The sequence below is a fragment of the Notolepis coatsorum genome (genome assembly GCF_963971535.1).
Source record: "Notolepis coatsorum genome assembly, chromosome: 8".
NCBI lineage: Eukaryota > Metazoa > Chordata > Actinopteri > Aulopiformes > Paralepididae > Notolepis > Notolepis coatsorum.
The window spans coordinates 86,171,424-86,315,602 of NC_140172.1; the positions used below are offsets into that span (position 1 = coordinate 86,171,424).

Below are 144,179 nucleotides of genomic sequence, written 5' to 3' on the forward strand. Positions count from 1 at the left end.
ATGTGTTCTGGCTCTGCTAGTTTATTTTCGATCTTTTGGCTCTTTTTTGGTGGATAAACCACCGCACATGTGCACCGTGACTCGTGACTGGAGTCTAGTTCTGCTAGCACACATAGCCTACTGTGTACAGACGGTTTCAAACTGTATTTTAAATTAGAAAGCAAACAAAATAAATAAAGAGAAAAATAAATCTCAATTTGGTCAGTATTGTCATTTGGACAAGCAAAGCCATTACTTTAAGTTGCAGGCAAGAAAGACAAGTCTGTCCACTGTGTCTGGTTTTAAAACTGCCCTGTTGCAGGTCACAAAAAAATAAAAAAAATAACGATTTTTCGATTTTCTTTTAATTTCGATATTCGATATCGATTATTAAAATATATCGCGATATTTATCGTTATCGTTATATCGCCCAGCCCTACTTTGACAGTGAATAACACCATGCTAAAAATGACAAGGCATGAAAAACTGAGCTCGTTCAGCACCTTCTTGAGATCACATGTACAAAAAATCGCAAATGAATAAAGGGAAGATTATTAAACAGAAGGTTAGTAGATACAGTACTGAATTCTGCAATCCGGACACATGCAATTTGAAATATTATTATAGAATATCGAATAGCAGGCCTATAAATTACCTTATTATAGCCACAACTATGGATAGTCGCACATCTATGGATTGGGCCAAATATCTTTCCAATGGCAGAGTTCAAACTGGATTTAGTATCACCAGGCGTGCAGCAAAGACCATGAATGAAAGCTACTGTAAGTACAGTTACTTTTTTATTATGTAGATTTCTCCGACATTTTTCATCAGATTGCACCGCAGTTTTTTGCTAGACGTTCACAGAAAGGTAGAGAAACAAACTGCGTTCTAATTTATGCCAATAACGTTCAGGTTTGTGGTAGATAATCCCAAAAAAAAACAGATAAATAAAAAAGTTAATCCACAAGTCATTTGATTGACAGGAGCTGGCTTGAGCTGGGTAGTGTTGTTTTTCGAAATTCCAACGCCCATTGAAAGTCCTGGGTCTCCTCTCCTCATATGACTACAAACAAAATGGCGGTGCGCATTTCCAAGCGTCTATATTCGCTGGTTTCCGAATACATTTCCAAAACTCATATTTCACTAATAACACTTTAACCTATTGGTAAACATTCATACAGTCTGTAGAGATGGATTCATGGTGTGATGTCATTTTGGGTCTGGTACCGGACACATCAGGCTCAAGACGTTAACTTAGTCTTCATATTTCCCGGTTTGTCTCGACACATCACACATTGTCATTTTCTGTTTCTTGTGGTTATGTAGTTTAGTAACTTGTACATATACTGTCTGTTCTTGTGATTATGAAGTTTAGTAATTTGTAAATGTGCTGTTGTCTGTTCTTGTGGTTGAGAAGTTTAGTAATGTGCTGTTGTCTGTTCTTGTGATTATGAAGTTTAGTAATTTGTAAATGTACTGTTGTCTGTTCTTGTGGTTGTGAAGTTTAGTCATTTGTAAATGTGCTGTTGTCTGTTCTTGTGATTATGAAGTTTAGTAATTTGTAAATGTACTGTCTGTTCTTGTGATAATGAAGTTCATGTATATTTGTCATATATCTGCTCTGTTAACATCTCTGCAAAGGGTCTACAGATGGAAATTAGCCTCTAGCTATAATCTGGAATATTTACATGAAAATGTTCATTAATATGCAATAATATTACATTAGCCAAAAGGTTTCGCCTCTCCCTACGACAGGAAGGTGCAGATGGTTCCCTTAACACATTCAGTGCCAGACCCAAGATAAATCGGGTTAACTCATGATCGCTTGAGCGCCAAACCAGAGAAAAGTCGGGTTTTAATAGTTATTTCTTTTATTTGCTATATCCATTCATAATTCATCCATCCAGCCTGATGCTATCATTGGGAATGGCTCTGAGATCACAAACGGCCAATACCGCCGCCTAACGCATTGCGGCCGCTATTGCACTCCATTTGAAACGATGTGGTTTGTTTTCTGGGCCGAGCTGGTGCGGGCGGGCAGGGTCTAAATACTCCGGCAAGACAAGCGCTTATAGGGATGGCATCGACGAGGGTCCTCGCCCCCCCCCCCCCCCCCCGTTCATGTGCAATGCTGGATAACGTTGGACACACGATCGCGATCAGTATTTGGAATGCCGATCAGATAATTGGATTATTCTTTTTGCAGTACATCATAGACAAGGTAAGGACTATATGTTATCAATCTTGCGTTGATCCGATAATCTTTTCCCCGCGATCGCAGCGTGTGTCTGTAATGTACTGTGTAATGTATGCCGTTGGTGGCGATCGAAGCATAGAAAAACGACCCCCCTCCCCACCCTTTCGTGCATGCATGATGAAACATAATACCGATAATCTAGCGTTGATTTCAGATTGATTATTGATCCAGGCGAGAAATGGCACGATTTATAATGAAATGCAGTAAAACGCTGTTTCGCGCCGTTTCCCGGGATTACACATACCGTAATCACTCTAAAACTATACTCATATTCACCACGGTATAAAACGGAAATGTATGGATGAAAAGATTATCTGTTTTTTGCATGTTGACCGGAAGAAACTCACTGACAATCGACAATGTTATTAGATCCATAGCTATAATATTTAATATAGTTTTAGCACTGCAAACACCGGAATATATCCCCATTGAACAGAGCACTGGCACACAACGGCCATACGCCCATAGAGACCCCTGGCGCTGAAAGTGTTAACAAGGCCTCGACAATCTCCCTACAACAGGAAGGTGCAGATGGTTCCCTTAGCGAGGCCTCGACAATCTCCCTACGACAGAAAGGTGCGGACGGTTCCCTTAACGAGGCCTCGACAGATGGGACACTTGCGCAGCGATGGGGCACATTCTTTACACACCACCAGGTGACCACAGGGGATGAAGACGATGTTCACCTCTTTATCCATGCAGACCTTACAAGTTCTCTCCTCCTGGAGACGCCTAAGCTGCTCCTCCATAGGCAGATCTGGAGAGGAGAGAGAGGGAGTAGAGACAGAGGGAGTAGAGAGACAGAGGGAGTAGAGACAGAGGGAGTAGAGACAGAGAGGGTAGAGAGATAGAGACAGAGAGATAGAGGAAGAGAGATAGAGGAAGCGAGACAAATAAAGAGATGGAGGAAGAGAAACAAAGAGAGAGATAGAGGAAGAGACAAAGAAAGAGACATAGAGGAAGATATATAGAAGAGAGATAGAGGAAGAGAGAAAGATAGGAAGAGAGACAGAGAAAGATAGAGGAAGAGAGAGAAATCCAAGTTATATTTTGAGGGGTTTTCAACAATTTAAAAGTTGTGTGTGTATATGATATAATACTACTAATGCTGTTGCTCGTACTACTACTACTGATTTTACGACTACTACTACTGATACTGTGTGTGTGTGTGTGTGCGTGTGTGAAAATAGTACTTTATACCTGAAAGATCTTGACTGGGTGAGGCGGCTTCATTAGCCTGAGCTGTAGGAGTAAATGAAGTGCATATTATAATTATACACAAATACTACTACACAAAATACTGTGACACAAAACACACACGGATGGATGATGTGCACACTAGAGGACCTTTTTATTATAATTTTTTAAAGTTGCGTTACTGTGAACTTTGTGTTATTTGATAATTGTGTACAGTGTGATTTATTATGTAGCATCTTAAGTTTGAGTTCTTAATCTCATTGTACACAGTATAATTACTATAAATATTATTCTATCGTATTCTATTCTACTAATACTGCTACTTCTCCTACCACTACTAGTATTACTGACTACTTATGCAGCAGCTGCTACTACGAGTGCCACTAACAGTAAAGGTACTGTACCCAGGAGGTCTACAGCAGTAAAGGTACTGTACCCAGGAGGTCTACAGCAGTAAAGGTACTGTACCCAGGAGGTATACAGCAGTAAAGGTACTGTACCCAGGAGGTCTACAGCAGTAAAGGTACTGTACCGAGGAGGTCTACAGCAGTAAAGGTACTGTACCCAGGAGGTCTCTAAAGGTACTGTACCCAGGAGGTCTACAGCAGTAAAGGCACTGTACCCAGGAGGTCTCTAAAGGTACTGTACCCAGGAGGTCTACAGCAGTAAAGGTACTGTACCCAGGAGGTCTCTAAAGGTACTGTACCCAGGAGGTCTCTAAAGGTACTGTACCCAGGAAGTCTACAGCAGTAAAGGTACTGTACCCAGGAGGTCTACAGCAGTAAAGGTACTGTACCCAGGAGGTCTCTAAAGGTACTGTACCCAGGAGGTCTACAGCAGTAAAGGTACTGTACCCAGGAGGTCTACAGCAGTAAAGGTACTGTACCCAGGAGGTCTCTGAGCAGCAAGACGTCATTCTTCTGGATCCAGTTCCTGAACAGTTCAGCGGCTGCGTTGCCCTTGGTGATGATGAGCTCCACTAGCCGAGCCGTCTGCTGATTGGCTGAGGGCTGCGACTGCACGCCTGCGTACTCTTCCCCCGCTGAAAGAAGTAAATATGTATTTACTATCCTATTACATATACCATCATATGGTAAAAAATGCAATATATATATTTAAGTATAGTTTGTATGTTAAATTGAAACCACTTAAGTTGGACTTGGTGTGTTAAATGTTAAAATTACTAAAGATGTGCTTAACCTGTTAACACATTGCCCGCCGGGGGTTATGCCCATCTCATACCCCTCTCTGCCAGCGCTGTAAGCCTATGGAGATGTTTACCTTCTTTGCAGGGCTATAACTTTAAAAACTGTATTGCTATATTGACATTACTATGGCCCATTCAACATCGATTATCTATCGTTCAGGATGTGGGAACGTTATACTTTTTCATTCATACATTGTTGTGTTAATACCTTCTAGAATATAAGTATGTTTTTAATCTTTTCTGCTGTAATTCCAAAAACGCTAGTTATAGGCCCAAACGCATATATAGATTATCGATTGCCGTTTCCCCCCCATACACGCTACACCAAAAAACTCAAATGTATATGATCGGTATACATTATGCCTCATCATGCGTGGAGAAAAGGGGGGGGGGGGGTCGTTTATAATTCCCCGATCATCAGTAACTGCTTTATGTAGGTTGGGTGGATATATTGATCAAATGGTTTGCAAACAAGGAAATGCACAATCGGGTTGAAAATAACGTTATATTCTTCTTACCGTGGGCCAATGAGACTGGCGGTGAAAGATCCCAATTATACGAAGCCGATCGCCTAGGTCCATTTCCGGTTTGTATGGCGCAATAAACGCCGAAATCATATCGATTATTAAGTTTAGAAAGCGATCCATTATGTACATAGTGTCTGTCGGGAGTCCCGTAACGAGATGCGACTGCCGGATGATTTTCATCGATGCACTGATGGCACATCCTGTTTGCGAGTGTAAATCGCCCGACCATCCACCAGGCGGCGGTATTGAGCCATCGTTGCAGTCACATCTAAGGTCCAGCTGCAGGACCGGGGGTGGGTATATGAATTATGAATGCCATGGCGAAAAAATTAAATATTGATCTCAAAAACGCTGTACAGCGATCCTGGCAGACAACGCATTGGCGGCCAATAACGCTGGACAGCGTTTTTGGCGCTGGAAGTGTTAACACTTTGAGTGCCGACGACATGTTATGTCGGTATTTCATGCCCCCCGTTGAGTGCCGACGACGCGAAGTCGTTTTATTTTTTTATTAGCGATCTGAATTCATATTTCATCAACGAGTCTCCCATTGGTACAGCAGCCCCTGTAGGAGCTCCGATGGGAAAATACCGCCCCCTATCGTCTATCCCTGTGTAACTGCAGGCCATTCGATTATACTGGTGGATGTGTGGTGGATGTGTGTGGGGGGAGCCTACTGGTTCCACTATGGTGGCGAGCCGTCTGATCAAGAGGGAAGTGATCGCGAGATGGAAATATATATGGAATATATATTTACAGCAGCCAATAATCAATCAATAAACGTGATCGATATTTGGAATGGCGATCAGGAATTGGAATAATCTTTTTGGAGAACATCTGATCTAAGGTAAGGAATCTATGTTACCAGTCTTGGGGTAATCGGAGCTGTTTTGACCTATATCTCAGCGTGTCCCGTATGTGTGTGTGTGTGTGATGTTGAGGAAATGAGGTAATCGATTTCTCAGCTCGCTTCTATAGCATGCATAAGTACACATATACTATCGATAATCTAGCATTTATTTGAAAACTATTCATAAATAGGCAGACAAATGACAACGTGTCTAGTGTATTCGAGAATATTCCAATAAATGCCGTTTGAGATTTTCCGGACATTTTTGAGAAAACGATAGCTTTTCGAAATGCTATAAAAAGGATATGAACCGATTAAAAAACAATCCGTTTCGATAATGTTGACTGCACACAAGTAATTGGTGAGCGACGGGCAGATTAGACACATAGCCATAATTTAAAACATAGATTATGCGTTTTTAACGCTAACATTGAAGTGGGTGGCGGCATTCAAGGGGGTAAAAAGGAAAACACGGCCGGCATTGAAAGTGTTAAGCCCTAGCCATATTTTCAGAATATTCGCCTAAAAGTACATACCGTACGTAAGTAAATGGAAGATTACTCCACTTCTACAAGGTCCATGTGCATGTTCTTGGTATCTAGGGACATCTATGGACCTCAGGGAATGTATTCCCAGTGATATTGATCAGAAATATTGTGTCTGTTACTATGCTTGAGTAAATTGTAATGAACCAAAGGAGAATATCAATTATTATTTTTCTTTTCCATCTTTGGCAGTGAATAACAACATGCTAACAATGACCAGATGTAAATAATTGCCACTGAGCTCATTCAGCACCTCCTTGAGATCAAGTGTACAAAAACTATAAGCAAATGAATAAAGGGCGGATGATTTACAGGGGGTTTTGTAGATACAGTACTGAATTTGACCATCCGGACATATGCAATTTTAAATATGAATATAGAATATCAGGCATATAAATGCCCTTATTATGGCCAAGTCATACATCTAGGGATTGGGCCAAATCTCCTCTTTCCAATGGCAGAGTTCAATCTGGATTTAGTACCACCAGGTGCCCGTAACAGGGCAGTAAAGACTGTGAATGAAATCTACAGTAAGTACAGTTACTTTTTTATAATGTAAATAGCTCCGCCATTTTATCAGATTGAGACAAGATTTATTTCCTAGACGTTCAAAGAAAGGTAAAGAAACAAACTATGTTCCATTTTATGGCAATAAATAATGTCAGAATTTTTCGCTAATAATATTTTCAACAGCTTTAACAGAGGCTGGTGTGAGCTGGGTAGTATCATTTTATGAAATGTCTATGTCCATCGAAAGCCCTGGGTCTCCTCTCTCTTAGGACTACAACGTTGTCATGACACGCTATTTTCTCACGGCTAATTCATCCAGTGTGCGCCGGGATGCACAGAGATATTTATGAACTCATATTTCGCTATTAACACTTAAAATCATTGGTAAACAAACGTAATGCTGAAAATATACACTTTTAATTAATTAATACGGACTGTATTGATCTATTTATGGCATGAAATTATTGTCGGTCCGGTACCGGACCACTCTGGCTTAAATACGGTTTATACTTAAATAAGATTTATACTTTTACAATTGCTTAACCTCTTAAGCCAGAGCGGTCCGGTACAAGTGCGAGAATGACATCACACCATAAATCCATCTCTACAGAATGTATGAATTAATGTTGCATTTTCTCCCCTTCAAATGTAGCCAAGAGTAAAGACCCTAGGGGCTTGTGTCCATAGCCGACGTTTTATGAGTTGTCAGCTCCTTTCTGTCATTCATTTCTATGCTGGAGAAGCGTCAGGCGCGCTCCTCTTCCCAGAGCCGCACCTCACGTTTTATGAGCTCTCGACGGCAACGTTTTTGGCGGAGCGCTCCCAGCTCATAAAGTTGAAACTAGTTAAACTTTTTTGGAAAGGAGCGCGCTCATCAATGTAACTCATCGAGGAAGGGGCGGAGCCGCGGCTGGCGCGAGCTCTGGGGAGACCCAGAAAGACGCTTGAAGCTTTTTTTTCTTCTTTTTTCAAAGCGGTCCGCCTTGAAAAAAAGGCTTTGAGTGGACACATAGCCTAAGCCTGTCAAAACAGCAGTCAAAGTGTATATTTTCAGCACTACGTTTGTTTACCAATGGTTTTAACTGTTATTAGTGAAATATGAGTTCATAAAAATCTCAGGGCATCGAGTCGGAAAAAGGCGAGGATTGACAAGGATTTGGCGCAACCTAACTTGAGTGTAGTCTTTTGAGAGAAGAGACCCAGGGCTTTCGATGGGCTTTCGAATGAAAAAAATAACTACACTTCCCAGCTCACGCCAGCCCCTGTCAATCATCAGACTTCTTTTTCAGTTATTTTTTTCCTCTTTATGTTCAGGATCATATCTCATGGGTGGAACAAACCTGAACGTTATTGCCATAAATTAGAACGCAGTTATCAACGTCTAGCAAAAAATGGCGTTGCAATCTGATGAAAAATGGTGGACACCTTTCATCATAAAAAAGTAACTGTAGTTAGAGTAGATTTCATTCACGGTTTTTGCTGCACGCCTGGTGAGGTGATACTAATTGAACTCTGCCATTGGAAAGGGGGGATTTGGCCCGATCCATAGATGTGCGACTTGGCCATAATAAGGTAATTTATAGGCCTGATATTCTATATTCTATAATCATATTTCAAATTGCATGTGTCCGGATGGCAAAATTCCGTACTGTATCTACAAAACTTTGTTTAATCATCTGCCCTTTATTCATTTGTTTAGATCTTTTGTACCACGTGATCCCAAGATGGTGCTGAATGAGCAAAATGTTTCATGTCTGGTACATTTTTGCATGGTGTTATTCACCATCAAAGATGAAAAAAGAAAGTACACTGGGAATACATTCCCTGAGATCCATAGATGTCCCGATACCAAGAACATGCAAATGGGCCTTGTAGAAGTGGAGCAATCTTCCATTTACTTAGGTATGTATTTTTAGGCACATTTTCAGAAATTAGGGCTAGGGTTTAAGAGGTTAAATAAGGTTTATACTTTTAACTCATTGATCGCCATGCTGTTTTCCCATCTTTACTCAATGGCGCCAGCGTTATTGACCATTTTCGCGATGTTTACAGACCCATCGTGTGTTCTGTATTATAGCTACGGAGTAGGGCTGTCCCCGACTAAGGATTTGGATAGTCGACTATGATTGGCCGACATTTTCCGATAGTAGACTATTAGTCGATTATGGAAAAAAATAATTGGGGAAAAAAAAGTATATTTTTTTATTTTTATTTTTTATCATTCCATTTGGGATGTGGGGGGTGCTTAATGTCTGAAGGAGTCAACGGAAGGCTTCTTGTCCTCTGCAAAAGCATGCAATTGGTCCACTGATGGATAAATCTTGATCTTTGTCTAGTCTAGTGTGTTCATTAGATGGGTGAAATCCTCTTTCAGTGCCTCTGTGCCTGTTTTCTTAGACAGTTAGCCTCTGGTATGCGTGCCATTAGCGTTAGCCATGCTTCTAGGCCTCTTTTCTTTTGGAAAGAATGATACATTTTTTTTTATTACAAAAAAAGATTTTTTTTTTTTTTTACTAAGATGTTGGCAATCGACTACGGCTCCTTTCGATCGATTAGTCGACTATTCAACTAATAGGGGTCAGCCCCACTATGGAGACAATAGTATGGCTCATTTGACAGGCACTGTTTATAGTCCAACATTGACAAACCAGTTAGTTTCTACTAGGGGTGCACCGATATATCGGTCGGGTATCGGTATCGGCCGATAAGTGCCTTGTTGACTGCTATCGGCCTATCGGCCGATAAGCTCAAATGTGCCGATAGCAGTCGCCGATAAATAACCATCAATTTGTGTAGCGGCAAAAGGCAAAAAAAAAAAAGTTCACTCGCGACCTACCTGCACAACGCCCGCCGTCCCCCACACACACACACAAGCTACTGCATCAAAGTTACTACTTATGATTAACAAGGCATTCGTTTTGTGGCATTAACGTTATATAGTTAATGTTACACGGACAATAACATCAGCATATTATTATTAACATTAGTTAACGCTAGCTTTCGGTTAGCTGTTCAATGCTAATAACACAACCAAGCGAACCCATCAGAGCTCCCCATCAACACCGCTCTGTCGGGAGGATGGCATTTAAGAAAGTATCTGCTGTTAAAATGACACAAACATTCGTTTTGTGGCATTAACGTTATATAGTTAGTTACACGTTCAATTACATCAGCATAGTATTTACCCGAAGATAGCAAGCAAGCCGTTCATAGCTCGGTTCCATTCCGTTGCTCATTCCGTACCCAACTACACATTCTGCAATCTGTTAATAAAGTTTTCAACCAGACAAATGTATAGAAAGGCTTTGTTTTATTATAACATTTGTAAAATCATTCTCCTACACATCCCTTGTGGACTATATTGTATTATATATGTAACTGTTTTTATATGTGTAAATAAACAAACAAACAAACAAACAGCAGGAGGTGGGTGCTAGCGGTGTGGCGTAATTGGCCGAATCGACTGTCAATCAAAATGGTTCCATTGCATTGGTTGAAAGCTCTGGTTGAGAGAATAGTATCCCGCTGCAGGCCGCCAGAATGGTTCCATTGCATTGGTTGAAAGCTCTGGTTGAGAAAATAGTATCCCGCTGCAGGCCGCCAGACGATACTGGGAGAGGGATAGTGATACCATAAACATATTTCTTGATGTTTCCTTTTTTTAAGTAAGTAAAGAGGCCTACAAATACAAACATACACATACAAATATACAGTAGTTTCATTAAAAAAATTAAAAAAAAAATATTAAAAAGAATATTAAAAAAAATTACAAATACTTATTTTTTGCCACAAGTATCAGTATCGGTATCGGCCGATTGTGTTAGTTGAACAATCGGTATCGGTGGCCAATTTTCATATCGGTGCATCCCTAGTTTCTACATACTTTCGTTTGTGCGCTATTCCATGCTAAACATCGCCCTGTTTAGAAATAATCCAGTCTCGTTTCTAGATAGTGAGATATGGCGTGATATATGGATATGCGCTAATCATTCGGGTTGCTCGGCTGAAACCTATATTATTTATTTCCAAATCAAAAGGTATATACCATATATAGATGTTTCTTCACAAAATCATCAAGGGGGGGTCGTTTCACGAAGCTGCGATCGTTACTGTAAAAGCCATACAAGTGTTTTTAGTTATGTATTATTATTATTATTATTATTATTATTATTATTATTATTATTATTATTATTATTATTATTATTATTATTATTATTATTATTATTATTATTATATAATAATAAGAAGGATATGTGAATGTTATGATTTATCTGTGTAGTCAAAAAGGGAATGCTTGCCCAGTGTTGGCCTATTCTGGGGAAAATGGATTTGCCTCAGTTGTATTGTGGGCTGTGGTTCACCTGACTTGCCTGAACGGCACTGTCTAGGCCAGACCTGGGCATTGTACGGCCCGCGGGCCGGATACGCCCCGCGGGATGATTCTGACCGGCCCGCGAAAGATTACATGATAATAATTTTTTTTTTTTTTTTTTTTTTTTTTTTTTTTTTCATGTCAACGTTCACACGCACAATATACGCTTACCTAGGATTTGACTTGATTCAACAACAAAGCAGTCGGGGCAAGCCGAAAAATGGTCGAAAGTGTGGTTATTTGAAGTTTGGATTTCTTTTTTCACAACTGAGGTAGGTAGATAAAATTTTTAGAGACTAAAGTACAGAAAAAAGGTACCGTTGGGTACCGGTATCGATTCACAGGTACCGGTACCGTATCGGTTCAAATGTGAACGGTACCCATCCCTACTGAACACACAACTGCAGGGCAAGGGCATTTTTGCTCATGAAATGCATAGCCATGTGAAAGCCTTCATGACAAAGTTGCAATTAATTTCAAGGCAACTAGGCAGCAACAATCTCAAACACATGAAAACCCTGAAAGAAGTCAAACCATCAGCTGATCACCGGCACAGGTACTCATCCATGTTGGGAGCACTGCATGATGAATTGTCAAGGCGTTTTCAAGATTTCAAAAAGGTTGAGGATGAAATGCAGCTGGTTTCCTCTCCCTTTACCTGCAGTGTTGATAGTGCACCCACTGATGTTCAGCTTGAACTCATTGACCTGCAGTCTGATTCACTACTGAAAGAGCACTTTAAGTCAGCATCACTGCTAGAGTTCTACTCTGCTCTCAAGGAGGAGAACTTTCCAAACATGAGGAGACATGCTCAGAAGATGTTGGTTCTCTTTGGATCCACCTATATGTGAACAGACATTCTCAGTCATGACGTTTACCAAGTCCAGGTACAGATCCTCTCTCACTGATGAACATCTGGCAGCTGTGCTTCGCATCTCCACCTCAGACATGCAACCTGACTTTGATGGACTTGTTAAAGCTCAACAGAGACTGAATTTATCACACTGAATGAAAAAAAAAATAGCTGAAGAACACTAAAATGTGGAAATATAACAAGTGAAATGGGACACTTGATATTTTCTTTTCTTTTTTTTGCACAGTTCTGAAAACATTAAATGTTTAATATAGGCATGTAGAGTAAAAAAGGCTACCGACACTTTTCATGTCTTGTTTATTTTGGCTATAAGATGATGTGATGTCTTTAGAAAGCTAAGAAAATCATTGTTTCAATAGTATATGAAACTCAAAATAATAACTTTATTTGTATAGCACTTTTTCATACATGCCCTTTGTTATTAATGTTTCACATTTTGTTTATCATTTTGGAAATAAATTCTATTTGAATAAATGATATTTTTGAAAGCTAACCTCACCTTTTAATTGCCAAATAATAACATACACTCTTACCAGGGGTCAAAACAATGCCATTTACTGCTTTTTATATAGAAATAAAATGTATATTATGCATAATTGAGTTTGGAATTTTGGCCCGGCCCTCCAACATATTTTCAGTTGCTCATTCGGCCCCCCGGGAAAAATAATTGCCCACCCCTGGTCTAGGCCTACCAGTCACTGCGCAGCTGAGGGCATAAATTAGTGATGGTAATCACCTGGGTGGGTGTAGAACGGGAAAGGCACACAGTTTTCTGACCGCTTTGGTCCCAGCTTCGATGTAAATAGATTTTCTAAATAAATCGGATATCCATTGATATCTGACAACGGAACTCAAAGTGTGGAGACTATTATTGGATAGAAAGCACGTATGGAAGACTGAAATATGGACTTTTGAATGAACATTATCATATGTACACTATATGTATGTAATGGACACTCACCTGACTATATATATATTTTTTTATCCACTTTTTCTCCTCTTTTTAATTAAAAAAAAAATTCTCCCATCGCAATTCCACTGTGCCAATTCTTCCCCCCCCTTTCTTGAACGTTGCTCGCATATGCCCCCCATTGGCCAGTTGTAGGGAGGATAGAAGACTTGGATCACGTGTCCCCTCCGGTACACGAGGAGGCAGCCTGTCACATCTTTTCACCTGCCAGCGCGGACTCTCATTGGCGAGGTGTAACGTGTGGGAGGCTCACACTACCCCCGCCCTTTTCCTGTCTCTGCTGTGCAGGCGTCCCCAACCGACCTGTAGGAGTCACTGTCCACAATGTCCAGATTACCACCACAGTTTTCTGACCGCTTTGGTCCCAGCTTCGATGTAAATAGATTTTCTAAATAAATCGGATATCCATTGATATCTGACAGCGGAGCTCAAAGTGTGGAGACTATTATTGGATAGAAAGCGCGTACGGAATACCTCCCGACTGCCTCGAGAAGCGGACCCAGGCAAAGGCCACTGCAGTTACCAAAAGCATGTTTTAGGTTTGCTAAAATACGACGCTGTGATCAATACAAAAGCATGTTTTAGGTTCGGTAAAATATACCTAAAATAGACCTTAGTCAGAAGGTACTCCAAAATGAATAATCTGTGTAGTTCCATCGCGATTGCCATTACTCGTGTGCATTGGGTCTGGCTATAATACGGGAAACAATAGGTTTCAGGCGAATCTTCGACACATGCCTGTGTGCTGATTCACTTTGAGGGGGAAGGGATTCCTGCAGCCGGAGGTACCTCAGTACTGAAAGACACCTTAGAGACCCAGTTCAAAAGGTAGGCGATACTGCCACCTGTCGGGATTCGATCGTCATTGCAATTATATCGTAGGCAGCGGTGCCAGCGAGACACAGGCAGGTCCGTGCAAGTGGGTGGGTTTAGAATGGGAAAAAAATATATAAAAAAAAAAGGGATCTAAACCCGAGAAATCTCGGGGTTGGCGCTCAACAGTTGGATTTGAAACCTGAGAAATCTCAGGTATGGCGCAGAAAGAGTTAAGACTAATTAAAAGTATACAAAATTAAGCAAATTCTTATAATTGACATGATACAAATATCCATAGGAAGAAAGATATATTAATACATCTGGTTTGCGATGCATTATATGTGGTTTGAGATTAGATTCATGGATTTGGTAGCAGTAGAAGAAAGCAGAAAGGACTCCAGACAGACTTACTGATAACGTTTTGTTCCTTCAGATGATCCATCAATGACTCCACGTTCTTCAGACGTTGAATCAACGTTGTCTGGTGGCGCTTAATAAACGTGAAACCATCTGGGGGGGCGGGCAGAGAAGAGAGAGAGAGAGACGGATATAGAAAAGATGAAAGACAGAGTCACAGATGGACAGATATACATATAGACAGATGGACAGAGAGATAGATTGAAAGATAAGATATAGAGAAAGAGACAGTATTAAATATTATAAGGTATTTACTACAAATACTACCCTCAATGTCAAGTTAAGCCCGACGGGTCCGGTACCGGCCCAAAATGACATCACGCCATAAATCCATCTCTACAGACTGTATGAATTAATGTTGCGTTGTTTTTTTTTGTAGCCAAGAGTAAATACCCTAACACTGTCAAAACAGCAGTCATAGTGTATTTGCATCAATACATTTGTTTACCAATAGGTTAAAGTGTTATTAGTGAAATATGAGTTTTGGAAATGTATACGGAAACCGGCGAATATTAGACGCTTGGAAATGTGCGCCACCATTTAGTTTGTAGTCATATGAGGAGATGACCCAGGGGACTGAATTACTTGTGGATTCACTTTTTTATTTATCTTATTTTTCATTCACGGATTTTGCTGCACACCTGGTGATACTAAATCCAGATTGAACTCTGCCATTGGAAAGGAGAGATTTGGCCCGATCCATAGATGTGCGACTTGGCCATAATAAGGTAATTTATAGGCCTGATATTCTATATTCTATAATAATATATCAAATTGTATGTGTCCGGATGGCAGAATTCAGTACTGTATCTACAAAACCTCCTGTTAATCATCTGCCCTTTATTTGAGGCCTATAAATGACCTTATTATGGCCAAGTCACACATCTATGGATCGAGCCAAATCTCCTGTTTCCAATGGCAGAGTTCAATCTGGATTTAGTACCACCAGGCGCCCTAGACAATGCAGCAAAAACTGTGAATGAAGTAAGTACAGTTACTTTTTTATAATGTAAATTTCTCCGCCATTTTTTATCAGATTGCAATGTCGTTTTTGCTAGACATTCACAGAAAGGTAGAGAGAGAAACTAAGTGCATTCTATTTTATGGCAAAAACGTTCAGATTTGTTCCACCCGTGAGATATGATCCCAAAAACGAGAAAGAAAGAATCTTCACGCTCAGGGGAGGAAACTAACTTTTTGGCTTACCAGCCAACTGGCGAGTATCTGATTTTTTTTACCAGCCAAACAGATTTTTTACCAGACAAAAAAAATCGCCAATTGTGATAATTACTTCTTTGTATGTCTTCGTCTAAATAGATTTTCAATCATAGTAAAATAATCACACCGTGTCTCTACTCTTTAAAATATTTATTAGCATAAAACATTAATCTCTACTCTTCACAATATTAGCATAAAACATATTAACATGAAAGAGGTATCTATTCTGGACTGGGTTGGGCTGAACTGGGCAGTGAAAGATGCTGGGTTGGGCAGTGAAAGAAAAAAACCGAAGTATGTTGTGAAGTGTATAGATAGATGTGAAATGTATAGATGTAGCAGTAGTCTATCTGTATGTCATATGTTATGATGAATTGAAAATGGGGGACCCTGATGTAAACAAGACGAAAGTCTTTCTCTGGTCTGCCTCCCCTTAACAATTGTGTGTATTGAGCCATACTGTATTGTACCCATTCTGCAATCTGTTAATAAAATGTTCAATCAATCAATCAAGTTAACTTTGAACCTCGGTTGTCAAGCCTCGTCAATGTTGTGTATGCATCTGGGTAGGCACACTGTGCCTTTAAGACAGCACGGTGGTCTTACGACAGTGCTGTGAAGTACCGTGGTAACGTCAGTTGGGTTGGTGTGCTGTTGTACACAGTGCACTGGTTGAGCTTAGCTAGCCCCTTTCGTGACTGCGATGTGCAAGCCAGGGGCTTTTGAGCATGAAATAAAATGTCTAACCTTACGTCGTAGTCCGGTGCTTTTTTGGAAACATTATAGTCATAACAGATACACCTAGCTGGCTGCTTTGAGCACACGGGGCTAACGTTAGCTAGCAAGCAGCTATCGCTAAAACGCTAACTAGGACTCGAGCCACCCGAACAACTGCCTCTTTGAACTGCTGCCGTCAGGCAAGCGATACCGGAGTCTTATGGCGAGCACAGAAAGACTCAGAAGGAGCTTCTATCCCCAGGCCATCAGGCTGCTAAACGAACAATAATCGCTAAACGAACAATAATCACTATGCAACAACCATCAAATGCACACAGCACACACACCCACACGCACACACTCACTCAAACAAACAACACACTGCAGCACCCACTCTCCACACTTTAGATCACACAAACACACTTACACTTTATATTTATTGATAAAGGATTTGCACTACAACTCGTACACCTACTGTGAATTGTACCTAAACTGCACCTCGTCCATTTATGCCTTGCACTATATAGTATTGTATATTAGTACACTGCACAGTATTGTATATTGTATGGTAACTACGTCTACGAACATTGTACATATGTCTAAACTGAACACTGTGACCTCTTTTTTTACTTCTAATTTTTACTATGTTTTTATTTCATACTTATCTTGTCATGCACAGTCTCTGGAGCGCAACAGTAAGAAGCATTTTGTACAAAAGTATTCTGTACTTCTGTATGACAACTATTAAAGAAACTAGAAACTAGAAGCTAAGACTAACATTACACCTCTGTGATTTAAATGTGTCCTTAGTAACTTATACTCGAGGGTTGTGCTAGGGTTGGATGCAGTTCCCCGTTGGTCAGTCTGTCTGTTTTCCATCTTCTGCTGTGTTTAACGTTATCCGTTTGAGAGTGCTCCTGATGGCTAGCCTAGTAACGCAGGACTTTTATCATTATATGTCCGTGGGTTGGCCAGTACTGCGCGAACTTTTATTAAACATTATATGTCCGCGGGTGGTCTTGTGCAGTGCTCTCGTGGCACTGTCAACTAAGCACTCAGAAGACGCGCACCGTTTGCCAGTGCAGTGATTGCAGAATGTTTTTTTTTTTGTATACTCGCCAGACTGGCGAGTGGTCTTCATGAATCACTCGCCAAACGTAAAAAATACTCGCATTTGGCGAGTAAAGTGGCCTAATTTCCTCCCCTGTTCACGCTACAAGTCAGATGATTGACAGGGGCTGGCTTGAGCTGGGAAGTGTAGTTTTTCTAAATTTGAAAGCCCATCGAAAGCCCTGGGTCTCTTCTCTCAAAAGACTACACTCAAGTTAGGTTGCACCAAATCCTCGCGCCAATAAGCGTATTTTTCGACGCACTGAGATTTCTATGAACTCATATTTCAGTTTCACTAATAACAATTAAAATCATTGGTAAACAAACATAGTGCTGAAAATATACACATTGACTGCTGTTTTGACAGGGTTAGGGTCTTTACTCTTGGCTACATTTGAAAAAAATACATGAATTCCTACATTCTGTAGAGATGGATTTATGGCGTGATGTCAATCTCGTACCGGACCACTCAGACTTAACCCATTGAAACCGGGAAATACATTTGTGTGTATATGCAGGCTATATAATGCATTATTAGCAGGCGTTTTAGGTCTAAAGGTTAAACCCTGGTGAGTTCCTGAAAAAGTCCCTAGTTCCAGGGGAAAGTTCTACAACCTACCCGACGCCATGGCCTCAGCCAGCATCTCTCTCTCGTCCTCCCTCTTCTGGTCCTCTGCGCTCAGCAGGTCTGAGACCAGCTCTTGGACGGTCTTGTAGTTCTCACCACTCGCTAGTATTTGGCTCGTCACTGTCTGCTTTACAAGGCCACGCTCAAAGCCCATCTCCAATGCAGAGCGGACGACTGGAGTACTCATCATTACTGCATCCTCTGAGCGCTCCTCACCAGGACCCAGATGTACAACTAGGAGAACAGAAAGAGTATTAGAATCAATTTGGCATCCAATGTAATAAAAAAGTCAACCAACAAACTCGATTCTTGTACCGGATCTCCCCACTGGTAAACAAGAATACCCTGAAGACTCTGGCAGGAGCACTCATTCAAGGGTACTACGACTATGCTTGCACCTCATGGTACCAAAGCACCTCAAAGGCGCTAAAAACAAAATTACAAACATCTCAAAACAAACTGGTCAGACAACTGCTTGACCTTATTCCTAGAACCCACCTCACCCCTGCCCACTTTGACAACCTAGGATGGCTTAGAGTAGACGACAGAGTACAGCAACTTGCAATGGGCCTGGTCTACAAGATACACTACACGACCAAGGTACCCATGTACATGTCAAAATACTTCCCAAAGGTCAGTGAATACCACGATCACAACACCAGAGGGAGCTCCACAAATCATGTTAAACCCAGATTCGGCTCAAACAAGGGACTATACACGTTTTGCAATTATGCCACATCAATGTGGAACGCCCTACCCAAAGCTGTAAAGGAATGTGAATCACTACCCACTTTCAAAAACACTCTCAAAAAACACCTACGGGAGACTGCAATTCGAAACTGGCCCCTGTAAATGTCATAACACAACCCCCTCCAATGTACAGTAAATTACCAAGTATGGTCTTGTCAATATTCCAATGTACAGTTTTGTTTGTACAGTTGTACAGTGTCCCCCACCCACCCCTCCTACCCAACCTCCCCCCCCCCCTCCCACTCCTACCCAACCCCCCCCCCCCCCCCCCCCCACCCACCCACCTCCAATGTACAGTACCCCCCCCCCCCCCCCCCCCCCCCCCACCTACCCAATCCAATGTACAGTTTCTACATCAAATGTATATACTCTTTTTTCTGGACTCTTTTTGTATCACAAACAGTACTGTATTTGCAAATCTGGTATGTCATAAATGTATAGATGTAGCAGTACTGTCTATCTGTATGTCATGTATGTCATATATGTTACGATGAATTGAAAATGGGGGACCCTGATGTAAACAAGACGAAAGTCTTTCTCTGGTCTGCATCCCCTTAACTATGTATTGAGCTGTACTGTACTGTACCCATTCTGCAATCTGTTAATAAAGTTTTCAATCAATCAATCAAGAAGTAGGGTTGGGCACCGAAAACCGGTTCTAATAGGAACCGGTTCCTAACTTCCGGTTCTTTTTTTTACTTTGTTAATTAATACCCTAGTTACAGTACAGCAACCAAATTAAACTGTATCAAGTCAACTGAAAATGTGAATAGTATGAACATTTTTTAATTCTCCTGCGAAATAAGCTGTGACCTGTTTTGACCACCTCAAAGAATCGGAATCGAGAATCGTTTAGAACAGGAATCGATATGGAGAATCGGAACCGGAATCGTTCAAATCCAAACGATGCCCAACCCTAATTAGAAGTACATTTACATTTAGCTGACGCCTTTATCCAAAGTGACTTACAAGTTCTGTACGACAAGTCATCAGGAAGGGTACAGCTCTATCAGCTGAGTAACAATGTTCATCAAAGTGTTGCGTGCTACAGTGTAGGTTAGTTTATTAGGACAAGTGCATGACAGTAAGGTTAGTTTATTTATTTATATTTTTGGAAAAAGTAGTAGTAGTTGAAAGCGATCCCAGACTAGCGCTGATTGCAACGAGAAGGGGGCAGAAGAAGACCCAAGTTCAAAACAAGTTATTTGTTTTGACTTGTGCGTCTGAATGAATGGAAGCGGACGGCCATTTTGTATAATCAGACTGAATTATTGCGGTACACACATTACAAAAACCTTTGTAAAACACTCATTTTCCGTGGGATTTTTTATAAACGTTGGACTTGTATAACTATAAGACTTCAGGCTATGGAACAGTTATGTTTTCCAGCTCCTACCTCTCAGCTGGAACCCAAAAACAGGCATCTGGCAACAAGTCGACACAAGTAAGGATCAAATATTTTATTTCAGTGTGTTCAAACCTCTGTTTCTCTATTACATGACACATCAACATTATCTGGCCATCGTCAGTAAATACTATCAAACTCCTCTGGTCTTTCCAAAGAGAAAACACACACACATACGCACGCACGCAGGTTTTTAGGTTTGCCTGGTTTAATTGTGTATTAATGCATGTAAAACCTCAATACTGTATTGTAAAATGATATGAAAAGTGATATACCGGTACATCTTTCTTTTCAGGACAACCTGGGCTATCAGAATGCTTCAGTTTTGTCAGATCAAAGTATACATGAGTTATACCATTATATATAAATATCAAATATATATAAATATATATCAAATAATTGAAAAAAATACAGAGAATAATAATGAACTAGACACATGTCTCCACAACTGTATTCTAAAAAAAACTAAAAAGTAAAGTCCTAACTTATACGCATAAAGAACTATTGACATTGTTGCCATAGAGTCATTTTATTTTTCAATCTGTTAGTTGGCCTGGCCCTAAATAAATAATCACAAGATACATTCAGTGCTGGATCTAACTAATTGGATTTATGGAGGCACATTTATGGACCACAAAGCTTCTGGAAGGGTTAGAATGACAAGCGGAGGCTCGTCCGAATCGTACAGCGATAGTCTATCGGCAGCAAAAATAAAGTTGGTCGATCAGCCTCTGCGTTATGATAATATGATATGAAATGTAACTAGTGCTGTCGGACCCAGATATTGGTCTATGAGAGGGTATGATTTTAGAATATTTCAGCTAATGAAGCGCCTTGGGTACGTGAAAGGCGATATATAAATTCAAGCCATTATTATTATTATTATTAATAAATGTTTATTATCACCAACTATCTAGTTTTTATAGTGTAACGTTTGGCTACTTGAAATAATTGAACGTATAGAGAGAGAGACGGGCTTGTATGTTAGTATGCTTTTATGTATGTTTTATTTTGATTATTAATTTGAATATAGAATATTCGTTGACAGCCCTACTTAACAGTAACTGCATCACTCCCGAGTGGAACATGAAGAGCCACGTTCTGCAAACTTCCCCCCACTGTACCAAAATCATAATGAACCGCGACTTCAAAACCAGGTACGTACCAAACCGTGGTTTTTGTGTACCATTACACCACTAGTTTCTCAAGTTTCTTTAATAGTTGTCATACAGAAGTACAGAATACTTTTATACAAAATGCTTCTTACTGTTACGCTCCAGAGACTGTGCTAGACAAGATAAGTATGAAATAAAATAGTATAGCATGTAAAATAGAAGTAAAAATAGAGGTCACAGTGTTCAGTATAGACATATGTACAATGTTCGATGCAGAATAGAAGTAACTGAGTTACCATACAATATACAATATACTATGCAATGTACTAATATACAATTCTATATAGTGCAAAGCAGAAATGGGATGAGGTACAATTTAGGTACAATTTACAGTAAGGTGTACGAGTTGTAGTGCAAATCCTTTACCAATCAATATAAAGTGTGTTTAGGTGAACTAAAGTGTGGAGAGTGGGTGCTGCAGTGTGTTGTTTGTTTAAAGTGAGTGTGTGCGTGTGGATGTGTGTGCTGTGTGCATTTGATGGTTGTTGCATAGTGTTTATTGTTCGTTGAGCAGCCTGATGGCCTGGGGATAGAAGCTTCTTCTGAGTCTTTCTGTGCTCGCCTTGAGACTCCGGTATCGCTTGCCTGACCGCAGCAGTTCAAAGAGGCAGTTGTTCGGGTGGCTGGAGTCCTTGATGATTAGCTTAGCCTTACCCCTGCACCGCTTGTTGTAAATGTTCTGGAGGGTGGGAAGCCCCCCTCCAATTGTGCGTTCGGCTGAACGTGTCACTCTTTGTAGTCTGCTACGGTCTTGTGCAGTGCTATTCCCAAACCAGGAGGTGATGTTGCCAGTCAGGATGCTCTCTATTGTACATGAGTAGAAGTTCTTAAGGATCTTCTGACTGACTTGGAACTTCCTTAGGCGCCTGAGGAAGTAGAGGTGTTGTCGTGCCTTCTTCACAACACTGTCAATGTGTGTGGTCCATGTCAAGTCCTCGGATATGTGGGCTCCGAGGTACTTAAAACTGTTCACTCTCTCAACCGGTGCCCCGTCGATGCTGAGGGGGCTGTAGTCCTTGACCCCCGACCTCCTGAAGTCCACAATCATCTCTTTTGTTTTGCTGACGTTCAGGGAGAGACAGTTCTCCTGACACCACTGTGACAGATTCTCTACCTCTTCCAGGTAGGCCCTCTCGTCGTTGGCAGAGATCAGGCCCACCACTACTGTGTCATCAGCAAATTTGATGATTGTGTTGTAGTTCCGCTGTGCCACGCAGTCATGTGTGTACAGGGAGTAGAGGAGGGGGCTCAGAACACAGCCCTGGGGGGCCCCTATGTTGAGCGTGATGGATGAGGAGGTGCAGTTGCCTGCTCTTACCACCTGGGGTCTGCCCGTCAGGAAGTCCAAGACCCACTGGCAGAGGTCATAGTTCAAGCCCAGGTCCCTGAGCTTGGCTATGAGTTTGGAGGGGACTATGGTATTGAATGCTGAGCTGTAGTCGATGAATAGCATTCTCACATAGTTTCCCTGCCTCTTGTCCAGGTGTGATGCTGCTGTGTGCAGCACATGGGCTATGGCGTCCTCCGTGGACCTGTTAGGGCGGTATGCAAATTGCAGGGGGTCCAGGTTGATGGGGAGGGAGGAACAGATGTAGCCCTTCACTAGCTTCTCAAAGCACTTCATGGCTATGGAGGCGAGAGCTACAGGGCGGTAGTCGTTGAGGCAAGCGGGCGTAGATTTTTTGGGTACAGGGATGATGGTGGACTTCTTCAGACAGGTGGGGATGACAGCCTGTTCTAAGGACAGGTTAAAGATGTCAGTGAATACCGGGGCCAGTTGGTCGGCACAGACTTTTAGGACGCGGCCGGGGATGCCGTCCGGTCCTGCTGCCTTCCTGATATTCACTTTCTTAAAGGTCCTTCTCACCTCATGTTCTGTTATTCTGAACACTGAATCTCCCTCAGCAGACCCCCCCCTCCCCATTTCCGTGGCTTGTAGGCTGGTGTTGTTATTCACAGCCTCAAACCTCGCATAGAAAGTATTGAGATCATTTGCTAAGGAGATGTCACTGTTCAGTTTGAGGGAGGTGCCTTTGTAATCTGTCATCGTTCTGAGGCCCTGCCACATACCTCTAGAGTCAGCCTGTTCAAACTGAAGTTCAACTTTATCCCTAGAACGCCATTTTGCCTCTATTACTGCTCTCCTGACGTTGTATCTCGCCGTCTTGTGTTCATCCATGTTGCCTGTCACAAGCCCGGTGTTGTAGGCTGAGGTGCGCACTTTCAGAGCCTCACGGACGGATTTATCTACCCAGGGCTTTTGATTTGGGTAGATTCTAATTGTGGTAGAGGGGATTGTTTCTTCTACCAGAGTACGGACAAAGTCAAGCACCATTTCAGTGTATTCGTTAATATTCGCTGTGTTATCACGAAACACATTCCAGTCTGTGCATTCCAGCGCAGCCTGAAGCGTCTCCTCTGACGTCACAGTCCAACATTTAACCTCTCGCGATACTTTTATATTTTGGCAAAAGAAAGATGGCGGCGTGATCGGACTTACCGAATGGACTAAGAGCTTGTGACTTGTACCCGTTCTTAAATTGCGAGTATACATGGTCTAATATGTTCTCGCCTCTGGTGGGACAGGTCACATGCTGATAGAAATTCGGCAACACCTTTTTAAGACGCGCGCTGTTGAAATCGCCCAGAACCAAAATGGCAGCGTCAACGTTAGCTATCTGTAGTTTGTTTACCTCGTCATGTAGTTTTGAAAGTGCGGCCCCAGTGTTTGCTTGTGGTGGGATGTACACTCCGATCATGATGATGGACGTTAACTCCCTCGGGAGAAAGAAGGGTCGGCATTTGATGGTGATATACTCCAGGTCTGGGGAGTAGTGGTTAGACAATTCCTTTGCGTTGCCTATATCGCACCACTCCTTGTTTACCATGAAAGCTATGCCGCCTCCTCTCGTCTTTAGTGATTCTTCTGCCGTTCGGTCCTTGCGGAGAACGAAGAAGTGATCTGCCGGTTCTATTGCATGGTTTGGGACGTCTGGAGACAACCACGTCTCGGTGAAACAAAGAACGTTGCAGTCCCGAATGTCCCTCTGGAATTGGATCCGTGCTCTGATGTCGTCCAGTTTGTTTCCTATCGATTGCACATTGGCCAACAATATGCTGGGCAGTGTGGTTCTGTGTCGCTTGGATCTCAATCTGTTTCGGACCCCAGCTCTTCTTCCTCGCCGTCGCGCCTTTTCCTTGCCTCGGCCGCAACAAAGGATCTCCGCTGGCCACTGTTGTTGTTCAGCAATCCGATCCAGAGAGCAATCCAGTCGGTAAGTTTTTCTTAATCCAATGTCAATGAGTGACTGACGGTCATACACATATAATGCACCAACAGTTGGTGCAAATAAAACTCTTAAAACTATAAAAATTAACAAAAGTAAGCACAGTCTCGACGGAGCTAACAGAAAGGCGGCCGGTCGGAGCAGCGCCATTCTCGCGCTAGTAGTACTAGTAGTAGTAGTATTATTAAGCATTACATCACACGCAGGAGTGTGTTATAAGAATTAGAGCATGCCTAATAAAGAAACCTACAGGTGGTTGTTAGGCCCGAGGTGCAGCCGAGGGTCATTAGACCCCCCTAGGCATGCTCTAATTCTTATAACACACGACTACAAGTGGTGTAATGTCTTTTATACAATTGCCGAATTCATCCAACCTTATTGCTATACAATAAACACACATTAATTGAAGCATAATGGAGATTTATTCACAAAACCATCCACAGAAAAAGTAGGTAAAAGAATTTAAAAAGAAGTTGCCTCCGTGTCTAGAAGCAGCTGGGAGGTGCGGTGTTTCAAAGCATGCCATCTAACAGTGAAGTTAGCGGTTGTTATTGGATTGATTGATTGAACATTTTATTACAGATAGACAGTGCTACATCTATACAAATTTCAAAATGACTTCAGGAAAATGTAATTAGAACGTTATTCCACATGTGGAAAGTCACAGCACTTTGCGAGCGTCTAGCGCGGGGTGGCCAACCCGCGGCTCGCGAGCCGCATGTGGCTCTTTGCCCCTCAATCTCTTCCATCAAAAAATATAATAATAATAATATATATATATATATTTTTGTCACTCAAACCTGTGGTAAACCTCATATTTTTATATGAACACATTGAGTGCCACGGACACGTTTTGTCGTTAGTTCATGCCGACCTTTGAGTGCCCCCGATGCTATATAGCGTTTGTTTGTCTTTTTTTTTTTTTATTGGTGATTTGAATTCATATTTCATCAATCGAGCCTCACGCTAGTGTTGCAGACTCTCTCTGAGCTCAATTGGGAAGATACCGCCCCCTATCGTCTCTCCCTGTGTAACTGCACCCCATTACTTTACACTGACGAAGGGGGGGTGCGTTTCCTCATTTTACTTTTCCCTCAAGCCAACTGAAGAATCCATTGTGCTCGCCGGCCCGGAAAAAATTTTGATTATGTATTTACAGTACCCAACACTGTAATCAATAAGCGTGATCGATATTTGGAATGGCGATCAGGAATTGGAATAATGTTTTTGGATAACATACCAGTCTTAGGATAATCAGAGCTATTTTCACAGAGATATAAGCGTTTGCCGTATGCGTGTGTGTGTGTGTGTGTGTGCGTGATCAGGAAATGAGAGAATCGATATTTCAGCCCGCCTCTATAGTGTGCATAAGTACACATATACTATCGATAATCTAGGGTTTATTTGAAAACTATTCATAAATAGGCCGAAAAATGACAACGTGTTTGTGTATGCCAGAATGTTCCAGTAAATGCCGTTTATCACGGAATCTATATATTTTCCTTGAAAACGAGGGCTTTTCAAAATGCTATACAACGGAAATGAACCGATTAAAAAACAATCCGTTTCGACAATGTTGACTGCAAACAAGTCATTGATAAGCGACAGGCAGATTAGACACATAGCCATAATTTAAAACAGAGATTATGCGTTCACAATGCTATCATTGAAGTGGGTGTTGGTATTTAACCATGCTTTCCCATGTTAATGGCCGGTACTGAAAGTGTTAAGAGGTAATTATATAGTTTACACTGTTTATTTTTCTCATATAAGCTGTCGGGTCATCTGACCCGTTCCGGCGGGAATCAGTGACATTTTCTCCATGGCTGTGCTAGTGTTAAGGGAATGCAGACCAGAGAAAGACTTTCGTCTTGTTTACATCAGGGTCCCCCATTTTCAATGCATCATAACATATGACATACATGACATACAGATAGGGAGCGAAATTAACTTTTTGACTCACCGGCCAGTGGCGGGTAGATGGGAAGAGTCTACCCGCCAAGCATATTTCTTACCTGCCAAATTTTTTTTGATTAAAAGAAAATATATATTTTATATACATTTTTTTTTTAAATAAAATATATATTATATAATCATACTTGTAGTTGTATTATCTGCGAGACATCGCCACCACGCAATAAGTCAAAATGCTTGCTATCTGCAAACAGCTCCACTGTCTGTGTGTATACTTGAGTAGCCTCCAGCTCCAGCAAGGATTCTCCGGCCCTGCAGCTAGACCCTATATTCAGCTAGACCCTACATTCAGCATGCAAGGATTCTCCGGCGATGCAGCTGGACCCTATTTATAACGTTACGGTTCTTTTGTCAAATCACATTCAACATGCCCTCAGCTAGAATACGCATTCAATCAATGTTATAAGACATTGATATCAGGAGCTATCTGTAGCTACTGCTAGCCCGGTAGATAACGTTAAGACAATTTAGTTTACTGGGACAGATATATCTAACGTGAGCTAGCTAAGCTAGCTAACGAGGGAACGGAGGTATTATGCACTCGAGTCGACTATTGCTGGAGCATTTGTTGATATCAGCAGCTATCAGTAGCTAGCCAGCTAGATACCGTTAGACAATGCCTCGTCATGTATTAAACTAAAAGTGAATAGTTGACTGGGTCATTGTTTAAACAGTAACGGTAGCTCATGGAGGTCCGATATAGACTAGAGCAGACTGCCCGCATATCGCAATGGTGGCGTTTCAGGAAGTAAACAAGCCAAATGAGAGCTTCCGATTGGTCATTTGCTTTCTTTCTCATGAAACCAGTCACGTCACTCTACTGTGATTGGACCGTTGACTTGAGTGCAATGTGGGACTTGTAGTTTTTTAACGATCTCGCGGCGGAGAAAAAAAAGGCGAGAGAGGCTATAATCTGTACTCGCACAATGAGTATCGTTATGAACTACACGTCTACACACCACACGGCGGGCAGCCCTCTAAGTGTCAAGCGCCAAAGGTAAAAACTGAGCGCCCTTGGCGGGCGGCGGGCTTTAGTTTCGGTCCCTGCATACAGATAGACAGTACTGCTACATCTATACATTTATGACATACCAGATTAACAAATACAGTACTGTTTTTGTAGGGTGATTATGGTTTATTTACATTGAGGTTCTGGGGTCACGTGGAGTGTATTATATAGGAAATAACAACCGTCGGCTTTCCTTTTCTAAGCATTTTCGGTGATAGAAGTGATTGGAGAATAGTTGCGGGACGCCAAGATGTACCCACAGTAGAAAGCTTGCGTGGATCCTTGGTTCTTTTAATACAGCATTTTTTTAATCACGCGAAACAAATAACCTCTGTTCTCCTTGCAATGCGTTTTTAATTCTTTCTTATACAGTAGGAAGGGGGAAGAATACTATATCGTGGGTGTTCCTATAACTTGTATTCTGCTTACAGCTTCGAAACTCCACTTATTTCGTTTTTACAATGTCAAAGCCTTTTAAATATAATCAAAACGTTCCCGTATTTCTGCAATCTATGCGCCAATAATAACGACTTGAGTTCTATTACATGCTGGGTAGGCTGATAGAGTGTCTGCACGTTCACCCGAGAGAAGTCGGATTCTGCAACTCGGATTCTGCAACCCCCCCCCCCCCCCCCCCGGATCAGTGGCCACTCCCCCCCCCCGCTATTTATATTTTGTTTTACAATGAGTCATGACAAACCAATTACATAATCCAACATTGTGTAAACAACTAACATATTCCAGGTAAATGTATCTATTTTGAATGAGTCGTTAGGACTGAATCAATACATCCATTCATAAAGATTATTGTCCGCCATCTTGGTTTCATTCAGTAAAAGAATGAACGGCGGAGTGATTCGGAAACAAAGTAATTCGGTTGTGGGCGGATTCTGGGATCACGTGGAGTGTGTTATGAGAAATAACATCTGAAACAAGTGTTTCAGCCAATCAGAATCACAAATTTGCATTCCATTGTATAAGAAGTAGTAATTGGTTTGTTAACGGCTCAGTAACAGCTTGTTAACACTGGTTTGGAAGGGGGGGGGGGCAGATAGGAACCAGACTACCTAGTTTGAGGGTCATACATCTGAAGTCCTTACCATTTGTAAGGGGGCCGCTCAAGGTTCAGTTCTGGGCCCACTTTTATTATAACGCATGGTATTTTCTAACCCTAGGAAGATAGAGTTACCTCTTAACTTGCACCAGCCCGAAATCGGGCCCTCATGCCCATGCACACAAGTCACAGCACTTTGCGAGCGTATAGCAGGTCAGGGCTGCATTTTTCGCCGTACATATAAATTACCGTTCAAAAGATCTATTTGTTGCCGTTCGAACGCCGAAAAAACAGGAAAAGTAAAGAGATTGAAATCCATCTATAAATAGTAGTAATAGTGCTTCTATCAATAGTGGCAGTTGTTACTATTGTTACAACAGTATCTTAAGCTTTTTTGCAATTAGGTCACTCACCTGGTGGGTCGACGAACTCTCTGCTGCTGTCGCCATTGGACAAGAGCTGGGAGGGGGCGGAGACACAAGAAGATGCTTATTGATTCCTAGAGAACTATTGCACAGTGCACACTCACCATTAGAAACCAAAGTCACATGCTAAGATTTAATTTATGCACTTTTCATCCGCTCACTTTTCATCAACCCAGTATTTTAGCAGCCAAACTGGCTAAAGAATTTGAAGCAGCCTTGATTTTATGGATTGTTGATTTTCTCAACAATAGAATCCAGCAGGTCAGAGGTCAGTAGGTACATCACTCTCCCCACAGGGATGTGTTTTATCATCTGTATTGTTTATTTGAATACACAAACTCTTGCACGTTCACAATTAAGTATGCAGATGATACTGCCTTGCAGGGGCGTAACTCACGCGGGGGACATTGGAAAGTGTCCCCCGCATGGTTTCAGAATGCAGTTATGTACCCCCCCCGTTTTACCGTCCAAAGAGCTGAGTCTGACTACCTGTCCTATTATTATGCAAAGAGCAGTAGATGGGGGTCGCATTCTTGCCCTGCACGGGCCAAGTACCCACTCGCTAAAGTACTCGTCTTTGCATAATAATAGCTTGGGTCGTCAGCCGAGGTGTGTGTTAAAATACGTCATCACATACGGTATAAAGAGAGATAAGATAAGACATTCAGTGCTATGTCCGACTCCTACCTGCGTGATTGCAACAACGAGATGGCACCGTCGCCCAAGAGGAGAAAGCTACTTCTTCAAAGCAAACTAAGTTTTGCTACGCTGTCGCCTAGAGCTAAACCAGCAGCAGTGACGACACCACCACGAAACAGGAGGGCAACGGCAAGACTGGCAAGTAACAGCATTTTAGCAGATTTTCTTTTTTTAATATAGGCCTAATGTATTTGTCCAGATTGACTAAGCTATAGCTATTTGCCTGTTTGTTTCTCTTGAAAATAATCGTGGTTCATAAGTCCATGATTGATTGATTGATTGATTGAAAAGTTTATTAACAGATTGCAGAATGGGTACAGTACAGTACAGCTCAATACATACAATTGTTAAGAGGATGCAGACCTGAGAAAGACTTTCGTCTTGTTTCCATCAGGGTCCCCCATTTTGTACCTGTAATTAAATTTGATTAAAAGTGATTGGCGATAGATAAAGGTGATAGATACATTAAGAGCTAAAATTGTATATTGTATAGTAGTGTTTCTCAGGAACTTAGCATGTCTTTTTTTATCATGCATATCTTGTATTACTGTGTTCATAATTGCTAATTGAAGCACCATATAATAAATGTTCTTTCACCATAAACCTTTCAAATTTGTTTATTATTTGTCACAACAGAATACTTGTTTTTTGCCCTAACCCCCCCCCCCCCCAGCGACGTCACTCGCCACGCCCCCTAATCTGTCCCCCCCACATCTACAGAGAGTTACGCCAGTGCTGCCTTGATACTCCTATATGATGGGGAGGAGCATGGACTAGTCTTAGGGTGTCTTCTCCTTAGGAACGGGTGCTACGCTCCGTCCTCGCTCCGTCCTTGAGTGCGAACTCCCCCCCTCCCTCTCCCCACTCTGGTTTGCATACACATTGCAGTCTTGTTTAGCTCCCAGGCACAATTGAGGAGAGCAACTCTCTATAGTCTATATATTTCTGAATTAACCAAAACAGTTACACAGGAAATTTTCGCTGTACCTCGGGAAGTAATGTACCAGCTAAACCTACACGATGGGTTAGATACAGGCAGGATTTTGGATACTTTTCCTACACTAAAAACATTATGGCCATGCCGCGTGCTAACCACATATTACAGACATATAACGAACAACGTAAAAGATAATTGCATATTATATATATATATATATATATATATATATATATATATATATATATATATATATATATATATATATATTATTGCATATATTGATCGCTATAGTCCTGCTGAACACAACTAGTCACAACATCGGGCTCCCTTGCTTTGGATGGGCTAACCGGCCACATTACTGTGGGTAGTGATTAGGGCTGCAACTAACGATTATTTTGGTAGTCGACTAATCTGTCGATAATTTTTTCGATTAGTCGACTAATCAAACGATTATTTCTGTCACACCCTCCATCTCTGCTTCCTGTGGGCGCGGCTCCTTTTCCGGGCTCTTAGCAGACTTCTTAGCTTAACACATTCGGGGCCATTGGGATGCGTCTAATAAATCTCTAGAGGACCGGCAAATGTAAACAGACGTGGGGCTGTTTGTAGAGCTAAATCTATACTTTATAGTATTGCTATCTGTCCATGAATGAATGAATGAATGAAAACTTTATTTAACAGATTGCAGAATGGGTACAATACAGTACGGCTCAATACACACAATTGTTAACACTTTCAGCGCCACGCCTGGTTTTCCGTTTTACCGCTTGAATGCCACCATCGGCGCCAATGTTAACGTTAATATCGCCTAATCTATGTTTTAAATTATGGCTATGTGTCTAATCTGCCCATCGCATTATCAAAGACTATTTTCCAGTCAGTGCTGTAAAGGCAGATTGTTTTTTTATCGCGTCGTTGCCGTTTCAGAGCAGTTAGAAAAGCCCCCGTTTTGATATAAAAAACAGCTAATTCTGGAGCATTCTATGAAAATCGTCTTTTAGTGGAATATTCCACAACGTTGATACTCGTCGGCCTTTTTATGAATCGTTTTCAAATAAACGCTAGATGATCAATATTATACGTGCACGCACGCACATTACGGCCGCGCACTGATAATCGCTCCGTTGATTTCCTCACAGACTTTTACAGTGAAACCGAAAGAAGACATTTCACAAAACAGCTTATAACTTCATCAAACTTACTCTGATTATCCTACCACTGATAACATAGAGTCCTTACCTGACATCAGATGGTATCCAACTGGTATATTCCAATTCCTGATCACCATTCGAAAAAATCGATACGTGTATGGATCCAATGCGATACAGTAGAACTCCATGATCCGCGGGGATCTGAGGCTCCAGAATGAACTCTAGTAACCCCGGCTGGATCAGTGAACTGGAAAATGTGGAGTACCGGATTTTTTTCCCCATTCATTTTCATTGAGTCCATTCCAAAATCACTTATGTCATCTGGGAGACGACAGGGGGCGCTTTTTTCCACAGTGATCGCCGGCGCCCCTCGGCTATACTCGGGTAGGCTCGGGTGATGCAATAATTTTTCAGATCGCAAAAAAATAATAATAATAATAATTCCGAGAAATCTCGTGAGTGGCATGCAACCACCTATAAAAAACCAGAGAAATCTCGTGAGTGGCACTCAAAGTGTTAAGGGGATGCAGACCTGAGAAAGACGTTTGTCTTGTTTCCATCAGGGTCCCCCATTTTCAATTCATATAGACATTTATGACATACACAACATACATGACATTTATGGCATAGGGACATATAGGTATTTAGTACTGATACATTTGTGACATAAACGGTATACAGTACTGTTACCCCTAGATCCTGACAGAGTATATACATATGATGGGGAGGGGACTGTACATTAGGAGGGGGTGGGTGGGTGGGAGAGATATACATATGGCGGGGAGGGAATATATACATGCGTGGGGAGGAGACTGTCTATTAGGAGGTGGTGGGGGTTTTGGGCATTTACGGTGGCCAGTTTCTAATTGCAGCCTCCCGTAGGTGCTCTTTAAGAGCGGTTTTGAATGTGGGTAGGGATTCACATTCCTTTACAGCTTTAGGTAGGGCGTTCCACATTGATGTGGCATAATTGCGAAACGTATTTAGTCCCTTGTTTGAGCCGAATCTGGGTTTAACATGATTTGTTGAGCTTCCTCTGGTGTAGTGGTTGTGGTATTCACTGACCTTTGGGAAGTATTTTGACATGTACATGGGTACCTTAGTCGTATAGTGTATCTTGTAGACCAGGCCCATTGCAAGTTGCTGTACTCTGTCGTCTACTCTAAGCCATCCTAGGTTGTCAAAGTGGGCAGGGGTGAGGTGGGTTCTGGGGGTAAGGTCAAGTAGTAGTCTGACCAGTTTGTTTTGTGATGTTTGTAATTTTGTTTTAAGCGCCTTTGAGGTGCTTTGGTACCATGAGGTGCACGCATAGTCGTAGTACCCTTGAATGAGTGCTCCTGCCAGAGTCTTCAGGGTATTCTTGTTTACCAGAGAGGAGATCCGGTACAAGAATCTAGTTAGTTGGTTGACTTTTTTTATTACATTGGATGCCATTTTGTCACAGGAAAGATTTGCCTCTAGGATGGAACCCAGGTAGGTAATTTCGTCTTTCCTTGTGACAATATTGTCACCCACTGCAACTGAGAAGCCGTCGGTCTTGCTGAGTTTGTTATTTGAACCGAAGAGATTGGACTCTGTTTTGCCCATGATAGTTTGTTATCAGCGAGCCATATGCAGATTTTGCCTAGTTCCGAGCTGAGGGTTTTTTCAACCTGCAACTTGTTCTTGTCAGAGACCAGCAGGGCTGAGTCGTCCGCAAACAGGAACAAGTTGCAGTCACAGGCTGACGACATGTCATTTGCATAAATTAGGAAGAGTAGCGGTCCTAGTATGCTTCCTTGTGGAACACCACAGCTCACTGTGAGAGGGGGGGATAGAGTACCGTTTACCTCTACCATCTGTTCTCTCCCCTCCAGGTAGGATTGCATCCAGCTCACTGATAAGCTATCAAAACCAATTGCTTTTAGCTTGTCAATCAGAATGGAGTGATTGACAGTGTCGAAGGCCTTTTGTAGGTCCAGCATGACCATGCCGCAGTATTTGCCCGCGTCCACCTCTTGTTTGATGTGGTCGTTCAAATAGAGGAGGCATGTGTCAGTGGAGTGGGACATTCTGAAGCCAGATTGGAATTCGTAGATTCGATTTTTTTCCGCCAGGTACTTTTCGACCTGTTCGAAGACTATTTTCTCCATGACTTTCGAGATGGAGGTAAGAATAGAAACAGGGCGGTAGTTGCCTGGGTCTAATTTGCTGCCCTTTTTGTGCAGAGGGGTCACTCTCGCAATTTTGAAGTCCTTGGGGACGTGTCCCTGTTTTATAGAGAGGTTTATTATGTGAGTGATGACTGGGGTGATGGCGGCTGCTGCGTCTCTGAGGAATTTGGAGGGGATGTTGTCATGGCCAGTGGCCTTGTTAGGTTGGAGGGCGTTCAATTTTTTGAGTACCTCATCGGTTGTTACCATTTCAAGTTTGAAGTCGTCTTTGTGGACCCCTAGGTTTTTGTAGTATGCTACTATGTGTTCTACCCCATAATGCCCTGAGTGGGAGGGTAGTTTGTTTACCAGTGTTGTGGCTATGTTTGTGAAGAAGATGTTTAAGTAATTGGCTACATCCAGCTTGTCTGTGATGAGCGTGTTGTCCGTCTTTATGTTTATGTTTGAGAATCTGGTTTTAAGTTTTTTACTGCAGCCTAGTTGATTATTGAGTAATTTCCAAAGTTCGCAGGGTTTGTTTTTGTTTTCCTCAGTTTTGTTGTTGATGAAATTTCTTTTTGCGGTTTTGATCATGGTGTTTACGTCATTTCTTAGTCTGTTTCTTTGAATTTTTAGTTCAACCACGTGGGCTTGGAGTTCACCGTTTGAGCTTTTGGAAAGCTTTGTCTGACTTTTATGAAGTTCAGAGCATTTTTTGTCTCTGGTTTTCATAGCGGCCAGTATTTCAGTGTGCATCCATGGCTCAGCGCGATGTTTAACCCTGGTGGTTCTTATGGGTGCCATGTTGTTGAGTATTGCTGTGAATTTTGTTTTGAATCCAAGCCATGTTTCTTCAACCTGTGTACCACTGAGTTCATCTGACCAGTCCAAGCTCCCCAGTTCTAGGTTAAAGGCCTCTCTAGAGTAAGTTTTGAGGTCTCTAGATGTGACTGTTTTGTGACAGCCGGCCTTATGTTTTAGCTTTTTGCGGGTACAGAAAATCATATAATGATCACTTAACCCGCATGCTATCACCCCTTTATTGGAGATCATGGACTTGTCAATGTCAAAATGAGGTCAATGGTGGTTTGTGTCGAGTCACAAACCCTTGTGGGGTATGTCATTGTCAATTGAGTCCATAAACCGGATAAACAAGGATCTGGCCGGTATTGCACTTTCTCGAATTCAAAGAGTAGGGTAAATCTGCAGTGCCGCTCGGCGACCTTGAATAGGTTATTAAAATGGAATAAAAGCAATAACAACTTGCCACGGATATATCCGTGCTTCTGTCCACAACGGGTGGAATCGAAACACGGAGATCTCCGTGGTCGGGCGCCATTTTGTTAACATAACAGACCGACAGTAAGTTTGGGGGAACTAATGGGATAACTGGGGTTGCAACAAAAGTGCAACTAGGGCTAAAAACACAATGAAATTAAATAATAATAATAATAATAATAATAATAATAATAATAATAATAATAATAATAATAATAATAATAATAATAATAATAATAATAATAATAATAATAATAATAATAATAATAATAATAATAATAATAAATAAATAATATATCCTTCTTAGCAGACTTCTTAGCTTAACATCCCAGGGAACTAATGGGATAACTGGGGATGTTGTTTGCTCCTGACAAAAGTCTCAAAGTCTGGGGTGATGCTCTGAGGTCATGCTCAATGTCCAATCTGTTCCTCTGCTTTGTCTTCAGCTGGACCAGAGCTGAGAAGCCACTTTCACAAAGGTAGGTAGTGCAAAAAAAAAAAGTATAAATTATTATAATCTCAGAATAAGTGGCTTTGTATGCGCGTTTTAGCTTTTTTTTTTACAGCTTACGTTTTGGGCAATAATTATTTAGAGGCTCCATTTTTCGTGGAAGAAAAATACATCAGTCTAAATAAATGCATTCGAACAAGAAACCAATGTATAGCAATGGCAAAATTGCTTACAAAATTGCTTGGGCTTGTAACGTGCCTTCATCTCGAAGTTTTCATCGATCCACTGAACCGTGAGGCTCAACATGCTTGTTTGGTTGAGGTCTGAACTCGCCAAATTGCCCATAAATATAGTTTTTGGGGGTATTGTCCAGTTGTTGCTGTATGTTTTTATCTGCCCCGCTCTGTCGTCGGGGACACTGACGCGCACCCGAGACCACCTATTCCAGTGGTCCCGTCTTGGACCGAATCAGCGTCCCCGGTGATGGGGGTGGGGGGAGCGTTCTCATCACACTCTATTTTGGTGCGATCGTGCTCTGATTCGACCCCGAATGGCTAGTGTGAAAGCCCCCTTAAGACTACTTCCTAAAACAAACCTTGTCCTAAAACACCCCCTAAAACAAAGTAAATGTCTATTGATTTTTAATTTAGAAAGCTGCAATCCTCTCACCCTGCTTGTATCAATTGTATTCAGCCAATACAACTTGTAACATATTACAGGTACATTTACATTTAGTAATTTAAATGGTAAATGGTAAATGGCAAGTTTATATAGCACTTTTATCCTGTGGAGGGTCCGGAGCCAAGGATGTACCTCAGTCAAACTAGACTCAGTCTGTAAACTCAAAATACAAATAAATCAAGAGTTATGGCAGATGACTTCATGAAGATACAGGCCTCGTATCCCCAGAGAGCTCCTAGAATAATGTTAACGTAGACCTTTACGCTTAAGAGGTTAAGTGTAGTCGAACACATCAAATTCCGGCGACTACTCTCTCACATTGAGCCCTGCTACACTCCCCCAAGTTACACGTTTTTTTCAGATGTTGCCCTACCCCGAGCTCTACCAGGCAGTGTATTCACACATCGATAGCCTTCTGAAAGAAGACGTTTCTTCAATTAGCTTTACAAGTGATATTTGGAGCTCAGACTAAAGTTTCACCCTGTTAGTCAAGTTGATGGATGAACATGTAAGTGGAAACTCTGATTCTACTGATGTAATAGGCTACTTCTATAAGTAGACTACTTATATTTTATCATTGTGGTCACTACTCCGGTTATCTCGCTAAATCATGTTGCGCTAACTAGAACGCACGCACATGGTACATAATGATCAAATAAATATTGAGCCGATTTTCACTGTCGACTTTTCTTTTAATGGCCATCTTTGAACATTCCATGTTTTATAGCTTCCTGCTGGCGACACTAGGATACTAGCTACAGTACCTGCAGATGAAACTACCTGCAGATTAAACTACCTGTAGATGCGCTGTCAACTCTCGCTCTGACCCGCTGAAAGAGACGCTGCGTATTCCGTGAAGACCCGCCCTACTCTGCCTCTGATTCGCAGACTGTGGGTGGGGGGAAAGAAACGCTGATGGTACGCTGAATGTGATTGGACAGACACACAGACAGTGGAACAGTCGGACATGCAGAGCACTGATTTCAGTGGAGATAGCGTAGGATTTTGACTCGTAGCGTTGTGGCAATGGCTCGCAGATAATACAGATAATACATATGAAAAGTCCAGAGACAGTTGAGGTTCGGTCCGGATCTGGACCGGAGTCCGGACTTTGAGGATGCCTGTGTTAGACCTAATACTGCTATACCAGCTGCTATAACAAAAAAAAAGGACCATCGGTATCGGCAGTGTATCGGCTCATAGATGATCAGTGATCGGTATCAGTGGCAAAAAACTTTATCTGGGCATCCCTAGCTTTGAGTGTCTTAGAAAAGCGCTATATAAATGCAATTAATTATTATTATTATGTATTGATCTATTCATGATGTGATAATCATTTTGGCCCGGTACCGACCTACCGAGTCGAACTTTCTGCTCATCATCATAGTACTTCACAAAGGTAAGTAACAGATATTTTTTTGTGTGTATACAATCTGCGTAATTCCCCTTTTTGGAAGTATGTTTTACCCAACTACTACAAAGACTACAATATCTAACCGTTAAGAAAATGAAATACTCTGATAAAGACTTGGTATTTGTACACTGATGTACTTTTACCCACCTGCTCAAAGAGTCGAGGGAATCGAGCCTGGATTTGATGTACAAAGTCTTGTCCCTTCTCCTCGAGCAGGTACTCGCACCTGAAGTGATTCAAGTACATCAATTAACTACTTGTACTTACCGGTAACTTACTTGCAGTTGAAATTAATGAAAATTGGGGTAAGAAATTCCTAGACGTTTAAAAGAAAAAAAAATTATTCAAATTTTATAATTGATTTAATCATATACATTTTTGATCTGTGGTTGATAATAGTAGTCATTATCTAAATCATTATTATGTTACTCAAATGGTCATGGACATGGTTTAAAACCATTTTGTGATAATCACTAATCATCACTAACCCTAACCCTACCTCAAACTGATGACTACTACTACTACTACTACTACTACTACTACTCAGGGCTGACCTTCGAAGCTTTTTTTGGCCTTCAAAGCTTCGGGCCGAGATTCGATTTTAATTCAAAGCTTTGTGATAAAAAAATATATATATATTATCATTTTCTTTTATTTATTTTTGTTGTGGGACTTGTACAGCACTTTGGTGAACTTTGTTGTTTTTAAATGTGCTCTATAAATAAAGTGGATTGGATTAATTAATTGAATAATGACCTAAACTATAAACGAATAAATTAATAATGAGTCGGGAGCGGCGCTGCCTAAGTGGCTGCTCTCCGTTACAGAGCCAACAACATTACATTACATAATTATGTTGCAACCTTAGTCTATAAAGCAAACAATTATATAAATATTTATATGTAGTTAACACATTGAGTGCCACGCACGTTCCGGGAAGTGACCTCTTCCTTGCCGTCCATTAACCCCATGTAAACGTAGTTGTAGTTTGTAGAGAACCTATATTTTATAGTATAGCTATGGGTCTAATAACGCCGTCGAGTCTCAGTGAGTTGCTTCTGGTCAACGTGCAAAAAACAGATAATTTTTTGTTTGGTTGCTTCTGAGTAATTCCAGGGAAAAGACGCGAAAACAGTGTTTTTGTGTAATTCAATAAACACGTCATTTTTCGCGTCATTATCGGATCTTCCTGAAATCAACGCTAGATCATCATTATTATCCTTCCTCGTGCAAGCATGCAATGTTCCTCCTGCAACCCAACGGCAGACAGCCACACACATAAAACACAGATAGCTTCAATCGCAGTAGAAATAAATATCAGATCAACGCAAGCTTTCATATAGTGTCCTTACCTGGTCTCTGATGTAATGCAAAAAAAATAATCCAATTATCTCATCGCCATTCCAGTTATCCACAGCGATCCTGTCTCCGACGTTGTTGGGCATTGCACTTCAACGGCCGGGCGGGGTCAGTAGTCCAAACCATCCCTACAAGCGTCTGTTTTGCCGGAGTGTTTAGGAGGCGCCCCCACGCCGCAGCTCGGTAGAGAAAAGAAACTAACCCGTTTCTAACTGGGTGCAATAATGGCCGAAGGCGTTAGAGGGCAGTATAAGACCGTCTGCCAGCTCAGACACACTCAGAACAGTATGCACAAGGTGCCCCGCTGAATTATGAATGGCAATAGCGAATAAAATAAATAGTGAGAAAAACGTAGATCTACGTTTCCGGCACTCAACGATTGGGCGACAGAAACGTAGTTCTACGTTTTCGGCAACCAAATGGTTAATAGAGACAAAGCAGAATTCGGCTTAATTTTTTATTAAGACATGTTTTTATATGCGTCGGGACACAATAAAAAATACTATAGAGAATTGTCAGTGCTTTAACTCATTCAGCGCCAGTCACGATGATAGTCGGGTTAACTCGCCATCGCTTGAGTGCCAGACCAGAGTATAGTCAGGTTTTAATCGTTATTTCTTTTATTAGCGATATCCATTCATTTTCATCCATTCAGCCTGATGTTATCGTTGGGAATGGGTCTGAGCTCGCAAAAGGGCAAATACCGCCGCCTACTCCTTCCAGTTGGTATTGCACCCCATTGGGAATGGTCTAGTTTCTTTTCTGGGATGATCCAAGCCGTGCCGGCGGGGTTTAAATACTCAGGCGAGGTAACCCGTTTCAACGATACATCTGCAAGGCTCCCCCCCCCCTCAATATGCAATGCTGTTGAACGTGGCACGGTCCTCCGCGGCCAGTACTTCAAATGGCGATGAGATAATTTTTTGCATTACATCAGATACAAGGTAAGAACACTATATATAAATGTTATCGTTGATCTGATATGTTTTTCTACCGCGATCGCGGCTGTGTGTGTGTGTGTGTGTAGCTGTGTGCCGTTGAGTTTGAGGAGGCTGCGGCGGAGCCCCGCGGTCCAATGCTCTTTTCATGTATGCACGAGGAAGGATAATAATGATAATCTAGCGTTGATTTCAGGAAGATACGATAATCAGGCAAAAAATTACGTTTAGTGTATTCCACTAAAACGCTATTATCCGACTTTCTCTGGAATTACTCAGAGGCACCCAAAGTTATACTCATATTCAAAAGGCTATAAAACGGAAATGTACCGATGAAAAAAACAATCAGTTTTGTACATGTTGACTGGATGCAACTAACTGATAATCGACGGGTGTATTAGACCCATAGCTATACTTAAGATATATTTTAAATATGGATGCTCGATATTGGCTTTTTTACCGATACCGATATACCGATATTGTCCAACTCTAAATTTCCGATACCGATATCAACCGATAACGATATATGCAGGGTCCCCCCCCCCCCCCCCCCCCCAAAAAACGGAATAATTTCAGGTAATTAACATTACATATCTCTTGTCGTGTAATTAAAACAACATTATGCATACTTTGACAATAAATAAAATAATTATTTGTTCTTACTTGCTTGCCTGGGTAAATAAAGGTTAAATAAATGGAAAATGTGTTAAAGTTTAAAGGAAAACTCCAACATTTTGGGAAATTAGCTTATTTAACATCTTTCCTGGAGTTAGACAAGAAGATACATACCTTTTTTGTCTCTCTGCATGCATTAGGCTTAGGGAACACCCGCACCGTTAGCGTAGCTTAGCTTCATCACTGGAAGTGGGGCAGTCCTTTACCCTGAAGTTCCCTACAGTCCCCTACAGTCACAAAATACACTCCAAATACAACTCAAAAACGTTCCTGTAAACATGTTGTGACCTGTGTATTTACCACGTGGAGAAATAAAAAATAATTGAATTCGACATTTACGTTTTCTAAGCTAATATACTCTGAACTATTTCAGTGATTTCATGCAATGCAGTGCTACTTTCTAACGTGACGCCAGTGTTTGTTTACATTTTCATTTCATTCAAAGGATCCGAACCGATTGAAGTTTATGGATACCATGACTGTGGTAAGTTTTAAGGGGCTAGCGTTACACAATAAATGAGTTATAATAATACCACAAGTGTGGAAAGGGGCTAACTAGGTCGATAGTCCAGCAACGTTATGTCCTATTCATCAATCTCACAATATGCGCTAACGTTAGACAGATGGAATACAGCCTTCCATCTAAAAACATAAATGAAAACAAAAGGTTATCCTATAACCTAGTTATATGAATACTGGCAGAGCGTCTCGCTCTTTGCCATTATGAGATATCTCTTATCTCCTAGCACCTACTGTGCTCACGAACAAACAATTGCACTCCATGCACGTGATTAGGCCACGCCCCCGCGTCCTGCTATATGACGCCGGACATGGTCACACTCTACCTTCCTCAGAAAAAGTTTCCAACACTGGAAACCCAACCAAGGGACCTCAGGGCGCTAAGAGCGAGACGCTCTGCCAGTATTCATATAACTAGGTTATAGGATAACCTTTCGTTATATTATCATACTGGTCATCGCGTCTCGCTCTTTGCCATTATGGGACAGAGCAGACGCGTGACCCGACAAGTGTACCCCCTGAGGGCCCGTAAGCCCCACTACCAGGGAGGAGGGGAGTCCCGTCCACCCGCACGTCCTAACGAAGGGGGGGAGGCAGTCAACTCCACCAAAGTGCGGAAAAAGGGGGAACCAGAGACCCCTGAAAACGCACAGCACAGGCGGGACCACGTGTGACACAGCACCCCGTGGCACACACCCACACACCCCTGCTAGCCCACCAAATGGCGGGACGCAGGAGAGGTCCCAGGCCTCAGAACCGCCTGGGAGACAGAACCCCCAGTCATGTCCACGAGGTAAAACTTAACGAAGGGACCCGGGGAGGACCAGGAGGCCGCAGCACAGATGTCCTCCACCGAGGCCCCCCCTAACAGGGCAGCAGCCCAAGGGGGGACCTGTCCAGCCAACGTGCAGCAAAAGGCAACGCCCCCGCACAACCAATGTGACAGCGCCTCACCCGCGCAAGGGCCACCGTAACAAACAAACAGTTGAATGGAAGCCCTGAGAGCCCGAGTCCTGAGGTAAACCCCCAGTGCACGGACAGGACACGACAGGTGAAGGCCCGCCTCCAACTCACTAGCGTGAGGAGACGGACGAACGCCTGAACCACAATATCCCTGGAGCGAAAGAGCTCCGGATATTCTTTGGCACGAAGACTGGATTAGGCCTCAGAGTCGCACCGCTATCGGCCGAATAGACAGGCACTCAGGCCGCACCGAGAGAGCACACAGCTCACCCACGCGTTTAGCGGAGGTGATGGCCAAAAAGAATGCGGTCTTCAAGACAGCAGATCCAATGGCGCCTGCTCAAGAGGCTCAAACGGGGCCGCCGACAAACGGCCCAGGACCAGTTGGAGGACCCACTCGGAGACAGAGAACATTCCACAGGCTTGAGACGCAGAGCGCCAAGTAGGAATGTTCCACGAGAGGGTGGCTGAACAATGTTCCGCCCCCACACTCGACCATACGCCACTCCCCAGCGTAAGCCGCGGTAGAGGACGGAGCGCGCACGTACCGGATAGCGTTAACCACAGAATAGTCAAGACGCATCCCCACCAGATTCACACCGTCAGCAGCCAAGCCTAGCGGTTGCCCCAGAACAGGAGGCAGAACAGAGTTCTGTGTGCCTGAGAGAGGGCCCGCGGTGAACACGGAACAGGCCACGGCGGGGCCACCAAGAGCTGAATCAGGGCCGGGGACCACACAGCTGAGCCCCGGCCCGGCGTGACCAGGAGCAAGTCCCGCGCTCCCGACGTACCCACCCCAACAGCTGAGCTATCAGGTGTAAGGGGGGGAATGCGTACAGAATCCCGGACGGCCACGGAATCGGTCCCAGACCTGCCCGACTATGTCTGGACGTAATCCCCACTCGTCAGGGTGAGGACCGCCCGCGACATCACACCTGCACCCACATTCACCCTGCCAGGGATGTGGAGAGCCCTCAGGCAGAGCAGATGGAGAACGCCCATAGCCAGAGCCCGACCGCCGCCCGGTGCAGATGGGGGGAGCGCACTCCACCCTGTCTGACAATATACGACGCTGACGTCGTGTTGTCCGTCCTGACCAAAACATGCTTGCCCACCACAAGGTGGTCGAGCCGTTTGAGGACCAGAAGGACTGCCTTCAATTCCAACACATTGAATGTAGCGCAGACCGGGCAGCATGGCAGCTGCCCCCTACTGCGTTGGCCCGACACGTCCCCCCCCCATCACATGAGGGAGGCGTCGGTGAAGACCGTGATGTGTGACAGCCTGAGAATACCGGGAGGAAACGCCACGCACCGCGTCCTCCTTTGGGACCACGACGATGGCTTGCTTCGCCAACAGAGATTGGATCTCGTCGGCCAGAGCTGTCACTGCTGTTGACCCTGACAATAGGGTCTGTACCAAACCTGAAAACGGGTGGGGTTGTGCAAACTGCAACACAAGTCCCCGCCTCAGCGTTCTCTCCATCCACCTCGACATATGGCACTGCTGTAGCCATATGTGATGATAATCCCAAGCGCACACGCCGCCACTTGGCGCTGGTCCGTCAGGAACCGTAGATAGGCGGCCCGGTCCCACCCGCTGTGCGTTGCCAACCCTGGACTCGCCAACCGCGCGAGCAGGGTGTCTCGTGGAGCTGGGATATCGCACCCTGACACTACCAACGAGGCAATCGCACCCAAGGGGGGACCCCGACAGAAAGGGCCGGTTTGATACGGGGGAAGCTGACATCACACTGGGTGACAAAAGCTCCCCCACTAACCACCTCCCCGGCATGGTTGCTGAGGAACTGTTCTACAACTGGACATGCAAGGCGTGAGGTCCCCACACTGCCCGATAGGGTGGGTTCCTACACACCGTAGCCCTGCAGTGATATTATATGTGATATGCCAAGAATCTACGCAAACTGCATGCTACCATGTCCTCCCTCCTCACTCCCCCCCCACCCCCCCCTCCCTCATCTTTCTCTGCCGAAGACTTTGCGATCTTCTTTGAGGAAAAAGTGGAGAACATCCGCAGCTCCTTCTCCCAACCCCCACCCATTCCAAATGCTGAATCGAGAACCTCATCCTTCACTCTGTCATCTTTCTCTCCCATTACAGAAGCCGAGACCCTGACACTGGTAACGTCGAACCGTCCGACTACATGCCAGCTGGACCGGCTACCCTCCCCACTCCTCCAGACCATAGCACTAGACATCCTCCCATTCCTAACTGCAACCATCAACTCCTCACTCAACTCGGGGGTGGTCCCCACCTCCCTAAAACAAGCCAGAGTCACGCCCCTCATAAAAAAACCATCCCTGAACCCTACCGTCATATGCAACTACCGTCCTGTCTCTCTTCTCTCCTTCCTTTCTAAAACACTTGAACATGCTGTATCCAACCAACTTACTGCTTATCTCTTACAGAATTACCTTCTAGACCCTAATCAGTCAGGCTTCAGGACTGGTCACTCCACAGAGACAGCCCTCATTGCGGTCACAGAGGCACTTCACTTAGCAAAAGCGAAAGGCCTCTCCTCTGTCCTGATTCTCCTAGATCTATCTGCAGCCTTCGACACAGTCAACCACCAGATCCTCCTCGCGGCCCTCGCAGGAATGGGAGTGGCTGGCTCTGCACTGACATGGCTGTCATCATACCTCAATGACCGCTCCTACCAAGTGTCATGGAAAGGGACCCTGTCGGCCACCCGCCCCCTGCGGACGGGTGTCCCCCAGGGCTCGGTTTTAGGACCCCTTCTCTTCTCCCTCTACACTAAATCACTGGGTAACATTATCACGTCTCATGGCTTCTCCTACCATTGTTATGCCGACGATACTCAATTCTTCCTCTCCTTCCCTCCCTCCCTCAGATATCCACGTCTCTGAGCGGATCTCGGCCTGTCTGTCCGACATCTCCGCCTGGATGACGACCAACCACCTCAAACTGAACCTAAGCAAAACAGAATTGCTCCACCTGCCGGCCAAATCCTCCGCCCTGACCGACCTTTCCATCACAGTCGAGAATGCAGCTGTGACCACGTCCCCGACCGCCAAGAACCTTGGTGTCGACCAGTTGAACTTCTCTGCTCACATCGCAGCAACAACCAGAACCTGCCGATTCCTCCTGAGCAACGTCAGAAGGATCCGCACCTTCCTGACAAAAGAAGCCACCCAACTCCTTGTCCAATCAACAGTCATCTCCCGCCTCGACTACTGCAACACACTGCTCGCTGGCCTCCCGGCCACTGCCACTAAGCCTCTTCAACTCATTCAGAACTCGCGCTGCGACCCCCTGGGCCTCAAGTTCCCCCGCTGACAACCTTCGTCGTTGACAGACACAACACCAGGCTCACCAAACACAGACGCAGAACGTGTGGCGTGGGCGCCGCTTGACAGCACAGCATTCTCACGGACAGACCCAGGCCTAGCCAGCAACTGGGTGTCAGCCCCTGTCCCCATGAGCAGCGAAAAGTGGGGCCGCTCGTGCTTCACTGAAGGGAACAAATCAGAGCCCGTATCCCGCTGGTGTTGGGGGGGGGGGTGACCGGAGAGCGAGCTAGACGGCAACGTTTTTTTAGGGTGTGCTCATCTAATGAAGCCGATCCCTCGGCCGCCAAGGCTGTCGGCCTTGTGATCACCTGTTGTCTTTGTGTCCAGGGTACCTCAGGCGGGGAAAACATGGCCGCTGGTTGGGGGCCTCGCCACAGCCGCTGGCGAGGCCGTGCCCTCACCTCTGGCTGCGCGGTGTGAGGCGGTGTGGGGCCTAGGTCAAATACCGCCCGCGCTCCTGCGGAAAGACCAAAGGCCCTCTGCGGAGAGGGGAGCCCTGAGGAGGGAAAAACCTTCTCTCCTCCTCAAGGGGAGACTGATCCAACCAAAGATGTCTGTAAATAAGCGTTGACAGCATCTTAGCCCTCCCTGCGGTTACAGCTTGCGGCTAGGTCAAAAGCTAATAACCTCAAAACCTTGCGCGATGTTTCAACGTCGGCTGGCCCTAAGGCCCCACCACCCGACATCATTTTTTACAGAAAAAACAGAAATTCGAACAATGTTGCTAGTCGCTGCTAATTCTATACTGTGGCGGTATAGGCCTTAACAGCTCACCAGCCACCTGCCGGGCCGACTCGCCTCATGGCGTCGGCCGGGCGGGACACCGTTCCACCATGTCAGAGGCAAAGGACTGATGCCACCTGCTTCACAAGCACGGAGCACCAGTGGTGGCTACAGACAAAAGACTACTACTAGTGAAGCACTGCCTCACCAGTAGGCATGCAGCAACCTCCACTGTGGTGTGCACTCATGAAGGGGTAAATGAATAAATGAACAAAAACTCCACTAACACACTGCAGAATGGGCTAGCCCATACACACAATTGTTAAGTGGATGCAGACCAGAGAAAACACCAGTCCCGCACACAATTCATAGATTCACAAAAAGCACACCAGCCCTGAGCCTCAGCCCATCCACCCATGAAAATGGTAAACAAGCCCCCGTCAAAACCCCCAACATTAGACACCGATTGACCGTCAGCATGAATGGTTAAGAGGAGGGAAGACCTTTAAGTAAAGACGCCCTCGGCGGGGAACAAAGAACGGAGACCCAGCATTGTAGCATTAGCATTAGCCGCGCGCACTAGGATAGTTGGGAAAACACCCAAAACAGAGTCATGACGACCAGGTTTTCCCAAATATCCTGCCCCTCGCGCCCATACATCACACGGCTGTCTCACGGGACAACGAGCAGTAATGACTGACAACGCAGGCCTACCTGTGCGCAACGTAGCTCGACTGCTAACCGTCGCGCGACGTCCCTCGATCCGCTGTCACGAGATGAGAAACCCCAGGACAGGCCCGATGCGCTGTTAGGATGTGCCGAGAAGATTCCAGGGGCTGGTGAACCTCCGGCGAAAACCCAACATTGTGTAATTTCTCCCTGCGTTTCATAACAACTAGTTCACGGAGTGCACTGCAACGTCCGTGTTGGAAACAAAAAAGAGGAAGGTAGAGTGTGACCATGTCCGGCGTCATATAGCAGCAACAATATAGATTGTTTGTTCGTGAGCACAGTAGGTGCTAGGAGATAAGAGATATCTCATAATGGCAAAGAGCGAGACGCGATGACCAGTATGATAATATAACTTACCACAGTCATGGTATCCATAAACTTCAATCGGTTTGGATCCTTTGAATGAAATTAATGTAAACAAACACTGGCGTCACATTAGAAAGTAGCACTGCGTTGCATGAAATCACTGAGCCCAGAGAGGAGTGGTTCGGCAAAAAATTGTTCCGAGTATATTTGCTTAGAAAAACATAAATGTCGAATTCAATTATTATTTTTTCTCCACGTGGTAAATACACAGGTCACAACATGTTTACAGGAACGTTTTGGAGTTTTGGAGTGTATTTCGTGACTGTAGGGAACTTCAGGGTAAAGGACTGCCCCACTTCCAGGGATGAAGCTAAGCTACGCTAACAGTGCGGGCGTTCCCTAAGCCTAATGCATGCAAAGAGACAAAAAGGGTATGTATCTTCTTGTCTAACTCCAGGGAAGATGTTAAATAAGCTAATTTCCCAAATTGTTGGAGTTTTCCTTTAAACCTTTTTAAATCTTAGACAAACGAAACACTTTGCTTTTATGAAATATTGTAAGCCGTCATTTGAGGCTTTATAAAAGCAGCACAATGAACACAAATCTGTCAGTGCCGAGTCCGACCTCATCTTAAATAACAAACGGCATGGCTTGTTGTAATTAACAAAGAGAGGCAGAGTTAATGAGGTATTATGTTTGTTGCATTGGAGGCGCAACATTTTGCAGGTAAAAAAATAATTATATTTTTTTTATATATTCAAATTTTATTTTCCCATTCGAATCACGTGCCATTCGAACGAAGCTTCGAAGTATTTAAGACAGCCCTACTACTACTATTCTGTTACTCTGATTACTACTACTACTATGATAGCTACTACTGTCTACAACCACCACCACTAGGACTAATACATATACTACTACATTACCTAGGAAACCATTTAGCATGCTCCACCCAGGGGTCGTCTCCAGACTCCCAGCAGCGAAGGCCCCCATCACAGCAAAAACACTTTACGTCATCGTTACGCCCTGGAAGACACAGTAATAGTATTAAAATTAGTAGCAGTCATAGTAGGAGTAGTAGTAGCAGCAGAAGTTTTCTGACCATAAACCTACCCTTCACCAGTAGGAGGCATTGAATAATTAACTATTCCCCCTGGGGGGGGGGGGGGGGGGGACTGATTACACCCATTTTAGTGGTGATGCATTGGGTCATTTGAAAGATATTTTGTATAAGAAGTGGGTACCTAGCATGAAATAAACCCCCCACCCTGCCCAAAAAACGAAATCTAAAGAAAATACAGAAAAACTAAAATACAGATGAATAGACTATTCCTTCTCTGGGGAGCTGCTGTGCACTGCATTGCTGAAGCCAGGCTAATGGGTGGACATAGACACTAGGGCTGTCCCCGACTAAGGATTTGGATAGTCAACTTTGATTGGCCGAAATTAGCAGATTAGTCGACTATATAAAAAGAAATATTGAAAAAAAATACCAATTGATTTTTTTTTTTTTTTATCATTCCATTTGGGCTGTGGGGGTGCTTAATGTCTGAAGGAGTCAACGGAAGGCTTCTCGTCCTCTGCAAAAGCATGCAATTGGTCCACTGATGGATACATCTTGATATTTGTCTAGTCTAATGTTTTCATTAAATGGGTGAAATTAGTTAGCCTCTGGTATGCGTGCCATTAGCGTTAGCCACGCTTCTAGGCCTCTTTTATTTTTTTTTATAAATAAAAATGAAATTTGCATTCGACTAAGAGGTTGGCAGTCGACTACGGCTCCTTTCGATCGATTAGTCGACTATTCGACTAATAGGGGTCAGCCCTAATAGACACACACTCATGTTGATGGGGAAGCAGAACGTTTAATTCCTAAAGGTATGTGGTGCAATTCAACACAACATCAAACAGTTTAACAGAGTTGCCACAGGTTTTACAAAATTACATAAGTTTAACAGGTTTACGGCTGGTTGCCACCAACATTTGGTAGCTAATTACATTAATTTAATCTAGCATATTTGGTAGCTAACTGTTACATTAAGATAGCATATTTGGTAGCCAACTGTTACATTAAGCTAGCATATTTGGTAGCTAACTGTACCTGGGGCTAAATAAATCCACCATAGCCCTTCTACAACTCCCCCAGCCAAAATGCTGCCACTAGACTGCTCACAGGTACCCGGAAGAGAGCTCACATCACCCCTGTACTTGCCTCCCTCCACTGGCTCCCGGTGCGCTTTAGAATAGACTTCAAGGTCCTTTTATTGGTTTACAAAGCCCTAAATGGTAAGGCCCCTGCTTACCTAGCAGACCTCCTCACCCCCTATACCAACGCCAGGGCCCTCAGATCGGCTGATAAGGGTCTCCTAACCACCCGTAGGTCTAACTTCAAGTCTATGATGATGATGATGGATTGGATTTATATAGCGCTCTTCTCTGACTCAGAGCGCTTCACAGAGTCCATTATTCGTTCATACACAGTCATACCAGTGGTGGTAAGCTACAATTGCAGCCAGAGCTGCCCTGAGGCAGACTCACGGAAGCGTGGCGAATAATCATCGCCTACGGCCCCTCCGACCACCACCAACATTCATTCACATGCATACACATTCATACGAGGCAAGTAGGTTAAGTGTCTTGCCCAAGGACACAACGGCAATGGGATGGACATGGGCTTGAGCGGGATTCGAACCACCAACCCTTCGATCATTGGACGCTCCGCTCTACCCGAGCCACGCCGCCCCACAGTCTAGGGGGGGACGTGCTTTTGCGGTCGCAGCCCCTGACCTCTGGAACAGCATCCCCATGTCCATTAAATCTGCCCCCTCCATCGAGTCTTTTAAATCAAAACTCAAAACCCACCTATATCGCCTGGCCTTCCCTGACTCACTTTGACTCTTGCCTTACTTGTTGACGTGTTCTGTTTTTCCTTTGTCTATCCGTTGATTGTTTTTTATTTGTATTTTTCTGTTTATTTTATACTTTTCTTTGTTCTTAGCTTAGCTATGTGAAGCACTTTGGTTGACAAGCGTCATGTTTAAACGTGCTATATAAATAAATTTGATTGATTGATTGATTAACTCAATGGCGGCCAATAACGAGTTAACTCGTTATTGCCCGCCAACGCTTGAGCACCAATAACAAGTAAACTCATTTTTGGATCCTTTGATCCCCGTTCTAAACGATCATCCGGATCACTCTAGCCGTCCCTGGCACGTTTGTCTACATTGGAATTGCAATGCCGATCGAATTTCACCAGGTGGCAGTATCGCCTACCTTTTGAACTCTGATAGAAAGGGATCAGTAGAGACAATGAATGAACTGGACTATCAAGACTCGCTCTGAGGGGGAGGAGCTCTTGCAAAGCAATCGCTAGCAGATCTGCTCGCCTCAAAACCTATAGTTTCCCGTAAACACGTGTAATTACATATAAACGAGTAATCGCTATACGCGATGGGATCATTGGAATTATTCTTTCTGGAGTACCTTCTGGCTAAGGTAAGGACCCCCTATGTCTATTTTACCGAACCTGAAACATGTTTCTGGAACGATCACAGTGTCTTACTTTACCGGACCTAAACCAAGCATTTTCTAACGATCGCATTCCACCCCCCCCCCCCTTGATGATCTTGTGAAGGCACATGTGTACATGGTATATACCTCTGATTTGGGAGTATTTGGGGGTTCAGGGGATCAACCAGAACGTTTTGGGCTTATTGCATAGAACGCGTTTTATCTCACGATCTATGGGAAAAGACTGGACTATTTCGGAAATGGGCGAAGTTTAGCGTGTAATAAACTACAAACTACAGTGTGTAAAAACAAACTCTTTTTTACATGTTGGACTAGAAATAGTGTCTGTCTAATGAGCCATACTATTGTCTCCATAGCTATAATATAGAATATAAAATAGCTCCGCAAAGATCGTGAAATATCGTGAAAATGGTCAAGAAAAGCTGGCGCTAGACAGTGAAGGATGGGGGAAGCTTGTGGCGCTCAATGAGTTAAGCTAGCATATTTGGTAGCTAACTGTTACTTTAAGTTAGCATATTTGGTAGCTTACATTAATTAAGGCAGCTGGAAAGCTCTAGTTTGAGTTAAACTGTCAAGAAAGCTAGCGTGGCTATTGAACACATCACAGAAGTAATTAATACTCTCCTATTATAGTGCAGTGTAGGCTACTAGTACCTAGGGGTGGGAATCACCAGTTTCATCATGATATGATACAATATCAATTATTTGGACAATGACACAATATTTGTCGATATCACAAAGTCTGCCATGATACGATACGATTCAGGTGCCTGTGATCGATATGAGACGATATCATATGCCCATTTAACACAATCAGTAACATTTAGATCAACTCAAAAAAGGCAACGAAAATATTGATTTATCATTCCATTTGGGCTGTGGGGGTGCTTAATGTCTGAAGGAGTCAACGGAAGGCTTCTCGTCCTCTGCAAAAGCATGCAATTGGTCCACTGATGGATACATCTTGATATTTGTCTAGTCTAATGTTTTCATTAAATGGGTGAAATTAGTTAGCCTCTGGTATGCGTGCCATTAGCGTTAGCCACGCTTCTAGGCCTCTTTTATTTTTTTTTATAAATAAAAATGAAATTTGCATTCGACTAAGAGGTTGGCAGTCGACTACGGCTCCTTTCGATCGATTAGTCGACTATTCGACTAATAGGGGTCAGCCCTAATAGACACACACTCATGTTGATGGGGAAGCAGAACGTTTAATTCCTAAAGGTATGTGGTGCAATTCAACACAACATCAAACAGTTTAACAGAGTTGCCACAGGTTTTACAAAATTACATAAGTTTAACAGGTTTACGGCTGGTTGCCACCAACATTTGGTAGCTAATTACATTAATTTAATCTAGCATATTTGGTAGCTAACTGTTACATTAAGATAGCATATTTGGTAGCCAACTGTTACATTAAGCTAGCATATTTGGTAGCTAACTGTACCTGGGGCTAAATAAATCCACCATAGCCCTTCTACAACTCCCCCAGCCAAAATGCTGCCACTAGACTGCTCACAGGTACCCGGAAGAGAGCTCACATCACCCCTGTACTTGCCTCCCTCCACTGGCTCCCGGTGCGCTTTAGAATAGACTTCAAGGTCCTTTTATTGGTTTACAAAGCCCTAAATGGTAAGGCCCCTGCTTACCTAGCAGACCTCCTCACCCCCTATACCAACGCCAGGGCCCTCAGATCGGCTGATAAGGGTCTCCTAACCACCCGTAGGTCTAACTTCAAGTCTATGATGATGATGATGGATTGGATTTATATAGCGCTCTTCTCTGACTCAGAGCGCTTCACAGAGTCCATTATTCGTTCATACACAGTCATACCAGTGGTGGTAAGCTACAATTGCAGCCAGAGCTGCCCTGAGGCAGACTCACGGAAGCGTGGCGAATAATCATCGCCTACGGCCCCTCCGACCACCACCAACATTCATTCACATGCATACACATTCATACGAGGCAAGTAGGTTAAGTGTCTTGCCCAAGGACACAACGGCAATGGGATGGACATGGGCTTGAGCGGGATTCGAACCACCAACCCTTCGATCATTGGACGCTCCGCTCTACCCGAGCCACGCCGCCCCACAGTCTAGGGGGGGACGTGCTTTTGCGGTCGCAGCCCCTGACCTCTGGAACAGCATCCCCATGTCCATTAAATCTGCCCCCTCCATCGAGTCTTTTAAATCAAAACTCAAAACCCACCTATATCGCCTGGCCTTCCCTGACTCACTTTGACTCTTGCCTTACTTGTTGACGTGTTCTGTTTTTCCTTTGTCTATCCGTTGATTGTTTTTTATTTGTATTTTTCTGTTTATTTTATACTTTTCTTTGTTCTTAGCTTAGCTATGTGAAGCACTTTGGTTGACAAGCGTCATGTTTAAACGTGCTATATAAATAAATTTGATTGATTGATTGATTAACTCAATGGCGGCCAATAACGAGTTAACTCGTTATTGCCCGCCAACGCTTGAGCACCAATAACAAGTAAACTCATTTTTGGATCCTTTGATCCCCGTTCTAAACGATCATCCGGATCACTCTAGCCGTCCCTGGCACGTTTGTCTACATTGGAATTGCAATGCCGATCGAATTTCACCAGGTGGCAGTATCGCCTACCTTTTGAACTCTGATAGAAAGGGATCAGTAGAGACAATGAATGAACTGGACTATCAAGACTCGCTCTGAGGGGGAGGAGCTCTTGCAAAGCAATCGCTAGCAGATCTGCTCGCCTCAAAACCTATAGTTTCCCGTAAACACGTGTAATTACATATAAACGAGTAATCGCTATACGCGATGGGATCATTGGAATTATTCTTTCTGGAGTACCTTCTGGCTAAGGTAAGGACCCCCTATGTCTATTTTACCGAACCTGAAACATGTTTCTGGAACGATCACAGTGTCTTACTTTACCGGACCTAAACCAAGCATTTTCTAACGATCGCATTCCACCCCCCCCCCCCTTGATGATCTTGTGAAGGCACATGTGTACATGGTATATACCTCTGATTTGGGAGTATTTGGGGGTTCAGGGGATCAACCAGAACGTTTTGGGCTTATTGCATAGAACGCGTTTTATCTCACGATCTATGGGAAAAGACTGGACTATTTCGGAAATGGGCGAAGTTTAGCGTGTAATAAACTACAAACTACAGTGTGTAAAAACAAACTCTTTTTTACATGTTGGACTAGAAATAGTGTCTGTCTAATGAGCCATACTATTGTCTCCATAGCTATAATATAGAATATAAAATAGCTCCGCAAAGATCGTGAAATATCGTGAAAATGGTCAAGAAAAGCTGGCGCTAGACAGTGAAGGATGGGGGAAGCTTGTGGCGCTCAATGAGTTAAGCTAGCATATTTGGTAGCTAACTGTTACTTTAAGTTAGCATATTTGGTAGCTTACATTAATTAAGGCAGCTGGAAAGCTCTAGTTTGAGTTAAACTGTCAAGAAAGCTAGCGTGGCTATTGAACACATCACAGAAGTAATTAATACTCTCCTATTATAGTGCAGTGTAGGCTACTAGTACCTAGGGGTGGGAATCACCAGTTTCATCATGATATGATACAATATCAATTATTTGGACAATGACACAATATTTGTCGATATCACAAAGTCTGCCATGATACGATACGATTCAGGTGCCTGTGATCGATATGAGACGATATCATATGCCCATTTAACACAATCAGTAACATTTAGATCAACTCAAAAAAGGCAACGAAAATATTGATTTATCGATTGAAAATCGTATTAACAGATTGCAGAATGGGTACAATACAGTACAGCTCAATACACACAATTGTTAAGGGGATGCAGACCAGAGAAAGACTTTCATCTTGTTTACATCAGGGTCCCCCCTTTTCAATTAATCATAACATATATGACATACATGACATACAGATAGATAGTACTGCTACATCTAGACATTTATGACATACCAGATCTACAAATACAGTACTGTTTGTGATACAAAAAGGGTCTAAAAAAGAGAGTATATACATTTGAGGGGGAAAACTGTACATTGGAGGAGGTTGGGTAGGTGGGGTGGGGTGGGGGGGAACTGTACATTGGAGGTGGTTGGGTGGGTGAGGTGGGGATATCATTTGACATTTTTCTTTTTGAGCTCTTCCAGACATTTAAATGAAAAACAATCTATTGTTTTAATACAAAAATACCTCCTCTTCACTGTAAAGTGCAAGGTTTTGATATATTGAACTTTAAAATGTAAGTTCCATTTTTTGGAACGCACAACACACAACCTAAAACCCCTCCCTACCTCCCTCTCCCAAATTATTTTTTTATGTTGCATGATCATGTATACATTTATTATGTATAATATTTTTTTATGTTTAAATATCAACAGTATCTCTCCATTCTTGGTAAATACTATCAAACTCCTCTGACCTCATCTGGTCTTTCCAAAGACCAGATATGGGACACGAACGTGCACACACACAGAAAGGGAGAATGGCTTAAAGCAGACTTAATGATTTTAGAATATTTCAGCAAATGAAGTTAAATGTTTATTATCATCAACTATCGAGTTAGTTTTTATAGCGTAATGTTTTGCTACTTAAAATCATTGAACGTAGAGAGAGAGAGGCTCACTAATGGAACTCTGCTGTTTTCTCTATGCCTTTGAGCAGGGTTAGCTTAGCTCAGTTAGTCTAAGCAGCCAACGCTAGTTTAGGTCTTTAATGCGACGTTGGCATAAAGGAATGGCGAGGATGCAAAGCATGTTAGATGCATTTGACCTGTTGTGGAAAAAGAAAAGCAGGGACTTATTTCAGGTCTTTTGCACAAAAAAAGTCTCATCTCAACCGCGGCGGCTTATAAACTGATGTGAGGGATTGTGAGAAACATCACGATGTCCATGATACGTTTTAAAAGTGTATCGTTTATGAACTGTACCCGATATTTATTTAATATCGTCATATCGCCCACCCCTAATTACAGCCTAGCATAATGTCAATGATTAGCAACAACACTGATTTCGATGGATTTTCTTTTTTTTTGTAATGTCAGATTGAAAAAAATACTCACTCTTACCATTAGGGAACAAAATTGTCCTCTTCAAAAATGCCATAAAAATATTATATGCTGAAATTATTTTCCACTTTTTCTTTCATAAATCTTTTATTAAACTTCAGCCCATGATCATAACCACCACATATTCAATACATTTTCGAATTGTAAACCTTTAATTGCCAGTTTGTGTGATGGCATCACAAATTATTGTTAAAAAAACACACAGAAAGTGAAATATTTTCAATATATCAAATGCAAAGTAAATTTTTCTGGGGGGGGGGTTATTACAGGCTAGCATGTGTCAATGATTAGCAACAACACTGATTTTGATGGATTTTTAGTTTTTTGTAATGTCAGATTTAACAACAAGTCTTTTCAGTAACGTGGGAGTGTTTCATTTTTTTTTTTTTTAAACTTACATTTTTATTGAACACTTATAGACATACAACACAATTACAATAACATCAATAACACAACAGTACAATGATGTGGGCCCCTTGAACTCGGCTGCGCTCATCCTCCCAGACCCCCGCAAGAGGAACCCCCCCCCCTCCCACCCTGCGCCCCTAGAAACCGGGCTCCCCCACATCCCAGGTCCGTCCCACGCGGGGTCCAGCACTCAGCGACACGGGCATCTTGAATCTGATTGGGCCCGACCCAGTAGAGGGGCGAGGGGCAATGCTCCCCCCCACCGAGCCAAGCCCGCTACCTCCCATGCCACAAAGCCCCCCGCCCCACGCACAACCAACCCACAACCCACGGGATCCCACTATCCCGGGTCAAACCGCATAAACGCCCCCCCTGACCCCCCCCCCCCGACCCCCCCCCCCCCCCCCCCCCCCGACCCCCCCCCCCCCCCCCCCCCCTGAGTTGAGCCCATTGGCGCCCCCCATATCTTAGGCCGCTGCGCCCGTAGCCGGGCCCCCATCGACACGGGTCCCTTGAATCAATTGGGCCAGGCCCAGTAGAGGAAAGGATAGGGGACTCCCCCCCACCGAGCCAAGCCCGCTATTCCCCATGCCCCCGAGAGCCCCACCCCACGCCCATCGGCCCCCCAACACACAGGGCCCCGCCGGGCAAAGCCCAGCCTCTCTGATCCCCCTGTGAGAGACCCCTCCCTCCCGCCCTCCTCCCCGAGAGATAGAACACCCCCATATCCTGGTCCACCATGCACAGAGCCGAGCCCCCAGAGCCCCCACCCGACCGCCAGGCCCCCGGCCCACTAGAGCCCCAAGCCCAGGTCCGCAGAAGGTCTAAGCACCACGCCTCAATGGCCCCCCGACCCCCCGCGACGCCAAGCCCGGTGCCCCCCCGGCCCTGACACCTGACCGCCCAGGCACGACGGCCGAGGACCCCAGGAAACCCACTGTACCTCCCATGTCACCGACATCACCGCACACGTTTATGAAAATAAAACTAACAATACAATAAGTGCACTCTTTCCCCGGTTGGCGGTTTGGAGGGGGATCAGCCCTCCTACTGGAGAAGCCCCCCCCCCCCCCAAAAAGTTAATAGTAACCGCTCTCGGGGGGCCTGCCAGCGGGCTGCTTCGGCGCAGGCGCCCCGTGGGCTCTCTGAATCTCCATCACCACATACAGGGCCATAGACTCCCTTTCCACTCCGTCCTCCAATCCCCATAACCGGGTATTATTTCTCCGCGGTCTCCCTTCCATGTCCGACAGCTCTTCCTTCATTTTTTCTTGTTGTAGAATTGCAATTGTCAGTACTTCGTGTATCTTCGTTTCCCATTCCTCCGCCTCTGCTGTTCTCCCTTCCAACGCCGCCACGCTCTCACCCTGTTCCACCATATTTTCATTGACCGATTCGAGTCCCGCATCCATTTCTCCCCCGATATCCTCCTTCTCCGTCTTCAATTCCTCCCCCAGCCTCCCGACATCGGTCCTTATCGTGTCCGTAATTGTCTGCATATCCGCCAATATTGCGTCCGTCACTGTTTTCATATATGCCAATATCTCGGCCTGCATGCAGACCGCCCATCCTGGCATTTCCCTGTCGAGCGCGGCCGGCCCACCTCCTCCTTCCACCTGGTCCCTCTCTCCCTCGCGACGGGGATTTTGTATCTTCAAATTCTCCCTTCTCAGAGATCCCTCATTTTCTCTCTTCTTCTCATTCCTTGTTTCCTCCTTGTTCCTTGATTGCATCTCCATTTTTTATTTCTTTTCGGGTCTTTATTCATCAATTTTTTTACTTATTCGACCCGTTTCCTCAGGTCTTTCCTCAGAGTATTTCATTTTTTATCTGACATTACGAAAAAACGAAAAATAAAAATGGTTATGATCAGGGCTGAAGTTGAATACAATATTTATTACTGTTTAGACTGCATTACTCTCCGTCACATGATATCCTGGTTGTTCCCCACTTAGGTTATCTTAACAATCACGCCGCCACAAATAGAAACACTGGTCTGGCCTGCTTCTAAGTTCAGTGGCCTGACTGCAAAAAGAAAATATAATAATAATATTTTATTTTTTTATTTTTATTTTTTTTTACTTTTTTTTTTAAATTACCACCAGCAGGGGGCGCGTACCACAGGTTGAGAACCACTGGATTAGATTCACTATTTACAATATATTAGATTCACTATTTACAATATATTAATATTAACTATTTACAATTAAGCAATACACGAGAAGCTGTGGTATGTCATGAATATTGCCACGGCTGATACGCCCGCAGGCACGAGAGCGAAGCTCACAGCCATATTCATGACGTCCCACGGCTTCGAGTAAATTATTGCTTTTATACAGCAGGTTGCACCGTCGGGAAAAATATAGGATGAATACAGACAATTCTATGGTCTTTTATATCGATTTCAGTGAACTTGGCGGTGAAAAATAGTTCCCAAAGATGTCTTGTTGCTATGGAATTTCAAATGGAGTAGGCTATCAACAAGCTTGGCAATGCAAACTAATGACGTATTAGTCTAATAAATATAATGCAAGCGAAAGTCTGAGAAAGTAATCAACACCTTGCACAGTACCTCTGTATCTATCCACTCGTTTATGGCAAGCACTGGACAAAAGTTCCTCAGGCGCCTAAGGAAGTTCCAAGTCAGTCAGAAGATCCTTAAGAACTTCTACTCATGCACAATAGAGAGCATCCTGACTGGCAATATCACCTCCTGGTTTGGGAATAGCACCGCACAAGACCGTAGCAGACTACAGAGAGTGGCCCGTTCAGCCGAACGCACAATTGGAGGGGGGCTTCCCACTCTCCAGGATATTTACAACAAGCGGTGCATGGGTAAGGCTAAGAGAATTATCAAAGACTCCAGCCACCCAAACAACTGCCTCTTTGAACTGCTGCGGTCAGGCAAGCGATACCGGAGTCTCATGGCAAGCACAGAGAGACTCAGAAGAAGCTTCTATCCCCAGGCCATCAGGATGCTCAACGAACAATAACACTATGTAACAACCATCAAATGCACTCACAGCACACACATCCACACGCACAGACTCACTTTAAACAAACAACTCACTGCAGCACCCACTTTACCCACTTTAGAACACCTAAACACACTTTATATTTATTGGTAAAGAATTTGCACTACAACCCATACCTCATTACACCTTACTGTAAATTGTACCTCATCGCATTTCTGCGTTGTACTGTATAGTATATTGTATTGTAACTCAGTTACTTCTACTCTGCATTGTACATTTTATATATGTATATACTGAACACTTTTGTCTACGTACTTGACTTCTATTTTATACTGCTATTGTAACTGAGGGGTACAATTCCCTGACTGTATTACTAGATATGATACTTACTACCACTACCTTTGTACTTAATATTCGGCCACCCAGTACACGGCATAAATATATTATGATGAACACTGTCACGTAGATGAAACGGATCCAACACAAATGTACGAATTAGAAATAGGTCTTTATTTCTACACAGCGATGGTGTGTAGAGCAAGCACTTAATCAAATCAATCACATTTATGAATGGGAATTAGTATGCACTTTTATGGCAAGAGTATTCGTCGGTATATCAATAGAGAATGTCCAATCTCTGAAGGCGCAGGTGGTACATATACGACCTGGAATAGTTTAAGGAATAACAGCAATGATACTTCAATGATTATAGGCTGGATACACTAGGGGGGGTTAATCCGGTCGCTTATAAGCCGACAGGAGTAGGAGGGGGGGGGGGGGGTAGAATCCGGCTGCCTCATCCGGCCAAGGGTATCCCAGGTGAACCCACTGTAGTGCCGTTCAATGCGCCGGCGATCCTTGGACCACAGATGAAAGCAGATGGACTCTTTGTGGGCCGGCGTCCTCCGGTCCACGGAGGAGAGACGTGAAGCGACCTCGTCTTGCAGAGCGTCTCCTCACCTTGCGTCCTCTCCAGGGGGGGGGGGTTCCAACACACGGCAGTGTCGGGGGTCTTTATCCATGGAATAATCAACGTATACAAAGCATAATCCGTGCCTGGGAAGGCGGGCTGTCGTCGGTAGAATAATCCGGTATACAGGTCCACTCGCTCGTCGGCTCTGGGGCTCCTCGGGTGCAGCTTCACGTGGGGTCAACCACCCTGGATAAGCAGCCAGTTCTCTGCCCGAAACGATGGGGTACTGACTACGGTAGGATTCTCACCGTACGAAGCACTATATATTAACAGACTATTATTAGCTTAATAGACTACGTCCAACTCGACGATATAGTGCCAAATATGACTATTCAAATATTAATATACACGATGTCTCAATACCGATGGTAGGCGAACTTGGCCTTACTCCCACACGTGGCGTCGCGGGGAGGCTTTACGTCTGTGACTCTATGGGAGGGTAAGAAACTGGACTGAAAAGAAAGTCCTACTTTAGTAGCGCAGTATATATACGCACTATGAACAAATAGTCCCATTAGTGGTGCGGTAGCCAGATTCCTACGCGGAACTAGGACTTGTTCGTACATGTTGAGCGGTACGTTTGAACTGGGTCTGAGGGGTATGGCAGCCTGGCACCAAGGTCTCGACCAATAGTAGAATGGAGACTATTATGGGATGTTCAGTAGGCTAGAATGGATATTCAATGCATATTGTACAAGGAATATACAAGGGATATCAAGGAATATTAGAGAATATACAAATACAATTAAATATATATATATAAATAAATATATATATTCGGTTTAATCTGGCCCTTCACAACAGCTATACTTATTTTATACTTATCTATTTTTGTCTAGCACAGTCCCTGGAGCATAACAGAAAGAAGCATTTTGTATAAAAGTATTCTGTACTTCTGTATGACAACTAATAAAGAAACTTGAACTTGAAACTTGAGTATACGTTGACACTAATAAAACAAATTGTCTATTAGTTGTCTATTAGTATGTCTATACCGAACACTGTGACCTCATTTTCTTCTTCTAAATTCATGCTATATTATGTTATTATGTTATTTGATACTATCTTGTCTAGCACAGTCTCTGGAGCGTAACAGTAAAAAGCATTTTGTATGAAAGTATTCTGTACTTCTGTATGACAACTATTAAAGAACTTGAGAACTTGAACTTGGCTGAACAGCCTGGCATTCGTGTGACATCATGTCCGGAATCAACTAGGAAATAGCTAAAGGCTAACAGTTGTTGTTGTCGTTGAAAATTTATAATAATCACAAGATACATTCAGTGCTGGATCTAACTAAATGGATTTATGGAGACACATTTATGGAAAGTTCAAGACCGGACCACAAAGCTTCTGGAAGGGTTAGAATTACACGCGACGGCGCTTCCAATTCGTACGGCGATGGTCTACCGGCAGCAAAAAAAGTGAGTCTCTCAGCCTCTGCGTTATATTATGATTTGAAAATGTAACTATAGTGCTATCACAACCGCCTACGGTCCTGGCGCCCTCTAAGAGTTAGCGGGTACGTTAAATCAAACGTAAAGTTGTCTGTGGAATAGGTCATGTTGACAGTTTCCAATTTGATGAATGGCAGTTGAAACTTTAAACATTCTAAAGCCAGCGTAGTGGTATATTCATGGTGATTTAACCGTGAGTGTATCATGAATATACTCACTGTTTAGAACGCTCTCGACCAATCACAATGCGTGGTCGGACCTACCTGTTGTATAATATATAATATGAACTATTTACAATATATTAAAGGGGAACTATCTTATAAATGGCCTTTTCCAGTGTTTAGCATTGTTTTCTAGCAATGTGGGTTTGTATCAATGGGGTCTATGTCTCTAATTCTCATTTTGGCACATTTGTCCAGTTTACATGTCACGAGATTCTCCCCCACTGAACTAAAGGCCCTCCCATAGTCGAGCGGAACGTATGCGGACCGGACTCTGCGGAGGTCCGTGCAGACTCAAAGTGGACTCAAAGCGGACTCCAAGTGCGAAGCTCCAATTTTCTAATGCGCGGACGTCCGCACCGCTCACTTGGTGTCACACAAAACGCTGCTTGGCGTTTTGGTTGACATCGACATGCATTTAATGTGACGCCGATCTGCATTTACTCTGAACACTCGCTCCGTGCCAAGTGAGAGTAGGGCAGGATTAAATGGGTAGAATTGGTCCGGTAAAACGTTGGCAGGTAGATGACGCTAAATTTAGTTTTACTATCGCTAATCGTCATCCATTTCAATTCATATACATTTAGACCATGTCTTTTTTCATCATCTGAAGAAACTTGAGACAGTTGAATGGCTTTTCTAAATGAAGTGTGTAAAACTGCCAGTTTTATTATCGAAATATTGGAACCTGTCGCGAGACATGTAGGAAATTGGTACGCGGAGGTCCGCTCGACTATGAAAGCTCAAACGACTGCGGACATGCTGCGCGGAGTCCGGTCTGCATACGTTCCGCTAGACTATGGGAGGGCCTTAAGCCATTCTGAAATTACACGTACCTCTGACGTGTAAGAATTCTCATCTGCATAATAACGCCCCTCTATGTTTGTAGCCACAGCGCACACTCAACCATTATTTATTGCAGTATGCAAGCAAATGCGTGGAATTGAAGTTTAACAGTGAGTTAGCATTGGGTTAGCATTTAAAAACATATGTTCAGTTGTGCTGTTCCTGACTGCCAAGCAGCGAATACATCCTTGCATTCATTTCCTGATGATATCGTGCTCCACAAGCAATGCGCCAAGTTCATTTTGGGATTTTTGCAAAGACGAAGGACTTTATAATGCTGCAGTGATTTCCTGGCTGTTGCTAAAGAAGGGAGCTAGCCTGTACCAAGTCTTCGGGACCGAAAGAAAGTATCGAATCAGTAAGTACATACAGTACGTTGTAATTAGTTAATTAGCAGTAGGACCTCGTTCATTCATCCGTTTGTGTCAATAGTGTATTATTATTGAAATTATTGAAAACCTTTATTTATCCCCGAGGGGAGATTCAGATGTCCTTTACAGCATAACAGCAATTTAAAAACAGTAAAAACAGTTAATACATAACATACACTTATTAGTATGTGTTAAAAACAAGATGGACAAATACATAGGGATAAAATAGCTAAAATAGGGATAAGATAGAGCTAAAAGTGGTAAAAAAGAAAAAGAAACAAGTCCAATCATGATGTTACATAATTAAATTAATTGGTTACAGTCCACAACCCAGCTCCTCCAGTGCACTGCAGTTGGCCCGTCCTGGCCCTGCCTGGTTGTGGAGCCTGATTGCCACCGGCACGAAGGACTGCCCGAAGCGCTTTGTGGTATGTCAGGGGGGGATAAGTCTGTGGCTAAATGTGGACCGCATTGCGGTCAGCTTATCATGGAGGGGGTGGCAGGGGTTCTCAAGGATAGCATACAGCTTCCTCCTCGTCCTCCCCTCTGCCACCACCTCCAGACTGTCCAGGTCCGCTCCCACTACAGAGCTTGCTTTTTTTACCAGTTTGTTTATTTTGTCTGTGTTGGTGTTGCCCCCCCAGCATACCACAGCGAAGAAGAGGGCACCAGCAACCACAGACTGGCAGAACATCTGCAGCAGTTTGCTGCAGACATTAAAAGACCTGAGCCCTCTCAGGAAGAAGTCTGCTCTGTCCCTTCCTGTAGAGGGCCTCGGTGTATTAACAGTACTCTTCCGTGTGTGTGTGTGCGTGCATTAGGGCTGAGCCCAAACGTTCAAACCTTCATTCGTTACGTTGGCATTCGAATTCTAAATCAACATTAGAATAATTTTTTCTATTCATTCTGTTTAAACCAATGGGGTTTTTCTTCACAGCTGCAGATAAAGATTAGGCTACACTAATATTATAGTATTAAAACTGATGAGTTATATTCATTAAAGAAAGTTGATTTAATTGATTTAGTTGGACTGGGGCGTCTCCCTGGGCTGGGGCTGGAAAGTTGATTTAATAATAAAAAGAAAAGACAAATTTAATCAGATTAATCACTTTATTCAAATTGAGGATTTAGTTTGAGGATAAAAAAAATTAAAAGTATATAGAAAATGTGAATTCTTAAAAAAATATAAATTATTTACATTTATTTTTTAATTACAAACGAAGGTTCGAACGTCCGTTCGAAAAAACGCTGACGAAGTTCGAATCCCAAAAACAGGCTTCGGGGACAGCCTTAGCGTGCATTTCACATGGGAGTTGAAGCTGAGCCACTGGCCATTGATTCACTGTCGGGGTTATATTTATTATGGACAGAAGTTGTCAAATCATTACTCAGCAACTGTCAACTGTCTGCACATGTGTCACTAGTGTATTAACCTTAACTATTTAACGGTAGCGTTTCCGCATTTTGCGATTTTCCTCTTTCTTATACAGTAGGAAGGGGGAAGGACACTATATCGGTGGGTGTTCCTATGACTTGTATTCAGCTTACAGCTTCGAAACTCCACTTATTTCGTTTTACAATGTCAAAGCCTTTTAAATATAATCAAAACGTTCCTGCATTTCTGTCCGCTTTATAGTTTTATGACAGAAATCTGATAGTGTATGCGCATTCACGCGAGGGGGAGTCGGATTCTGGCAGGGAGTCCGAATTCGGCACAACACCGGCCGAGGCATTATTTGTCGCCGAGTTGAGAGCTCCCCAGAGTCCAGACTACAGCTGGGCGATCGCCTACAATGGCGATTGCCTAGAGCGAACTATTGAATATTATTATGAAGAGGACAAACGGTGATGATCCATCCATAACATAATGTGCGTTTTTACCAGACTATGTTGGATTCTAGTATTTTCAAACAGGCTGGATGTAACGTTGGTTGGTGACTGTCACTCAAAGCGCTTTATGGGCGGAGCCCAGCCAAAAACAGCCTGGAATCTTGAAGTGGAAAAATGCTGCTTTACTAACTTAGGGCCCGCGTCCACCTAGCGCATATTTCTCCGTGAAACATGCTGGCAGTGCGCCGGCAGAGCTGGCATGCAGCGCATCGTAGATGACAGAAAGAAATCTACAGCCATGCCGCGGTTTTGCACATATTATAGCATATTTGAATAACTTTATTGTATATAAATTATATATATAGTTATTGCCTGACACCACAGTTCGCCCTTTGCTTTGTATTAGCTTTTTAGTAGTGTATTCGTGTAGTTATTATTATTAGTTTTGTCGCGAATCTCAATGGTCTGTGGGAGACAGCCAGACAGGCAGGCAGCTCCGGTGTCAGGTTACAAACAGAGTGGTAGATGAATGGCTGTGATTGGTTGTCTGAAAATGAGCCCAGCGCATCGCTCTGAAAGTTGAGAAAGTTTCAACTTTCGTCCGCACAAAAAAGCTGAGAAAAGAAGCCGACGGCAGCGCACTTCCTAGAGGCGGCCGCATGCGGCCGCATGCGCTCCCTCCCCATTGGAATACATTGAAAACAGATGCGTGCGGTCAGAAATATGCGCCAAGTGGACACGGGCCCTTAGAGTACTTGATTAAAAACAGGAATTGTGTAAAAAAAAAAAAGAAGAGCTGTAGTTCCCTGTCGTGGTTTTGTAGTCCTTATCGTTTTCCCCTTCAGGTGTACCCATTTGTAATCAACCTAAGTGTGTCTCATCTCGTCATTCCCTCATGTATAAGTATTCTGTCTTCCCCTTTGTCTGATGCTGATCCCGTCTGTGTGTGTTCTTGTTTGTCGTTACGTTATGTTTCCTTTGTTCAACCATGGTAATAATTTATTAAATATTCTTTGTTGATTACTTTGGCTACCGTCTCCTCATTATGTTACATTGACCCGACATCGAGCCTTCTAATTGTCAACGTAACGTATGGTATGGTAACGTAATAGTAGTACTTACCAACATAGTAAAAGCCGGCCTTGGCAAGTTGATCGGGTCTTACGGGAATTCGTGAAGGCCAGTTGACGAATGTCAGCAATCGTTCATCATTTTGCTGCATTGCCGGGTTTGACACGTTACTCATGGCCCCTAAAATGGCCTCTGGGGCTGCCCCTGAGAGCAGAAAAAAAGGACTTTTAATAGTAGAACTATATTACACACAATTTATTTTATATTGTGTGTACTGTACTACTAAGTATTGAGCAAACATTTTATTATATGGAAAATGTATTAATCAAATGCATCATTGAAAAAACAGGCACTGCTCTGGTGACGCATCCACTAATAGAAAATACACATCAGGCTATTAATCTAAAAGTATCGATACTACTAAAATGGAATATTGAACCGTTTTTAACAGCTGGGTATCAAGGTACTTTTCTAGTATCGGTGTATCGTGCAACATTAGTAAAGACATTTATTTTGACATTCTGATTCAAGAACTTTCTAAATAAAACAGTTAATTTATCTGACAGCTTGTATTAATTGATGAAAAAGTAGCCATGTGCAGTAATATAGATTATACAATTGAGGATGTATTTCGAATCGAATCATGGACATCTGAATCGTAATCTAATCAAATTGAGGCCAGTCAAGATTCACAGCTCTACTACTGTACCATATTTTTCATTCCTTAAATTACCTCCTGTAATTTTCAACTATACACAGTACACAACCTCTACTGCCTGGCTTTAACTATCAAAGTACACAACTGAAATTAAGTACAATTAAACTAAGATTGTCAAAGCAAAATAAGTAATTAAAAAATACCACATGTATCAATTGATCTCACATAACTATTAGTGTATAGAAGTAAAATGACTATGTCTGCACTCTTTTCTGATGTCTTGATTTGACACCAAACACTTTCCTTTAATTCCTCTAATTAGTGGAAAGTTAATTTGTGATTATTTAAGTAAAATTGCTATTACAACTGATAATTACTAATACTGTCAATACTTTTGGTTTATTTAATATAAGGATCAGATATGTAAAGGGGTCTAAATGAGTTAACAGGTGTTTGTGATTGTGACTTGAGCATGTGCAGCTGCCTTTCAAATGGTGGCTGGCTGTCATTCTCACTATAGCACTGACAGGATCACATCGCCCATTGGTAAGTGGACTTTATTAAGGGATTGCAATGTTAACTTGGCTATGTCACATATGTACAGTGTTGGGACTAACGCGTTACAAAGTAACGCGTTACAGTAACGAAGTTACTTTTGGCGATAACTAGTACTCTAACGCATTACTTTTGAAATTCAGTAACGCTACTTACGTTACTGAATGGTTCGTCACTGCGTTATTTGCGTTATATACGGCGTAGATTGATAGCGAGCGGTAGTGATTATTATTATTATTATTATCCTCATATCCTGTCTGCCTGGCTGCGGGGAACGCTATGCTGGGGGCGTGTTTTGTTTACTATTCCTGAGATTCCTGACTGATAATGGCAGCGCCCAGGCAGCTACTGCGTATTTCTCTTTTGTCGAGCGAAAAGAAAATAACGTTTTAGTTATGTCATTTGTGTTTTGGCTCAAAGATACTGGAGTATAACGTTAACTACGAGGACTCATCCAAATCCACTCGCCACCCGCGTAGAATGATACGAGGCGACACACAGCAAATGGGACGGAAAACTTTTTCCAACTACTTGGAGAGAGAATATACAGTACAACATGGAAATGAAACAAAGAAAATGTTTAAGGGGCTGCTGGACTAACTTTACATCTCGACAGACACTGGTGAGTGCAGTGATGTGAATGTAAATTAATGGAAACTCAAGTTGATCAACGCATTTGATCTGCCAGGGAATCTCATCAATACTAATCAAACAATATAAATATAGTCCTCTCATGCACAATTGATATCCTAACTATTCTAACGTTGCAATGCACGATTGATATCTTAAACAACGTTGCAAGACTGTTATAATGAAACGCTCCGGCGACAGATATCAATGCTGTTCCTCAAGCACTTATTTTCAACCTAGAACCTAAACGTGCATACGCTCAACCTAAACGTGCATGCGCGCAACCTAAACGTGCCTGCGCTCAACCTCCTCGAGCAATTAGGCACGGTGCATTTCTTATTACGTCGGGACATTTGTGTTTGTGTCAGATTTGTGTTTGTATATTCTAGACCACATTGCTTAGCAGAGTTCAGTGATGTGAATGGAAACTGTGAAGTTGATCAACCGATTTTGAGTATCTGTATCTGGCTGCATGGGAGCAATTTTTTTCTTCTTCAAGTAACTAAATAGTTACTTTTCACAGTAACGCATTACTTTTGGGTGTAAGTAACTAGTAACGTAACGGAGTTACTTTTGAAATGAGTAACTAGTAAAGTAACTGAGTTACTATTTTTCAGTAACTAGCACAACACTGTGTACAATGTAATGTATCACGTTGGCTGCTGGCTGCTAATGCAGCCTGCGGATAATATTTGCATAGTGCACGGTGTTAGTGATGCTGGCTGAATGAATGAACGTTGTGTCTGAATGTTTGCCGCTAGCTTGTGGCTAGGCTAACGCACCTCGCCGAAGGTGCAAAGCTGAGCTAGTGTCTTGGTGGCTTTCCCGGTTTGTCACAGTGAGATTCATGTGGGGAACTTTGGTGTGTGTGTGTGCTTTGATGAATGAGAAGAGAACTGCTATATTGTCCGTTGTGTGTGTGGGTTGCGCTGTGTCTGAGGAGCTCAGTGGCTCATGTTATGGAGGAGGAAGTAAACATTGCCATGCATTCTGGGAAATGCAGTCATTCTAGTTCTCCCTCCTTTCACCCACAATTAAAGGGGACATGACATGCTGGTTTGATAAAGTGTATAGTGTAATGTATATTTATAAATAATATAAATATAATTATATATATAATATAATATATAAAATGAATAGTGTATGTATATTTGATAGTGGTATCGATATATTAATATGTATATTGATATTAATATTAATTAATTAATTGATTGATTGATTGGTATTGATATTAATATATATTGTATATTAATATTATGATTAATGTGTATGCACTGCATTTTGTTCTGTTTCACAGGTTTTTGACCTATGGTAAGCCTGTGGTCAACTGTGGGAATTATAAAGGTTGTATTGTGGAGAAAACATCTCAACTAGTTTGTTTAAATAAACAAACTCTAATGACTAACCATTGAGTCATCCATTGTGTGGTGCCTGTCAGCCCTTTCGGAGGGATTCAAATAGAACATTCTTGAAAGATCCGAACAAATACTAATAACTATTATATACTATGTACACAACTTCTACTATCTTTAATTATTAAAGTACACAGCTGAAATTAAGTACAATTGTTGTCAACTGAATCACTACAACAAATGGAAAATATGTATAAATAAAATCTCACAATTGTATATGGTCTACCAAAAACTGTAGGTAAAATATATGGCAGTAAATCCACATATAAGATTCTTACAAGACATTTAGTGAATCTACCTTATATGGTTCGGCAACTAGTAGCTACAATGTAATAAAAAATACAAATACAAAAATATAGATGAATAGAAAAATTTCTTATCAAAATGTCAGAAACTATGTTTCTTATCAAACTATCCAAAGGAAGAATCTATAGGTTTCTTACAAAACGTTCTGAAGGCAGAACTATATGTTTCTTATAAAACCTCCTGAAGGTAGAACTATATGTTTCTTATAAAACTATCTGAAGGAAGAATCTATGTTTCTTATACAACTTTCTGATGGTAGAACTATATGTTTCTTATACAACTTTCTGAAGGTAGAACTATACGTTTCTTATAAAACTTTCTGAAGGCAGAAAATATATGTTTCTTATAAAACATTCTGAAGGTAGAACTATGTTTCTTATATAACTTTCTGAAGGCAGAGAAAATATATGTTTCTTATAAACATTTCTGAAGGTAGAACTACAGGTGCAGCTCAATAAATTAGAATAGCGTGGAAAAGGGGCGGCTAAGTGGCGCAGTGGGCAAGGCGCTCGCCACTAGTGCAGGAGATGCTGGGTTCGAGCCCAGCTCCCGGCATTGCTACCAGCTTGGCTGGTCGTTCATACTAACACAATTGGCAGTGTTAGGGGTGGGAAAGCTGGTGGGTGGGTCCTGGTCGTTGTAAACAGCGACTCCTACAGTTCGGTCGGGGCGCCTGCTCAGCGAGGTTAAGGATCTAAGGGGGGTAGTGTGATCCTTCCACACGTTACACCCTCTCAGTGAGAGTCCGCGCTGCCAGGTGAAAAGAAGCGGTTGATTGGCTATACATGTGTCGGAGGAAGCATGTGATAGCCTCCACTCTCCCAGACCGACCGTAGGGGGTAGGTGTGCAGCGATCAGGAAGGGGATTGGGGATTGGGAATTGGCATAACGACTAACATTGGGATGGGAGAAAAACGGAGGAAAAAGAGGGGGGAAAAGATCCCAAAAAAAAAATTAATATCGTGGAAAAGTCTATATATTTAGCTGTATTGATGCAGTAATTTGTGCAAAAGGAGCCCCAACCAAGTACTGAGTGAACATACATGAACATACTTTTCAGAAGGCCGACATTTCTATACTGTACAAAAGAAAAATACATCTATTTTTTTTGGTGATACAGAATACAGTCATGAGCTGTAAGACATAATCATCCAAATTAAAACAAATAAAGGCTTGAAATATTTCACTTTGTGTGTAATGAATCTATAATCTATGAGAGTTTCGCTTTTTAAATTGAATTACTGAAATAAAATAACTTTTCCACGATATTCAAATTTATCGAGCTGCACCTATGTTTCTTATAAAACTTTCTGGAGGTAGAACCATATGTTTCTTATAAGACTTTTTGAAGGCAGAACTATATGTTTAATATAAAACTTTCTGAGGGCAGAACTATACGTTTCTTACAATCCTTTTCCGTATGGGTTTCCTCGTTCGGTTTCTTACCAGCCCCTGCTGAGAACCCAGTGGATGAGGCCCCTGCTGGGGACCCTGTGGATGAGGCCCCAGTGGATGAGGCCCCTGCTGAGGACCCAGTGGATGAGGCCCCTGCTGAGGACCCAGCGGATGAGGCCCCTGCTGGGGACCCTGTGGATGAGGCCCCAGGTCCTCCTGCGGCCAACAAGACGTTGTCGGTTCTGTCCCCACGAACAAAGCGGCAGTTTGGATAGTGCCGCTGGTGTTCCGATACAGCTCTGTCCCCAGGCTCCCAGTTAGATAACTGTAAAGATACAAGATTAAATACTAATAGTACTACTACTAACTACTACTACTGCCTCTGGTTTTCTGATACAGCTCTGTCCCCAGGCTCCCAGTTAGATAACTGTAAAGATACAAGATTAAATACTAATAGTGATACTACTAACTAGTACTACTACTAACTACTACTACTGCCTCTGGTTTTCTGATATAGTTCTGTCCTCAGGCTCCCAGTTAGATAACTGTAAAGATACAAGATTAAATACTAATAGTGCTACTACTAACTAGTACTACTACGAACTAGTACTACTGCCTCTGGTTTTCTGATATAGTTCTGTCCCCAGGCTCCCAGTTAGAAAACTGTAAAGATACTAGTTTAAATACTAATAGTACTACTACTACTAGTATCAGATCCTCCTCACATCCCTCGCGGAAAAAATGGGAGTTGTAGGCTCATCCTACCCCGACAACCGCTCCTACCAAGTATCATGGAGAGGTCTGTCAGATAATTCTGCCTGGATCACCAATCACCTCAAACTGAACCTGCAAAACGGAGCTACTTCACCTGCCGGCCAAATCCTTCCCACTGACCGACCTTTCCTTCACAGTAGAGAATATAGCCATGGCTCCATCCCCGCCCACGAAGAGCCTAGGTGTGGTCCTTGACGACCAGCTGAACTCTTTACTCACATTACCTCAACAACCAGAATCTGCAGATTCTTCCTGAGCAACGTAAGAAGTAACCGCCCCTTCCTAACAAAAGAAGCCACCCAACTCCTCCCAACTCTTGTCATGTCGCGCCTCAACCCATGCTGTACAGTGTACACTGATGTCTCCTCAGCAAATGAGCTCAATACTTTCTATGCACGCTTTGAGGCTGTAAATTCCAAAACAGCCTACAGGCCACTACAATAGAAAGTAGAGCCACTGCCGATGGAGACTCAGTGTTCAGGTTAACAGAGCATGAGCTGAGGAGGGACTTTAACCTCTTAAACATTGGACGGCCCGGTGACGGGCCGTTACGCACACGCTGTGGCACTTTGCCCTTGTCTGCCGGCTCCGGGCTGCGTTTTTGCCGATCAACCAATACATTGTTGTAAAGTTGAATTTGCCGCCTTTCAATAGTCACCCTACTCGACCCATTACGTGCTTCCAGTCTCGAGTTACAAGATGAAACATCCGACGAGTGTCATTTGACAAGCCATTCGGACAAGTGACCATGTCCGGTTTGGCCGGGTCCTGAATGGACCAGTCCCCTCTGATGGCGGAAATTATTGACCACCAAAGAAATTGACCGCCAAAGAAATTCTGGATCCAGGGGTGTCCCACACAAGGGCTGATTGCAACGACATGGGGGCAGAAGAAGACCAACAAGTTATTTGTTTGACTCTCGCTTCTGAATGAATGGGAGCGGACGGCCATGCCGAATTAACGCCGGTGCACACCTTCATTATCTGTGGGATTGTTATCCACTTTGGATCTGTACTAGATAAGACTTCAGGCTATGGAACAGTTATGTTTTCCAGCTCCTACCTCTCAGCTGGAACTCAAAAACAGGCATCTGGCAACAAGTAAACAGAAATGTGAGTAAACCAATCTTTTACTTCAGTGTGTTCAAACCTCTGTTACTCTATTTTATTAGCATTCAGAGTGATTATTAGAATCATCTGAATGTTTCCTTTCAAAAGAGACCAGACTCATGCATATGCTATAAGTATAAAGTATAATAAATCGCAAATTACTTTGGGTATGCAATAGTCAGGCGTGTTATGCAAAACTAGCCCCATTTTTGCCTGATGCTTAAGTAGTTAAGAAAGTGAATACCAGGAAACCAGCAGGAACAGGCGGCATCCCCAGACTCATCCTAAAAGTCTGTGCCGACCAACTGGCCCCCGGTATTCACTGACATATTCAACCTGTCCTTAGAACAGTCTGTCATCCCCACTATTGTCCCTGTACCCAAAAAAATACCCGCCCACTTGCCTCAATGACTATCACCCTGTAGCTCTCACTTTCATAGCCATGAAGCACTTTGAGAAGCTAGTGAAGGGCTACATCTGTTCCTCCTTCCCCAACACCCTGGACCCTCTGCAATTTGCATATCGCCCCAACAGGTCCACGGAGGACGACATAGACCATGTGATGCACATAGCAGCATCACACCTGGACAAGAGGCAGGGGAACTATGTGAGAATGCTATTTATTGACTACAGCTCAGCATTCAATACCATAGTCCCCTCCAAACTCGTCGTCACGCTCAGAGACCTGGGGTTGAACTACGACCTCTGCCAGTGGGTCTTGGACTTCCTGACGCGTCTATTCTTTCCCCAATACATTTCCAGTTCCGCGTTCGCCTTCTGCGATCTGATTGGCCACTGACTCTACGCCCAAACAGCGTGTTGCGCTAATAACGTAGCGTTGCGCTAATAATGTATTGTTTTCATCTCTCTATATTAACGTGATTCCATCAACACAACATAAATGTTCAAAACACGACAAGACAGTTTGCATCACTTCCCACGGTTCTCGGCACTTATTCTACCGGTAGTGCGGTAGTTGTTGCCACGGTATTGGGTCTTTGGGTGAATACTTCATTGGCGGGAAAGAACACTGATAACTGATAGTGTGTGGACCGTCCCGCGAGCCCCAGACCACCGTCCCGCGGCCCCAGGCCACTGCCCCGCGAGCCCCACGGGACGAGACCAGGTAGAATTTTAGGCGCACGGGAAACAAGGCTCGCGGGGCGGTGGCCTGCTGGGGCTCGCGGGACAGTCCACACACCGCTATCAGTGTTCTTCTTCCCCGCTAATGAAGTATTCACCCAACGACCCAATACCGTGGCAACAACTACCGCACTACCGGTAGAATAAGTGCCGAGAACCGTGGGAAGTGATGCAAACTGTCTTGTCGTGTTTTGAACATTTATGTTGTGTTGATGGAATCACGTTAATATAGAGAGATATGTTGTGTTGATGGAATCACGTTAACCCTTTAATCGCCAAGGACGAGTTAACACGTCATTCTCCGCCATGCGTAATCTGCCAATGACGCCGTAACACGTCATTGAGATCAATATTTCAAAAATCTGTGATGGCAATCATATTTCACCCGCGGAGACTTGAGATCTCCTGTTGATCTCCTCTCAACTCTCCAACGATTCAAGAGCGCCATCTGGTGTCCGATCGGCGGATCGCCCAAACAGCAAACCAGAAACCGAAAGTGGTGCTCATCCAAATTCGGTCCGGCCACTCGCTATAGCTCCCGGGGCTCCATCTCGACACACTGGCGCCGATCGCTATCAAACTGTATTTGATCATCAATATAATGCATTTATGGCTATAACTCACGTTCTGCAGAATGCTGCAGAAAACGATAAAAACATATTTATACTTTAGACCATATTTTAGTATGAATATGTGAATGAAAAAGTAGAACGTTGCTACATCCTAAACGATAGATACTTGACGTTGAATGGGCCATAGTAATGTCAATTTAGCAATACAATTTAAAAAGTTATAGCCCTGCAAAGAAGGGGAACATCTCCATAGACTTTCAACAGTGGCAGAGAGGGGTATATGATCAGAATAATCCCTGGCAGATAAAGGGTTAATATTAGGGCTGACCTTCAAAGCTTTTTTTGGCAATCGAAGCTTCGGGGCCGAGCTTCGATTTTAATTCGAAGCTTCAGATTTTTAATTTTTTTTTTATATCTTATGTTGTGGGACTTGTACAGCACTTTCATAAACTTTGTTGTTTTTAAATGTGCTCTATAAATAAAGTGGGTTGGATTAATTAATTAAGTAGCCCCTTTCGTGACTGAGCCAACAAGGTTTCACTCGGCTGTGTGATTTAATTCAAGGTGGATCGCTGTTGTCGTTTGAACAACTTCAGATTTCATGGGAACTACCAATCCCCCAAATCAAGAATGTTTAAGATGAATGAAGTAAGATTTTGATTATTTGAAATATGGCCTGTGTAGACTAAACTATGCACAGAATTATGTCAGTCTACAAGGTCCGGATTCTACATGGTCCGGCAATGTAGACCTTGTAGACTCCACTACAGACCAATTATCAGTGAATGTTCATGCATTTTTAAGAAGGGCAACTTCCACAAAAAAACAAAGAACTCACCAAAACATCTCAGTAGCACCTTATCTAAATTTTATTTCCTATTTTGTTTATTCATCCCAGTATCTTTCTTTCTTATGTGTGGAATTCTACAAGGCATGTAGGTGTATATGTATTTGAGGATGATATCCTTCAAACAGGCAATAGTGATGATATAATTTGGGCAGTGCTGAGCTGGGTTACTTTCCTCCAGTGTATTTGTCCCCCGGACCCACCCAATGGCCCCATCGCGCGCGCGCGCGCACGCACGCACGCACACACACACACACACACACACACACACACACACACACACACACACACACACACACACACACACACACACACACACACACACACACACACACACACACACACACACACACACACACACACACACACACACACACACACACACACACACACACACACACACACACACACACACACACACACACACACACACACACACACACACACACACACACACACACACACACACACACACACACACACACACACACACACACACACACACACACACACACACACACACACACACACACACACACACTTACATTTAGTCATTTAGCTGACGCTTTTATCCAAAGCGACTTACAAGTTCTGTACGACAAGACAGCAAGAAGGGTACAACTCTATCAGCTGAGTAACAATGTTTATCAAAGTGTTGCGTGTTACAGTGTAGGTTAGTTTATTAGGAAAAGTGCATGACAGTAAGGTTAGTCACGGTTAGATTTTTTCTTTTCTTTTTTTTTAATCATTTCAGATAATGGTTGAAGAAGTGAGTCTTTAGTCGACGGCGAAAGATTGGACGGGATTCGGCTGTCCTAACTGGGATGGGTAGTTCTCACACACACACACACACACATACACACACACACACACAAATCGAAGTAAAAAAAAAAATGAAAAAAAAATGTTTGAATTTTTTTTAATCTTTTTATTTTTTTATTTTTTAAACTTCGATTTTTTTTTTAATGTTCGAAGCTTGTGCCATCGAACGAAGCTTCGAAGCTTCGAAGTATTTAAGACAGCCCTAGTTAATATAGAGAGATATGTTGTGTTGATGGAATCACGTTAATATAGAGATGAAAACAATACGTTATTAGCGTAATGCGCTGTTTTGGCATAGAGTCAGTGGCCAATCAGATCGCAGAAGGCGAACGCGGAACTGGAAATGTATTGGGGAAAGAATAGACGCCTTCCTGACAGGAAGACCCCAAGTGATGAGAGCAGGTAACTGCACGTCCTCATCCATCACTCTCAACACAGGTGCTTCCTTTTTTTTTAATCTTATTTGTTTTTTCCTGTTGTTACTATACACATATATTCATAATTTTTATTTTAAATTTTTTCAAAAAAAATTTTTTTTACCCTTTCCTTGTACAGTGTCATTGAGTCTGAGAAAGGCGCTTCTCTCTTAACACATTGGACGCCAAGAACGAGTTACGCCGTTTTTGCCCGCCATGCGTTGAACGCCAAGAACGACTTATGCCATTTTTGGGATCAATATTTAATTTTTTCGCCATGGCATTCATAATTCATCCAGCCAACCTCCGGACTGCAGCGGGACACTGTATGAGATTGCAACGCCTCAATACCGCCGCCTGGTGGATGGTCGGGCGAGTTACACTCTCGCCAAAACCGGAAGTGGTGATCGGTGTGTCGAGGAAATCGCTCCGGCAGTCATATCTTGTTACGTGGCTCCAGACAAACACTATAGTGCATTTGGATCGCTTTCTAAACTTAATAATCGATATGATTTCTGCGTTTATTGCGCCATACAAACCGGAAATGGATCTAGGAGATCGGCGTCAAATAATTGGGATCTTTTTCCTCCAGTCTCATCGGCGAACGGTAAGAGGACAGTAACGTTATTTTCAGCCCGATTGTTTATTCATTTCACTGCAAACCATCTGATCAATATATCAACCCATACTAAATAAAGCCGTTACTGACGATCAAGGAATTATAAATGACCCCCCTTTCCTTCACGCATGATGAAGCATAATGTATACCGATCATATACATTTGAATTTTTAATATAGCGTGTATAAGAAAGAAACGCCAATCGATAATCTATCATATGCGTCAGGGCCTATAACTCTCGTTTTTGGGGCGGCTACGTGGCGTAGTGGGCAAGGCGCTCGCCACGAAATGCTGGAAACGCTGGGCTCGTCAGTACTAATACACATTGGCCGTATTAGGGGGTGGGAAACTGATGGGTGGGGATCGGGCGTTGTGGACAGCGAGTCCTACAGGTCGGTTGGTGCGCCTGCGCAGTAGAATCAGGAAGTGTCGGGGGTAGCGTGAGCCTCCCACGCGTTATTCCTTGCCACTGAGAGATCGAGCTGCGCAGGTGAAAAGATGCGACTGCTGTTACCTCAGGTACCGGAGGGGACTTAGTCCACATTGCAGCCAGCTTGTGGGAGGCAAGAAACAGCGTCCGTGACAGGGGAGGGTTGAATTGGATGATACGAAAATTGGGATGGGAGAAAATATAGAAAATGGGAGAAAAAGTGGATTAAAAAAAATAAAATTCTCGTTTTTGGAATTACAGCAGGAAAGCTTAAAAACATACTTATATTCTAGACGGTATTAACACAACAATGTATGAATGAAAAAATATAACGGTCCCACATCCTGAACGATAGATAATCGATGTTGAATGGGCCATAGTAATGTCAATATAGCAATACAATTTTAAAAGTTTTAGCCCTGCAAAGAAGGTAAACATCTCCATAGGCTTACAGTGGTGGCAGACTGGGTATATTGATGGGTAGGCCTGCCACGATAACACATTTTGCTGGGCGATTAATTGCCCCCGAAAATATCGCGATAAGCGATATTATTGCGAAATTTGCGACCGGTTAGAGAATTTTTTTGAGAAATTTATTTCCCAAAACTTTTATTTTGAAGCCCACCGCTCCGTCTTTTCCGGTTTAAGACTTTTATTTTGAAGCCCACCGACCGGACCGGAAGTATTGTTGTGATTATCCTAGCCGACAACTTGTCTCGTCCGGTTGTGTTTTTTAGTTTTAACGTTAGCTACTAACGTTAGATGCAGCTACTACAGGCAATCAACGATGAGGAGGAAGCGTCAAAGCAGTATATAATAGAATAGCTGTGGTGCGTAGGCACTGCAGCACGACTCGAAAACGACCCGTTATAATAAATTAATTCATGTTTAACTTGTCCCCGTCTCCAGTGCTTTGACTAGCCCCACCCGTTCATTGTAAACAATGATGCATGTAATTGTATTAACGTTATTCTGTGTTATTCTAACGTTACACTACAAATAACGCTACTTGGTTAAAAGGAGCAACACTATTGAGAAATGTATTAAGCTATATGTGGCGTTGCTACTGCCCCACGGAGCTCCCGTGCTGTGCTCTGTAGTAACGCCAGCGGCCAACCCACACGGAGAGAGACTGCAAGGGGCACTGGTTCCGCCTCATTAAAACAAACGCGCAAATAGCAATTAATCGCGCCCGTCAAAATCATTGCATTCATTTTAATTATCGCGGCAATTAATCGATATATTGCTTATCGCGGCAGGCCTATTGATGGGTATAACCCATGGCGCCCAATGTGTTAAAATCCAATTTATTATTATTATTATTATTATTATTATTATTATTAGGTGCCCCCCAGGGCTGTATTCTGAGCCCCCTCCTCTACTCGCTTTACACACATGACTGTGTAGCAAAGCACAACAGCAACACAATCGTCATGTTTGCTGAGGACAAGGGCGGCTAGGTGGCGCAGTGGGCAAGGTGCTCGCCACCAACGCAGGAGATGCTGGGTTCGAGCCCTCTCTCTGCGTTGCTACCAGCTTGGCTGGTCGTTCATATTAATACAATTGGCAGTATTAGGGGGTGGGAAGCTGGTGGGTGGGGATCGGACGTTGTGGACAGCGACTCCTACAGGTCGGTTGGTGCGCCTGCGCAGTAGAATCAGGAAGCGTCGGGGGCGGCGTGTCCCTCCCACACAGACCCTCGCCGCTGAGAGATCGCGCTGTGCAGGTGAAAAGATGCGACGGCTGCCTCCTCCAGTACCGGAGGGGACACGTGATGCAAGGCTTCGTCCACATTGCAGCCGGCTTGTGGGAGGCATGGCCTAACAACGTTCGAGACAGGGGAGGGTAGAATTGGACAATACAAAATTGGGGAAGGGAGAAAAATAGAAAATGGGGAGAAAAAGTAGATACAAAATAAATAAAATAAAAAATAAAGAAAAGTTTGCCGAGGACACAGCTGTGGCCTGATCTCTGCAAACAATGAGATGGGCTACCTGGGAGAGGTGGAGAACCTGGCTCTGTGGTGCCAGGAGAACAGCCTCTCCCTGAACGTCAGCAAAACCAAAGAACTGATTGTGGACTTTAAAACTACAGCCCCCTCAGCATCTATGGGGCATGTCCTACCAGACAGGAATGTCCTACCAGACACCATTGTTGTAAAATCATTTGCAGCATTACTTTGGATAAAGGTGTCAGCTAAGTGACTAAATGTAATGTAATGTAAAATGGAGAAAGAGTAGAAAATTATGTTCATGAAAATGTTCAAGATAATTACTTTAAACAAGTAATTAACACTTTGATCGCCGGGGTTAAATTCATAATTTACCATCCCTCGCCAGCCCTATTTAACATGGAGAAGTTCCCCTTCTTTGCAGGGCTATAACTTTTTAAATTGTATTGCTAAATTGACATTACTATGGCCCATTCAACGTCCTATATCTATTGTTCAGGGTGTAGCAACGTTATACTTTTTCATTCACATATTCATACTAAAATACGGTCTAAAGTATAAGTATGTTTTTATCGTTTTCTGCATCTTTCTCCAGAACTTGATTTATAGCCCTAAATGCATTATATTGATGATCAAATACAGTTTGGTAGGAATCTGTGCGAGATAAAAAATGTCAAATGGACGTACTTCTAGAAGTTACTACGTATGATCTGATGATGAACGGATGGGGGGGGGGGGGGGGGGGGGGTCGTTTATAATTCCGTGGGCAACGTTATATCATTCATCTAGTGTGGGTGATATGATCATTAGAGCAGTTAGTATCGAAGACATTCAAAAAATAACGCTGAAACTCACTGTAGCTTCCTCTCGCCGTTGGGAGATGAGCGTGGAACAGAATTTTTTTCTATTATGGGATGTCGAAATATCCGATCCATTTCCAGGTTGTATAATAGTATATACGTCCAAATCATGTTGTTTATCGAGTTATTGGTAACGGATCACTATCCGTTGTGATCAGCTCGAGTCCTGGGACTATTAGCGAGTGATCGGACCGAATTGAAATGAGCACCAGCTTCCACTTCCTGTTTATGCCCTGGGCGATCCGCCGATCGGCCACCAGATGGCGCTCTTGAACCGTTGTAGAGTTGAGAGGGGCTCAACAGTACATCTCATGTCTCCGGGGGAGAAATATGATTTCGATCACAGATTTTTGAAATATTGATATCAAAGACGCTGTCCAGCGTCTTCGGCAGAATGAGCATGGCGGGGAAAGACGTGTTTCAGCGTCAACGGCGATTAAAGTGTTAATAGGGATGCACCGATCTGACTTTTTCAGTCCCGATACCGATACCTGGCTTTGGGTATCGGCCGATACCGAGTACCGATCAAATACCCATACCATTATCTGAAATTAAAATGAGAAATTAAAAAAATCTAACCCTAACTAACCTTACTGTCATGCACTTGTCCTAATATACTAACCTACACTGTAGCACTCAACACTTTGATGAACATTGTTACTCAGCTGATAAGAGTAAGTTGCTTTGGATAAAAGAGTCATCTAAATGACTAAATGTAAATACCCATTGTTCAATTAATAAACTGTATGCCTCACTCTCCGGAAGAGACCCTTTTTTTGTGCAAGGCAACATCAGGCTTGACTTAAAACATTACTTTCCTAACTTAGTGAAACTAAATGTAACAAATTAACACATAGAAGATATAAATGTACTGAATTGTTATTTATTATATATATATATATATATATATATATATATATACACACATATAAAAAATATATATATTAAAAAAAAATCTTATTTTCTTTTTACCGATACCCGATCCAGCTATTTTAGTGATATCGAGGCCGATATCCGATATCAATATCGGAGCATCCCTAGTAATTGAACTAATGAAAAAAGTGGCCACCAATTTACTATAACGTTTTTTTTTTATCCACTTTTTCTCCCATTTTCTATATTTTCTCCCATCCCAATTTCGTATCATCCAATTCAACCCTCCCCTGTCACGAACGCTGTTTCTTGCCTCCCACAAGCCGGCTGCAATGTGGACTAAGTCATACATAGCACAAGTCCCCTCCGGTACTTGAGGTAACAGCAGTCGCATCTTTTCACCTGCACAGCTCGATCTCTGTGGCGAGGAGTAACGCGTGGGAGGCTCACGCTGCCCCCGACACTTCCTGATTCTACTGCGCAGGCGCACCAACCGACCTGTAGGAGTCGCTGTCCACAACGCCCGATCCCCACCCATCAGTTTCCCACCCCCTAATACGGCCAATGTGTATTAGTATGAACGACCAGCTAAACTGAAAGCAATGTGGAGCGCTGGGCTCGAACAGGCAAGCCCAGCGTCTCCGTCATTCGTGGCGAGCGCCTTGCCCACTACGCCACGTAGCCGCCCAATTTACTATAAAGTTAAACAACATGTAAGTAGTACTCAAAGTACAAGTACACCACCCTGTTCCTTTGACCTAAATAGTACTCAGCAAAATGCACTCAAATTAGTAATTAAACTACTGAAAAATTATTTTGTTACTCCCACCCAATTATATATTAAATTAGTAGTATGTATACAAAAATAAACCTAAACGGGCATTTTGCTGATTTTGATGCTGAACAGAATTCCATCATTCTATTGTGAGGTGGACATATGATAATCAGACAGAAAACCTACCAATGTCAGGGCTTTCCCTAAACAATGGTACAGGGGTGCAGCACCAATATAACAACGCATCAGCGCCACAAGGTGTTTAAAAAAGAAAGAAAGAAAGGAAGACCTCGAAAGAAAGGAAGAACTGCAGAGAGCAGACCTCTAATGAACTGAAGAGAGCATACCTCTAGTGAACTGAAGAGAGCAGACCTCTAGTGAACTGCAGACCTCTAGTGAACTGCAGACCTCTAGTGAACTGCAGAGAGCAGACCTCCAGTGAACTGAAGAGAGCAGACCTCTAATGAACTGTAGAGAGCAGACCTCTAGTGAACTGCAGATAGCAGACCTCTAGTGAACTGCAGACAGTGTTGAACTGTAGTAGGACCAAATCGAGGAAAGTTATAGATTAGATTCGATTAAAATGTATTGTCATCATACAGCAAGTGGTGTTTCTCAGGGGGATCGACGTGGCCGAGCTCTTGAGACCCAGAACACGTTGGTAAATCATGTGTGATTATCACGTCCTCCTTGCAACAGAACAATAGGATAAAGGTGGAAAATTTGCAAAGTGGCCGTTTAACCCACTAATCGAAGTACAAGTACCCACCTGTCCACCGCAGGTAAAACAGGCCACTCTGTCTCCCTGTCCCAGGTAGTAGAAGCCGGCCTTGGCCAGCTCGGTGGGCGTGATGATGGACAGAGTCCAGCCGTGGAACGAGTCCAGCCGGTCCTGCTCGCGCCGCATGGCCGGGTTGTGACATGTTGGTGGGCGTGGCCCCAGGGGGCTGGAAGGGGGTGGAGCCGAGAAGCCGGCAGTCAAGTAGGCAAGGGGCTCGCTGGGCTCCTGATTGGCTGAGGATGTGGGGTTGGGGGCGGGGCCTGGGCCAGATACCTATGGAGAAATCAGAGTGGATTAATCTGGGAGGTTAGGTGGGGTTTTAGTACTGGTGCTATGTTTAGTAGTATGACCAGAGACAATCTATATAGGTATTAGGGATGAGCATACGTTTTCAAATTATGGTTAAATTATAAAAGATGTAATAGTTTTGTCTTAAAAATATATATACATATGTCCCTTGTTTTTTAGTACTAGTAGTAATTGTAGTCGTAGCAGTAGTGTTAGGAGCACGGGTAATACTATTAGTAGTAGCACTTCTCATTGGCACCCCACACCAGGTTCAGTCTTCACCCATATCCCATCTCACCTTTGACGGCCAGGTCATCCCCCTCAGTCACATATCTGGGGGTTCGATTTGACCCCCACCTGACCTTCAACATCCACATAAAACACCTCTGCAAGACCTCATTCTATCACCTAAAAAACATATCCAAAGTCCGTCGCACTTTAACCCTGTCAGACGCAGAGAAGCATGTCCATGCCTTTGTCTCCTCAAGACTGGACTACTGTAATGGACTCTTCATCGGGATTCCTGGCAAGAGCATCCAAAAGCTTCAATACATCCAAAACAGCTCTGCCAGGATCCTGATGAGTCCGTGTTTTTAAATAAATAATTCGGGCTCGGCCGGGCCGCTCCCTCTTTATTATTTTTTTCTGCGCTGCTTTCTCTTTTTTTAAACACAAATGCGCTGCAAGTGCCGTCACGTAACATGTGCTGCCTGTCATCAGAGAGTGAGAGCCTCGTGTCTAAAAGCTAAAAGACAAGATAGCAAAGGGAGAGCTTTTGAAAGTTCCCAATGCGTCTGAAGAGAGCAGACCTCTAATGAACTGTAGAGAGCAGACCTCTAGTGAACTGCAGATAGCAGACCTCTAGTGAACTGCAGACAGTGTTGAACTGTAGTAGGACCAAATCGAGGAAAGTTATAGATTAGATTCGATTCAAATGTATTGTCATCATACAGCAAGTGGTGTTTCTCAGGGGGATCGACGTGGCCGAGCTCTTGAGACCCAGAACACGTTGGTAAATCATGTGTGATTATCACGTCCTCCTTGCAACAGAACAATAGGATAAAGGTGGAAAATTTGCAAAGTGGCCGTTTAACCCACTAATCGAAGTACAAGTACCCACCTGTCCACCGCAGGTAAAACAGGCCACTCTGTCTCCCTGTCCCAGGTAGTAGACGCCGGCCTTGGCCAGCTCGGTGGGCGTGATTATAAACCTCTAATTTATTTATTATAAAAAATAAAATAAAATAAAAAACAGCCGGTGATGCGGTAATCAGCTTGACTCTGCGGTGGGCGTGACGTGATGGCGATATCGCGATAATGCGGTAACCGCGGCAGCCCTACTAGTACTATTCGTATAATTAGCAGCACTAATATTAGTAGCAGTAGTACTAGTAGTATTAGAGGTACTAGTATTAGTAGTAGTACTATTCGTATAATTAGCAGCAATAATATTAGTAGCAGTAGTACTAGTAGTATTAGAGGTACTAGTATTAGTAGTACTAGCACTATTCATATAATTATCAGCACTAATATTAGTAGCAGTAGTACTGGTAGTATTAGAGGTAATAGTATTAGTAGTACTAGTACTATTCGTATAATTAGCAGCACTAATATTAGTAGCACTAGTAGTATTAGAGGTAATAGTATTAGTAGTACTAGTACTATTCGTAGAATTAGCAGCACTAATATTAGTAGCAGTAGCAGTAGTAGAGGTACTAGTATTAGTAGTACTAGTACTATTCGTAGAATTAGTAGCACTAATATTAGTAGCAGTAGTACTAGTATTATTAGTAGAATTAGCAGCACTAATATTAGTAGCAGTAGTATTATTAGTAGAATTAGCAGCACTAATATTAGTAGCAGTAGTACTAGTATTATTATTTAGTATAATTAGCAGCACTAATATTAGTAGCACTAATATTAGTAGCAGTAGTACTAGTAGTATTAGAGGTACTAGTATTAGTAGTACTATTTGTAGAATTAGCAGCACTAATATTAGTAGCAGTAGTAGTTTTACTGTCTTACCGGCAGCACAGCAGGCACACTGCGTAGTGGAGAGAAGGCAGAATGTGAGGATGACAGCAAGTTGGTGGTAGATGGGAGGCTCTGGACAAAGGAACAGGAAGGAGAGAGCTGCCGGTGTTTCTCTGTTGGACAGTCGCCTGCCTGCCAGCCCTCAGCCGTCACGTTACACCTAGGAACAGATACTAGCATTAGCAGTAGTAGTAGTACTACTAGTAGTAGTATCTGAAGCATTCCCCACACCAATGTAGTAGTTGTGGTAATAGAACTATTACATGAAGTATTATACACAGTACAGTACTACCAGTACAGTAGTAGTACTATAACTAGTAGTACCTGAAGCATTGTACACAGTACCCCACACCAGTGTAATAGCTGGTATTAGTAGTAGTACTGATCAGTTATAATTGCACTTAACAGAGTAATAAGTAATATGTAGAACATGTTGAAAGGAACTTCCCTAACACTGCAACTATAGGGCTGCTCCATTATGGTAAAAATCCTAATCACTGAGATCACGATTATTTTACGTAATTACTCATCGACTTTGAAAACATTTATTGATTTTAACAAATGTGTCTTTTTAATTATAAAGGCGTTCGACACTGGGAGACCGAGATTTCTCTGTACCTGCCCCCAGGCTGTGGAACTCCCTCTCCCCCTCCATCCGAGGCTGACACCATCAAGCTCTTCAAAACCCACCTAAAACCCCACCTGTTCACACTTGCATTCACGCAACACGGCCCTGCTCCCAAGTAGCCCACCCCTTGCCCCTGTATCTTTTAAGCTACCGATCCCGTTGTTTTAGTTTTTTGTAAATCTTTTCTGTTACCGTTTCGTCCAATTGGACAGCACCTTGCCTCCTTATTATTATTTTTCTTTAATTTGTTTTATTTTTCCTGTATTTTTACCTCCTCTTTTATATAGCTTATCTCTTTTGTAAAGTGTCCGTGAGTCTGAGAAAGGCGCTTCTCCCTATAAATTCAATGTATTATTATTATTATAATTAAGGCCGGGCCGTTAACGCTGTTACCGGGCTAAGTTAACGGCGGACACTTATCGCGCGATAAAAGAATGACCGGCGTTAATCTATTCTCAAAGTTGGGTCTGAGAATAGGTCTTGCCAATGCAAATTAAGTGCTGCCTTTCTCTACCGTTCCCGCTACACTGACTACATTAACTACACCAGGGACAACGATGGAAATAAGTCCTGGACTTTTCGTTTCTATCCCTGACAAAGCAAATACTCATGTGATCTGTTATGTTTATGTCTAAATAAAATCAATCAATCAATCAATCAATCCCTCTCGTTGGCGTTAGCATTAGCGTTAGCTAACGTTATCATAGATAGATCTGTGGTGTTGGCTGGATGACGTTGGCTTCGTTTGCAAACGTTATAACGTTCGCAATCTATATGGCGTTGGCAGGCGGGGCTGGCGTTGTCCAGTTGACATTACAGATCATGATGCTATGATAGCGTTAGCTAAAGCTATTGCCTGCATGTTATGGCTCTGGACTCAGGTAGAGTCGAGAAGGGACGGTACCACACGCTAAATCCTCCGTGCGGGCCCCGCAACCTAGTATAGACAGTTCTAACTTCAGTGTGTGAATTACGTTAATCCACCACAGTTTCACAATTACTCAACTGCACTCAATATTTAAAAAATGAATCTATGCCCACCTCTAATTATAATTATATTAGGACTAGTAGTACCTGGAGCATTGTACTGTGTCTCCCAGGCCAGTGTAGTAGCAGTAGTAGTAATTATATCAGGACTAGTACAGGGATCCAACAGGCATTGCAAAATAAAATTCATGGACTTTCAAGTACTTTTCCAAGCACTATTTTTCATTTAAAAAGATACAATTCAACTCAATCAGCGCCAGACCCGAGGATAGTCGGGTTATCTCGCCATGGGTTGAGCGCCAGGACGCCTTTTCCTTAATGATAAGCAAGCAGTGCAAGAATGCGGAAGCATTCTACCGTAGTGGCGTGCGGTAATGCGCCTTTCATTTTCCGCCGCCCAGCGCCCGTGCGTGCACCGGCGGCGGCGTGCTCGCTCAGGTGCGTGCGTGCGCCGGCGTGCTCGCGCGAGGTGCCCGCGCATGCGCATGAGATCCCGCCTTGGTTCGACACGAGCGGAGCTCAATATATATAAGTCACCGCCCCTTATTCAGTATCTAGAAATAGCTCAATTGGCAAGACTACATGGCTGTGGATCCTATGGCTTGTTTGCTGGCGAGTTCGAATCCCATCGAATATTTTTTTTTTAACGTGATTTTTTTTTTAACGTGTATTCTTTCGCCGGTTAAGGTTAGGCATGGTTAAGGTTAAGGTTAAGGTTAGGCATTGTTTCGGAGTTGGTTAAGGTTAGAACGGTTAAGTTTAGGCGCTGTTAAGGAGCTGGTTAAGGTTAGAGTTTGTCAAAGAGAATGGCAATATAATTTCTATGGTTAAGGTTAGGCATGGTTAAGGTTAAGGTTAAGGTTAGGCATTGTTTCGGAGTTGGTTAAGGTTAGAACGGTTAAGTTTAGGCGCTGTTAAGGAGCTGGTTAAGGTTAGAGTTTGTCAAAGAGAATGGCAATAGACAGCCTATTTCCGCGCGACAGCTCCCAAAGCGGGCCTGAAAAGAAAGGCGCTTTACCGTAGTGGCGTGCGGTGACGAATGCTTCCGCATTTTTGCACTGCTTGCTTATCATTAAGGTAGACGCCGCCAGGACCCCCGAAAACCCGAGTATAGTCGAGTGTATCGTTATTTCTTTTATTCTATATTTGTATTAATTTCTCTCACATGGACCTCGGGGTTACCACAGGGTAGGGCTGACCCCTATTAATCGATTAGTCGACTAATCGGCCGAAAGGAGCCGTAGTCGACTGGCCAACCTCTTAGTCGAATATAATAAAAAAATTTAAATTAAAAAAAGTATTAATATATATTATTTTTTTTTAAGTATCATTCTTTCCAAAAGAAAAGAGGCCTAGAAGCGTGGCTAACGCTAATGGCACGCATACCAGAGGCTAACTGCCTATGAAAACAGGCACAGAGGCACTGAAAGAGGATTTCACCCATCTAATGAACACACTAGACTAGACAAATATCAAGATGTATCCATCAGTGGACCAATTGCATGCTTTTGCAGAGGACAAGAAGCCTTCAGTCGACTCATTCAGACATTAACACTTTAATCGCCAAGGACGCCTAAACTCGTCATTCCCCACCATGCTAATTCTGCCAATGACGCCGTAACACGTCATTGAGATCAATATTTCTAAAATCTGTGATCGCAATCATATTTCTCCCCCGGAGACTTGAGATCTACTGTTGATCCCCTCTCAACTCTCCAACGGTTCAAGAGCGCCATCTGGTGGCCGATCGGCGGATCGCCCAAACCGGAAACCGGAAACAGAAACTGGTGCTCCTCCAAATTCGGTCCGATCACTCGCTATAGGTCCCGGGACTCGAGCGCGACATAATGGATAGCGATCCGTTGCCAATAACTCGATAAACAACATGATTTGGACGTATATACTATTATACAACCTGGAGATGGATCGCATATTTCAACATCCCATAATAGGAATATTTTTGCTCCACGCTCATCGCCCAACGGCCCGAGGAGACTGGGGTAAGTTTCAACGTTTTTTTTTACCGTGTTCGATACAAACTGCTCTAATGATCATATCACCCACACTAGATGAATCATCTAACGTTGGCCACGGAATTATAAACGACCCCCCCCCCATCCGGTCAACATCAGATGATAAGTAGTAACTTCTAGAAGCACGTCCATTTGAAATGTTTTATCTCGCGCCGATCGCTATCAAACTGTATTTGATCATCAATATAATGCATTTAGGGCTATAAATCACGTTCTGCAGAATGCTGCAGAAAACGATAAAAACATATTTATACTTTAGACCATATTTTAGTATGAATATGTGAATGAAAAAGTATAACGTTCCCAGATCCTGAACGATAGATAATTGACGTTGAATGGGCCATAGTAATGTCAATTTAGCAATACAATTTAAAAAGTTATAGCCCTGCAAAGAAGGGGAACTTCTCCATAGACAAATAGAGCTGGCAGAGGACGGTATAATGATGTACATAAGCCTGGCAAAGAAAGTGTTAAGCACCCCCCACAGCCCAAATGGAATGATAACAACAACAACAAAAATATTTTTTATTTTTATTTTTATTTTTATTTTTTTAAGTCGACCAATAGTCGACTAACGGCAAATTTTGGCCAATCCTAGTCGACCATCCAAATCCTTAGTCGGGGACAGCCCTACCACAGGGCACCACTCTGAGATCGCTAGAGTGCAATACCGGCCGCATCCTGATAGGTGGCAGTATCGCGCACCCTTCGAAACCCTTTCTTCACACCCGGTGTTGCGTTTAATTCACTCCGGGCGCAGTTTTCTTGGTCAGGTGAGTCTAGCGGTTCACTCGATGGCATTGAAAGCCCAATGCCCCCGATGCATGTGTTGTGGTGGATTATGTTGGCGACACGATGGACACCAATACTGGAAATTGCGATAAGACCATTGGAATATTCTTTTTGGGGTACCTCCTAGTGAAGGTAAGGACTATATGACATCAATCCTGCTTTGATCCAACCATGATTTCACATTGATCGTTGCGACCATGTGTAACGTACTCCAGAACGTATGCCGTTGGTGACGATCAAAGCATCAAAAAACGCCCTCCCCCCCCCCCCCCCTTTCATGCTTTCATGATGAAACATAATACCTATTATATACATTTGATTTGGAAATAGTAGCGTGTCCAGGCAAGTAACGCCAACGATTTTAGTAAAATGCACGTATTGCTCCATAGCGCCGTTTTATGGAATTAGCCAGGATCACTCTGAAACTATACTTATATTCACCACGGTATAACACGCGAACGTATACATGACTTTTTTTTTCTTTTTCACATATTGAACGATGGATAGTTGATGTCAAATGAGCCATAGTATTGTATCCATAGCTATAATATAGATATAGCCCTGCAAACACCGCCATGCAGCCCTATCTCTTAGAGTGGTGGCGCAGTAGGAACTAAGATCTGGCGCTGAAAGAGTTAAATGCAGTTTTTTATTTTTTATAGAAAAGAAAATCTGATCCAATATTTATGGCTTAAAACCAATTTCTGACTATTAGTTACACTTTAGATAAAAAAAAATATATTTCTTGATTCAGAACTATTTTATCATATCAATGTGAATGGTTTATTTGAATTTCAATGACTTTTTAAGCACCTTGTTAAAAATGGACTGTTTTCAAGGAATTCCAGGCCTTGACTTTTTTTTTTTCAAAAATCAAACACTTTAACACTTTGGCTGCCTAAGGTTAAATTCATGATATACCATAGATTGCCAGCGCTATTTGTCTATGGAGAAAGTCCCCTTCTTTGCAGGGCTATAACTTTTTAAATTCTATTGCTACATTGCCATTATTAGGGCCCATTCAAAGTCCTATATGTATTGTTCATTGTGTAGCAACGTTACACTTTTTCATTCACATATTCATAGTAAAGTATGGTCTAATGTATAAGTATGTTTTCATCTCTTTCTGCAGCTTTCTCCAGAACGTGATATATAGCCCCAAATGCATTATATTGATGATGAAATACAGTTTGATGGCAATCAGCGCGATATAAAAAATTCCAACTAGACGTACTTCTAGAAGTTACTACACGTCATCTGATGTTGACCGGATGGGCGAGGGGGCGTTTATAATTCCGTGGGCAGCGTTATACCAATCATCTAATGTGGGTCAAATGTTGATAATAGCAGTTAGTATCGAAGACGGTAACGTTACACGCTCAAACTCACCCCAGTCTCCGCGCGCCGTTGGGCGATCATCGTAGAGTAGAAATTCTATCATTATGGGATGGCGATTTACCCGGTCCATCTCCAGCTTGTATAATGGTATATACGTCCAAATCATGTTGTTTATCGAGTTATTGGCAATCGATCGCTATGTAGCGTGACGAGCCAGAGTCACGGGACATGTACAGAGTGGCCGGAAGCAATACGGACGTCTAGCACAACCTCTATGGCACATCCTGTTTAAGCGATTGCGCCGATCGGCCACCAGATGGCGCTCCTGAACCGCCAGAGAGCTCAGTGGGTCCTGCTGGTGGATCTCAGGCCAGCGGAGGGGACATATGAATCCGATCGCAGATTTTTGAAATATTGATATAAGGACGACGTAAAGCGTCCTCCGGCAACTTGAGCATGGCCGGGAATGACGTCTAAAGACGGTTCCCGGCACCCAAAGTGTTAAGGACCTTGTGTGAACCCTGGGACTAGTAGTACCTGAAGCACTGTACTCTGTCTCCCAGGCCAGTGTAGTACCAGCCAGCCCGGGCCAGACTCCGTTCTGTGACGCTACACGATGGGAAACGAGCGAAGGTTGATATCCGGAAAAGCTCTAAATACAAGAAAAATACACAACATTAAAGTACTTCACATGTTCTTTATTTTAGCCATTAGCAGAGCTAACGTAAGACAATATAATATTTTACTTTACTTAATTCAATTATTTATTTAATTAATTCTTTATTGAATTCTAATTGGAGGGGTGGACCCTTATTTCTAATGATGCCGAGATTACATTAGATTAGATTATATATTACAAGCAGAAAGAAAAGAACATGACAAAAACAATAAGTGAGACAATAAGAACAAATATTAACATTAGTTAAAAAAAACTATTCCTAGTTAAAACAGTTACATTAAAAAACATTACGATTTATAAGCATATTTCTAAAATGTCCCAACGGTATCAGGGAATCAATATTCAAAGTGCTTTGTAGGTTATTCCAAGAGTCAGGTTATTGACCCGAGAGCAGGTTTGATAAACTTTGATAAACCTGAGGAAAATGTAGAGCCATATGAAATCCGTTTTATTTTTTATCAAATTCCATTTTATTTTTTTCCAAATTCTGTATTTTGCTTTGTACGCTCATTTTACCATCAGAAATAGTGTCTAATAAGTGGGAATGAATAAATTTCCACAATTTAATAAGATATATAACAGTCCATTTAATAGGGCTGTCTTAAATACTTCGAAGCTTCGTTAGATGGGCATGGGATTCGAATATGAAAATAAAATTTGATTATTAAAAAAAATAAAGATATATATATATATTTTTTTTTGCTAAATCAACTCTGCCTCTCTTTGTTAACTACAACAAGCAATGCTGTTTATTATTTAAGATGAGGTCGGACTCGGCACTGACAGATTTGTGTTCATTGTGCTGCTTTTATAAAGCCTCAAATGACGGCTTACAATATTTCATGAAAGCAAAGTGTTTTGTTTGTCTAAGATTTAAAAAGGTTTAAACTTTACAGCACTGACAAAGTTGAACAAAGTGCTGTACAAGTCCCACAACGTAAAAAAAAAATTAAAAAGTAAAATTATTTTAGTTTTTTTACAGTTGATTCCATTTTTATTGCTCAATTCCGCGATTCCGTCCACGATTCCGTGAACGCGGATTTCATATGGCTCTAGGAAAATGTAGCCTAGTGCAATCCAGTCCTGAAAGCAGGTTTGATAATCTCCTACATCGAGGAACATGTAGTGTAATCCAGTCCTGAGAACAGGTTTGATAAGCTCCGACATTGAAGTCTAATCGTGATTTAGATCCAGATCCCTCATATTATTCTCCACGCATCCCCTCCACCAGGGTTTCCGTTAGAATTTTTTTTTGCAGGTCTGAGTGTCCGGTAGATTTCAATCTACCGGACAAATGGGATAAATTCCGGTCAGAGTTTATTGAGCTTAAAAACAATTGATAGGCCTATATAAAGAATGACATCATCAAGGCATTTATAATATTTTAACTTAAAACTAGACTACTTTTGCGTATATACAGTCATTAATATATTCCAAATAAAATAAGTCCCTCGAGACTGCGTGCTGCTGCCGACTTGAGGTGTCGGTGGGCAGTCTGCCCGACCTTAATAAACAGCAGTCTGTTATAATCAAATTTTTATGAGCTAACGAATTCCGTTATATTGGACATTTGTATTAATTATATCAAGCGAAGAACTGAGAAATTTGGCAGAGAGACGGCAACATTATCGTGGGTTTGCGCCGTGATGTATATCTCCACCTCCCAACGACTTGGTGCTGCTGCTCATAATGTCCGGTGAAAATAATTCCCTCTAAGCACAATTTGATTATTTGAATTGTATTAAAATAGGCTAAAATTAAATAGCCTATGCGATGAACGAAACAATCATTACATTTGTCGTTGCTTCACCAAGCAGCCGGTCAATGACATCCTGTGTCAGCGAGCTGGCTGCTGATATATTTACGTGAAGCACGGAGCACTGGAGCAGACAGAGCAGAGCAGCGGTGTCAGCAGCGCCCCCACCCAACAGCTGAATTGCCAATGGCTGAATTGGAGTACTGCACCCTGCCAAGCCATGCTTCACGTAAATATATCAGCTGCCAGCTCGCTGACACAGGATGTCATTGACCGGCTGCTTGGTGAAGCAACGACAAATGTAATGATTGTTTCGTTCATCGCATAGGCTATTTAATTTTAGCCTATTTTAATACAATTCAAATAATCTAATTGTGTTTAGAGGGAATTATTTTCACCGGACATTATGACCGGAGAGATTAGATATGTCGGACTTCACCAGATTTTGCCGGTCAAATACCGTTAATTACCGGCTAACGGAAACGCTGCCCTCCACGTCTGCTTCGGTCTACCTCTCGGCCTCCGCCCATCCACAATCATCTCCTCGACCCCTCAACCCCCCCCCCCCCCCTCTCCTCCGATCTTCTCACATGTCCAAACCACCTGAGACGTACATATCTCACCTTGAAAGCCATTTCCCTGACACTGCAGATCTCATCCACCTCTGCACTGGTCCTCCCATCCTGCCATCTGACTCCCGCCACATACCTCAACATCTTCCGATCACAGCTTCTTAACACCACCATCACCCTTTTTGTCATTGCCCACGTTTATGAACCATACAGGAGAACTGATCTCACACATGCTTTCAATGCTTCTTCCGACATTTAATTTACCGCTTTTCGCAAACTCCATCCACGAATCCCCAATTCTTCCAATAATGATAGTCGTTGGTGCTATAAATCCTCTGCATTCTACTTCCACTGGACAAACCCAAGATTTCCATCCTCTCTGTTCAGTTTCTGCTGCCACGTCTGCATATCTAAGCTTTTTCCTTTCATACGCCTCCTCCACTGAATCCTTGCTGACTAACAGACCATAATACTAGGTCAGGCCTCAAGTTAGTGCTATCTATCTCTCGTGGAACAACAAGTTTTCCTCCCAAATCGACCTGCAGTAGCCTGACTCATGCCTGCCTAAAAACCTACCTCCTCTACATTTCCCATTTCTCTATTCTTTCCTGTCTTTTTAGTAGTATTGTTTCTCAATAGTCCAGTGCGCTCCACATAAGGGCCGTCAGACGGACGGGCTGGTTGCACGTAATGGAGGATAGAGAGAGGCACTCGTCTCTGGTTTTATAATAAAATGGCAAAAAGACAAAGGTATAATGTTCAGTGCAAACATTGAATCGAGTAATAATGTGATGTGTCCTACGTCATGGAGGATGGGGTAATAATTATGAGAATAAAAAGTAGGCCTATGTCAAATCATTAGCCTAATTAATTAGACTCTGTTACATGGTCAGTCAACACATTTATTATATATATAGTAATGGAAAGTAGAAAAAACTGCTAATTTATTATGCCACCTATGCAGCTCATTTATTTTGATAAATGGTCTGCCTCTGCCACAAATGTATGTCTTAGTTATAAGGTGGTATGTCACAGAGTTAACATTCTTTCACTATCAATTTATTAAATGAGCCATTGTTTTTGGTTCTGGGCCGCCATATAATGGCTTGGAAAAAATGTGTCCCGAGGCCAAACTTAATTGCCAATCCCTGGTGTAGTGCATTGAGAGGGGACCCCTATGAACTGTTACACCACTGAGCTAGCCAGTTGGCATAACAGTCAGTTAACAGAGCTAACGGAACAGAAAGATGAAGAAAGAGAGACCGGAAATTACATTGTAGCAACGTTTTGTACGTTTGCCATGAAATACAAAAACATTCCAGTACTGTGTTCCTTACCCGAGGAATGATCGTACTGCAGGTCAGGAGGCGGACTTCTAAAGAGACCTTTCAGGAACGGGTTCTTCTTCAGCTGGACTAGAGTATCCATGTTTAAATACTTCACCTAGAATATACCAGATGTTTAAATACTTTACCTGTTACAAAGGGTCAGATTAAACCGAATATATATATTTATTACTTGAGATATATTGTATAGTATTTGTATATCGTCTGATATCCCTTGTATATTCTTTGTACATATACACGGAATATCCCTTTACCTAGTACAGGCCAGACCATAATATTCGTTCTCCTATTGGACAGCGATCCCCTAGGCGCCACGGCCATACCCCCAATGTCTAGTTCAAAGTCACCGCTAAGACATGCCTGGACATGCCCGGTTCTGCGCAGTAATATGAGACAGAAATAAGGCTGGTACTAGATTGTTCACCTTACGTATAAATACGTTGCAGGTGGATACAGCATTTAGTTACCCGAAACGTGTTACCGTAACAAGTTGAAGCCTCACACCACGATACAACGTGCTGTGAAGTGGGCCCGTTTTGCCCCGAAATAGAGCCTTGAGACCGCGTGCGAATTGATAGCTGAAGTGTCAGAGTTTAACGCTGTATCGTCGAGTTCGACCTATTCTATTATTAAGTAATAGTCTATTATGTATAGTGTATCGTGCGGCTACCGTTCTACAGTGACCAGCATTACCAACGTTTCATCGTACCGAGCTAGTGTGCTTATCCAGGCTGGGCGGCCTAACCTTGTGCCGTCATCCGAGGAGCCCTAGACGAGAACCGTGTGGATATGTACACTGGATAACCTACACCGACGACTACAGAGCCCCTTTCGGCTGGATTATAATGCTTTGGTCCTGTGGCTGTTGGAGCAGAGAATCGTCTACACCCACTACCGTGTGGGATTTACCCTGTGAGGAGCACCGTCGAGCCCGCCTCTAGGACTCTGAGGCTGGCTAGCTTTCCTCCATGCGGCACTGCACACCGGAGAATAGCTGTTGCTTTGTCTACGGATCAAGGGATTATTGCACTGTCTCCTGTACCTGGAGTCTCCTTATTCCTCGTTGATCCAGACTTTTGCTACCGACAAATCCTCTCCCCTGCTGGCTTACAACCGGAGGGAACCCCCCTAGTATCTCCAGCTGACCTACTAGTGTACCATATATAATTCTTATGCTACAGGTGGTATTAATTATCCCCTTCGTAATATGCTCATGGACTTACGCTCTTGACCTATTCATGCACATTCTTCGCCTTACAAGCGCAACTCTCAATCTTAATAAATGTAAGATAATCTTGGTGCTCTTCTAATAAATATTATTATAAACAGTACTTTCTTGTTAAGCCGTGTTATTGTGTGGGTGTTCATCTCATATACATGTGTACTGTATGGCCAGTAGTAATGTACATAACTCAGTAGTGGTTTAATGATACCATACTTATTCAATACAGTCAGGGAATTGTACCCCTCAGTTACATTACCTATGATGAATTGAAAATGGGGGACCCTTGATTGATTGAAAATTGTATTAACAGATTGCAGAATGGTTACAATACAGTACAGCTCAATACACACAATTGTTAAGGGGATGCAGACCAGAGAAAGACTTCCGTCTTGTTTACATCAGGGTCCCCCATTTTCAATTCATCAGGACATGACATACATGACATACAGATAGACAGTACTGCTACATCTAGACATTTATGACATACCAGATATACAAATACATTACTGTTTGTGATACAAAAAGGGTCTAAAAAAGAGAGTATATAACTGTACATTGGAGGTTGGGTAGGTGGGGTGGGGGGGTAACTGTACATTGGAGGTGGTTGGGTGGGGGGGGGGGTTGGGTAGGCGGGTAACTGTACATTGCAGGCATGGCCGTAGCCAGCTATGAGGTCACCGAGGTCCGGACCTCGGTAACTATTTGTAACGATTAAAAAAAAAAAAAAAAATTATATATATATAATTATATTATATATTTTTTTTTGGTCAACGACCGGCCCACTACTAGGCTGAGACATCGGCCCATTGGTACTGACTGACACTGGGCTGGCCCAATCACATCTCTTACTAAGCACCCCCCCGCCAGTCGTGCAGGTATATGACTGAGAGGGGGGCTGGTACATGACTGAGATGGGGCTGGTACATGACTGAGAGGGGGCTGTGGTACATGACTGAGAGGGGGCTGGTACATGACTGAGAGGGGCTGGTACATGACTGAGAGGGGGCTGTGGTACATGACTGAGAGGGGGCTGTGGTATATGACTGAGAGGGGGCTGTGGTACATGACTGAGAGGGGGCTGGCTGGTACATGACTGAGAGGGGGCTGGTACATGACTGAGAGAGGGCTGGTACATGACTGAGAGGGGGCTGGTATACATGACTGAGAGGGGGGCTGGTATACATGACTGAGAGGGGGCTGTGGTACATGACTGAGATGGGGCTATGGTACATGACTGAGATGGGGCTGTGGTACATGACTGAGAGGAGGCTGGTACATGACTGAGAGGGGGCTGGTACATGACTGAGAGGGGGCTGGTACATGACTGAGAGGGGGCTGGTACATGACTGAGAGGGGGCTGGTACATGGGGCTGGTACATGACTGAGAGGGGGCTGGTACATGACTGAGAGGGGGCTGGTACATGACTGAGAGGGGGCTGGTACATGACTCAGATGGGGCTGTGGTACATGACTGAGAGGGGGCTGGTAGATGACAGAGGGGGCTGGTATACATGACTGAGAGAGGGCTGGTACATGACTGAGAGGGGCTGGCTGGTACATGACTGAGAGGGGCTGGTACATGACTGAGAGGGGGCTGGTACCATGTATTGGGCATCATTGTAGGTCAAACCATTAAAAAGTTAATTTCCACGGCAGCCATTTTGGATTTTGGTCTCTCACAAATTTCCCCCGCCTTTTTAAAAAATCCATTGAGAAACTAAGTGCCACAGATGACCCAACTACTAGGTCCATATCGTATCATCATAATATTATTTTTTAAATCATTAGGATAAGGGTTCCCTTGATAAAGATGCATGAAAAGGCTGTATAATATACAACACCAGTAGCTCAACTGCAAAAACTGCTTTTTTATTTGATTAGATTTATTTGGAAATTAAAAACACATCATAAAAACAAATGATCTTGACCAATTTGTATTCCTGAGGATATCACCTAAAAGCATTCATTAACAAGCATTAACACTTATTTCCAAGGTGGTCCTCGATGGAAGACATAAAAACACAGCACATTATAGCCTACTCAACTGCAAATTTTTCCTCAACTGCAAAAATGTATGCCTACTTATGTATTAGCCTACACGGAAAAACACATTCACAACAGGCAGCAAAGTTTGTTTTCAGCCAAGTATGGTAATAAGGTAACTATTAGGATATATATGGTATGGATTACTTACTCTTAATAACTTATTACTATCTGTGGTAGCTCTAGTCTCCACCTACACAAATTGTTTTTGTGCTGTCCATTGATCATGCACCTTCACGTGGTAGGCACTAGAGATGTTCCGATACCATTTTTCCCTTTCCGATCCGATTCCGATACCTAAGCTTTGGGTATCGGCCGATACCGATATTTATCCGATACCAGTGCATAAAAAAAAAGAAATAAAAAATATTATATAAATTATATATATATATTTTTTTTTTCGGATACTGTTATACTGTGTTTTAGTAATAACTAGAAAGTAATGGTATTTATTCAACAACAGGTGATTGTATAGATTTGTATTAGTATCATTAATCAATGAGTATGGGCTACAGCACTGCAGATATACCCTACTCCAATGATCCACACGGACATTAAACGGTGTTGCACTCGCTACTCAGTGGCTCTGCAGATATACCATATTCAGTCTGTAAGCTAGTGGCAGATAGAACGTTCATGTTGTGATTTTTGATGCAAAATAAATATTCAACATTCTCTTTTGAAACTCCGCCTCAGACTCTTATCCTTTGGCACTTGCTGTACTTTGCTTGCAGGTCTGCAGCCATTATTGCTGGATTATGCACCAACTTTAGACACGGTAACGTTATCAAGCTAAGCTAACTGACCTAGCTCGTCTTCCCGCATTGACATTTGATAACGTTAGTAATAGTCAGCTAACGCTAGTCCGTAGCTACTTAACTTAAATACAATTCACCGTGGGTGCATTATTGTTGATAGACGGTCACGGACAGTGTTAGGTCCTGGAAAAAGGACAGGCGATCATCTGATTTGATGTAACGTTAAAGCGGATGTTGTTCCAACTAGCTATCTTTCCAGCTAATGCTATCATAACACCAGCCAAACACATCCCGATTCCCGTCCGAGCTCCCCGTCACACCGCACTGTCGGGGACAATGGAATTTAAGAAAGTGTATCTGCTGTTAAAATGACACAGCATCACACTTTAAAACATGTTCATTTTATAATCCTCACTCTCCGCAGGACTCGGCAGGAGATAAATTACATCATGGGATCGGAGGCTAGAATTTACGTGTACTCGCCGATACCGATACCAGCATTTTAGGCAGTATCGGCGGCATTTCCGATACCGGTATCGGTATCGGAACAACTCTAGTAGGCACATAGGTCAAACTCCCCAAACAAACACACCATTGATTTAATTGCCATATAAGATGAATATAAAACAAGAAGGTGATCTATTAACTGTGTAAACCTTATGCAATATTCATCATTGATATTTGAATACTTGAAATCTGTATGAACTGAGTAGTTAGTATCAAATGAAATAAGATGGAACTGCTCCATGCATTCATTGAATAAACAACTATTTTCTCATTACCAGTATGGTATTGTTTAAATTGTACAGCTTTTTGCACATCTTTGTCAGGGGATTCCAACAATTCTGGACCTGAATGTACCAGTTAATTGTAATCATCTCTCTCCTTATGTCTAGTCAAGCCAGGTTGTGGAGGAGAGAGACAGGGATGAACAGGCTATAGACTACGTTGCCCATCCTGAGCCTGCTATGATGCAGGTGTTTTTACATCACCACCCAAAACAAGATTCAGCCAAGAGCGAGTGAGTACACTGGTCCACTTGTCCATGGCACTTACTACCCAGCTTTGTAATGGGTTGGGGGGGGGGAATAGTACAGTAGGTACGCATATTTAAGGGGACCGTAAGGATGGTGTACTGGTGGGTGGTGTCCGACCGATTATAGTGGGCCGGTCTGGGCCAAAAAAATAAATGGACCTCCCTAATTTCTAAACCCTGGCTACGGCCCTGATTGCAGGGGGTTGGGTTAGGACATTTACAGGGACCAGTTTCGAATTGCAGTCTCCCGTAGGTGCTCGTTGAGTGGTTTTGAAAGTGGGTAGTGATTCACATTCCTTTACAGCTGTGGGTAGGGCGTTCCACATTGATGTGGCATAATTGCATTGAATCTGGGTTTAACATGATTTGTGGAGCTCCCTCTGGTGTTGTGGTCGTGGTATTCACTGACCTTTGGGAAGTATTTTGACATGTACATGGCCACATGGGTACCCTAATGTAAACAAGACGAAAGTATTTCTCTGGTCTGCATCCCCTCAACAATTGTGTGTATTGAGCTGTACTGTATTGTACCCATTCTGCAATCTGTTAATACAATTTTCAATCAATCAATCAAAACCTAGAATGGACCAGGTGTGTAAATACATCTAGAATAGACCAGATGTTTAAATAAATACTTAATTTAGAATATACCTGATAAAAGAAAAACTACTGTATCTTTACAACTCTGTCCTCACCTTTGCTACATTAAACTCCTAAAAAGTAACACGCTATAATAATAATATTAAATTCCAAATTCACAAAATGGCGCCCCCCGTTGGGAAAGTCCCTCCCGACTTCCTGTCAGTCGAGGGATATTCTACACACCAAAATAATAAAAACACACATAACGTTATATATCAAATATTGCTGATTATCTAACAGTTGTGTTTCTGGACGAGTGATAACGCGTTTAAATGTAAACTGTTTGGTTTAAGGACATAAAATGGACGTTTGAGCAGTGTTTATTCAAATTACGTGACGTTTGCGGTCAAAACCATGCGCCTTTATACGTTAGCGTGTTTACAAAAACATGAAGTAACCTAAAGTATTAAAAGTACTTGCGTCTTTCGTAGAGATCAGGGAGTTGTTTTGGAAAAGCGACACCATGAGCAGAAACGGTTCCTGCTAGGTTTCTGTTTTGGTACGTCGGAATGACGACTACAAGGGCGTGGTGACGTCAGAGGTCGGGAGCGGGGCTACGTTTGACGGAGGTCGGAAATTCCAATTTCCTAGTAGGAACATTTTGATCAGATTAGATTCAAACGTATTGTCACTCATCATCACAGCACAAGTACACTACAACGAAAATAAATTTGGCATCCAACCAGTAACAGTAACAGTAAAGTGCAACAGGAATATAATATGTACAGGTAATTAAACTGGGTATAAAATATATAGATTGGGCTTCTACTGATGTATGTACAGAGTTGTAGTACTAATATGTACAGTGATACAGGTATAATAATAATAAAGTCATACTTAAGAGTAGGTTTGATTGATTGATTGAAAACTTTTATTAACATATTGCAGAATGGGTACACGCGTACTGTACAACTCAATACACGCAATAAGGGGATGCTAACCTCGTTCTCAGTTTTATTGATTGATTGAAAACTTTATTAACAGATTGCAGAATGGGTACAGTACAGCTCAATACATACAATTGTTAAGGGGATGCAGACCAGAGAAAGACTTTCGTCTTTGTTATGTCCTGTTATGCTACGTATAGGTTGTGACATACTAGCAGTTACACTGTAGGCTACTGTGCCTTTAATAGACGGGCGTGGTTAGCGCTCGAGGTAGGGCTGGTGTTGTAATGTAACCGTCAGTCGAATAAAGTTATGAAACCACACGGTCGTGTGTTCATTGTCTCAACATAATAATTGGCGAACGAGGATGGCTGATTTCGTTTTACCACCGCCACCACCGTTTCTACCTGTTCCCGGTGACCCAGCGGTTCCATGGGTTAGATGGCTAACGTCATTTGAGGACTATTTATTGGCGTTGGGACTGGAGGATCTGGAAGAAGCTAGAAAGTGCGCACTTCTGCGACACTGCCTCGGACAGGAGGGGCAACGGATTTATGCTACGCTTATATTAGCCGACGATCAGTACTCTACTGCTACCGAGGCTCTGAAGTCGCATTTTAGCTCGGGAAGAAGCCGTCGGATGTACCGTTTTGAGTTCCGCCAGAGAGCACATAGGTCTGGTGAGACTGTTTCGCAATATGTGTCTGCCTTGCGGGAGCTAGCCAAGCATTGTGATTTTAGGAACTTGGAGGATGGACTCATAGTCGACCAGCCGATTGAAAGAACATTGTGTGCTCAACTGAGGGAGAGACTGTTATTAGAGCCGGACGCCATGACACTAGCTGATGCAGTAGTGATTGGAAAACAGTTGGAGACAGCTATCTCTGAGGCGCGCAAGTTTTCCCGCGCGGTGCATGAGCCTGTGACGTCACCTGCACCCGGAGTTCAGAACGTGGCCCACGATCTGAAAGACGTAAACAAAGCCATCATCCCTGACAAGTATCCCCTCCCCACATCGGAGGAGCTGACTAGCCATTTCCATGGCTCCACGATTTTCAGTAAAATGGATTTACGTCACGGCTACCTGCAGGTTCCCCTGGCACCGGGCAGTATGGACCTCACAGCGTTTGTCACACATGTGGGGGTTTTCAGGTACAAGCGCATGGCTTTTGGCCTGTCATCAGCCCCAAGCTGTTTTCAGAAAATAATGTCGCTCATTTTGGCTGGCATCCAGGGGGTCAGCATCTACTTGGATGATGTGGTGGTGCATGCGCCCACCGCTGCACTCCACGACGCTCGCCTGGAGCAGGTCTTCCAGCGCTTCAAGCAACACGGGGTCACACTCAACGCGGAGAAGTGTACATTTGGAGCTACTGAGGTCGAGTTCCTGGGGTTCAGGCTCTCCAGGGAGGGTATCACCCCGATCATGTCCCACACCGAAGCAATCCTGTCCCTGCCGGACCCGCAGTCGCCGTCCAAGCTGTCTTCTTTTCTGGGCATGGCTGCCTACTACCTCCGGTTCATGCCACACTATTCTGACTCGACGTCCCCTCTGCGCCAGCTGTTACGCAAGGATGCGGTATGGGACTGGACCCCGGCCTGCCGGGAGGCTGTGCGCGTCATCAAACGGCAGCTCACGTCCCCGCCAACACTGGCGCATTTCAGCCTGACCGCGCCCACCTTGGTCACCTGTGACGCCTCTGGGGTGGCGCTCGGCGCCGTGCTATCCCAGGTTCATGGAGGGGTAGAGCGTCCAGTGGCTTTTGCCTCTCGGGCCCTCACACCAGCCGAGCAGAAATACTCGTGGGGGAAAGGGAGGCCCTCGCCTGTCTGTGGGCCTGCGAACGCTGGCATGTCTACCTGTATGGCAGGGCGTTCACCATTCGCACAGATCATCAGTCTCTGACAGCGCTGCTGGCGACCCGAGGGGCGGGGCACAAGCCTATGAGGCTACTGAATCAGTACAACTTCGGACTCGAGTTTATGCCAGGGCGCTCTAACACGGTAGCTGACCTTCTTTCGAGAGCCGTCTCTACGACAAAAGTGGCGGGTGAGGCGAGTCCTGAACAGGAGGACGACGTGGACTGGGTCCACATGCTGCATGGACCGCTCAGCGCAGTAGTCACGCTGGCTGAGCTGCAGCAGGCTGCGGCTGAAGATGAGACATTTACAAATCTCCGTGCCTATATCCAGGACGGCTGGCCAGCCACGGTGGAGGACAGACTGCTCCCCTACCGCCGAGTCCGCGACGAGCTCTCCTGCTGGGGGGAGGTGTGCCTCGCCCGCGGTCACCGCGCTATTATACCAGAGGCGCTGAGGGCCAGGGTATTGCACATGGCGCACGACGGCCACCTGGGGGTGGTTAAGTTGAAACAACGCACAGAGACGCACAGAGACACAGTGTGGTGGCCTCACATAGACGGCGACGTAGAGGAGCTGGTGCGCAACTGTACCTGCTGCCTGCTGAGTGTGAAAACGGGCCAGCCGGCTACAGCACCCCTCACCCCGACCCCGTGGCCGTCCGCGCCGTGGGAGCACATTCAGGTTGACCTATGCGGAGAGCTTCATGGGGCCCCGGCACATGCCCGCTACCTGATGGTCGTGCACGACCTACACTCAAAGTGGCCAGAAGCCATCGAACTCAGCTCCATCACCACACAGAGCATCACCGACAACCTCGTCAAGCTGTTTGGGCGCTGGGGCCTGCCCAGTGTCGTCACCACAGACAATGGGCCTCAATTCATTTCGGCAGAGTTCTCGGAGTTCCTGTCACTGAGGTCCATCAGGCACATCAGGACGTCGGTCTACCATCCTGAAAGTAACGGCGGCGTTGAACGCCTAAACAAATCACTGAAGAATGGAATCCGAGCCTGCCTGGAGGAGGGGAAAACCTTCAGCGCTGCACTCACCCAAACTCTCCTGACCATCCGGGCATCCAAGCACTCCACCACAGGGGTCTCTCCGGCTCTGCTCATGATTGGGCGAGAAATGAAACAACCACTAGACTGCTTGAGAGCTGAACCGGCCCCTGCATGCGAGAGCCCTGGGCTCGAGAAGGCCAGAGATCAGGTCCAAAGCTCACAGGCTCAGATGAAACGGAGGTATGATGCCTCTCACAGAGTACAGACCCCCGCTATGTCAGCAGGGGATTGGGTCAGGATTAAACACGCCAACCGCAAGAACAAGCTGAGCTCATACTGGTCAGCACCCCTCCGAGTGACCCGTCAACTGGGTCCGGCCACCTACAGACTAGATGATGGTTCTTGCTGGCACTCAAACCGCCTGCATAAGGTCGGTGCCCCGACACTGCCCGCATCATCCCCGAGCCAAGCTGCAACCCGCAGTTGGCAGCCCCGCTTGGAAGCAACCAGGGTGGGAGGTAACCCACCACAACCACCAGACCCTGCTCCCCAGCCTGCTCGCCCTCAGAGGGTGAGGGCTCCACCCGCTTGGCATGGGGACTATGTTACTGGGTAAATGCCACAGGTTTGGTGGACTGAAGTGTTCAGTTTCTGTTCATGGACTGGAATGTTCTATTGCTGTTGCAAAAGGGAAGGGGGGGAAAATGTTATGTCCTGTTATGCTACGTATAGGTTGTGACATACTAGCAGTTACACTGTAGGCTACTGTGCCTTTAATAGACGGGCGTGGTTAGCGCTCGAGGTAGGGCTGGTGTTGTAACGTAACCGTCAGTCGAATAAAGTTATGAAACCACACGGTCGTGTGTTCATTGTCTCAACATAATAGTCTTGTTTAAATCAGGGTCCCCCATTTTCAATTCATCATAACATATATGACATACATGACATACAGATAGACAGTAGGCCTACTGCTACATCTATACATTTATGACATACCAGATTTGCAAATACAGTACTGTTTATGATACGAAAAGAGTCCAGAAAAGAGAGTATATACATTTGACGTAGAAACTGTACATTGGAGGAGGTTGGGTAGGTGGGGGGGGGGTGGGGGGAACTGTACATTGGAGGTGGTTGGGTGGGTGGGGGGGGGGGGGGGGTTGGGTAGGAGGGGTGGGTGGGGGACACTGTACAACTGTACAAGCAAAACTGTACATTGGAATATTGACAAAACCATACTTGGTAATTTACTGTACATTGGAGGGGGTTGTGTTAGGCCATTTACAGGGGCCAGTTTCGAATTGCAGTCTCCCGTAGGTGTTCTTTGAGAGTGTTTTTGAAAGTGGGTAGTGATTCACATTCCTTTACAGCTTTGGGTAGGGCGTTCCACATTGATGTGGCATAATTGCGAAACGTGTTTAGTCCCTTGTTTGAGCCGAATCTGGGTTTAACATGATTTGTGGAGCTCCCTCTGGTGTTGTGATCGTGGTATTCACTGACCTTTGGGAAGTATTTTGACATGTACATGGGTACCTTGGTCGTGTAGTGTATCTTGTAGACCAGGCCCATTGCAAGTTGCTGTACTCTGTCGTCTACTCTAAGCCATCCTAGGTTGGCAAAGTGGGCAGGGGTGAGGTGGGTTCTAGGAGTAAGGTCAAGCAGTAGTCTGACCAGTTTGTTTTGAGATGTTTGTAATTTTGTTTTTAGCGCCTTTGAGCCCAGATAGCAAAAGGTGTTAATTCAATGTTGATTTATGGTCAAAATGCTTGATTTTTGGTTAAGGTCGACGATTGATGGTGAATCACCCATTAACCGCTGAAGCAATTGACTAATGTTGAAAACATGTCATTGAATCAATATTGTTTTGTGGTTGCATTTTAATGATTGAAATGCCAATATCTAATAAATGTTGAATCAACGAATGCTGTTCAACGTATGCTGTTTGTCGTCATTGTCTCATCACCCAGACTGCACTGCGCTTGTGCCCCGCCTCCCAGAATGCACCTGTGCGGCAGCTTCCTGGCAGCTACGTACCTCATGTCTCTCTCTGCATCGTTAAGACTGGTGAGTACTGCATGGCAATAATGTCGATTATGTTGTATGTTGTATGTATGCTTTCGATTGCAAACGCCAGCGGAGTAGTGGTGTGTTTGTTTTTTCATGGTAGAGAATGTTATATTAACCGCTATGCGTGCCTCCTAGCTGAAGCTAATAGCTAGGCTAGTAGGCTAGCTGGTCCCTACTGCTTCCAGCCCTTGTGCTAAGCTAGGCTAGCTGCTTCCTACTGCTTCCAGTCCTTGTGCTAAGCTAGCTGCTCCCTACTGATGTTTTATATATTTACGTGCCGAGTATGTGTCCGGCGTGAATTCTGAGGCCACGTTCATAGTAGTGTGTGGTATACAGTGGACGTCGTTTCAATATATTGTGGCGGAAGAGAGTATTTTAGTATCATATTGAGCACATTGTCATGGAATACACCGCTTAGGAACAACAGGCTGGCTAGGCTAACTAGCTTGCACGGCGATGTTTTATATATTTACGTGCAGAGTATGTGTGCGGGGTGAATTCTGAGGCCACGTTCATAGTAGTGTGTGGTATACAGTGGACGTCGTTTCAATATATTGTGGCGGAAGAGAGTATTTTAGTGTCATATTTATTACATTGCCATGAGATATTCCGCTTGTCGGCTAACTTCTAACGTGCGCGGACTGATGACGACATCAACTCGACTCGAGACATTCGCAGCAGCATAATAAGACAACAGGCTGGCTAGGCTAACTAGCTTGCACAGCGATGTTTTATATATTTACGTGCAGAGTATGTGTGCGGGGTGAATTCTGAGGCCACGTTCATAGTAGTGTGTGGTATACAGTGGACGTCGTTTCAATATATTGTGGCGGAAGAGAGTATTTTAGTGTCATATTTATTACATTGCCATGAGATATTCCGCTTGTCGGCTAACTTCTAACGTGCACGGACTGATGACGACATCAACTCGACTCGAGACATTCGCAGCAGCATAATAAGTTAATTAAACTTGACATACATTATATCGACGATAATTATCGATATCGAATTATATGAAAATAATTGTATAATTTTATCGCGATAACGTTTTTGGTCATATCGCCCAGCCCTAATGCAGGGCCTGTCTCTCTCCCTCCCTTCCTTATGTGTTCGTGCTTAAAACAGTGAATGATCTTGTCAGAGCATTTTCAGAGCACTGTTAAATGGTCATTTTAAAACTAATATAAGAAATGAATGTATATAGTGGTATATTTATGAGGGGAAAAAATATTTGCAACAACCTTTATACAGGTAGGTTATTGATAACTAATTCTGTTATACAGTGACATTCATACAGTATCCTTTGATTTCACATAATTTAATTATTATTTCACAATAAAATACTGTAATCAAAATCAAAAGGTTAATTTGCATATTCTTGGTATCTAGGGACATCTATGGACCTCAGGGAATGTATTCACAGTGTCAGAAATATTGTGTCTATTACTAGGCTTGCTTAAATTGTGATGAAACAAAGGAGAATATGAATTATGATTTTTCTTTGCATCTTTGACAGTGAATAACACCATGCTAATAATGACCAAACATTAAAAACTGCCACTGATCTCGTTCAGTCCCCTCTTGAGATCATGTGTAAAAAAAATCGAAGGAAATTAATAAAGGGAAGATGATTAAACCGAAGGTTCTGTAGATACAGTACTGAATTCTCCCATCCGTACCAATGCAATTTGAAATATTATTATAGAATATGATGCTTATAAATTACCTTATTATAGCTCATTTATAAGCATCATATTCTATAATAATATTTCAAATATTTCATATTTCAAATCTTTCAAAATCTTTCAAATGCCTGAGTTCAATTTGGATTTAGTATCACCAGGCATGTATAATAACGGATAATAATCTACTGTAATCTACTGTACTTTTAAATTTTCCCCACAGTGCAACCGTTTTGAAACTAATTTCAGATCTAATTGTTCCTACATGTTAACAATAGTATAGGGAAGAGAAACTATACTGCGTTTTAAAATTTGTCAAACGTTACCTTTTGTGGCTTATTATCCCGAATAATAACAGTTATTGAAATAATTCATACAGAACTCTGAACCTTGAATCCCATTATAATCTTCCAGGAAGTGTAGTTCAGAAAAATTCCCACGGTTCAAAAGTTCCAAAATGGTCGCCCTCTCGGAATATACTTCAGCCAATCGAAAAGTTTAATCTATCTAATGGCACTTTTAACCTATTGCTAAACTAACGTATTGATGATAATATACATTCTACATGCTTTTGTGACATGTTAGTGATGTTAATACTTGAATACGTTTGATATTAAAAACGCAAATTTTATGCAACACTCGGGTGGAACAGGTTAACCTGCTGGTTGTGTGTCCCATTCACAGCTCAGTAAAGTGCTCCATCCATCTCGACTCCCGTGTCCGTTATTCACACAGGACAGAAACACAGTGGTCACATTTGCTTCACTGATTCTAATTTTCTTTTCTTTTCTTTAATAGGTTGAAGGTTCATCATCCTTACACAGCTTGCACAGGGAGAGATCTTATGTCCCATATGTGATGAACAGAAGTAAGCTCAACACTGCAGTGATGAGTGAAATTATTGGTTCTGTGTTTCAGGTTCATGGTAGAGGGGTCTACAGTCAAATTGTGAACTTATCATTTAACAGCATCATAATTTTTTTTTGCTGTTTAGTGTTAGTCTCCTTGTATTTAAAGAAGGCTAGACGCCGCAGAGAGGGAAGACGACACACTGGAGTGGCAGGAGAGTCCAGGCTGATGAGAAGTCCTGTCAACCAATACGGGTATGTGTACGGGTGGCAAAACAGCGCCAGTGTCCTCTCCATTCACACTCCATTGGGAGCAATTAGGGGTTACAGGGGCACTGCCATGCTAGACTAACTTAGGTTATTTGGATTGAATGTTTAAATTATGTATCCGATTTGTAAAATATAATTTAATAATAATTTCCCCCAATAGTATTGAGTTAACCTATGATTCCTTCCTATCCCTAGGTGTGTGAGGTGGGGCCCAGCAGACATACCGGACGGGGAGACAGGAAGCCTTGGGGGCTTTGAAAAGGGATCTGCGGAACATCTACTCAGGCATGCAATCTACTTTACTTTTGGTCAATTGACACATGAATAAACATCCCACATTAAGCAAAAAGGCCACCTTAATATTCAGAATGAGTAATGATGAGATAGCATGAAATTAAAGGTTTGCCACTCAATTTCCCAGAGGTGGCGACATCAAATTTAATTGTTGTTACTTGGGTACTCATTACATGTATTTGTATGTCTGTACACAGAGGAAGGGATGGGTGGGGCAGAGAGCAGAACTTCTGATGGAGAGGACCTACGTCATCCTGCAGCGGTACTTGAACAAAATGCCTGCACCAACGATGGTGGAGCTCAAAGAGGAATGGCCTTTTCTCTTCGCTCAGACGGGGCTTTTCTCCCACTTTGGCCTCCTGACAGACACCGATGCCCTTCAAAAGATCCAAGATGCCCTGGGTCAGAGAGGACGGACCATCCTGCAGTTCTGCCAGAAACTGGACAACCCGGAGATCAGGGAAGTTCTGGCCAGATATGATCCAGAGGCTTCGGAGAAGACTCCTTATGGTGTACTTCAAGGAGCCTACGGAGAAACTGCTGATGTAAGTTTTATTTATTTAAATATTAAAATATTTGAAATGCTAAACGAGTGATTACAAACCCTACAAACACTGTGATAGACCCTCTAAACCAGTGGTGCCCAACCAGTCGATCGCGATCGACGGGTAGATCGCGGGCTGATTTCAAGTAGATCTTGATTAATAAAATTAGATTATAATTTCTTTTTTTTTTTATTTCTTTTTTTTTGCAAAATCAACTCTGCCTCTCCTTGTTAACTACAACAAGCAATGCTGTTTGTTATTTAAGATGAGGTCGGACTCGGCACTGACAGATTTGTATTCATTATGCTGCTTTTATAAAGCCTTAAATGACGGCTTACGATATACAATTTTGGCTGGTAGCTCTCGGCTAGGTGGTAAATTAAAAAGTAGATCTTGGTTCAAAAATGGTTGGGCACCCCTGCTCTAAACACTGACAGACCCTCTAAACACTGTGATAGACCCGACAAACACTGTGATAGACCCTCTAAACACTGTGATAGATCTATCACAGTGTTTAGAGGGTCTATCACAGTGTTTAGAAGGTCTGTCACAGTGTTTAGAGGGTATATCACAGTGTTTAGAGGGTCTATCACAGTGTTTAGAGGGTCTATCAGTGTTTAGAGGGTCTATCGCAGTGTTTAGAGGGTCTATCACAGTGTTTAGAGGGTCTATCACAGTGTTTAGAGGGTCTATCACAGTGTTTAGAGGGTCTATTACAGTGTTTAGAGGGTCTATCACACCCTCTAAACACTGATAGACCCTCTATACACTGTGACAGACCCTCTAAACACTGACAGACCCTCTAAACACTGACAGACCCTCTAAACACTGTGATAAACCCTCTGTGACAGACCCTCTAAACACTGTGATAGACCCGACAAACACTGTGATAGACCCTCTAAACACTGTGATAGACCCGACAAACACTGTGATGGACCCTCTAAACACTGTGATAGACCCTCTAAACACTGTGATAGATCTATCACAGTGTTTAGAGGGTCTATCACAGTGTTTGTCGGGTCTATCACAGTGTTTAGAGGGTCTATCACACCCTCTAAACACTGATAGACCCTCTAAACACTGTGACAGACCCTCTAAACACTGTGACAGACCCTCTAAACACTGTGATAGACCCGACAAACACTGTGATAGACCCTCTAAACACTGTGATAGACCCGACAAACACTGTGATGGACCCTCTAAACACTGTGATAGACCCTCTAAACACTGTGATAGATCTATCACAGTGTTTAGAGGGTCTATCACAGTGTTTGGAGGGTCTATCACAGTGTTTAGAGGGTCTATCACACCCTCTAAACACTGATAGACCCTCTAAACACTGTGACAGACCCTCTAAACACTGACAGACCCTCTAAACACTGTGATAGACCGTCTAAACACTGTGACAGACCCTCTAAACACTGTGATAGACCCGACAAACACTGTGATAGACCCTCTAAACACTGTGATAGACCCGACAAACACTGTGATGGACCCTCTAAACACTGTGATAGACCCTCTAAACACTGTGATAGATCTATCACAGTGTTTAGAGGGTCTATCACAGTGTTTGGAGGGTCTATCACAGTGTTTAGAGGGTCTATCACACCCTCTAAACACTGATAGACCCTCTAAACACTGTGACAGACCCTCTAAACACTGACAGACCCTCTAAACACTGTGATAGACCCTCTAAACACTGTGACAGACCCTCTAAACACTGTGATAGACCCGACAAACACTGTGATAGACCCTCTAAACACTGTGATAGACCCGACAAACACTGTGATAGACCCTCTAAACACTGTGATAGACCCGACAAACACTGTGATAGACCCGACAAACACTGATAGACCCTCTAAACACTGTGACAGATCTATCACAGTGTTTAGAGGGTCTATCACAGTGTTTAGAGGGTCTATCACTGTGTTTAGAGGGTCTATCAGTGTTTAGAGGGTCTATCACAGTGTTTAGAGGGTCTATCGGTCTGTCACAGTGTTTAGAGGGTCAGTCACAGTGTTTAGAGGGTCTGTCACAGTGTTTAGAGGGTCTATCACAGTGTTTAGAGGGTCTATCACTGTGTTTAGAGGGTCTATCAGTGTTTAGAGGGTCTATCACAGTGTTTAGAGGGTCTATCGGTCTCTCACAGTGTTTAGAGGGTCTGTCACAGTGTTTAGAGGGTCTGTCACAGTGTTTAGAGTGTCTATAACAGTGTTTAGAGGGTCTATCACAGTGTTTAGAGGGTCTATCGGTCTGTCACAGTGTTTAGAGGGTCTGTCACAGTGTTTAGAGCAGACCTGGGCATTGTACGGCCCGCGGGCCGGATCCGGCCCGCGGGATGATTCTGACCGGCCCGCGAAAGATTACATGATAATAAAAAAAATAAAAAAAAAAATAAAAAAAAATATTTTTTTTAATATTTTTTTTTCTTTCTTTTTTTACCTTTTTTTTTTATGTCAACGTTCACACGCACAGTATACGCTTAGGAGACATGCTCAGAAGATGTTGGTTCTCTTTGGATCCACCTACATATGTGAACAGACATTCTCAGTCATGACGTTTACCAAGTCCAGGTACAGACCCTCTCTCACTGATGAACATCTGGCAGCTGTGCTTCGCATCTCCACCTCAGACATGCAACCTGACTTTGATGGACTTGTTAAAGCTCAACAGAGACTGGATTTCTCACACTGAATGAAAAAAAAGAACTGAAGAACACTAAAATGTGGAAATATAACAAGTGAAATGGGACACTTGATCTTTTTTTTTCTTTTTTTTGCACAGTTCTGAAAACATTAAATGTTTAATATAGGCATGTAAAGTAAAAAAGGCTACAAAACTGGGACACTTTTCTTTACACAGTTCAGTGACATGTCTTGTTTATTTTTGCTATAAGATGATGTGATGTCTTTAGAAAGCTAAGAAAATCCTTGTTTCAATAGTATATGAAACTCAAAATGCCCTTTGTTATTAATGTTTCACATTTTGTTTATCATTTTGGAAATAAATTCTATTTGAATAAATGATATTTTTGAAAGCTAACCTCACCTTTTAATTGCCAAATAATAACATACACTCTTACCAGGGGTCAAAACAATGCCATTTACTGCTTTTTATATAGAAATAAAATGTATATTATGCATAATTGAGTTTGGAATTTTGGCCCGGCCCCCCAACATATTTTCAGTTGCTCATTCGGCCCCCCGGGAAAAATAATTGCCCACCCCTGGTTTAGAGGGTCTGTCACAGTGTTTAGAGTGTCTATAACAGTGTTTAGAGGGTCTATCACAGTGTTTAGAGGGTCTATCACAGTGTTTAGAGGGTCTATTACAGTGTTTAGAGGGTCTATCACACCCTCTAAACACTGATAGACCCTCTATACACTGTGACAGACCCTCTAAACACTGACAGACCCTCTAAACACTGACAGACCCTCTAAACCAGACCTGGGCATTGTACGGCCCGCGGGCCGGATCCGGCCTGCGGGATGATTCTGACCGGCCCGCGAAAGATTACATGATAATAAAAAAAATCAAAAAAAAAATAAAAAAAAATATTTTTTTTAATATTTTTTTTTCTTTCTTTTTTTACCTTTTTTTTTTATGTCAACGTTCACACGCACAGTATACGCTTAGGAGACATGCTCAGAAGATGTTGGTTCTCTTTGGATCCACCTACATATGTGAACAGACATTCTCAGTCATGACGTTTACCAAGTCCAGGTACAGACCCTCTCTCACTGATGAACATCTGGCAGCTGTGCTTCGCATCTCCACCTCAGACATGCAACCTGACTTTGATGGACTTGTTAAAGCTCAACAGAGACTGGATTTCTCACACTGAATGAAAAAAAAAGAACTGAAGAACACTAAAATGTGGAAATATAACAAGTGAAATGGGACACTTGATCTTTTTTTTTCTTTTTTTTGCACAGTTCTGAAAACATTAAATGTTTAATATAGGCATGTAAAGTAAAAAAGGCTACAAAACTGGGACACTTTTCTTTACACAGTTCAGTGACATGTCTTGTTTATTTTTGCTATAAGATGATGTGATGTCTTTAGAAAGCTAAGAAAATCCTTGTTTCAATAGTATATGAAACTCAAAATGCCCTTTGTTATTAATGTTTCACATTTTGTTTATCATTTTGGAAATAAATTCTATTTGAATAAATGATATTTTTGAAAGCTAACCTCACCTTTTAATTGCCAAATAATAACATACACTCTTACCAGGGGTCAAAACAATGCCATTTACTGCTTTTTATATAGAAATAAAATGTATATTATGCATAATTGAGTTTGGAATTTTGGCCCGGCCCCCCAACATATTTTCAGTTGCTCATTCGGCCCCCCGGGAAAAATAATTGCCCACCCCTGCTCTAAACACTGTGATAAACCCTCTAAACACTGTGATAGACCCTCTAAACACTGTGATAGACCCTCTAAACACTGATAGACCCTCTAAACACTGTGACAGACCCTCTAAACACTGTGACAGACCCTCTAAACACTGTGATAGACCCGACAAACACTGTGATAGACCCTCTAAACACTGTGATAGACCCGACAAACACTGTGATGGACCCTCTAAACACTGTGATAGACCCTCTAAACACTGTGATAGATCTATCACAGTGTTTAGAGGGTCTATCACAGTGTTTGGAGGGTCTATCACAGTGTTTAGAGGGTCTATCACACCCTCTAAACACTGATAGACCCTCTAAACACTGTGACAGATCCCCTCTAAACACTGTGACAGACCCTCTAAACACTGTGATAGACCCGACAAACACTGTGATAGACCCTCTAAACACTGTGATAGACCCGACAAACACTGTGATGGACCCTCTAAACACTGTGATAGACCCTCTAAACACTGTGATAGATCTATCACAGTGTTTAGAGGGTCTATCACAGTGTTTGGAGGGTCTATCACAGTGTTTAGAGGGTCTATCACACCCTCTAAACACTGATAGACCCTCTAAACACTGTGACAGACCCTCTAAACACTGTGACAGACCCTCTAAACACTGTGATAGACCCGACAAACACTGTGATAGACCCTCTAAACACTGTGATAGACCCGACAAACACTGTGATAGACCCTCTAAACACTGTGATAGACCCGACAAACACTGTGATAGACCCTCTAAACACTGATAGACCCTCTAAACACTGTGACAGATCTATCACAGTGTTTAGAGGGTCTATCACAGTGTTTAGAGGGTCTATCACAGTGTTTAGAGGGTCTATTACAGTGTTTAGAGGGTCTATCACACCCTCTAAACACTGATAGACCCTCTATACACTGTGACAGACCCTCTAAACACTGTGACAGACCCTCTAAACACTGACAGACCCTCTAAACACTGTTATAGACCCTCTAAACACTGTGACAGACCCTCTAAACACTGTGACAGACCCTCTAAACACTGACAGACCCCCTAAACACTGTGATAGACCCTCTAAACACTGTGATAGACCCTCTAAACACTGATAGATCTATCACAGTGTTTAGAGGGTCTATCACAGTGTTTAGAGGGTCTATCACAGTGTTTAGAGGGTCTATCATAGTGTTTAGAGGGTCTATCAGTGTTTAGAGGGTCTATCACAGTGTTTAGAGGGTCTATCATAGTGTTTAGAGGGTCTATCAGTGTTTAGAGGGTCTATCACAGTGTTTAGAGGGTCTATCACAGTGTTTCCTTATGGTGTACTTCAAGGAGCCTACGGAGAAACTGCTGCTCGGAGTTGATGTACGTTTTATTTATTTAAATATAAAAATATTTGAAATGCTAAACAAGTGATTACAAACCCTACAAACACCATACTTCCTGCAATTCAATATTCAACTTCCGTTTCGCGACTATAGCAACTCCAAACTCCCTGCAAACTACTTCATAGGTTAAGTTTAGGTAGTGAGGCATGACTGTCTGCTGGTGATTCAGAATATAATTATGCTGTTGCAAAAACTTTAAAAAAGTGTTATGTTGGAATAAAGTGATGAAAGTGCAACCTATAAGAAATGGACAACGTAATTGGTGAGCTTTAGAGGTGCATGGATACACATTGTATTGCCTAGATGGTGTCAGGCTAGGCGATTGCTTAATTCTCTTTCCTGTCCAGTCTAACTGGATGCTGACTGTAGCTTGTTACTGTAGACCTACAGGGTGAGTAATTGAGTGATTAAAAAAAATCAAACTCGTGTGAAGTGAGGGGTGCTCTTATCATCGTACATCATCTCACCTCTCTTCCTCACTTTTTTATTTTTGTGTCTATCAGCTGCTGCTCGACAGTTTGACCCCAAGCTGACCGACCAGGACTACAGCGAAACTGTCAAGAAGTGGCTTCGTTATGCGCCAGACCGGGAGGGAGGCATCTCAAGGAACCGAACTTAAGTCAAGCGAACCAGAGTCAAACTTAGGGTACCCCAGCACAGCACACACTGTTTCCCTGGTTCATACAGTACAAGGAATTACCCTCATGGACACTGTTCTTCCATGGACGGCATCTACTTGAATGACTTATGCTGCTTCAGCCTGTTCTTGGAACCGAAGTGACCCAAACTTAATTGTCAAGCGAACCAGAGTCAAACTTGGGGTACCCCAGCACACTGTTTCCCTGGTTCATACAGTACAAGGAATTACCCTCATGGACACTGTTCTTCCATGGACGGCATCTACTTGAATGACTTATGCTGCTTCAGCCTGTTCTTGTAGTGTTTATTTTTTTTATTTTTTATTTTAACCTTTATTTACCCAGGGTAGGTTCGCTGAGCACGGATGCTCTTTTTCAGCTACGCCCTGCTTCACATTCACAGAGTTCCATTCACACCTGGGAGCTGCCCAGGCCTAACAAAATTAATAGTTGGTTTCAGGTTGCCGACCGACCCTGCCGATTTAGGTGCGACCCAATATATTTTATGAGTTTTTAGAAAAAAGAAAAAAATCTTTTTTTTTTTTTTTTTTTTAATAAAGTTTCATAGAAATCTTAGTCAAACATTTAGTATTATGGATATTAAACATGCTGGCAGAGTACATGCATCCATGTTGTTGTGAACATTTTAATTAAATAAAGAAATTCCCTATCCATAGTCGCCGTGGGAAAGAATAAAATAAAAAAATAAAATAAAAGAAATTCCCTACCTACCCATGGCCAAACTGACAACCAACCTGAAACCAACTATTAATTTTGTTAGGCCCCAGTACAACCACAGTCTGACACTGTTGGCCACTGAGCAACTCCACTGGAGCAGTTGGGGGTTTAGTGCCTTGCTCAAGGGCACTTCAGCGGTTGGTGTTAAGGGTATGGGAGAGAGTTATATGGGAGAGAGTTATAGAAACATTAGGGGTGTAACGGTACACAAAATCCACGGTTCGGTACGTACCTCGGTTTTGAAGACACGGTTCGGTATTATTTTCGGTACAGTGGGGGGGGGGGGGGGGGGGGATCCAAAAAAAATTGCTTTTCATTTATCTATTTATTTAACTGTATTAAACAATATAAAACGAATTGGCCATAATTGACTGAGCAAACTAATGCTTACTGCTGCAACCTACTAATAACACTTAAGTAAATCTGAAGATTATTATATAGCAGATGCCTTAGAGGATAAGTCGTGGACAACTGTAGATCATCTAAGCTCCACTGTGTTTAAATTCAAATCCTATGCCATTGTTATTTAACCCTTGTGTCTGAAAACTAAAGTATTATACTCTTATTAGGGGACTAAATTGAAAAACTCCATAAAAAGATTATGTTGAAATAATTTCCCACTTTCTTTTCAATAAATATTTTATTCAACTTCAGCCCTGATCATAACCATTTTTTATATTATTTTTGTAATGAAATACTCCCACTTTTCTGAAAAGAGTTGTTAAATATGACAAAAAAAATAATATGTGGTGGTTATGATCGGGCTGAAGTGGAATAAACAATTTATGAAGAGTAAAAAAAAAATACAAGATAATTAAAAGATTATGCCACATATTATGTTGGCTACAAACATAATCACTGCAAAGTTATCAAACAAATACGAATCTGATCAGACACAAGGGTTAAGTTGTTGTTCCTTTTCTAATTTCCTCAAACATCTAGTCTAGTTAATGTGATCAATATTATTTGACAATTGATGCTTTTTGTTGGACATTTCAGTCAGTAGTGAGCTCATACTTTGAGCTCATAAATTTATAGTTAAAATGATTGAGACAACGCAATCTTGTCTTCGTTGTGCATGAATGCGTGTGCTCACCACACACAATATGTGTGTCACTATTCTGGCAGTGGCTATATATGTATTGTTAATGAAAGCCTGTTATAAGGTCTGTTATTTTTTTTGTGTAAAAGGTATGGTCACTGGAAGTATAATACCCTAGAAAAAAATAAATTTTCATATTAAAGCCATGTTGTCATTTTTGTTCACACATTTTTGGAAATATGGTCATATAAGAATTTTATTATTATTTATTTAACAATAGTGTGTTTAACAGCAGGAAAAAAAGTAGAGTACCATTTAGATTATGGTTGAATAAACATTGATGTCTAACATTGATTCAATATAAAATCAACTAAAATGTGCATGTAGATTACCATTTAGATTATGGTTGAATAAACATTGATGTCTAACATTGATTCAATATAAAATCAACTAAAATGTGCATGTAGATTACCATTTAGATGATGGTTGAATCAACATTGATATAGTATCAGTTATGGTTGACACCTAACGTTGATTCAACGTGTAAGTCATAGACAACGATCTGTATAATTTCAATGTCAGGCTTCAACATAGATTCAATATTTCTGCCGAACCCTATTTCAACGTTGATTCACTCATTTTTTGCTATCTGGGAGGTGCTTTGGTACCATGAGGTGCAAGCATAGTCATAGTACCCTTGAATGAGTGCTCCTGCCAGAGTCTTCTGGGTATTCTTGTTTACCAGTGAGGAGATCCGGTACAAGAATTTAGTTGGTTGACTTTTTTTATTACATTGGATGTCATTTTGTCACAGGAAAGATTTGCCTCTAGGATGGAACCCAGGTAGGTAATTTCTTCTTTCCTTGTGACAATATTGTCACCCCACTGTAACTGAGAAGCCGTCGGTCTTGCTGAGTTTGTTATTTGAACCGAAGAGAATGGACTCTGTTTTGCCCATGTGTAATGATAGTTTGTGAGATAAAGCCTGGTAAAGAACTACTGCCGAAAGTGTGTATGGGGTAGAATTTACCGGTGTATGTACTTCCCCTGGAAGCTGCCTCCAAACGGACCAAACTTTTCCCGAATCCTGTCAGCAAACAAGCTAGAACGTCCCGGTCATGTATTAAGTTCTTCAGGTAAAGCCATTGCAGTGGCTTAAACGAGGAAATATTGTGCACTTCACACGTTTCTATAATTGTTTTGTCGAAACCGGAAAGCCTGTAGCCTGTACTTCCTGTACTTCCATTTAGACATTTTAGGAGGCATATCTTTACCAGCCTAAGGGGATGCAGACCAGAGAAAGACTTTCGTCTTGTTTACATCAGGGTTCCCCATTTTCAATTCATAAATGACATTTATGACATGTGTCGTATATTTCTAAATGAAAACATGAATAAATGCAAGTGAAATGTACAAGGAAAATGATTAGAAAGACAAATGCTGATTGATAGAAGGGCCATTTAGAGTACACCATGTGAAGTTATTTCTGAGACCCTAGGCTGGAGAGGGTAGAGGCGGTTGACTCCCCAGAAACAGATGGCTGACCTTAAGACAATAAAACTGACCCCTCAGGACTATAGTAAGACGGGCCGAAAGGAGTGGTAAAAAGAGCCTCTCAGATAGATGAGTCAGCAGCACTCAAGTGAGGCCAAGTGTTCAAAATGCATCAAGGTTTAGCAAATCAGAAAAACGGAAGAAACAATAAGAAATGCAGTTAATTGGTAAATATCAGAGATGAAGGGTTAGACCATTTGCAAAAAGTGGTGTTTCATGGAGACTAGTAAATCGTCCTACGAGATGGAAATCAAATAACATGTGGTGAAATGCTAATGCTAAATATAAAATAATGAACCCAATAGGCATATGGTTTGTTGTCTGGGCACTGTCTGAAAAAGTAGTCTGTTTCTTATCTAGACTATGTAAACATTTTAGTCACAAGCATGAGGATGTTACTCAGGGAAAAACTAATCCTCTCATCAAGTGAAGTGTCAGCAAGATTCAAACTGTGAAACCGTGGTCACAGGACCCAAACGGTTGTGTCAGCGAAACATGTGGTCACAGGACACCAGCAGACAAGTTTCTGCTGGAATGTGACCAAAATAAGGCAGGCAGGGACTCGCTCTCTCCCCCCCCCCCTCTCTCTCTCTCTCTCTCTCTCTCTCTCTCTCTCTCTCTCTCTCTCTCTCTCTCTCTCTCTCTCTCTCTCTCTCTCTCTCTCTCTCTCTCTCTCTCTCTCTCTCTCTCTCTCTCCCCCTGATAAAAAGGGCTGATGGCGACACACAAGGAAGGAGAAGACACACCCAGAAGGGACCTGGGGAAGCGCTGACACAGACCCGGAGACACACAGGGGACAGGCCCTGTGAGGCAGAGCCACACAGAACTTGAGAGCCAAGCAGTGACACAGAGGGACTGAGACCCGATGACAGACGAAATCGCTTCGCAGCAGGAGAAGCCTACCACCAAAGGAGAGACGAAAAACGAGCGCTCTCTGCTGAGCACCGATACTCACGGAGACCAGGTTGTCTTAACAACCAGACCAGCAAACCACTAAGAGAGGACTCGGTGTTGTCATGGGAAACCCGAGAGACAACAACACCACCACCGGAGAAACGGCTCTGATCGGCCCTAGCTGATCAGATCATGGACAAAACTGCCACATCAAAGAGACAATTAGATTGAACCAAAGAGACGATGTACTTGTTTTAATTCCTGAGCTGTGGTATTAATAAAACACCGCAGTTGTATTTTGACCACGTTGTCCGTCTCCCCTCACTTGAACCGAACATCTAAAATACCTAACCAATGCAGAGGAAAAGGGAAATAGAAAACTATACGATCATTTAGATAGAGATGAATGAAGCCAAGAAAGATACTTCAATTGGTCCGTGACCCGTGCTACATTCGACCAGAACCGGTTGAAGACGACGGCAGCCACTTCTCAAGGACAAGGAGAGGTTCTCCCCCCATCATCGAAGCCCTCTGCGACTGAATGATCGTCCACTTCAGCCAAGGCCAGTGGGACTAGGTAAGTAGTGATGGCGTTTAAGATTGGTAATGGTCGAAGCAGTCTCGCATTTTGGGGTTGCTATTGCATTAGGTAGAAATGAGATGGATCAGGTTATGTTGGTGTTGGAGGAGGATCGGGGTCCAGGTTTCACAACCTGGCTCTGGTCTCAGCCACACACCGGCGCTGCACTTAGGAAGCGTAGGGGTTAGGGGATGTTCAGTTAGGATGCCTATAGTTGGTACAAGGCCAAGTGAGGAGAGGAAATAGATGTCTGTATTTAGTTATATCAGCTTAGGGGATAGGCTAGGGATTAGGTAAATTATTTGAGGGGACCGGCGTAGGAGCAGTAGAACGGAGATTGGTCACAGATAGCGGGAAGTGGGACTGTGCGTGACGTAGTGGTTCATTAAAGGGTAAAAAGGAGTAGTCAGATCTTAAAGAGTAGAATAAGAGAACCGTGGTGAAGTACAGGGGTAGCCTGGTTCCGCGAAGAGAGACAGAGAACAGGGAGATGAGAAGAGGTTAGGGTTCGGGCTAGGATGCTGTAGAAACCACACTTAGAATCGGTGCGACTGGGTAATGGACTTTGGAAGACGTTCCATAAGCGAATTACCAATTCTAGTCCGACGTCATTTAGGCTCAGATTGGCTAAGGTCGATATCTGAAGAACATCAGCCGCGTGGAGGAATGAGGGAATGTAGAGGAAATCAAGCCGACAAGGGGCTCTACGGGTAGCGGGGACACGGTCGAACACACGATTTGGCCATATAACACTCCGGTACAAGCCAACAAGGGGCGCTATTAAAACTCTTCACGGGCTACTATACATGAATGGAGTGGGTTTCTCAGGGGTATAGCAACGCGGACTCAGTAGATATATGAAGCACTTTGGAAGTAGATACTGCACAGGGGATTAGAACATAGGAGGATATTGTGTGAAAAAAGCAAGGAAATGCGTTTGGAATGAATGTGTACAAATGGATGGTATGTTTATGAATGGGACATTGTTTTGCTTAGTATATGTGTTTGAATGGATGAATGTTAGGAGCTCTGAGTGAATGCCAAGATATTTTTTTGTATTATTATGAACCAGGTGGCCAAGGCTGCAGCGGGGAGAAACCACACCCCTGTCCTGCCAGCATTAGCTGAGCGCGACGGGACTAGCGTGTGGTCGCTGTGTTGCGTTGTCGAGTGAATTGAATGAATGGCATGTGTGATGGAACCTAGATGATGTGAAGTGTGCGTTGAGATTTTTCAAAACGGTGGTGTGGAAGTCTAAAAGTAATGTAGTAATGATCAAAGAAAACGGAGATTTTGGAGCTGATGACGTCACTAGGAGCATCTGCTTGGTGGGGGCCTAGAGGGGGTGCGTTAGATTTGAAGTACGGGGCTGGATCGGGAGCGTTAGATTTAAAATACGGAGCCGGCCGGGGCCAATCGGGCGAGCGTGCTAGAATAAGGAAAATAATATATGTTCTGTGAACGGGGGCTAAATAGGATTAAAGTTATGTTATGGGGGAAAGCAGGGTTTGTGTAAACGTTGCGATGTGTTGTGCCGCTCGGATCAACAGGAGAAGGGGCCGTTTGGGAGGAGTGCTGTTGGATGCTAAGCTAAGCTGGTGCTAGCGGTACTGAGCTAACGAAGCTAAAATGCTAAGCTACCTGTGCTAACAATATAGCATGATTGAACTCTCGGGGAATCTCGCGTGTTGCTACTCTTTGCTGGCGCGGGATCTTAGAGAGGCGGTGGACAGGGACTTCCGGTGTAGGGGATTCTGGGAATTGTTGTTTTGTGGTTGAGGTGGAACGTCGAGTTCCCGTCTGGGTGTGGTGTTACCGTTACGTGATGACGCACTTGCGGGGGAGGGCGTGGGCGCCTCCTGCAGGACGTGGTGAGAACTGTGGTGCAATGTGGATATGAGCGATCGTTCCAGTGGAGGGCAGTGTTGCTTCTTTGATAGTTACACCTCTCCTTCACAGGTTAACGAGGTGCGGTGAGCAATAGAGAACGTTTGTGATTATTATAGGTTTTGGGTAGCGACCATCTGTGGGGATTTGAAAATTCTTTATATTCGGTTTTTTCTGTTGTTGATGATGGGTGTGTTTACTGGTTTGATTATAGGTCTGTATTTGTTATGGGCCAGGGGTAATGGCGCTGGTGGGATAGTATGGGATAGATGTGTGAGTTTGTTTGTGACTTTGGTTGCGTGAAACCCCCCCCCCCCTTTTTTCCTCTGTCTCTTCCTCCCTCGTTCACACTCTCCCCTTCCTCCTTCCCTCCCTCCCTCCCTGTCCCTCCCTCCCTCCCTCCCTCCCTCCCTCCCTCCCTCCCTCCCTCCCTCCCTCCCTCCCTCCCTCCCTCCCTCCCTCCCTCCCTCCCTCTCTCTCTCCCTCCCTCCCTCCCTCCCTCTCTCCCTCCTTCCCTCCCTCCCCCCCCCCCTCCACCCCCGCCCCCCTCCGCTCCATCCCTGTCTCCCAGCTTAACTTTGTGAGATGGCGGGTGCACAAAGGGAGTTTTGTTTAGGATAGATTGCCTGATTGATTGATTGATTGAAAATTTTTATTAACAGATTGTAGAATGGGTACAATACGGTACAGCTCAATACACACAATTGTTAAGGGGATGCAGACCAGAGAAAGACTTTCGTCTTGTTTACATCAGGGTCCCCCATTTTCAATTCATCATGGGCGTGGAGTATTGGTTATATTAAAATTGGTTATATTGGTTATATTAGAATAATGTTACTTGCTAAAAGAGGATTACATAGGATAAATAGAATATTCATGGTCATTCTTTTGGTCTGATTAAAGTTAAGGTTGATTTAGACGGGTTTGGAAATAGTTAATGTTGCATTGTGTGCCCCCCCCCCCCCCCCCCCCTTCCTCCCCTTAGTCCCTGTATCCCTGTATCCCTCCCTCCTTTTTTCTTTTCCCTTCGCCCCCCCTCTGTCTCTCCTTGTATTTCGCCGTCCCTAGTTTGTGGCATGTTGTGGGTTATTGGTTTGTGGGTTTATTTGAACTGCGTTGTTATTGTGTATGTGAAGTAGGTACCGGATGGGCGCTGTCCTGTCTAGGTGCAGGTGGTGGTAGGTTGAGTTGTGATATTCCTTGGAAGGAAGGCTTGGGGTGTTTCCGTTCAGGTTCGAAACTGAAGGGAGGACGCTTTGGGCTGTGAGTTGACGGTTCTTTGTGTATTCAGGGAACTGGGTGGATATTGCAGGTGGCATAGTGCGAGTGTCCATGAATTTATTAACGTGGCCAGCTGTACTATGTGTCGGTCAGGGTTTTAGTGATATAAGTTGCTAAAAGTTTATTGTTTTCCCTGATTGGTGGTTGGTAGCAGTAGCAACACTAATTAGTTTTTAATTAGGTGTTGTGGGGGGTAATGGTTGTGTGTAAGGATGAATGAAATGGATGTTGTATAAGGATTGAATGAAATTAATGTTGTATGAGGAGTGAAGCAAAAGCGAATAATACATTTAGTCGATACGCTAATCGGGCATTTAAAAGTAAGAAATAAGGTTAAGATGAACAGATTCATCAAGCAAAGAGAGATTAGAATCAGATGAAGGACCAGGTTTACAAAGGATTATTAGACAATGGATAGGAATGGGACTAATGATTATATTTCCCAGAAAATCAGGTGGAGAGAGCACACAGGGGATTGGAAACCTCCAGTGTTCCTGTTGAAGGAACGGACAAAAAACAAGATAAGCTGTATCGTTATTTTTTCAAACAAATCACACTGTGTCTCTCTAAATATTTTAGTATAGTGTTGCCCGACATTTCCAATGCATAACGAAGAGTGGGAATAATAGGGAAATGCCACTGTATTAAGTCTGGATGTTTTTGCTTTCTTTCTGTACAGGTGCTCGGCCGGACAGGAGCTCTAACGATTTCCGTAACCATCTAGGGAAAACAGCTGTAATGAGCCTTGGTATAAGTATGAATGATAAGCCAGTTATCAATCCTTGTCTGCACAGTAAAATTTTGACAGTGTGAGTGTTTTAACTCAAGTAAGTAGAAAATAGTGTAAGACGGAGAAATTTGTTTTTTCAAACGGTGATTACAGGAGTGGTTGAAAGTGGAGTGAATGACAGTAGCATAGGAAGTTCACCTTAGTGGAACATTGATAGGAATAACTGAGGCGTTAGATGCAATAACAATAGAATAACAACAACAACAATATGGAGAAGGGCCTTAGTGATCGGGCCATTGGGGGGAGAAGGCCGAGAGCCTCTGCAGACATTTCCCAGATAGACTTTACCAGTGATTATGATCTGATTGATTGGAATATGGACTTCTCTCATGTGACCAGTACGACAGAAGGACTTGAAATGTTGACTTTGGTTCCGATACAGGGGAGTGAACCAGTGACAACGGTGTTACTCCAAACGGAACCGATTCAAGCTGGAGTGTCCATTGCAGGCGACTGCGGTTTAACCAAGGGGCAGAAAAAGAGACTGAGGTTACAGCAGTCCCACGAAGTCCACTCTGGCCGGATGGCTGGAACTGAGACCGACAGCAGGTATGGAATACACGAACAGTTTCTACAGCCCACCCGTTTCCCATGTCCACCCTGCCCTCAGCACCAAAGCCAAGATGAGAGGCGGAGCCCAACGATGGGAAGTCAAACCGCCAGTGCTGAGATGGGGGAAGAGGCAGCATACTATAGACGACAGAGAGCGTTTGTGACAGCGTTCAAACAACACGAGGCAGTTCATCGAGATCTGATGAAGACACAGCTGGAGATCGGTCAAGCCGCACACGAGACTCAGAGATTGGAACAAGAACTGGCAAGAAAGGCTGCGCTGCTAGAAGCGACAGCTGTTGAGATCATGCTTCGGGCGTCTGACCTAGGCCGCCGTGATCAAAGAGTGCCCTGTGCTCCGTTGCCCGGACAGGGAACTGGGCCGCGACAGGGTGAACAGAACCGCAGGAGGGGTGAGTTTCTAGGCCCCTCCCAACAAGAGAAGGCCCGAGGAGAGGCAGCAGAAAAGGACAGGTATGCCCCTCTCTCCTCCAGGCAACAGGACATGCGCCCAGAGGACGGGAGAGGGGTTGACCTGGCGAGGACGGTGGGAGGCCAGCCGAGAGACTGTGGGAGTCGTGGTAAACTGGAACCCCTGGGATGGCCGGCGTCGGCTGTGTGCTGGGATTGTGGGGAGGTTGGCCATTTCGCTCGGTCATGTTACAAAGGGTGGCGGACTCAGCGAACGTCCAGTAAGAAGCGAGAGTCCAAACAGGGTTGCTGGGAATGTGGAGAGTTGGGACATTTTCAGAGGGGGTGTCTGCATAGGTCATAGGTTAATTAAGAGCAAAGCGGAAATGCACAAACAGCCTTTTGGGGTGCTCGAGTAAATAGAGTTATTGATAAATTAAAATGGAAATGAGACTGATTAGAATAAGGATAGAGATGAGGATACATAGATAAGGTTTGATTAGGTGTGCGAGTTACTAAAATGGTTTGGAAGACTAACCAGGGTAAGTTGGGGCTATAGAGGGATGAAGTAACTGGGAAAATTGCATGGGTTAATCTAAACTAACAAAATGTATGGTTTTAGACAGGAAAAATGGAACATATAATATTAGACAGAGTTAGAAACAAAGGACTATTTATAGTAGTGATTACAATACTTGATCAAAGGGTGGTCAAAGTTGAATTAAGGAAAAAAATATATATATATATAAAACACGACAATTATTATTTCATTACTTATTTTATTTCTTTTTGAATTTCTAAGTTCTGTTTGATGGGTGTGTAGCATGTAGGCACTCACAATTTTTTTGTTAATTTGTTTGTTTTTGTTTGGTACTCTAATAGTTATAGGAACTGGCTGGCTGGGGGAGTTCTCTCGCCGGTCAGGGATAGCAGGTGGTGGTGACACAGCGAGACTGGTAGGAGGTCTGATATAATGAGCTGGAAACTGGGAATGGACGGGAGCTGGTTCATGGTTTGTTTTCCGCTCATTAAGACTCCAGATGTAGAATCTGGAGGGTTGTGTCACTTTTTGGGTTATGATAAGTGTTGGGGAAACATATTTCTCTGTCTATAGAAAGCTCTGTAGGTTTTTGGTCGCGAATTGGCCGAAATAGTGTTCATGTAGGGTGCAGACATGTGAATTTGATGATTGACTTATGGAAGACTCTGCACCGGCTTGTTGAAAGCTGGTGGGGTGTGTGTGATGTGTGTTTAAAGGGACTGTGGTTTGTTGACCATGCACATAGGTTCTGTTGGTGATTGGCCTCGTCTAGAGCTGACTGTCCGGACCGAGGAGCTGTCGGGAAACAAGGTATTTGATAGTGAAATAATGGTTATTCCACTGTCAAGGGTGGAAGTGGTAGTTGTGTTGATCTTAAGATATTTGATCTAGTAAAACAGTACAGCACAAAAAGAAATGAGACGAAGGTGATTTGATTGAATGCTAACGTAAGAAGCTGTGAAATACATAGATAATTGATTTGGAGAAAATGTATTGTCAAAATGCAGAACAGTAAAGATGTATCTGCGAAAATAAAAGTTTCCAATCTATTGTGTGTTTTGCAAATAATAATCCAAAATGCAAAAAGGACAGAGGGAAAATCGTTTCCTTCCGTGGAAAATCGGAGCAGTACCAGAGACCTGCATACAACGAAGAAGAGGCGGTGATTAGCACAAAATACAACAAGAAGAAACAAAACGGTCAAAAACGAGTTAGCAGTAAAGGCCTCAGGAGGTTTAAACAGGGATAACTGACAGGGATGAAAGCGAAGAATAATTGAGGCCTCAGTGGTCTTTTCAAGGAGAAGAAATAATTTATGTTGCTTGTTTGAATTTCCCTCAAATGTTTAGAGAGTTAATCTTTTAGTGGTGTGATGTATTAATCTTTTCTTGCAGAGTCCATTACACAAAATAGACATTTAAGCTAATTACATGGATAAAATAGTCTAAACAAAAAAGCTATTATTGAAAGAGTGTTTCTTGTAAAAACAGGAACAGCTTTCTTAGACTGGATGTCATAATAATAACTGATAATGTGTATAAACTGTGAAAGGAGGAAAAGGTAGGTAAAATGATGATTTTGTAACTGTACAGATGGAAAGGGGGTTGTAGTTCGATTTGGGTACATTTTGGATTTTTTTGAAAATTTTAGAAAATATTAGCAAAAATTATGATTATGATTTTTAACATGTTTAATTTAGAAAATTAATGTTGTATAGTGGGTTATTAAACCCCCTAAGGGTGGATTGTCGTATATTTCTAAATGAAAACATGAATAAATGCAAGTGAAATGTACAAGGAAAATGATTAGAAAGACAAATGCTGATTGATAGAAGGGCCATTTAGAGTACACCATGTGAAGTTATTTCTGAGACCCTAGGCTTGAGAGGGTAGAGGCGGTTGACTCCCCAGAAACAGATGGCTGACCTTAAAACAATAAAACTGACCCCTCAGGACTATAGTAAGACGGGCCGAAAGGAGTGGTAAAAAGAGCCTCTCAGATAGATGAGTCAGCAGCACTCAAGTGAGGCCAAGTGTTCAAAATGCATCAAGGTTTAGCAAATCAGAAAAACGGAAGAAACAATAAGAAATGCAGTTAATTGGTAAATATCAGAGATGAAGGGTTAGACCATTTGCAAAAAGTGGTGTTTCATGGAGACTAGTAAATCGTCCTACGAGATGGAAATCAAATAACATGTGGTGAAATGCTAATGCTAAATATAAAATAATGAACCCAATAGGCATATGGTTTGTTGTCTGGGCACTGTCTGAAAAAGTAGTCTGTTTCTTATCTAGACTATGTAAACATTTTAGTCACAAGCATGAGGATGTTACTCAGGGAAAAACTAATCCTCTCATCAAGTGAAGTGTCAGCAAGATTCAAACTGTGAAACCGTGGTCACAGGACCCAAACGGTTGTGTCAGCGAAACATGTGGTCACAGGACACCAGCAGACAAGTTTCTGCTGGAATGTGACCAAAATAAGGCAGGCAGGGACTCGCTCTCTCTCCCCCCCCTCTCTCTCTCTCTCTCTCTCTCTCTCTCTCTCTCTCTCTCTCTCTCTCTCTCTCTCTCTCTCCCCCTGATAAAAAGGGCTGATGGCGACACACAAGGAAGGAGAAGACACACCCAGAAGGGACCTGGGGAAGCGCTGACACAGACCCGGAGACACACAGGGGACAGGCCCTGTGAGGCAGAGCCACACAGAACTTGAGAGCCAAGCAGTGACACAGAGGGACTGAGACCCGATGACAGACGAAATCGCTTCGCAGCAGGAGAAGCCTACCACCAAAGGAGAGACGAAAAACGAGCGCTCTCTGCTAAGCACCGATACTCACGGAGACCAGGTTGTCTTAACAACCAGACCAGCAAACCACTAAGAGAGGACTCGGTGTTGTCATGGGAAACCCGAGAGACAACAACACCACCACCGGAGAAACGGCTCTGATCGGCCCTAGCTGATCAGATCATGGACAAAACTGCCACATCAAAGAGACAATTAGATTGAACCAAAGAGACGATGTACTTGTTTTAATTCCTGAGCTGTGGTATTAATAAAACACAGCAGTTGTATTTTGACCACGTTGTCCGTCTCCCCTCACTTGAACCGAACATCTAAAATACCTAACCAATGCAGAGGAAAAGGGAAATAGAAAACTATACGATCATTTAGATAGAGATGAATGAAGCCAAGAAAGATACTTCACATGCACAACATACAGATATACAGATATAAAAATCGAATCTAATCATCTAATCATGACATTTATGACATACATGACATACAGATATACAGTACTGTTACATTTGTGACATACAAGATATGCAAATATACAGTACTGTTAAACAGAGATCCTAACAGACAGTAAATATATACATACGAGGGGGAGGGAAATGTACATTAGGAGGGTGTTCGGGCATTTACGGGGGCCAGTTTCTAATTGCAGCCTCCCGTAGGTGCTCTTTGAGAGTGGTTTTGAAGGTGGGTATGGATTCACATTTCTTTTACGGCTGTGGGTAGGGCGTTCCACATTGATGTGGCATAGTTGCAAAACGTGTTTAGTCCCTTCACTATGAATTGAAAATGGGGGACCCTGATGTAAACAAGACAAACGTCTTACTCTTTCTCTGGTCTGCATCCCCTTAACAATTGTGACTGGAGAAATCTATATTCTGCTTCTCGACCACCCGGAGCTTGGACACTGTTCCCGACCACATTTATATGTGGGCTAATGTCTCCCTCTAGGGGTTGGTTGATGTAATAAAGTTATTTAATAAAGTTATGTTTTTTGCCGTTTGATATTAGAGACAGTAGTCTACCCATATTCTGCATGTTGAATTATAAGTTAAAGTCTTGTTTTTGGCATTTTTTAGGGTTAATAGCGTTGATGGTATGGTATGGATTGATAATATTTTTAGTTGTCATTATGAAGTGATAATGATTTGTGATTAATTATCAAAGAGGGGAGTTGTCGTGGAATATATTATCATGTCATTATAGACAGCTTGACTGGTTCACTCTGACCAGCTATGTAATGTGTGTGTGTCTCTTTAAGAGACTCCAAGGTACCAACATCTCCCCAGCCATAGCAAGGTTGTTGTTGCTTCCCGTGACTGGGAACAATTTTTATTTACTTTCGTCATCATATCTGATGTATGGTGATACGTCTGACAAGTGTGTATTAAACTATGTTCTGCCCAAACCTCTTGGTCACTTTACGGCCAGACGATTATGTGAACATGATATATCTGTCTGTAAACTGTCCTCTCATTGTGGCCACGGTGAAATACACGTTTCTATTATTATTAATAATGACTCAGAATGATTTATAAACGGCTCATCGTTTTGTCTTTTAATATTTCCCATTACAGAATTGAGCCGTACTGTATTGTGCCCATTCTGCAATCTGTTAAATAAAGTTTTCATTCATTCATTCATTCCCTTGTTTGAGCCGAATCTGGGTTGCACATGATTTCTGGAACTCCCTCTGGTACGATGAATTGAAAATGGGGGACCCTGATGTAAACAAGACGAAAGTCTTTCTCTGGTCTGCATCCCCTTAACAATTGTGTGTATTGAGCTGTACTGTATTGTACCCATTCTGCAATCTGTTAATAACATTTTCAATCAATCAATGTGGTTGTGGTATTCACTGACCTTTGGGAAGTACCTCAATATGTACATGGGTACCTTAGTGGTGTAGTGTATGGTGTATGTATTGAGCTGTACTGTACTGTACCCATTCTGCAATCTGTTAATAAAGTTTTCAATCAAACAATCAATCAATAGTGTATCTTGTAGAGCAATCCCATTGCAAGTTGCTGTACTCTGTCGTCTACTCTAAGCAATCCTATGTTGTCAGAAGGGGCAGGGGTAAGGTGGGTTTTAGGAGTAAGGTCAAGCAGTTGTTTGTTTTGTGATGTTTGTAGTCTTGTTTTTAGGGCCTTTGAGGTGCTTTGGTACCATGCGGTGCAAGCATAGTCGTAGTACCCTTGAATGAGTGCTCCTGTTAGAGCCTTCAGGGTATTGTTGTTTACCAGAGAGGAGATCCGGTACAAGAATCCTGTTCGTTGGTTGACTTTTTTGATTACATTTCATCTTTCCTTGTGACAATATTGTCACCCACTGTAACAGAGAAGCCGTTGGCTTTGCTGAGTTTGTTATTTGATCCAAAGAGAATGGACTCTGTTTTACCCAGGTGTAAAAAAAAAAAAAAAAAAAAGTCTGCCTGAACCAGAACTACTGTATAAAGTGACATCGAGACAGTTGCTGTTATATATCATCTGGCTTCGCGTCTCGCTCTGCCTACTGAGATATATCATTATCTCCAGCACCTAGTGTGCCCGGGGAAACAAAACAAATACAGCCACTTGCACGTGACCACGCCACTCCCATGCTATATTAGGCAGGAAGTGGTCACGCCTCACCCTTCCTCATTCTTTTCCAAACGTGGAAGCAGCTCACATGCACTTTCAAACAGGAACTTTATTATGAAGTACGCCAGCACCCGGATCCTTCTCGGCACGTGCTTCACTAGTAATAGACTTTGGTCAGCAGCCGCCACTGGTGTTCCGTGCTTAGTGGAGCAGGTGGCATCGGTCCTTTGCCCTGACATGGTGGAACGGTATCCCGCCCGGCCGATGCCAAGAGGCGAGTTGGCCCGGCAGGTGGCTGGTGGGCTGATGAAGCTTATACCGGCGCGGTACAGAATTTAGCAGCAACTAACAACATTGCTAAATTGTCTGCTTTTCTGTCAAAAATGGTGTCGGGTGGTGGGGCCTTAGGGCCAGCCGACGTCAAAACCATCGTGCGAGGTTTTGAGGTTATTCAGCTTTTGACCCAGCCGCAAGCTATAACCGCAGGGAGGGCTAGGATGCTGTCAACGGTTGTTCACAGGCATCTTGGTTGGAGCAATCTCCCCTTGAGGAGGGGAGGGGTCTCCTCCCCAGGGCTCCCCTCTCCGCAGGTGGACCTTGGTCTGTCCACGGAGGCGCGGGCGGTATTTGACCTGGGCTCCACGCCGCCCCACACCGCGCAGCCAGAGGTGAGGCGAGGCCATTGGCCATGTTTCCCCCGCCTGAGATACCCTTGACACAAAGAAAACAGGTGATCACAAGGGATCGGCTATATTAGATGGGCACGCCCTAAAAAACCGTTGCCATCTAGCTGTGTCTAGCACGCTCTCCGGTTACTCCCCCCCTCTACGCTACGGGACTCAGGGCTCTGATTTGTCCCCTTTGGCTTTGGCTGCGGGCCGCGTTCTTCCAGTGAAGCGCAAGCGGCCCCACATTTCGCTTCTCATGGAGACAGGGGCTGACACCCAGTTGCTAGCTAGGCCTGGGTCTGTCTATGAGAATGCTGTGCTGTCAAGCGGCTCCCACACCACACGTCCTGCGTCTGTGTTTGGTGAGCCTGGTGTTGTATCTGTCGACAGAGCAGGGTTCCCTGTATCTAAAACATTTTGTCAGAGGGGGAACTCTAGGCCCAGGAGGTCGCAGCGTGGGTTCCCCCCAGCCCCGCCCTCGCCAGGCCGGGTATTACGTTAGTGCCTCCCCCGTCTGGACTTCCGTTCCCGCGGTGGTTAGCAGGCACGCGTAATTTGGGTGGTAGTAATATCACTACAGGGCTACGGTGTGTAGAGACCCACCCTATCGGGCAGTGTGAGGACCACACACCATGCATGTCCAGCTGCAGAGCAGGCTGTCCTCAGCAAGCTAAGCCGGGAAGATGCTCAGCGGGGGAGCCTATGTCACCAGGGGTGATGTCCGCTCCCCCCGTATCGGACCGCCCCTTCTGTCGGGGTCCCCCCCTTGGGTGCGATTGCCTCGTTGGTAGAGTCAGGGTGCAATATCCTGGCTCCGCGGGACACCTTGCTTGCACGGTTGGCGAGACCAGGGTTGACAACGCACAGCGGGAGGGACCGGGCCACCTATCTACGATTCCTAGCGGACCAGCGGCAGTTGGCAGCGGGGGCGCTTTGGAATTTTTTACCACGTATGGCTGCAGTAGTAGCCATATGTCGGTGTGGATGGAGAGAATGCTGAGGGCAGCGCTTGTGTTTCAGTTTACACACCCCTGCCCTCCGTTTTTGGGTTTGGTACAGATTCTATTATCAGAGTCCGCGGCAGTGACAGCCCTGGCCGAGGAGATTCGTTCTCTGGCGGCGAAGCAGGCCATTGTCGTGGTCCCATGGGAGGACGCGATGAGCGGCGTTTCCTCCCGATATTCTCTGGTGCCCGAGAAATCGGGGGGGAGGGGGCGGTGTCAGACCCATACTGGACCTGTCCCATGGAAGGTTCAGAATGTTGACCGTCACCCACCTGTTAAGCACTGTCAGGTGGGGGACTGGTTCACCTCCATAGACCTGAAGGATGCGTATTCGCATCCCGATCTTCCCTCCTAGGACATACCTACGCTTCCTTTTTCAGGGCTTAGCGTACGAGTACCAGAGGCTGCCGTTCGGCTACTCTCTGGCTCCTCGCATCTTTACCAAGTGCGTGGAGACCGTGCTGTGGCCTCTGCGTCGTCAGGGGATACGAATTTTATTCTACCCTGGATGACGTTCTGGTCCTCGGCCGGTCAGAGAAGATCGCCAGGTCTCATACCAGGCAGGTGGTGGAATTCCTCACCAGCCTGGGTTTTGCTGTAGACTGGAACAAGAGTGCTCCTCTTCCCAGTCAACGGGTGGAGTAATTGGGCTTATTTCTAAGCTCAAGGTCTATGTGGGCATCCCTCTCAGAGCGGCGGCGAGAGGATATTCTCTGCGCGCTCGGGAGGTTCCGTCCTAGGACGGTTACGGCACTGACCGTGATACGCCTGCGCGGTATTATGGCATCTGCTCAAGCTGTGGTCCCTCTTGGCCTCCTCTTCATGAGGAGGATACAGAGGTGGGTTTTTCAGTGTGAAAATAGACCCTGTGAGAGTCAAGTGGAAGCTGCTGAAGGTTCCCATGTCAGTACTGGGGGACCTCGCCTTCTGGGGAGGGGGGCCTGGGGCCCTCACCAGCGGGGTCCCCATGGGCAGCAGGCTGTCACACGTCACGGTCTTCACCGACGCCTCCCTCACGGGATGGGGGGACGTGTCGGACCGACGCAGTAGTGGGCAGCTGGCAAGGACCATGCTGCCCGGTCTGCACTACATATCAATGTGTTGGAATTGAAGGCAGTGCTTCTAGTCCTTGGACGGCTCGGCCATCATGTGATGGGCGAGCATGTTCTGATCAGGACGGACAGCACGATGTCGGCGTCGTATGTCATCAGATGTCATCGTATGTCATCAGATGCTCCCCCCGTCTCCACCAGGCGGTGGCCGATTCGGTCCGTGGCCGCCCGGGATTCTGTACGCGTTCCCCCCCATACACCTGATAGCTCAGCTGTTGGGGCGGGTACGTCAGGAGCGCGGGACTTTGATCATCATCGCACCGGGCCGGGGCTCGGCTGTGTGGTTCCCAGCCCTGATTCAGCTCTTGGTGGCCCCGCCGTGGCCTGTTCCGTGGTCACCGCGGGCCCTCTCTCAGGCACGCGGAACTCTGTTCTGCCTCCTGTTCTGAGCCAGCCCCTGATGGCTTGGCTGCTGAAAGGGTGAATCTGGTGTGGATCTTAACTCTTCTGTGGTTAACGCCATCCGGAACGTGCACGCTCCGTCCACTACTACGCAGGGAAGTGGCGTATGGTTCGAGAGTGGTGTGAGGTTGGGGGCTTGGACCCGGTGTCATGCGGCACGGTGCGGCACGGTGGTGTAGTGGTTAACACTGTCGCCTCACAGCAAGAAGGTCCAAGGTTCGATTCCCGCTTGGGGACCAGGTTTCCATGATGCCAGGTACCCAGGTGGGGTATCTCCCAGGCCTTTCTGTGTGGAGTTTGCATGTTCTCCCCGTGATCGCAAGGGTTTCCCCCCCGATAAGATAAACCCAATGGAAAAACATGCACAACAACAGATCGCTAACGCTGTGGCGTCCTTGACGAAGACGGACAGGAGCACTTGGATTGGTCCCCTGGCGCGGCTCACATTGACGCCTGTCTGCTCCCGGCTGCCCTTGCGGGGGAAGGACGACGGGATGGGTTAATCGCAGAGACAAATCGCATCGGCGATCCTACAGAGACAATGCATGCGTGTGTGTTCCGGTGTGTGTCTGTTGAGGATAATTGCATGCCAATTAAAGACCTCTGAGTAGGTCCTGCATTATTATTATTATTTATTATGCCCCCTGGACTCGGTTCTGTCCTTCTCCAGTCTATCCTGGATGGGTGGTCGGCCTCGACAGTGAAGGTATATGCCGCAGCTATATGTATATATATGTATATATGTGGGCTTTGAGGGCAGAACACTGTTCAGCCACCCTCTCGTGGGACGTTCTTGCTTGGCGCACGGCGTCTCAAGCCTGTGGAACGTTCTGTCTCCGAGTCGGGACCTCCAACTGTTCTGGAAAGGCTGTTGGGGGCCCCGTTTGAGCCTCTTGAGCAGGCGCCATTGGATCATCTGTCTTACGACCGCGTTCCTTATTTGGGCCATCACCTCCGCTAAATGCGTGGGTGAGCCATGTGCTCTCTCGGTGCGGTCGGAGTACCTGTCTATTCTGGCCGATAGCAGGCGACTCTGTGGCCTGAACCGGCCTTCGTGCCAAAGAATATCCGGAGCTCTTGTCGCTCCTGGGATATTGTGCTTCAGGCGTTTCGCCCTCCTCCTCACGCTAGTGGGTTGGAGGTGAGCCTTCACCTGTTGTGTCCTAACCGTGCACTGAAGGTTGACCTTAGGGTGCTTTCACACCAGAGCTGTTTGGTCCGGACTATCGGACCAGAGTTTGTTTTCTTGGATAGTCCGTTTTTTTTTGGGTGGTGTGAATGCTCAGTCGAACTCTGGTGCGGACCAAACACGCGAACTCTGGTCCGCCTGAAAACGTAGGTCATCGGACCAAACACGGACCAAATATAGGAAGTGGTGAGTCACCTCTCACGAGCAGAGCGCTAAATTACTACCTAACCAATCAGATCTGCGATATGAGGTAGCGTCACGAGCAGAGCAATGTGTGTGGACAAGAGGCGGGTTGCTACGTTTACTGTAGGGAGGGGCTTTTAGACCCACATCCTCTCTATATGCGGGACGCGGGACATTCGGTCAAATGGTGGGACAGTACAACCAAAAGCGGGACACCTGGTCACCCTACCACCGACTGAAAATTGTTAAACTGGAGTCAGACAGGGCTCGCAGTCACACACACACACACGCTCGCGCAAAAAAAATAATCCTCACCGGTCAACCTCCCCGGCGCTTCAGTGCAATCAAACTGAGAGACCGTCCGCTCCCCGACTCTCTCTTCGCTACACTCCTCCCGCTGCGTCTACTACACACACACACACACACACACACAATAGGGCTCGCATTCACACACATTTTCACTCTGTTGTGTCCAACAGACAGGGGCGGATTTAGGATTGTAGGAGATCCGGGGCTTAGCCCAGATAGGTGCCCATGTAAGCGGGCACGGAATTTCTTTACTTCAACACCACAACCTTTAACTTATACCACCACCTTAAAGCGGACAAAAGGCACTAGAGAACACTTAAATTCACACCCTTTAATTAATGACGCAAACAATAATAATAATTAATAATAATAATAATAATAATAATAATAATAATAATAATAATAATAATAATAATAATAATAATAATAATAATAATAATAATAATAATAATAATAATAATAATAATAATAATAATAATAATAATAATAATAATAATAATACACTGTATTTGCAGCAGCAGCAATAAAAAAGACAGGCATTAAATGAGCACAACATTGGCAGATCAAGAGCAATACATAAAGTGCAGACATAAAGCATAAAATAGATAGCAGCAAAATATACAAAGTCAAGGTAAGACATAGAACATTAAATCACAGAGTTTTTCATATTAGGATCTAAGATCTAGGGTTAACTCGCCGAACGTTGAGCGCCAGGACCCCCAAAAACCAGAGTATAGTCGGGTTTTCATCGTTGTTTCTTTTATTTATTATCATCGTATTTTTTCGGGAGGCCGGTAAGGAGTGCATTACAGTAGTCGAGTCGGCTTGAGATAAAGGCATGGATCTGGTTTTCAGCGTCCTTTTGATTTATAAATGGCCGTACTTTAGCTATGTTTCTAAGGTGGAAGAATTATGTTTTTGTTAACTTGTTGATTGTGATTTAAAGCTTAGGTCTGAGTCTACCATAACACCAAGACTTAACTCACTCAAATACAGTTAGCAGCTGGATAGACTACAGATGGAAATTAGCTTCTGCTAAATCTGGTGCAAACATATTTTCATGTAACAATGATTAATTGTCCAAAAAAAATTAAATAATATATATATTGTATTGTAAGTAGGGATGCTCGATATTGGCTTTTTTACCGATACTGTTACAAAGGGTCAGATTAAACCGAATATATATATTTATTGCTTGAGATCCCTTGTATAATATTTGTATATTGTTTGATATCCCTTGTATATTATTTGTATATATACACGGAATATCCCTTTACCTGGGTACAAACCAGAGTAATATTCGCTCTCCTATTGGACAGCAACCCCTAGGCGCCAACGGCCAAGCCCCCAACGGCAAGTTCAAAGGCAACTCCGGGCATGTCTCAACATGTCCAGAGTCTGCGCAGTAGTACGAGACAGAACTGAGGTTGGCACTAGATAATTCACCTTACGTATAAATACGGCGCAGGTGTACACAGTAGCACTTGTCTTACCAAAACCTTGAAGCCTTCACCACGAGACAACGTGCAGTGAAGTTAGCAACCTCGCCTCTAAATAGAGCATTGAGAACCGCGTGCGAATAGATTGCTAAAGTGTCAGAGTTTAACGCAGTAACGTTGAGTTCGACTTATTCTAATGTGAAGTAATAGTCTATCATTTATAGTGTATCGTGCGGCTACAGTTCTTCAGTGACCAGCATTACCACCGGTTCGTCGTGTATATAGCTAGTGCACTTATCCAGGCTGGGCGGCCTAAATCCGTGCCCCCACCCGAGGAGTCCTAGGCGAGAACCGTTGGATATGTACACCGGAGAACCTACACCGGCGACTGCAGAACCATTTCTGGTTGGATTATATTGCTTTGGGACCGTGACCGCTGGAGCAGAGAACCGTCGATCCCACTGTCGTTTGGGATCTACCCCCCGTGAGGATCATTACTCGAGCCCGCCTCTAGGAAGAGGCTGGCTAGCTGTCTTCCATGCTGTCGAGCATACTGGATTATAGCTGTTGCTTTGTCTGCTAATCAAGGGAGTACATGCACTGGCTCCTGTATCTGGAGCCTCGTTATTCCTCGTTGACCCAGACTTTGCACCCGAACATTCCTCTACCCCTGCCGGCCTTACACCCGGAGGGAACCCCCCAGTGTCTCCAGCTGGTACTAGTGTGCCCTATGTAATTGCTATACCACAGGTGGCGTCAGTTTAGACCCATCCTAGTATTCATACTATTCTCATTGACTTACGCTCTTGACTGACTTTACGCATGTTCTTCGCCATACAAGCGTGAGCCTAATTCTCAATCTGTAACCTAACGTTGCTTAATAATAATAAATACCCTCCAAATAGAACTTTATGTGTCAATGCCGTATTCTTGTGTGGGTGTTCACCATATATATTCATGTACTGTATGGCCAGTAATTAAAGTACATAACTAGTAGTGGTTTAATATATCATACTCTTTAATACAGTCAGGGAATTGTACCCCTCAGTTACAGATACCGATATACCGATATTGTCAAACTCTTAATTTCCGATACCGATATCAACCGATACCGAATCACCGATATATGCAGGGTTTCCCCCCCCCAAAAAATGGAATAATTTCAGGTAATTAACATTACATATCTCTTGTTGTGGAATTAACACAACATTATGCATACTTTTGACAATAAATAAAATCAGAATGTGTTCTTACTTGCTTGCCTGGGTAAATAAAGGTTATAGAAATGTAAAAAAAAAAATAATAATAATAATTGAAAACCGATACCGATATTTTCCGATATCACATTTTAATGCCGATATCGGCCGATAATATCGGTAGGCCGATAATATCGGACATCCCTAATTGTAAGTGTAACTGAGGGGTACAATTCCCTGACTGTATTGAGAGTATGGTATCATTAAACCACTACTTAGTTATGTACTTTAATTACTGGCCATACAGTACACGGTATATCTGGTGAACACCCACACAAGAATACGGCTTGACAAAGAAAGTTCTATTTAGAGGTATTTATTATTAGAGCAGCAACAATAGGTTACAAATTGAGAATTATGAATTGCGCTTATATGGCGAAGAACACTTAAGTAGGTCAAGAGCGTAAGTCCATGAGCATAATAAGATGGGTATAACTGACACCACCTATAGCATAAGAATTACATAAGGCACACTCGTAGTCAGCTGGAGATACTAAGGGGGTTCCCTCCGGTTGTAAGCCAGCAGGGGAGAGGAATGGTCGGGAGCAAAGTCTGGATCAACGAGGAATAAAGAGACTCCAGATACAGGAGCCAGTGCAATAATCCCTTGGTCCGTAGACAAAGCAACAGCTATACTCCAGTATGCAAGACAGCATGGATGAAAGCTAGCCAGCCTCTGTGGTCCTAGAGGCGGGCTCGATGGTGCTCCTCACAGGGTAGATCCCACACAGCAGTGGGGTAGACGGTTCTCTGCTCCAGCAGCCACAGTACCAAAGCAATATAATCCAGCCGGAAAAGGCTCTGCATTCGCCGGTGTAGGTTCTCCGGTGTACATATCCAACGGTTCTCGTCTAGGACTCCTCGGGTGGCGGCACGAGTTTAGGCCGCCCAGCCTGGATAAGTGCACTAGCTAGAGTACGACGAACCGGTGGCAATGCTGGTCACTGTAGAACGGTAGCCGCACGATACACTATAAATAATAGACTATTACTTTACAATAGAATAAGTCGAACTCGACGATACAGCGTTAAACTCTGACACTTTAGCTATCTATTCGCACGCGGTTCTCAAGGCTCTATTTAGGGGCAAAAGAGGCCCACTTCACGGCACGTTGTATCGTGGTGAAGGCTTCAACGTTTTGGTCTAAGTGCTTCTGTATCCACCTGCGACGTATTTATACGTAAGGTGAATAATCTAGTGCCAACCTCAGTTCTGTCTCGTATTACTGCGCAAACCTGGACATGTTGAGACATGTCTTAGCGGTAGCTTTGAACTTGCCATTGGGGGTATGGCCGTTGGCGCCTAGGGGTCGCTGTCCAATAGGAGAACGAACATTATGGTCTGGCCTGTACCTAGGTAAAGGGATATTCCGTGTATATGTACTGTTACGAAGGATCAGATTAAACCGAGTATATATATTTATTTGTTGATATATATTGAATAGTATTTGTATATCGTTTGATATCCCTTGTATATTCCTTGTACATATACACGGAATATCCCTTTAGCCTACTATAGCCCATAATAGTTCATTCTCCTATTGGACAAAGGACCAGGCGCCAGGGGACCAGCCCCCGGAGTCAAGTTCAAAGTTACCGACAAGACATGTCTGTACTAGCCCCGGCCCTGCCCAGGGATACGGCGACAGAAATGAGAGTGGCACTATTTGTTCACCGTGCATATAAATATGGCGCAAGTGAATACAGAGGCACTTAGTCAGAAACTTAGTAACCAACGTGAAGCCTCACCCACGATACGACGTGCGGTGAAGTATGGCCTGTTTGGCCCCAGAATAGCATTGAGACCGCGTGCGAATTAATAACTGAATTGTCAGAGTTTGGCACTGTACCGTCGAGTGCGACGTATTTCTATTAAGTTAATAATAGTCTATTGTGTATGGTGCATCGTGCGGTTAGAGTTCTAAAGTGACCAGCATCTCCAACTCTTCCTCGTGTTAGCTAGATTCTTATCCAGGCTGGGCCGACCACATGGCGCTTTCATCCGAGGAGATCTAGGCGAGGACCGAATGGATATGTACACTGGATTACCTACCCGACGTCTGCATAGCCCTGTGCGGCTGGAATATATATTTGCTTTGGTACTGTGATTTGTGGAGCGGATAATCGCAGACGCCTGTGAGTGTTGGATTTACCCCCGAGAGGAGTCAAGGTCGAGTCGGCGCTCGGAGAGCCTGAGGCCGCCTAGCTTTCTTCACTGTGGAGCTACAGCCTACAAGAGAACCAAGCTGTATTCGTCTGCGGATCAAGAGTCTATCGCACTGTCTTCTGTACTCGAAGTCTCCCTAGATATCGTTGACCAGACGTTCTACTACCGACAGCTCTCCTACCCCCCCTGCCGGCTTACAACCGGGAGGACCCCTTCCAGTATATCCCGCTATATCATTAAGTGTACCATAGATATAATTCCCTAAGAGCCAGGTTGTATACTTGCCTCCTGCGTAACCAGAGAATGGACATTCAGTGTTGATTTGCCTACGAATACTCATTTGCCTTACAAGTGCAATCAAATGTAATATAAGTATCATATGTACCTTTTGCTCCATTAAATACTTGATTAATACCTTTGACTGGAACCGATTTCATTGTGGGAAGTGTTCATCATATTCATATATTGTGTACTGTATGGCCAGTAGTTAAAGTACATAAAGCGGTAGTGGTTTAATGATACCATACTTATCAATACAGTCAGGGAATTGTACCCCTCAGTTACATGTACAAAGAATATACAAGGGATATCAGACGATATACAAATATTATACAATATATCTCAAGTAATAAATATATATATTCGGTTTAATCTGACCCTTTGTAACAGTAAGTATTATGTATATATCTTGTAACCTACATTTATATTGATCCAAATAATGGACTGTATAGTCCTGTGATTTATTGTGGATATTTACTGTTAATGTTTGTGTGTCTAGTTTTATGTCATGTCAAAATAAGAATAAAAAAATATATATATATATATATATTTTGTAGTAGATTCTGGGCTTTTCAGAAAACATTCGGGGCTTGAGCCCAAGTAGCCACCCCCTAGCCCCGCCCCTGGTGTCCAATAGACGAGCGCCCTTTTCGACCGTGTGACATTGTACAGAAAGTTTAGTGCGCTTGACAAATTGCAATGTGAATGCAGACGAACCAAATGAAGAATGCAACAATGTTGCAACTTCACCCCCAGAACCGCACGAGTCCACCAAAACTATATGTGAAAGCGCCCTTAGTCGCACGCGGGATCTCAGGGCTTCCGATCAACTGTTTGTTTGTTACGGTGGCCCTCGCACGGGTAAGGCGCTGTCCAAGCAGCGCCTGTCACATTGGTTGTGCGAGGGCATTGCCTTTTGCTACACGTTGGCTGGACAGGTTCCCCCCGGGGGCGTAAGGGCGCACTCCACTCGTGGTGTGGCGGCCTCTGCTGCCCTGTTGGGGGGGGCCTCGGTGGAAGACGTCTGTGCTGCGGCCTCCTGGTCCTCTCCGGGTCCTTTCGTTAGGTTTTACCTCAGGGACATGACTGGGGTTCTGTCTCCCAGGCAGTCCTGGGGCTTACGGGCCCTCAGGGGGTGCATTTGACATGGCCACGTGTCAGCTCTGCCCTTTATCTGAGTAGGCAGAGCGAGACGCGAAGCCAGATGATATATAACGTAAGGTTATCCTATAACCCTAGTTATATGAATACTGGCTGAGCG

At 43.5% G+C, this 144,179-nt stretch overlaps 1 protein-coding gene across 1 annotated transcript; it reads right to left on the minus strand.

The window, feature by feature from the left end:
- Positions 1 to 2,111: 2,111 nt before the first annotated feature.
- Positions 2,112 to 101,894, minus strand: birc2 (baculoviral IAP repeat containing 2). The gene is made up of 15 exons (XM_084319598.1): positions 101,817 to 101,894; positions 95,684 to 95,789; positions 91,877 to 91,991; positions 85,553 to 85,721; positions 83,228 to 83,512; positions 71,319 to 71,592; positions 66,363 to 66,515; positions 48,495 to 48,594; positions 38,170 to 38,248; positions 29,265 to 29,310; positions 18,189 to 18,431; positions 14,519 to 14,617; positions 4,323 to 4,478; positions 3,440 to 3,481; positions 2,112 to 2,996 (listed from the first exon to the last, which is right to left on the minus strand). Exons 1-15 carry the CDS (start codon positions 101,859 to 101,861, stop codon positions 2,803 to 2,805), a joined length of 2,106 nt encoding a protein of 701 aa, XP_084175724.1. The 5' UTR covers positions 101,862 to 101,894; the 3' UTR covers positions 2,112 to 2,802.
- Between the last annotated feature and the right edge of the window lie 42,285 nt (positions 101,895 to 144,179).

Excerpts from the sequence above, each read along its gene's own strand:
- birc2 (XM_084319598.1), bottom strand. The coding sequence starts at position 101,861 with ATGGTGTCGCTTTTCCAAAACAACTCCCTGATCTCTACGAAAGAC. Across the intron at positions 38,249-48,494 it reads CATGCTAAATGGTTTCCTAG|GTGCGAGTACCTGCTCGAGG; the intron begins GTAATGTAGTAG and ends GAATCACTTCAG. Across the intron at positions 2,997-3,439 it reads ACCCAGTCAAGATCTTTCAG|ATCTGCCTATGGAGGAGCAG; the intron begins GTATAAAGTACT and ends TCTCCTCTCCAG.